This window comes from Neofelis nebulosa, chromosome 8 (genome assembly GCF_028018385.1).
Source record: "Neofelis nebulosa isolate mNeoNeb1 chromosome 8, mNeoNeb1.pri, whole genome shotgun sequence".
NCBI lineage: Eukaryota > Metazoa > Chordata > Mammalia > Carnivora > Felidae > Neofelis > Neofelis nebulosa.
Genome location: NC_080789.1, coordinates 10,050,343 through 10,156,787, shown reverse-complemented (window position 1 = coordinate 10,156,787; position 106,445 = coordinate 10,050,343). Strand labels below are relative to the sequence as shown.

The window sequence follows — 106,445 nt, the reverse complement described above, 5'->3', positions numbered from 1 at the left end:
ATTTGGCAAAGTTCTGTATTGGAAACGCCAACCTGCCGGCTGTGGCGAAAAGAAAGGGCACCGCTTCTTTGAAAAGGCGATCCAGCCTCGCCTATCCAGAGCTTTAAAAATGTGCTCACCTTTGGACCCAGCAATCCCATTTCTTTTCTTTTCTTTTTTCTTTTAACATTAAAAAAAATTTTTTTTAATGTGTATTATCTTTTGGGGGGGGGGGGGGAAGGGGCAGAGAGGGAGAGACACAGAATCTAAAGCAAGCTCCAGGCTGTGAGCTGCCCGTCATGGGGGATTTGAACCCACCAACCGTGAGATCACGACCTGAGCCACCCAGGCACCCTGAGCAATTCTGTTTCTGAAAATCTACCTAAGGAAGTCATTCAGAATGCATGTTCATCGAGGTGTTCCTATAGCTTGCTTGCTTGCTTTATTTATTTATTTATTGTGGTGTTCTTTATAATGGTGAAAATTGGAAGTAAGTGTAGGTGTCCAAAACCCCAGGGCAGGGGTGACCAGCACAAACACACAGTGGAATATTACACAGCCATTAAAAGGGATGTTTACAAACAGCTTATAATAATATGAGGAAATGTGTTATACTATTACAAGAAGAAAAGCAGGATGTAAATGTGTTGACAGCAGGATTACAGTTGCGCTTAAAAGCAGAACACAATCTCACGCACAGGAAAGAGCCTGGAAAGAAATTCTCGCTGTGGTTCTCTCTGGGTGGGGGCACTAGGAGGCTTCTTTTTCATCCTTCTATTTTCCTGCATTTTCTTCTAATGGGCTTATATCACTTTTATAAAGCTCCTTTATTTTAGCGTTTATTATTTATTTTTGAGACAGAGACAGAGTATGAGCAGGAGAGGGGCAGAGAGAGGGAGACACAGAATCCGAAGCAGGCTCCAGGCTCTAAGCTGTCAGCGCAGAGCCTGATGCGGGGCTCGAGCCCACAAACCGTGAGCTAATGACCTGAGCCAAAGTCGGACGCTTAACCAACGGAGCCACCCAGGTTCCCCAAAGCTCCTTTATTTCATAAAATGTTCTCATCAATTGAGCACTTACTAGAATCTAGGATAAGCCCCTTTCACGTAATCCTTGCAATAGCGCTGAATAATAGGAATTACTATTTTCCTCATGATACAAGATGAGGAAACCAAGGTCTGAGAGGTTGTTTCTCAAGGTCAGAAATGCTTTCTCTCTTTCAAGGCCAAGGGGCACTTTTTTTTTTTTTTTAATTTTTTTTTTCAACGTTTTTTATTTATTTTTGGGACAGAGAGAGACAGAGCATGAACGGGGGAGGGGCAGAGAGAGAGGGAGACACAGAATCGGAAACAGGCTCCAGGCTCCGAGCCGTCAGCCCAGAGCCCGACGCGGGGCTCGAACTCACGGACCGCGAGATCGTGACCTGGCTGAAGTCGGACGCTTAACCAACTGCGCCACCCAGGCGCCCCAACCAAGGGGCACTTTTAAGCACCCTCCTGATTAGCCACCAGGCTAAAAGGGCTACCAGCCTTAGTTGGGCTAAAGGGAGCCACGGAGAGGGTTCGTCCATCCTTGGGCTTTAAGAGGAGAAACACTGTGAGAGGGAACCACAGAGTCTCAGCATGCCCCCCTTCCTCCCTGTGGGTGGGTCCTTCCCTCCTGCCTGGGAGACTTTGAGGCTGACTCACACTGGTGGGACCCAGGGAAGATAGAGCTTTCCAGAGACCAAGCTCCAAAGTTGAGAGGTCAGCTAACTCAGCCTCGTTGATTAGTTGTAGCCTTAATATATTTTTCTGATTATAAAGGCAATATATAGTTATTATAGAAAATTGGAGAGACCCATAAAACATAAAGAAGAAAGCAAAAGCCGACCCCTTTATTGCTTTACCTTTTATTATAGGTATTTTATTTTATTTCTTTAAAGTTTGTTTATTTATTTATTTATTTATTTATTTATTTTTAAGTAATCTCTGCACCCAATATGGGGCTTGAACTCATGACCCTGAGATCAAGAGTCTCATGCCTCACTGCCAGCCAGGTGCCCCTAGACATTTTAAATAATACTAAACAGTTGAGGGAATATAGTGTAACAAACCCATGCACCCAGCACTCATTTTCAACAAACATCAATATTTTCCATTCTTGTTTCATCCATCCCTCACCTACATTTTGTTAAAGGGAATTCCAGATGTATTATTTCACCTATAAATACTTCAGTAATTACCTCTAACAGATGAAGAGTTTGTAAAAGAACAACAACAACCCACACACATAATACCCTCCTTACACCTAGCAATAGTAACACCGTTTTTTCCATCAAATTATTTAAGAGGCAATCCCCGTTCAAATTCCCTAATTTGCCTCCAAAACGTCTTTTTCCTGGGGCGCCTGGGTGGCTCAGTTGGTTAAGTGCCCGATTCTTGATCTCGGCTCAGGTCACAACCTCATAGTCCATGAGTTTGAGCCCCGTGTCCTGTTGGGCTCCGTACTGACCACGTGGAGCCCGCTTGGGATTTCCTCTCTCCGCCCCTCCCTCTCTCTCTCCCCTCCCCTCCCCCACAATAAATACGAAACACTTTAAGAGAAAAGTCTTTTTCTAGTTGGTTTGTTTGAATCACGAGCCACCGAAGGCCTACTACCTATTATATCTGGTTGATATATCTCTTACATTTCTCTTTCTCTCTCTCTTTCATTGCACTATAATTTACATACCATAAAATGAACCATTTTAAATTTTTTTAATGTTTTTATTTATTTTTGAGACAGAGAGAGACAGAGCGTGAGTGGGGGAGGAGCAGAGAGAGAGGGAGACGCAGAATCCGAAGCAGGCTCCAGGCTCCGAGCTGTCGGCACAGAGCCCGACGCGGGGCTCAAACCCACGAACCGTGAGATCGTGACCTGAGCTAAAGTTGGATGCTTAACCAACTGAGCCACCCAGGCGCCCCAAAATGAACCATTTAAAAAAAATTTTTTTTCAACGTTTTTTATTTATTTTTGGGACAGACAGAGACAGAGCATGAACGGGGGAGGGGCAGAGAGAGAGGGAGACACAGAATCGGAAACAGGCTCCAGGCTCCGAGCCATCAGCCCAGAGCCCGACGCGGGGCTCGAACTCACGGACCGCGAGATCGTGACCTGGCTGAAGTCGGACGCTTAACCGACTGCGCCACCCAGGCGCCCCCCCAAAATGAACCATTTTAAAGCCTACAATTTGGTGGCTTTTTGTAGAGTCACATGGTTTGCAGCCATTACCACCACCTAATTCTCTAACATTTTTATCACCCCAAAGAGCCGATGGGAAATAGTTCCTATAAATGAGATCATACAATATGAGACCTTTTGTGTCTGGCTTCCCTTAGCATCATGTTTTCAAGTTTCAACCACGTAGCATGTTGTCCGTACTTCCTTCCTTTTTATGGCTGAATAATATTCCAGACTGAGTTTCCCAGTCTGGAGTTGCTTGATTGCATCCCTGTGGTGTCTTTTAACATGTTCCACTATCCCCCATATTTCCTAGAAACTGGTCATTGAAATGTGGACTTTGAGGCTGGAGGTTTGATTGGATTTGGATACGATTATTTTATCAAGAATATTCCACAGATGACGTCGTCTTCTTCCTGGTGCATAAGAGTAGGAGCTGCGGGGTGTCAGGCTCTTTACTTTCTAGTGATGGTAACGTTGATCGGCGGCTTTAGGCGTTGTTAGCCTTGTTGTCTCTTATAAAGTTACCCATCAATTGGGGCGCCTGGATGGCGCAGTCGGTTAAGCGTCCGACTTCAGCCAGGTCACGATCTCACGGTCCGTGAGTTCGAGCCCCGCGTCAGGCTCTGGGGCTCTGATGGCTCGGAGCCTGGAGCCTGTTTCCGATTCTGTGTCTCCCTCTCTCTCTGCCCCTCCCCCGTTCATGCTCTGTCTCTCTCTGTCCCAAAAAAATAAATAAAAAACGTTGAAAAAAAAAAAAAAATTTAAAGTTACCCATCAACATCTGACCCAGTGATTTTAACATCCATTGATAATCACAGCCTAAGTCTGCTCTTTTTTTTTTTTTTTAACATTTATTTATTTTTGAGAGAGAGAGAGACAGAAAGCGCACAAGCAAGCAGGGGGAGGGGGAGAGAGAGAGGAGAGAGAGAATCCCAAGCAGGCTTCGAAGCACCTAATGCAGGCTCAACTCACAAACCATGAGATCATGACCTGAGCCCAAGTCAGGTGCTTAACCAACTGAGCCAGGTGCCCCTGATCTCCCTTTTCAAATGAGGAAACTAAGGCCCAAACTGGTGAAGAAACCTGCCTTTCTTTGATGAGTCCTTTGGTAATCCATGTCAGGAGATTCGAGATGACAGATAAAGGGAGAAAACACAGTTCTTGCTCAGCTAAATATAGACACAAACCAGGTGTACAGAACCATAAGAGAAAAAGATATGGGAGTCATGGAAGGCTTCCCAGAGGAAGCATCACTGGATCTGGGCCTTCAAGTATGTGTAGGAGTTTGCCACGGGGACTAAAGGCAGTGGAATGAGCCCACCGTACGAATAAGTCCTGAGGTGTGACTTGGGCTGTGGTCAAAGACTCCATTCCTCACCATGGACATATTCTCACAAATGTGTGTCTTTGGGAAGGAGGAAGAGAGGGTGTGGTTTGGCCCATCACGTACTTAGAATATGCAGGCTTATTACATGTGAGTGAGGAGTACAGACAGCACTGGGATAGGAGTCTGGAGATTAGCGTTCAGTGCACTGTGAGGCCTGGATGTTGCACCCAGGTATGGTCCCTACCCTCAAATGCCTAAGAAAAACGGATGGAGATAGACCTGGGGGTCATTAGCTCTTGCCCTAGAAAGGAGAAAGGTCACCTAGTCCAGTCCTCCAGAAGGGGAAAAAAATGTGCAAATCATGCTGTCCTTCATATACAAAGAACACCTAGAAATCAATAAGAAAATAAGAATACACACAGACTATTTGCAGAAAAGGAAATACAAAGGTCTCCGAAACCCAGGTCAAGACTGCTGCCTCATTCAAAATAGGAAAAATGCAAATTAAAATTTACACAGAGATTCCACACTCAGCCGGCAGGTGAGGAAAGTTACAACATTTTGGGAACACTGACGGCAAGTCTCGGGGGGAACTGGCACCTTCATTTGTGGGAGAGTAAATGAGAACAGCCTCTAAGGAGGGTAACATCTACCAAATTGACAACTGCACATTTCCTTTGCCCTCGGAATTCCAAATCTAGGTATTTATCTTACAGGTATAATCACGCAGGAGGGAAATGGCCTATCGAAAGTGTTATTCATAGCAGAGTCTGTGTGTGTGTGTGTGTGTGTGTGTGTCTGATGGACCTTTTGTCCATCAGTAAAAGGGCTGAGAAAGTAAATCATAGAACATTAATCCAAGGGACCATAAGGAAGTCACATAAACGAGGAAGCTCTTTGTTTACAAATGGGGAAAGGGCTACACAAAGTATTGTGCTGCGTCGGTGTCTCTTTATGGAAAAAGGCAGGGAGAAGAAAGAACGCACATCATTTTCTTCTGTTTCTATCATACGCGTGCGTCTCTGGCCGGCCGTGTCAGAAGCTGTTGAGTGGCCGTCTCCTCCAGGAGAGGAAGTGGGGGGCTGGGGGCAAGGCACGGGACGGAAACTTTTACCGTACCCCTTTTGGTAACTTTCAGACTTTGATCCACGTGCAAAGATTTTCCATTCCAAAAATGACATGCAATTCAAAGTTTAAGGGTCCGTTTTACAGAGAGCGGCTCCGCGGGTGTCCAGTTTGTAAGTGCCTCTCATAGGCGGCCCAGGGTGGAGGAGGGCAGGAGAGGAGGGTTGTCCTCTGGTAGGGCATCCTTCTTGGTCTCCTGATTTAATCCTCATGGCAGCCTCCCCATTTTTCAGATATGGCCACTGAGACTCAGAGCCGGAGAATGACACCCTGAGCTTCCAAGGCTGGGGTGCGGTGGGGAGCCAACGTCTAGCTCACATTCATGGCTCATGACCTTCCTATCGGCCCTGTCACCACACAGTGCCAGCCCCAGCTGGCCAGCAGGCGTGACAGATTTCTCATTCAACTGGTGCCGGCCATGCTTCATCCTGAACTTTCTGGTTATTTGACCGAAGTGTACTATTGTTTGCCTGAATTATACTTTATTAAAAAAAAAAAAAAAAGGATAAGCCGATTGCATGAGCAGTCATAGGACTGGAATAATTAACGAAATTATTTTCCGATTGAATCATGGCAGTTTCTTTCAAGACTTAATTTGCCTCCTTCTGAAGCTTTTCTAGAGTTTACCAAGGAGTGCCGGGGGCATTGGAGGCTCCTACCAGTCAGGTTCACTCTGTGTAGCAGGGGCTTCCTGCCAAGTCTGGTCCTGGGGCCACTTCCTCTGGGAAGTCCTCTAGGATCCCCCACACTCTGCCCTCCACAGCAGTCACGCCTCCCTGCCCCGGCTTCCCGGTTCACACTGGGTGGTAGGGAAGGGTTTCCAGAACTGTTTCCCTATAAGGCTCTCTGCTCTTGTGGGACGCAGACTGTGGCTTCACCTGGTCCCAATGCTTGGCACATGTCTTGGCCCAGAGCAAGGGCTCAGGCCAGGGGCGGAATGAATTCACCCCAGGCCTTCTGGGTCCCAGGCCTTCTGGGTCCCAGGCCATGGGACACAAGCCTCCCTCCCACTCAGCTGGGACATTCAGCTTAGTTCTTCTGGGGGGGGGGGGTGGGTTTCTAACTAACCCATGGTGGAATGATATCCCAGCACCCCCCTAATCTAGCATCTAGCACCCCCTAATACAGATCTCCAAAGTGCACCGGCCTCTACAGTTTACGAAGAGTTCCCCACCCTCTCTAATACCCAGAGCCATCCACTGAGGCGTAGGTTCTCTTCCCCCTCATACAGCTGACATCCCCCCGGGGCTCAGAGAGGGGCAGAGTCTTGCCCAACATCACGGAGCCGGTGGGCGGGGCAGGTCAGGACTCCAGGCTCCTGGAGAGCAGGACTGAGGCCAGGAGGTGTGCAGGGTGGTGGAGAGATTATAGGAGGAGCCTCACCCTGTGCTTGAAGGGTAGAGGGACGCAGACTGGGGAGAATCTAGGTTCAGGGAGTTGTGAGATGGGGCAGCAGGAGGTCAGGGAAGATTCCACAAAGTCCTGGGAGGTGAGGAGATGGCCAGCAGTAGTGGGAGGAGGAAACTGACGTGGAATCACCTATTCAACCAGCAGCAGACCTGAGGGCGTGCAGGGGCTAGCCCTGGGCTGGGCCCCGGAGGGTGGTCAGGAAGATACTGAAGGACGACGAGGTGTTTGCCCGGCTGGAAAAAGAGAATTCTGCCAGCTGATGTTTCTCAAGGGCCCGCTGTGTACCTGACTCCGTTCTAATTGTTCTCCACACACTGACCCGCTTAGCCCTGCGGCCAGCCTGGGGGCTGGGGCTCCAGTTCACCGGGCGGGTAAGAGACAGAGCTAGATGTGAACCCCGGGCAGGGAGGCCCCAGAGCCTGGCTCTTTGCCGCACTGCCCCGGCCTCCCAGCACACCGGGTCACGGGCAGGGGGGAATGGACGCTCGGGGATGTGGAAGGAGCAGCTCTCAGAGGCAGGTTTTCTCGCTTTTTCTACGTTCCCAGCAGCATCGCGGTGAGCGAACAGAAGGCAAGAGGACTTGGGTTTAAGCCCCACCTCGTGCACTCACAACTGTGCAAGCTTGACCTCTCCGAGCCGCAGTTTTCCCGTCCGTAAGATGGGCAGAGAATCCTTCCCGGAAGCTTATGGAGAGAAAGCCCAGCACCTGGTCAGTAAAGCGGGGTCCCCTCCCTCGCTCGCATGCCTGAGGAGGACAGGGACACAGGCGCTTCCCTTCAGCCCCAATTCCAGCGGCCTAGGAAGGTCTTCTTGTCCAGCCCTCTACGTATACAGAGAGCTGGCTCGTCTCTGGCCAGAGATGCCCTGAAGAGAAGGAAATTCTTTGAACTTCTTGATGATGATGGAGTTGGGCATGATGACAATGAAGGTGGTGTCGGTGGTAGGGACAAAGCTCTGGCCCCTCCCTGACATTCCGGCAGGGCAGGGCAGCCTCAGCTAAGTGCCGAGCATAGCTCTGGGTTGGGGGGTGGGGGTGAGCACCCAGAAAACTCCCCTGTGGCGGTGGTGACTTTGGCTCTGTCACCATCTGAGCCCCACCCTCAGATCATGGCTCTGATGACGCCCTCGGCCCCACCTCTACTACTCTGTGACCGAACGTGTTCCCTGGGACTGACTACTCAGGAGGCTACATTTCCTAGAAGGTTGTAACCAAAGCCCAGAGAAGGGAGACACTTGCCTGAGGTCACACAGCAAATCGGGACAGGGCAGGAACCCAGGGTTCCAGACTCTCAACTCTCTGCCAGCCCCACTTGCTCCCACTGAGTTAAGAGGGTGGACAGGGAGCCCGCTTTAAACAAACCTCTCGGCAGATTGTGCCGGAGCCCCTACTGGGCGCTGGCACCAGGAAGAGCCTGGAGTTTGTGGGGAGCCGGCTCTGCCCAGTGGAAGGTCACAGGGCCTTGGGGGAAGACGAAGGAGGCACCCAGAAGTGGGGGCAAGGTCGGCCTTGGAGGGTGGGAGGGGGCATTCCTAGAGGCAGGAAGGCCAGAGTCAAAGGAGGGAGGGAAGGAACGGCAGGACGTGGGCTCCCGTGAGGCTGCTGCTCCTCGAGGTGGTCGTGGGTGCCCACAGGGCGAGCATAGGGTCCTGCGCGTGGGGGGGCCCAGCGGCCCTCGCGGGGTGGCGGGAGAGGTCAGCTGGGGCCAGGGGCCAGGAGCTTTAAATGCCAGAACGAAGCCTCTGGGTCATATCTTGCAGACTATGGGGGGTCCCAGAAGGTTTTTAGCAGAGGACAGGACCGAGGGTTTTCCCAGAGGCCAAGGGTGTGCGTGACAGCTGGGGTAGGGGCAGGAGGACTCTAAGACTCCCTGAGTTACCATGACTGTGCTCTTGGGAGCATGGAGCGTCTTGCCCAGCGTGACTCTGTGTTGGGATGGTTGGGGTCTCGGATGGGTTGGGAGGTGTTGGGACATTGCATGACAGTGACAAGGGAGTCGTGAGTGTGCTAGCCGTGCCCCGCCTGCCTGTCCCCCGTCAGCGCCCCATTTCCTTCCCCTTTTGCACTCTGTGCTCCCAACTCAGTCCCCTTGCCTCTTGGGGACACACTCTCCCTCCTCTTCTACAACTTTGAGAAGTTGCTCAAAACTGCCCTGCTCTGCCTGCCTGATTTCCTGCAGTTTTTTTTTTTTTTTTTTTTTAATGAAAACAATTAGGGGCGCCTGGGTGGCTCAGTCGGTTGAGTGTCTGACTTCCGCTCAGGTCATGATCTCACAGTCCGTGAGTTCGAGCCCCGCGTCGGGCTCTGTGCTGACCCCTCAGAGCCTGGAGCCTGTTTCAGATTCTGTGTCTCCCTCTCTCTCTGCCTCTCCCCCACTCTGATTCTCTATCTTCCCCCCCCCCCCCCGCCCCAGGCAGAGAATCACACGATGAGCTTCAGGTTCCCCCCTGCTCCAAGCACCGCAGGGGGGGGGAGGGGGGGGGCTCCAGAGGGCTTCTCACCCAGCACTCCTGCTTCCATAGTGTGGCCTTGAACTGGGGCCAGGGGAGGAAATTCTTTGAACTTCTTGGAAGTCCATGATGATGATGATGATGATGGCGGTGATGATGAAGAGGGGGAGGAATCTCTAGCCTTCCCGCTGACACATTTCTCTGACCAGGGCGGTCCCTGCAGACCGGGATCACGTCTTTCACCACCTCTGCCAAGGCTGGGCACTGCCTGGGTCTGAGGGCAGGGTGGTGGGGGAGGACCGCAGCTCTCGCCACCATGCCACCAGCCTCTCATCCTCTGCGCCCCTCCCCATGGTCCTTGATGCTGGTGGCCCTGGCTGTCCCCTCTGTGGCCTTCCCTCCCCCCCGCCCCCATAACCTGGGGGGGGGGGGGTACTGGAGGGTTGGCCCTTGATGCTCTCCCCCAACCCTGGCACTGTCTGGAACATGCTACCCGGGTCCGCTGGGAGGCTCTCTTCGGTACTTTTTTGCATTGTGAGTGGGTAGGCCTGGGGAAACTGAGGCACGGGGAGGTGTTCTGACTCACCCAGGCCACTCTAGAAACCTGTTCCCCTACTGTGCCCCATCTGAGGCCACATGGGGAAGCAGCCTGCTGGGTCCCTGCCCGGGAGACAGGGCAGACCCTAGGCTCAGTGCCAGGTGTCAGCCAGGCTGACCCGGGTCATATGGTGCCAGCCTGCTCACTCGTAGTGGCCATGGCCCCATCCTCGTCTGTAAGTGGGACAGGTGCTGGTGTTGTGTCCCACGGGGACCGGAGCACCCAGTAAGGCAAGCACTCCAGGGCAGGGCCAGGCTCGTGGTTAGGGGCTCGGCAAATATCCCCTCTGCCTTTTCTTTCCTGCCCTGAGGTATGACAGCTGGATGGTGTAGACAGGCCTGCAGACAGGGAGGTTCAAGTCCTGGCCTGCCTCTGAGCTACTCTGAGCCTTAGTATCTTCGTTTGCCTCCTGTAGCTGCTGTGCTGTGCGCGTGAGAGGGGCCATGCCTAGGGGCTTCGAAAGGTGCCCCCAGCTTTGTCCTCCCTCTTGCGGGGGATGGAAGGGGCTTGTGTTAGGCTGGCCATGAGAGGCAGCTGGAAGGGAACCAGGTGGGAGGCAGGTGCTGGGCGGCAGGGCCGACACTGCAGAGGTTGTGAAGGGGGGCTGTCCCCTGAGTCCAGGACCTCCCATGGGGCCTCTGGAGCCTCTCCCTGGTCCCTCTGTGTGCAGAATGGACTTAAACGTCCCTTAAAGGTCCAGGGAGCACTGGTCAGAGACAGAGGCACACCTCTGCCCTGTCCTCAGTATGAGAGCACAGGCACATCGCTTCCCCTTTGGGGGCTCGGGTTCCTCATCTGTACCTGGGGATTCCCACAGGCCCCGGGCTGGGCTTCGGGTCAGGTGTGACCTCGAGGGACTTCCCTCCGTCTCCCAGCTTTTCTCCACCTGGGGATAAGAGGCTTCTGTCAGTTGGAGGCAGGACCTCACCGTCGGAGCCCGGACACCAAGGCACAGAGCCCCTCTCTGTTTGTTACTAACGTTCACTCAGGGATTGCCAGGGTCAAAAAAGTCCCCTGTAGGCAGCCTAGTCCATTTGATAGATGGGGAAACTGAGGCTCCCCGGATGAGGTGACCTGCCCAGAGCAAGTAGTAACAGCCAGACCCAGGCCCAAGTCCTCTCCCCGAGGCTTTTGCTCTCTGAAGAGTCCAGGCAAAGGCCCCGGGCTAGAACTCAGGCGGCGGGCGGCGTCGAGGGCGCTCGCCTGCTGCCCCCGTGTGGCCGCTGCGGGTGCTGCATCCGGGACGCCGCGGTGCCTCCCGGTCGGGGTCACGCGGAGAGGGGGGCTGGGGCACTCCTCGGTGCCAAGCTTCCCGCGCACGCGGGGCAGCTCACTGAGAGAAGACGAGCCCTGACTGTCCAAAACCTTCGGGCCTGGGCCTGCGACCCCTAGAAGTGCCTTGAACGGGGTCACTTAGAATAGAGAAACCAGGAATGCTTCTGGGGCGTCGTGTCACTCGAACAGGTGGCCCTGAGGGTTGGTGAGCGCCCTGCCTTGGAGAGGTGCAGGCGCCGGCTGAATTATGTGCTGGACTAAAGTAGCGAGGCTTTGGGGCGCCTGGGTGGCTCAGTCGGTTAAGCGTCCGACTTCAGCTCAGGTCATGATCTCGCGGTCCGTGAGTTCAAGCCCCGCATCGGGCTCTGTGCTGACAGCTCAGAGCCTGGAGCCTGTTTTGGATTCTGTGTCTCCCTCCCTCTCTGGCCCTCCCCTGTTCATGCTCTGTCTCTGTCTCAAAAATAAATAAATGTTAAAAAAAAATTAAAAATAAATAAAGTAGCGAGGCTTTGCTGAGCCACCCAGGCATCCCAAGAGAGTTTCCTTTTAAAATAAATTTGCTTAGGTGCACCCGGGTGGCTCGGTCGGTGAAGCGTCCGACTTCGGCTCAGGTCATGATCTCACGGTTCGTGGGTTCAAGCCCCGCGTTGGGCTCTGTGCTGACAGTTCAGAGCCTGGAGACTGCTTCGGATTCTGTGTGTGTGTGTGTGTGTGTGTGTGTGTGTCCTCTCTCTCTCTGCTCCTCTCCCGCTGGTGCTCTGTCTCTCACTCTCTCTCAAAAATAAATAAACGTTAAAAAAAAAAAAAAAAAAGAAAGAAAGAAAGAAAGAAAAGAAAAGAAAAAGAAAGTGAAGGCTGATTCAGAGAGACCCAGAGTGAACGTGGAGATGTTACTGGGCTCCCCTCCCACCTTGGGGGGCCCTGAATGCCAAGGGGAGTGGGGGGGGTCTTGTGACCCCTGGTGGGGTCACAGCTGCCCTCCCAGGCCCCAGAGCACCCAAAACCCCAGCGGAGAGAGATCTCTGCCTGAGAGCAGAGAGAGATAAAAGCCCCCCTTCCCACCCTGAACTCACACCCATCGGCCCCAAGCCTGGCCAGCTTATGTTGGAAAAAATCTCCCTGTTCTCATCACCTCTGCTCCAGATACAGCCTTTTCTTCGGGAAGGAAACCAGCGCGCATTGAAGAGTCTGATCTGCTCCATTGCGCGAGACTCCTGACCCACAGCATTGCTGCCCTGAGATCCGGGAGCCACTGCCACCCGATACAGATGAGGAAATGGGGGCTCAGGGAGGGGGTCAGATGGGAGTGTGAAGAGTAGCCTCCAGAAGGACACAGGGGAACAGTCCTGGTGCTTGCCTCGGGGCACGGGGGTGGAGAATGAGGAGACTCACTTGTCTGTTTGTATGTTTACATCATGCATTACGAGGCGCATATATTCTGAGGGGCTATAATTATAATGCATGACCGTGTGCTTGCTCAATAAATGAATGCGAAAGTAAATAATCACCTGGGGAGCTCCTTAGACACGTGGGCTCCTGGGCTGCAGCCCCCCCCCCCCCCCCCGGGGGACGGAAGCGGTAGGTCTGGGGGGTGGCAGGGGACCAGGATGCGTTCCCCAGGTGATTCTGTCACAGGTGGCCCTGGACCACACTTCGGGAACAAAATCACCAGCTGGGGCCTCTTCCCACCAGCCACCAGCCGGGCTCACGTGCAGGGTCTTTTGCATATATTTGCATGATTTCTCTGGTTAGCCCTCAAGCTCCTTTCTGCCTGGGCCTAAGGAAAGCTTCTCCCCTCCCACCTCATCCCCCAGCCCTGCCCCCATCCCCGGACCTGTATAAGCCCCTCCTCCTCACTCCCCCCCCCCCCCCCCCCCCCCCCCCCCCCCCCCCCGCTTAGGAGCGTTTCCTGTTCCCAGGGCTGAGCCCAGCCCTACACCCATCCCATCGCATCCAGTCCCTCAGAGAACCCATGACCCGTGAGACGGGACCGCATGAGGCCATTTTACGGAGGAGGAAACGGAGCCGTCAGGAAATCACGTGACTCGCCAGACAGCGGCGAGCCCTTCCCAACCCACCAGTCAGCCTCCTAGAATGCCCCGGTGCCCGTTTTCTCCCACCTCGTGGTAACGTTATTTGGGTTTTCTTTTGCTTCGTTTGCTTTAATTGTGTCTTTACAATTGCTTTCTGGAAAAAAAACATGCAAACGATCCAGAAATGTTGGAAGCAAGCATGAATTCTCTGCTTGCCCATCCTCCCCCCCCCCCCCCCCCCAACACTCTATAGGCAAAGCTACTGTGAACAGTCTGGGGTCTCCTTCCACCCTCTTGTGCCCTTACATACAGATGTGGTATATGCAAATATACAGGCGTAGCGTTTTTATTGTAAGACACGCATGCAAGAGGTAAACAATTTAAAGAACAACCCAGGCGCGCCTGGGTGGCTCAGTCGGTTAAGTGTCTGACTCTTGATTTCGGCTCAGGGCGCGATCTGGTGGGTGCGTGAGCTCGAGCCCCCGTGGAGGGCTCTGCACTGACAGCTCACAGCCTGCTTGAGAGTCTCTCTCTCTCTGCCCCTCTGCAAGGCTAACCTATTTTCCAAGGAGATTGAACCAGTTTTGACTCCTACCCAAAGTGGGTGAGCGTCCTCACTGAGCCATGCCTTTGCCAAATGCGGAACTGGTTGACTTTATGATTTTTGCCAAGCTAGTGGGAGTAAAATTCCAACTCATCGTGGCTTTAATTTATGTTTCCCTGATTACTAATGATATTGGCTGTCTGTCTTGTTTATATCTTCTGTATCCTTAGTGATTCTTTTCTCTTTTTGATAGATCAGTCATCGAAAGTGTTGAGATAAAATCACTAATTGTGAATAGTGGGTTTGCCAATTTCTCCTTGTTTTGCTTTATGTGTTTGGAGGTTATGTTGCCAGGTGTATGAGTTTAGAACTGTTCAATCTTCTTGGAGTTATATATTCCTTCTTGGTTTCTAATAATGCCTTTGCCTTGGGGCGCCTGGGTGGCTCAGTCAGGTAAGCATCTGACTCTTGATTTCGGCTCAGGTCATGATCTCACAGTTCATGAGATCGAGCCCTGTGTGATAGGCTTGCTGTCAGCCTGGAGCCTGCTTGGGATTCTCTCTTCCTCTCTCTCTGCCCCCCCCCTCCCTCCCTCATGCATGAGCCCTCTCTCTCTCTGCCTCAAAATAAATAAACATTAAACAATAATTATGCTTTTGCCTTGAAGCCTCATTTGTCTGTTATTAATAGAGTGAAAAGTCTTTTGACTTTGATCTTTTTCCAAAGAAGGACAATTTATTTGCCTCCAAACAAACTACGACTAGTTGGCTTAGTGAGAGGTGACCCGATTTCTTAGTTTATAAGTATTTATATTATAGAAACTTTTCAACATCTACAGAAGTACACAGTCACATAAAGTGAACCTCCTTGTACCCACCGACCTGCGTAGACACATACCAAATCAAACGATTTTAGCTCTCCCATCCCATATTATTTTGAGGCAAATCCCACATACATATAAATCAATCCCTAAACATTTGAAGATGTATCTCTCTTTTTAAAAAAATTGTTTAAGTTTATTTATTTATTTTGAGAGAGAGAGAGAATGTGAGCAAGGAGAGGGCCAGAGAGAGAAAGAGAGAGGGAATCCCAAGCAGGCTCCGTGCTGTCAGCACGGAGCCCAATGTGGGGCTCGAACCCACCAACGGCGAGATCATGACCTGAGCCGGAAGTCGGACGCTTAACCGACTGAGCCACCCAGGAGCCCCTGAAGATGTATCTCTAAAAGAACTTAAAAAAAAAAAAAAACAAAACCCAAACCCCATCACCATCCTATAATGACAATTCCCTAACATTATCAAATGTCATTTTTTTTCCATTTGTTTAAGTCAGGAATCTTAACAAAACCTGTCAGGGTGTAATTGGTCAATTAAGTCTCCATCTGTAGGTTCCTACTGTATCTCATTTTCTTTGCACTTTGTGGAAGAGATCAGGTCATCTCTCCTTTATATAAAAATATTTTGGGGACGCCTGTGGGTGGCTCAGTGGGTTGAGTGGCTGACTCTTGATTTTGGCACAGGCCATGATCTCACGATGGTTCGTGGGATCGAGCCCCACGTCATTGGGCTGTGTGCTGACAGAGGGGACCCTGGTTGGGATTCTCTCTCTCCCTCTTTCTCTGTCCCTCCCCTGCTCACGCTCTTCCTCTCTCAAAATAAATATATAAACTTAAAAAAATAGCTTGTTTGATGGGATCCATAGATAATGTTCTTTAGCAATATATATGGGCCATCTTTCCTCTTAGTACATAGAAGTCAATGCTGGGTTTCTGGCTGGTGCACAGAACCCCATAATTACTATTTGGTAAAGTGTCTTATCTCCTTTACTTACTAGGAGGATTCGATGAGAATTCGGCAAATATTTAGCGAGCCCTTACTTAGTGCCAGGCCCCATACAAGAGTCTGAGAAATATAACGGTGAACACACCAGAGGCCTTCCTGGAGCTTCAACTCAGACTTTGGTGGTCCGCCGCATCCCTTGAAAGATTTGTTACAATTCAGGGCTGCCAGAGGCCTGGGAGCAGGGGTGGAAATGGGCACTTTTTGTCTACCTAGTCCAGAGCTATCTTGTGGAAATATGTGACCTCAAACAGGACCTGCATTTGTCCTTTTAAACTTTCTACCTATTACATAAAAAAGTAGAAAGAAGGGCGCCTGGCTGGCTCAGTCTGTTGAGCACCCGACTCTTGGTTTTGGCTCAGGTCATGATCTCTCGCTTCGTGAGATCAAGCCCCACAGTCATGACCTGAGCGGAAGTCGGAAGCTTAACCGAGACACCCAGGTGCCCCTAAGAGCAAAATATAGTTAATAAATATACTTAATACATACATTAAAATATTTTAATTATGTATTGTATTTAACCCGAGGTATCCAAAATATCATTTTCAACATGTAATCGGTAATAAAAAGTTACTGGAGATATTTCGCTTTTTTTCGAGAAGAATGAGACCCTTTCCAAGACACATGTTTTGGAGTGTTTATTTATTTATTTATTCTTTAAGATTTCCTTTAAGAGAGAGAAAGAGCTTAAGCAGGGAAGAGGGGCAGACACGGGGGGGGGGGGGGGGGGGGGTAGAGGGGGCCGGAGAGAGAATCTTGGCAGGCTCCGGGCTCAGCGAGGGCCTGGGCCGAAATCAAGAGTTGGGCCCCTTGTATGCTTTTTAAAATTTATTTATTTAAAAAAAATTTTTTTTTTAAAAAACACACTAAGTCCTTGAAATCAGGCGTCTGTTTTACATTTACAGCCATCTCAACTCCGATGAGCCACGCGTCGAGTGGTCTTTGCGGGGTCCGGGCTGCGGTTCTAGAAAGCACAGCCCGTGAGTCTGATCCGGACCGCCGGGCGGCGGGGGTGTGTGTGTGGGGGGGGGGGGCACAGTGGGGGCGACGCTGGGCTGGAGTGTCTCTGGAAAGCACTTTGCAAACTCTGGTACCCCACACAAAATGCGGGGACAAAGTCACACCTGGGCTCAGATCCTGACTGCGTCCCCTCCGCGCCCCGTGCCGCTCCGAGACCTTGGAAGTTGCCTTCACCTCCGGAGCTTGGATGTGCGCGCCCCGGTGGAACCGGCGGACGAGCCCTGCCCCGCGGCGGTGGAGGAGCACCCGAGACCTCGTGCGGGCGCCCGCTGGGTATTGGTGGCAGGGCGGCAGGACGGCTGCGGGGAGGTTTGGTGGCGCAGAGAAGGCGGAGAGCGGGACTCAAGCCTCGGAGACCCAGCGGACCGCCGGCCGCGGCGCCCGGCGGGGAGGGGGTGCCGGTGCTCCGCCCGGGGCCACGTCGGCTGGGCGCCCGCCGCCTGCAGTCCCCGAGGCCGCCGCGGGGCGGCGGTGTGGGACAGGAACCCCGCGAACCGCGCAGGGCCCTTGGGGTGGGGGGTGTGGGGGGGGGAAATACAGGCCCCGCGGGGGGCGAGGTGAGAATTACTCTTAACAGCTTCTCTGGCGCGGACTTCCCTGGGGAGCGAGCGTTCTGGTGTCTTCTGCGGCTGGAGGGGAAACAGGCAAGGAGCTGTTCCCTCCCCATCTTTATCCAATTCCACCAACAGCTGCTGTGATGGAAGGGACTCGGGTTGTGACCAGCTGGGGGCCTCGGGCAGGCGGTCCAGCAGCCCGGCCTTTTCTCTCGCCTTGGGAGACGGGGTTTGCGGTGCCTCCCAGGGCCTGGGGGCTCCCCCGCGGATGATGGCCAGAAAGGGGTTTTGCCACCTGTCTGGTGCTGAGCCAGGGTCACCCGGCGCGCAGGGATTGAAAGGTGAACTTGGAAGGACGAGGATAAAAATATCAACTGCCCTTAACTAAGGGCTTAAGCCCCTTAACTCTCCCGTAACAGCGCAAGGGTTCGGTGCCACTATTGCCCCCATCTTACAGATGAGAAAGCTGAGCCTCGGGGACATGGTGTGACTTAACCTGAGGTCACACAGCCCAGCAGCGTCTGTCCCCTGACATCCGGGTTCTGTGCTCGTGCCTGAGTAGAAGTTGGCTGAGGTTGAAGGGGACGGATCTTTTCCTGCCCCGCCTCCCTCTCCCATCCCTGGTGCCTGGCTTCCTTCCTCCCTTCGGCTTTCTTCTCAGCCTCCCCAGCCTCCCCGCCCCGCTGAGGCTGTCTTTCCCCCCATTAAGACACGCGCCTCTTCCTGTCCACAACTCAGGCCTGGCCAGTCAGGTGCCCATGCCCCTGACGGCCGTGGTGGGCTCAGGGTTGCAGGTGACTCAAGCCTGGCCGATGAGGCAGGATTCTGGGACTCTGATGGAACTGTTGAGGCTCCTTTTGCTGCCGAGGAGCTGAGGAGCCGGGAGCCTGGAGCCCAGGTGGGGGTCGAGGTGGGGCCTGGGAATGTTGTTTGAGCCTCAGCCTTTACCGTCAATGGAGCGGATCTGACTGACCCCCCCCCCCAGGATTAAGGAATGGGAGGCAGCCTCCCCCACTGTCCACCTCCTCCTCATCTCCACCCCTCTCCCTGCCCACTCACCAGATGTGAGGCTTAAAGGGAGCAGAGTATGGGCTCTGGAGACAGACCCCCCCCCCCCCCACGGGCTCTCATTCCAGGCTCTTGTACTCACGAATGTATAACCTTGGCATTTCTCTCTGTGCGTGTTTCGTATTCGGAAAACGGGGGAAAGAGGCAAGTCCCCCGGTGTCTCCAGAGACCAAAAATGTTCTGCCCGATGAGAGCCGACCTGTCTTCCCTAAGGCTCTGCTCAGCCCATGCCGTCCCTCCGCATGCACGTTCTTCCAGAGGGACCCTGGAGTGGTTCAGGGCGCGACCTAGGCCGCCCGCTTTCCAGTCCCAGCTGGAGCTAAAGGAGAAGGGCGTCCCAGGCAGGGGAACTACAGGTGCAGGGACACTGAGGTTAGAAAATGGCGCCTCGCCCTGGGGAGAAGGTTCTGGGGGCTGAATGAAAAAGGTGCATGGTGGCACTCCTAACCTCGCAGTCCTGTCTCCTTCCTTCTGCCCCCAGGAGGACTTCTGATGGGGCTGTGGAAACATGCAGGGGGCCTCGTTTGAATAATGCAATGGAGACTGCGGGGCCCCTGACCAGCCTGATGGTCCTGGGGTCTATGGGAGACACGGTGTCCAAGTGGAACTGAGACCCTCCATTGGAATTGGAACTGAGCCAGGAGGAACAGGCAGCCTCGGCTCGGTGAAGGGCCCTGGGGGCCCAGGCCGTCACCAGGAGGCAGGAGAGGCCAAGGCCACAGCTTGGCAGGAGGGGCAAGGTGTGGGCACGGATAGCAGGGTGTGGGGCGAGGGGCAAGGGCTGGCAAGCGGTTGAGGACGACAGCTGCCGAGGGGGCCGGCAGCCTGAAGCCACAGTCATCACCTCCCTCCACACTCCCAGCAGCCCTGGGCAATAGGAGCTGGGGCTTTCCCTACTTCATAGAACAGACCCAGGTTCAGAGACACCAAGCCACTCACCCAAGGTCACACAGCAGCAGTGGCAGAGCCGGGAATTCGGCCTGGGTCTGGGTGGCTCCGGAGACTGCGCTCCTAACCACAGCTGTGTGCGTGAGCATGACCGCGATAAGCAGAAGGCTCAGCCCTTTCCTGAGCACCTACTACGTGGGGGCCCCTTTGCACACGTTAGTTCTGGGAGCTCAGGCCCCATCCCGGCGGGAAGCCACCATCATCCCCTTTCCACAGACGGGCCTGAGGCCAAGAAGGGTGAGGCGTGGGGTGTTCCTGCCTCTATCCAAGTTACCACACAACCACGGTCACGTCCTTTCCCCTTCTGGGCCCCTGTGTCCCCATCTGTAATTCAAGGAGATGAGGCCCGGTCCCAGTGGGCCTGGCCAGCTCTGGTACTGTGAGACGTGTCGGTGGGAGACTGACAGAGGGCTGGGGGTGGGGAGGGGGCCGGGATGACTGAGGGAGCGTTCGGAGCCTGCCTTCCCTGCCCTGCCTCCAGCAAACCCATTCTCCAGGTCTTCAACCGAGGCCTACCCATCCCCGAGGGCAGAGAGGGAATGCTCATTTGCTTAGCCCAGAACCTGCCTGACACTGTGCCACTTAGTCTGTATGTCCTCGTCCCCATGAAAGAGCCGCTGTTACCGTGTCGTTCTTACCAGTGAAGCCCCGAGAGGGAAGACAGATCCCACAGGACGACTCGGAAAGGGAGGGACATGACTGCGATGCTCAGGGAGGCTGTGGGCTCGAGAACCCTGCCCTTTCTGCTGCCTCCTTCCTGAAGCAACAAAGTCAGCCCCAGGCATTCCTTAGTCGAAGACTGATTTCCAGCCACCACCCACCTACCGCGCCCCCCTACCTCCCCAGCCTGGGTTCTTGGCTGTCCCTGGGGCGGGGAGGTCATTTGTGGCCTCCTCCTCACCCACCCCTTCCCTGCAGGGTCTGGGCCCTAAATAGCCTTGTCCATCGCCGAGGCAGGTTTCCACCTTTGCTGCTCGCTGTGCTCAATTGCCCATGTCCTCCCTCCCTTCACCTGTCACGGCGAAGACGGGAGCCATCCCACCCCTTCCATTCCCCCCACCCCCACCCCGTCACCCCCGCCGCCCCCTGCCGAGGCTCCTCTGGCAATATCTCAGTCCAGACCCCCTCGGGGCTGCCACTCTGCCTGCCCTGGTCAGCCAGCTTCCGTCCCTGCCCACTCCCCGCTCCAGCCCACTCAGCCCGAGCTCGGCTTCCTGAGTGCCTCCCCCATCACTCACTCCCCTGCTCCAAGACCGTCCAGGGCTCCCACGGCCTGCAGGGAAAGGCCCAGATCTTCACCTCCTCGCCTGGCAACTGTCTTCTCCCACACGCACCCCCTTCCGGCCCCACTCTTCTGTCAGCCAGCCTCTGCTGTGGCTCAAGGGCTGAGAACCCGTCACCAGTAGGCCCGGGGAAAGGGTCACATTGCTGTGAGACCTTGGGGAAGGGGGGCACAGCCTCTCAGAACCTCGGCCTGTGCAGTGAGGATCCGAACAGGGTCCCTCCTCAGAGGGCTGACGGGAATGTTAAATGAGAAATCAAAGATTAAGGCTTTGTAGGGGCGCCTGGGTGGCTTAGTTGGGTAAGTGTCCGACTTCAGCTCGGGTCATGATCTCCCAGTTCGTGAGTTCAAGACCCGCAGCGGGCTCTGTGCTGGCAGCTCAGAGCCCGGAGCCTGCTTCTGAGTCTGTGTCTCCCTCTCTCTCAGTTCCTCCCCCCCCCCCCCGCCCCCGCTCGCACTGTCTCTCTCTTTCTCTCAAAAATAAACATTTAAAAAAAAATTTTTTTTAAAAAGCTTTGTAATCTATAAGGTGCAGACATTTCATTGTTGCAGTTGTCCCATGAAAGACTGGGGAGATTTACCTCGAACTGTAACCAGAGGCCCCGTGGGATGCGTGGGACAGGGTGGGGCTGCCCCACAGGGCCTCGAACACAGGGCTGGGAGGCCACATCCACATCCCCAACCCAACCCACCTCTTCTCTCCGCCTCTGCGCCTCCTCCTCGGACTCCACTCCGGGCAGCTCTTCTCTTCCATGAAGTTTCCCTCCGGCCAGCTCTCTCTCCCTGTCTGTCCTGCGGGCCTCTGTCTCTGCCACTGTCTCTCGTCTTCCCGTCTCTGGCTCTCTCACTGTCTCTCGGTCTCTTTGTGTCTTTGTGTTCTCTCGCCCTCCCCCACCTCTGTCGCAGCCGCTCTGTCCCTGTCACCTTCTCTCATATCGGTGTGTAATATCCCCTTCATCCCTCACAGCATGGGCACCGCCCCTGGAACCCTCTGTCGCCTCTGTGGACTCACCCTGAGCCCCTGTTGACAGGGAGGCCCCGGAGGAGGGGAGGCCAGAGGGGGGCTCAGACAGGCCTCAAAAAGTCCTGGAGGTGAAAAGGGAGGACGGTGAGCTGAGCCTCTGCTCTGCTTGGCAGGGAAGGTTCCAGAAGCATGAGGGACAGGTGCTGGCCTCTGGGCCCTCATTCCAAGTGGCCACTTCCAGTGCAGGTGATCCTAGCGGCAGGTCGGGGGTCAGGAGCCCGGTCCCGGATTGGGCTCTGCACCTGCCCCTCTGTGTGATGTCTCCCTGAGCCCATCTATACCCCGTCCCTGAGGTACCCAGGGGTCCCCTCCTGGCCTCCCTCCCACTGTGGGCACCGTGAGCGCTGGCAATGGCTTCTGTCCGGTGGGGGCTCCGGCCCACCTGCCCCACTGCTCTGGCACCTGTCACCGCAGTGGACAGTTACGGAGGTGGAGACCAGGGAATCCTGCTCACTGTCCTAAGCGTAAGCGAGGAGGGGCAGCGACTGCCCATGGTGCCACCTGGAGTTGGCAGCAGGACCCAGGCCAGAGGCCTCAGGGCTGCCAGCCCAGCCCCAAAGTCCGGGGTTGGGGGTCTGGGGGCCCAGGCCCCAGCTACATCTGTGCTTGTTTGGCTCAGTGCTGAACCCCTGCTCCTAGACCAGGGGCCTTACTTGCTCATAGTAGGTGCTCAACGAGTATCTGTTGAATGAATGAATGAATGAATGAATGACACAGAAGCCCTTGGGAATCTGTAAGAGTGATGCTGATGTTTGCGCTGACAGTCAGGGTGCAGGCAAATGCCTCTGCCTGGGGAGTTCCCGCTGCGGCTGGCGTAGGGACTTTTATATCAGATGTGAGGCAGTCAGTGCATGGAGTTAGAAGTGGATCCCGGAGGTCGTTAGGTCCAACCCCCTAACTTCAGAGATGGAGAAAATGAGGTCCAGCCAAGGGAAGAGAGCACCCGGGATCACACAGGAAGTCGGAACCCCAGTTCTTGCTCTAGCCTCCCACGCCTCATATACTGAGAGCTAAGTGATCTATCTGGTTTCCCTTTTTGCATGGCTGCCAGGAAGCTCAGAGGTCAGTTTTCAAACCGTCTGTGTCTCCTAAAGCAAGCCCATCAAAATCTTTTCTGGAAGGCGACTCACATTCACTCGGGCCCCCTAATGTGCCCAACACCATGCCGTGCCTGGTCCCACGTGAGATCTCATTTGGTCCGCACGAGCATGTGAGAGAGGTATGAATGGTGCTTTTTCACAGATGAGGACACAGGTCCGGAGACATAACTGACCCAAAGTCCCATAGCTGGTAGGTGGTAGAGGGGAGAATTCAAGCCTGAGGCCCTCTGGCTCTCACACCCACAGCCTCTCTTCTGGGCAAATACACACAAGGGTGCCACTCTCTGCTCTCAGCTCCCGCCCCGGGGCCACTTCTGTGCCCTCCCCTGACCGCCCCGTCTCAACACACGGCCCCCAGAGAAGCTGTGGAAGGGGAGCTTGGCTTTAAACCTTCTCCCCTTAGCCATCCTTACTTAGAACTCAGGTTTGTACTGTCCTTGTGGAAAGATTGAGACGCCGGGGTTGCACTTTGACACAATCTGGCCAGTGTAGCCCAGAATTCTGTTAATACTCAGCCTGAGCAAACAACCACATGAAGGCAAACAAGAAACAACAACAACAAAAAGCAGTCAAAGGTGTTGGTCGGAGCTTTTCTCGTGGAGAAGAGCTGGCGTTCATGGTGATCCCGCAGGGGCGGGTTCGCCCAGGAGAGCTCATCTGAAGGCTGGCTTCACGGGAGGGACCTGAGCTCGGTTTAATCCCCGTAGTCTCTGTCTTAAAAGTCTTAATTTTCTCCTTGAACTTGTGCTTCGTAAGTGAAGTCCGAAGAGACACCGTGGCAGGCACGTGAGCAGAGAAGGCAAGTAATCTAAAGACAGGAAGAAACTTTACGTTTTGGGTGTGCCCTTAAGTGGCGGTTTCCCCAACTTTTGAACAAGGGACACGTATTTTCACGGTGCAGGGTACCCCGCAGTTGTGTAGCCGGTTCTGTGTGTCGTCGTGGCAAGGGCCCTGGGCCTGGATCCAGGACAGCGGGGTTCAGGGCTACTCCCCTCTAGGCCTCAGTTTCCCCACCTATAGGCGAGGGGCTGTTCCGCTGAGCTCTAGGATTCCATGAACAGTATGCAGTCGTTCAAAATTGGAAACACATCAACTCCATTGATACCGAGAAAAGCCACTACCCATGACAAACTACGGTGAGAAAAGCCTGATCCAGGAAGAAGGGGCCCCAGATCGCAGCCGGTGACCTAACGAAGGGCCAGCAAAGATAAGGAGGGGCTTTGACCAGGTGAGACAGCTGAGTTGAGTTCACAAGGAGTAAGTTTTTCAGAAGCTGGCGGGAAGGAAGCAAAGGTGGATTTATAGGAATTATGCCTGAAAGGTGGGATTTGAGGCAAGATGAGGGGGTGTTTTTCAGCTCCATCAGACCACACCCTCTCTCGCGCCCTGCCCCTCCCCCCCCTTCTCCCACCTGCTATCCCTTTCTCCATTCCTTCCCTCCCAGGCGCCCACCACTGCCCCTGCTGTGACTGAAGGGGGAGGGCAGGGCAGGGGAGGTGAAGGCCTGGAAGACGAGGGTGCAGCGAGGAGGGGCTTAGCGGCCCCCCTGCTTCAGCCAGCCCGTTTCTGTGACTCCAGGCTTCATGATACCCGAGGTTCCTCCACCCCAGAGACAGCGACCCCCCCATTCCAGTGAAGTGAGACAGATCAGAGGAGTTGCCTGCCAGCAGCAGGAGGGAGGGCAGGTGGGAGGGCTGTGAGAGGGGAGCAGGTGGGAGAGGGAAGGTGAGTCAGCACCAAGCTGAGCAAGCAGGGGTTTGCAAGCAGCCCGAGTGGCCTGGGAGCCTCCCTGCAGCTCTGTGGCCCTGCCCCCTGCCCGCGGGCACGGCACTCCTCTTTGACACCCCAGACAGTCCTTGCTTTTCCAACCCCGTGTCCTCTAGATCGCGCCCTTATGTTAACCTCTAAGATATGTTCTGGGGGCTCAGAGTGCCTGAGTCTGAGGTCCTCCTTGGGGACTGCTGGTTACCCAGGCACCAAAGCATACTGGGAATGAGGTCGGCAGGAGAGGATGAGATTGGTGAGGCCCACCCAGGAGCCTGCAGGGGAGAATAGAGGGACATCTCTGATGAGCTGGGTGGGAGGTGAGGACCCCGGGGTGCTCCCGCCTGGCAGAAGGGCACTAAGGGACCCTCTGAGAACGTGGGCAACTGGGAAGCTGCCCTTTTGTCTTGCTGAGTGGTCCCCCGTAGGCCCCCCCACCCACCCCAGGCCCCCAAAGGCCACAAGTGCACTCTGGGAAATCTGGATGGGGCAGCCCCTCCCCCTCACTCAGTCCCTGCCGGGGAGAGGGGAAGGGAAAGGGACACAGGCCTCTTGGCCTCTGACGGTCCTCACCTGGGTTCAGGCCAGCGCCTTAGTTCCTCGGCCTCCATTTCCTCACGTGTAAAGTGAGACCACAGTCCTTACCTCCCCGCCTCTTGATATTTGGTAAGGATTCAGCGGATGAAGGAATGTGAAGGGTGTCATGTTAACGGGAGGCATTAGGACCAGTGATTTGTTGAGGGGCTTGGATCCCGGGTTCGCTTGTTAAGCTGTTCAAGCACGTGGGGTGCACAGCGTTTTACCCAAATGGCACCCATGTGGCCAGCACTGGTGGGAGGCGATCGTTCACGAAGGAGCTCATCGCACTTCGCAGTAGGTGACCTTGCCTGCTGGTTCCTTGTGTTTCCGGAGGTGGGGGCACCCTTACCCAGAAGATTCCTGGGAACAGGGAGGGTCCCTCTGCCTCCTTATACTCCGTGGGTATACAGTTGGCATGTAGCTTAGAGGCAGGGCTGGAAGGAGCGCTCAAACTGAAAGGATCTGTGATAGACTACCAAGTACGGCCACAGTCCCACCCTTGGCCGTGCGACGTCACCACGTTCCCGAAAGCTGGAGCCCGATTTCCCATCCTTCGGCTCTGGGTTGGCCTCGTGACCCGACTGGCCAATAGAATGGGGTAGCAATGTTATCCAAGTTCAAGGCTAGGCCCCAGAGACCCGGTAGCTCCTGCCTTCACCGTCTCAGGTTGCTGTCCTGAGAGGCCCTGAAGGAATCTGGAGGAAGAGAGGCCCCAGCTAACAGCCAGACCAACCACCTGACGTGGGGGGACAGCCCGCTTGGGCCTGGCCGCCTAGGTGGCGCTCCAGCTGAGCCCTGCCGCTGGAGTGAGCCCAGAGAAACCAGACAAGGCAGCACCCAGCCCACCCGCAGAACCTCGAGGAAGAATAAAGCACCGTCGTCTAGGTTTGAGGGGTGGCTCGCTGTAGAGCTCAGGCTAACTGAGGCCCGGAGAAAGGAAGGAACTTACCCAAGGTCCCACCCACAGTGAGACAGAGACTGAGTCGGACTAAGACCGGGTTTCCCAGCTGCCCCCTAGAGCCCTTCCCACCAGGGTCCCGAGGCCAAATTCACCAGCCCAGCCTGGGGTGTGTGCGTGTGCGCGCTGTGTAGATGCAGGCTCTTCCCCGAGCTGCAGAGGGTCAGCTGACATCCACACAGGGCTTTCATGCCCGTCATCTCTTGGGAGGGAGCGATGGTTCGTCCCATGCTGCAGATGATGAAACCGAGGCCAAGAGCATCCGGGTAACTTGCTAGCCGCCACACAGCTAGGAGGCAGCGAAGCTCCGACCAAAGCCCAGGTCCTCTGAAGCCCTCTCGGGATCTTTCCCATTGGCTCCCAGGAAGGAGAATGGCAGGTGATACAGTTCCCTCCAGGGGTCAGTGTCTCAGAAAGGGACACACGTACCACACACAGACACACTCACATCATTTCGGTCTCTCTTTCTCTAACTCTTCTTCCCAGCTTTCCATCTCCAGCCAGCCTACCCCTAGTGGACCATATACTTTATTAAAAATATATAGTTACAAACTCCATTGTCAATCTGGGCCGGACCCCGGGGACCTGGAGGGACCACGGGGGTGGGGGTGGGGACGGTCCTCATCCTGCCCCTTGGGGTCCCACCTCTGCGCCCAAACCCAACACCATCCAGGGGCCAAGATGGCTGGCTTCGGGGACCAGCCAGCTAGCGGGGCAGGGGGAAGGGGCTAGGCTTGACGGGCAGGGAGGGGTGGGAGAGGGGTTCACCGAGAGGGACCGCACCTCCTTGTCCTGCAGGTACAAATGGCAGAAGGTGGATTCGGTGCCTCCAACTCTGCATTTATAGGTATTTACAAAAGAAAGGCAAGAGCAACAGGTCACAGTCATGCAAAAGAAACGCACCCCCGCCCCCCCTCCCCCCAGCACTAACCCCTGCCCACCCCAGAACCCCATGATGCCCACCCCCCAGCAGTCCAGCCGCCTTCCCCAAGGTTCTGAGAGCAAAGGGGGCACGTCCTTGAAGTGTCGGTGGGAAAAGGGTGGTGGGTCTGGGGTCCCCGAGACGCCAGCGGGTCGGCTGACAGGGCAGAGGGTGTCCTGGGCCCTTCCCAGGCCGGGGCTCTGGAGTCGATAGGGAGGGGTTCCCCAGTCTTTGAAGCCCCCACCTCCCTCCAGAAGGTCCACGGAGCCAGGGTCGGCTCTGTCCTGAGCGTGGAGGGGCGTGTCCTGGCGTCCCACCCCTCCCCCCCGGGGGGGGGGCGGGGCAGAGGCTCCTGTGGGAAGTGACGAGGGCGGGGCCTGGAGGTCAGATGGCGGACTCCCTGCGGTAGGAGATGTTGTCCAGCGGGAGGGTGGCTTGCATGCGCTCCAGATCCAGGTGGCTGCCAAACTCCAGCATTCGGATGATGCCCGCCTCCTCCTTGGAGCCCGCCTCCAGGCCCAGGCCTGCGGCCACGGCCGCGGCGGCCGCGGCCTCCTCCTCCATCACCTCCTCCTCCTGGCTCATGAGGGCCAGCTCGTTCTCGTAGCAGAAGGCACTGGGCGGGGGCGGCGGGGCAGGCAGCACGGTGATCTTGCTCTCCTGCAGCTCCCGGGCCGAGCAGCAGGGCGTGCCGGCCACCTCGTAGGTCTTGTGGAAGCGCGAGTAGTCCACCTTATAGTGGCTCTTCTCCTCGAAGACCACGGGCTCGAAGCGGTGGCCCCACAGGATCTCGCTGGCCAGGTAGGAGCTGCGGGCCTGGGTGGTCATGGCGGTGGCCTCCACCATGCCCTCGAGGATGACCACGATCTCAAAGTCCTCCGACTCCAGCTCCTCCTTGCCCATGCCGTAGAGCGGGCTGTCCTCGTCGATCTCGTGGACGATGATGATGGGCGACACCAGGAAGATGCGGTCCAGGCCGATGTCGTAGCCCACGTTGAGGTCCCGCTGGTCCAGCGGCAGGTACTCGCCCTCCTGGGTCATGTAGGGCTTGATGAGCTGGGCCCGCACGTGGGCCTCCACGATGTGGCTCTTGCGCAGGTTGCCCACGCGCCACATCAGGCACAGCTTGCCGTCGCGCACCGAGATGACCGCGTGGTGGCTGAACAGCAGCGTCTGCGCCCGCTTCTTGGGCCGGGCCATCTTGGCCATGATGGTGCCGATCATGAAGGAGTCGATGACGCAGCCCACGATGGACTGGACCACCACGGCGATGACCGCCAGCGGGCACTCCTCCGTCACGCACCGGAACCCGTAGCCGATGGTCGTCTGCGTCTCCACCGAGAACAGGAAGGCGCCCAGGAAGCCGTTCACGTGCATGATGCAGGGCTTGGGGGCCGCCGGGGCCGCCGCGCCCCCGCCCGGCGGGGCCCCCCCGCCCGCCGCCGCCGCCGCCGCCGCCCCCCCCCGCCGCCGCCGCCGCCGCCGCCGCCGGGCCGGCCTCCAGGTCGCCGTGGAAGAAGGCGATACACCAGAAGAGGAGGCCGAAGAAGAGCCAGGAGACGAGGAAGGCCGCGGAGAAGATCATGAGCATGTAGCGCCAGCGCGTGTCCACGCACGTGGTGAAGATGTCCGCCATGTAGCGCTGCGACTTGTTGCTCAGGTTGGCGAAGTAGACGTTGCATTGGCCGTTCTTCTTGACGAAGCGGTTGCGGCGTTTCCGCCGGGGCACGTGGGCCTGCCCGTTGCGGCTGTGCCCGTGCATGTCCTGAAGCCGGCGTGGTCACCTGGGAAGACGCAGGGCCTGGGGAGGAGAAGCCCGAGACGCGTGAGACGCCGGTGGCCCGGGACCTCCCCCTCCCCCTCCCCTGTCCCCGCCCCCCCGCCCCCCAGAGATGCTCACGAGGGGAGGGGGGCCTGGCCCAGGGCCCAGGCCCCCCTCTCCCTGCGCGCAGAATGTGGCACATCAGCCTCTTCTTCAGACAGGCAGGGAGTATCGGGACCAGCGCCAGTGCCTCCGGGGACCAGAAGCTGAGGCCACCAGGACAGCCCCTCGCGCTGCCCCCTCCAACCCTCCTTGGCCCCCACCCCGGCCGGGGAGCTTCCTCATGCCTTCTGTCCCACGCGCCCTGAGCAGAGGGAGCTGTGAATGCGCTGGCCCGCGCCCCCCGCTCACCTCCCTGGGTCCAGCCTCTGCCCTCTTGGGTCTCTCTCTGGGGCTGGACATCCTCCCACGCGGTCCAGGACAGCAGCCAAAGGCCACCTGTGGCTTTTGACATTTACTTAAATACAGTTGTAAGTTCAGTTGCCGGCATTTCAAGTGCTCGGCGGCCCCTTGCGGCTAGTGACTGCCATTTGCAGACAGAGTGGACAGAGAACGTTTCTACAGGTCACAGGTGGGGGGAACAGGGCTCAGAGAGGGGACGTGACCTGCCCGAGGCCACACAGCCGATGCGTCAATCCAAACTCAGGTGTGTCTGACCTTCAGTTCCCCGGGTGCCGTCAGCGTCTTCGAGCTCACGGTTGTGGAGACCCAGAGGCAGGGAGGCAGGCACGCCCACAGCCTCGCCGTGACACCTCAGATAACTCGTGTCCCGTCTCTGAGCCTCGCTCTCCTCACCCGCGAAATGGGTATCAGAACCCTACCTCACAGGACCGAAGGAGATAGTAGGTGCTCAGTTAAAACGGGTCACCCTGCTGTCCTCCTTCCCGCTTCTCCAGAGCGGGAGGAAGCCGGCGAGAGGCAGGAGTCACCTGTCAGCGTCCTCAGCTGTTTTAGTGGAGGCGGACGGCCCTTACCCCACCGGGTGGCAGGCGCACCAGCTGGGCCCACGGAGGGCAGACCCTCCCCTCACCCCTCCCTTCCACTGGGGCCCCGGCAGAGACAGGGTGCTGTGGGGGCGGGGAGGGCAGCCGCTGGCAGGGCTGGGCCTGGGCCCGGGCTCCCGGTAACGTTTTGGCCCAGAATTATATAAGGCTGGAAGTTTCTATTTTCTGTTCTATTCTTCTTCCTGATCTAATTGTGCATCTGTGGCAATGTTTATACACTTCCCCGTTCAGGACAACTCGGTTGCCGCAGCAACCAGTGCGCGCCAACGCTATAATTTAGAGATCAACAGCCTGGTGCCTGCCTGCGCCTCTTCCCGGGAGAAACTCCCTCCCTCGGCCAGGCCTGGGGAGAGTGAGCCCTGCCCCCCACCTCCCCCGCGATCACCCCCCACTCTGGGTTCTTCTTCTTTCCCCACCTCAGTGGCGCTCCCTGGGTCCCACAGTCATGCACTGAAGTCCTTCATCCACCGCATAACACGGGTAAGTTACTTGGCTGCTGTGAGCCTCAGTTTCTTCTTCTGGAAAATGGGACCGGTGAGACCCACCCGTCCAAAGACCTAACAGACAATGTGGGTGTGCAGTGCCAGCCCTTCAGAGGTCATAACTTTAGCCGGGAGTCCCGGACCCTCTCTGTCGCCTCCCCCAGAGCCCTAACAGCCAGGGCTCCCGGTGGTCAGGGCCGGGAGCACCTTCTAGTTTTTAGGGAGGTCTTCCTTCACTAAACATCTCCCTCTGCTCTGCCCCCACTGTCTTGAATGCCTCCATTAGCACCACAGAAGGAACCAGAACCAGAAGGAACGGGCGATCACTGATTTCAAGACCCTCATTTTCTATCTGAGGCCCAGATTTGCTAAGGGTCCCAGAGTGAGGCGGGGTGGGCCAGCCCTGACCCAGGGCTCCTCACTCCCGCTCCAGAGCTCCTGGAAGGTTAAGGTGCCCCTGGAAAGAAGGGCGTCCTCCCTGGAGTACTTGGAGTGCGGTTTGGGGCTAGAGAAGAGGGGGAACCTGCTTGGCCCCAGCATGCCCTGGACCCACCGGCCGCATGCCTCAGGAAGAGGGGCAGAGGGGACAAAGTGTGGTGACCTGGCCTTTGACCGATGACACTAAGGCCCAGACAGGGTGAAGGGCCTACCCAAGGCCAAGCCCAAACCCAGGGTGCTGGGGACCCCTGGCTCTCTGCCCAAGGGGACTTGTGCCGTAGAAGAAGGCTCTTTATGGGGCTTTCACTCTCTAGGAGGGCCCTGGGGGTGAGGGTGAGGGAGAAGATCTCTGAATGCTCTCGGCTCTCGGTCCTCCCTGACCAGCACTGCCCACTTTCCCCCCCTTTCCTGAGCGGAAGTGGCAGGAATCAGCCCAGCCCCATGCTCCGGGGTCAGCCCCGAGGCTCCGCATGTCCCCACCTGACGCTCCCCCACCCCCAACTTCAACCCTCAGCCCCCAGCCCCTACCTTTCCATCACCCCATCCCCGCCAGCCTCAGATCTCAGCCCGGTGGGGGCTCAGCCTGTCCCCCACCCCTGCGGTGATCCAGACCCTGCGCCCCTCACTCTGCCACGCTCGGGAATGTCCGCTCGGGGCTGTTGGGAAAGCTACCCCCAGACCCGTCCACCCTCCACCACGGAGGAGCCTGCCCCCCTGAAGACGCTCGGTTGGTGAGGGCCCTGTCTGCGGTGACCCGCTCAAAGATGCGAACACTCCCGTCACCGCTAACTCCTCGGCAGGAGTGACAGGCTCACCTGTCAACGTGTGGGCTGCCCCCGCACAACGCCCGACCAAAACGTGCAAAGTACCACCCTGGCATGGTGCTTTCGGGTGACGACCACCGGGAGACGGCCAGGTTTTCTTTCCCTCGTTTGTCACACAGGGCTTCCTGGCGAAGGCCCAGGGGCCCACGGGGAAAGCGCGAAAGAGAAAGGGCACAGATCGTCGAAGAGGAGCGAGAGGCATCGACAGTTGGGCACCCTCCTCTGAATACACGTTTTATTAGAGCGCACGCCCTGGTTGTGCAGGTGCCTGGATCGTGCCTCCAATTAAACCGTACTGTTCTGGAAGGCAGGGAGCTGGTCTAATTCTCTTGCAACAAGGGTGCCACGAAACGAACACACGTGGAAGAACACGGTCTCAACACATTTTCTACGGCGAAGGCTCTGGGAGGCCGGGCCCCTCTCCCTGCCGTGCAGGGTGACCTTGGACAAGTCCTTCCCCTTCCTGGCCAGCTTCGCCTGCTGGTCACTGTCCTTTATTTTGAGTGCATCCTGGGACCCCTTTCATGGTAAACTTTCTTTCTTTGGAAGATCCTGGCTGCCTTTAAAAACTTAACGTCTCAGGGCGCCTGGGGGGCTCAGTCGGTTGAGCGTCCGATTTCGGCTCAGGTCATGATCTCACAGTTTGTGCGTTCGAGCCCCGCATCGGGCTCTGTGCTGGCAGCTCAGAGCCTGGAGCCTGCTTCAGATTCTGTGTCTCCTTCTCTCTCTGCCCCTGCTCCACTCACTCTCTCTCTCAAAAGTAAATATTTTTTTAAATGTTTATTTATTTTTGAAGGAGAGAGAACAGAGTGTGAGTGGCGGAGGGGCAGAGAGAGAGAGAGAGAGAGAGAGAATCCGAAGCAGGCTCCAGACTCTGAGCTGTCCGCACAGAGCCCGACATGGGGCTTGAACCCACAAACCGTGAGATCATGACCCGAGCCGAAGTCGGATGCTCAACCGACTGAGCCACCCAGGCGCCCCTCAAAAGTAAATATTTTTTAAAATAAATTAAATAAAAAAACAACTTAGCGTCCCTTCCTGGCAAAATGAAGGATTCGCAGTGTTGTATCCGTTACGAAAAAAACGTTTTTCCATTCAATTTGATTGTGCTGCAAACATCCAAAATCGGGAGCCCCTAGACCAGACCTCACTGGACAATTAGAGAAACTGAGGCCAAGAGCAGGGCTGTGGCACAGTGAGGCCCAGAGCTGTGGGCTCACTGGCGCTATTGCTAGCCTGCTCCTTCGGGAAGAGGGCTGGGCACCCTGCCTGCCAGGGGTCCAGAGGAGGCAGGGAAAAGACCCCACGCCCGTCACTCTGTTTTCCCTCTGATTTTATGACACCATATGCCCCCCCTCCTGGCCCACAACTTCCTTTGCAAAACAAAAGCTGCTAGGGGGCCCTGGGTGGTTCACAGCGGGTTAAGCGTTGGGCTCTGGGTGTCGGCTCAGGTCTGGATGGCACGGCTCGTGGGTTCGAGCCCCGTGTTGGGCTCTGTGTCGACAGTGTGGAGCCTGCTCCGGATTCTCTCTCTCTCCCTCTCTCTCTGCCCCTTTCTCATCCGCTCCCTCTCTAAAGAAATAGATAGACTTTCAAAAGAAAGAAAGAAAAGCTGGTAAAGTGACAGCCGGCCAGGCGGATTCCCACAACCCCGGCAGGCTACGAGGGCAAATCTCCCTGCGTGCACCCACCCCACTCACGGGAGAGTTACTGAGGGCTGCGGGTACATCTCACCCCACCCTCGAGCCCTCAGCAGCGGCCCCTCCAGAGACCTGAGGCAGGCAGGCTCTCGTAGGGGGCAGACGGCTTAGGGACAGGCTGGCCTGCAGGGCCTTTATGCATCTAACTGTTATTGGATGGGACAAGAGGGGAGATGAAGTGACTTGCCCGAGGTCCTACTGCTCAGCCCTGGGGCCCAGCTGACACTGTCTCCTTCTTTGTGGCTGCTTCCAGGCAAGGAACCCTCTGGAAGTGTCAGCTCCCTGCCAGGCACTGCCTGGTCTATCTCCCCGAAGCGTCACTGCAACCCTGTGTTTATTTAGCAAGTATTTATTAAGCACCTATCACAGCAACAAGCAGGGTTATTATTTCTCTTCCGAGCTGAAGAATCACAGGCTGGGGGTGGGGGGAGTGGGGACGAGGACCGGGGTCACAGCAGAAGTGGCAAAGCTGGGATTCTGACTCAGGTCCGGCTGGTTCCAGGTCCCCGGCTCACCCCGGTCCCCAGTCTGGCTTCCGGCTCCCTTCACTTTCCACAACACCCTGCGCAACCAACGCGGATCCCTTGTGTCTCTTCCCAGCACCCCTCCCCACCCCCCAGGCCCCAGTCTCTGAATCTTCCCTGGCTGTCCCACCAGCCGCAGCCCTGCTTTCTCAGAGCCCCTTGGCCCTCACCACCTGTCTGCACCACCCGGCTCCTTTTCGACTTCAGAAAAATAACGTGTTGGCTAAGCCCTCGCGTTTGGGTGGTAAAACCTGGCTGTCATTCTCGGCTCTGTCACCTCCCAGCATGTCCCCTTCGGACCTCAGTGTCCTCATCTGCAAAGCGGAGAGGATGCCGATGTACCTACCTCACCCGGCCCTTTGTTGAGACCAATGTGCTATAACTACTGGGAACAGAAACGCCGGCCGGCCTGGAACAGAAACGCCGGGCCGGCAAAATGCGAAGAATACGCAGGCGACGATGGTGGCGGTGCTGCTGACCAAGATGACGGTGATGACGAGACAGGGAGTCGGGACACCCAGCTTCAAGCCCTGGCTTCTCCACTAAGCTGCTCCGGCCGGGCGCTCCTTCCCTCCACCTGCAGAATGGGGGACCATGTTTGCTCCCTGGCAGGAGAGTGGGAGAGAAACAAGGCGCCCAGCACAGAGTCCGAAATAAGGCGGGGGATCTGGTGGGTGCTCCCGAGTCTCTTCAGCCCCGTTCCTCCCTGAACCCCTCTGGGGTTTGGACAGGGAGGCTGACTCTTTTCTTCTACCAGAGGGAGCAGACACAGGGCAATAGAGGCGAGGCGGGGCCCAGGGGTTCCTGACTCAAGTGCACCCAGGACGGGTTCTAGAGGGTGGGAGGATTTCCCTGGGGGCCGTGGAAGGAATGAACACCCTTGTCCCCCTTTCCCAGCCCCGCGAGGAGCACGGGGCCTGCCCCTTCTCCCGCTCTGACTGAGGCTTCTCCGGCCTGGCCGGCCTGGTTGGGGGGGGGGAGGGTTCATTCAGCTCTGAGCCTGCTGCTCAGGCCCCAGGAGGTCTGACCACGTCCTCGTCATGAGTCTCAAGAGCCCTCATCGTCCCCCTGCCATGGCTTCAGCTCTGGACCCTCTGCACCAGTTTCCGCCTGCGTGACCTTGGGCAAATCACTTAGCCTCTCTGGTCCCTGCTAACAATAGTCCTTACCTCATAAAACTGTAATGAGGAACAAATGGGATCGTGCCCTTCACGTGCCCCGCGCGGAGTAAATGATTGCTAAGTGGGTACAGATCACTCCCCGGGGCTGCCCAGTCCTTCCCTTGACCTCCTCCCCTGAGTTTCAGCCGCAGCTCCCCAGAGCCCGCCCTGCACCCATCACACGGCCCCGCCCGGGTTCGTTTTCCGACACCAGCACAGGGAGGAGCTGAGTGAGGTCCGTGGCCTCGGACTCTCCCCAGGCTGACCCGGAAGTGGGACGGGTCCCGCCTCGCTCCAGCAGACTCCTTGACCTCTCTCTGGGCCTTGGTGTCCTCATTGGCAAAGGAGCGTGGTGATGCCTACCTTGCAGGGGGGTGGTGAGGGCCGGACGCAGGCTGCCAACGGTCACAGACGTGCAGGCCCCCCAGGGGGTGCCCAGCGAACGCCGCTCCTCCCTCGCACCTTCTATACCCCGAAATCCCACCGCACACGCACCCCCTCCCCCACTGGCCAACGGCGTGACATTGCACAATCCACGCGGAGCATTTAGCACGCGCTTCCTCTGGGCCGGCGCTGGTCTGAGTGCTTTATGCTGATCAATTCCTGCCATCCTTACCATGACCTCAGAGGAAGTTACCATTATTATCCCTACTTTAGAAGAAAACTAAGGCAGAGAGAGGTCCGGCAGCTCGTCCAAGGTGACACAGCTCATTAGCGGCAGAGCCAGGTTTTGGATCCAGGCAGTGGGCGCCCTAGGCTCCCGCCCCAAAGGAACACTGTCACATTGTTTCTTCCAGTTGGTAAACATTTATCGAGTCTGACTCTGTGAAGTCAGCCCTTCGGGGAAAGGAGAAGCTGGGTCATGGGGCGAGTTGGAGCCAGGACCTGGTCCCTGATTTTAGAGCCAGACACACGGGAGACGCTGGGGTCCCCAAGGGGCTCTGAGCGGCGTGACGTGAACTGGTTCATTCCTCCATTTCTGCGCCTCAACTCCCAGCTCCCCCTCCTGGCTACTCAGCCAACAGGTGAGCAGGCTTAGAAAGCAAGTTCCCCGGCGGGGCGCCCGAGTGGCTCAGTCAGTCGAGTGTGCGACTCTTCGTTTCGGCTCAGGTCACGATCTCGTGGTTCGTGAGTTCCAGCCCTGCGTCAGGCTCTGCGCTGGCAGCACGGAGCCTGCCTGGGGTTCTCTCTTTTTCCCCGCTCTCTCTGCCTCTCCCTCTCTCTCTCTCTCTCTCTCAAAATAAATAAATAAACACTTAAAAAGAAGAAGAGGAAGAAGAAGAAGAAGAAGAAGAAGAAGAAGAAGAAGAAAGAGAGCAAGAAAGAAAAGAAAGAAAAAAGAAAGAAAGAAGAAAAGAAAGAAAAGAAAGAAGAAAAGAAAGAAGAAAGAAAGAAAGAAAAGAAAGAAAGAAGAAAAGAAAGAAAAGAAAGAAAGAGGGGCGCCTGGGTGGCGCAGTCGGTTAAGCGTCCGACTTCAGCCAGGTCACGATCTCGCGGTCCGTGAGTTCGAGCCCCGCGTCAGGCTCTGGGCTGATGGCTCGGAGCCTGGAGCCTGTTTCCGATTCTGTGTCTCCCTCTCTCTCTGCCCCTCCCCCGTTCATGCTCTGTCTCTCTCTGTCCCAAAAATAAATAAAAAACGTTGAAAAAAAAAATTTAAAAAAAAAAAAGAAAAGAAAGAAAGAAAGAAGAAAAGAAAGAAGAAAGAAAGAAAGAAAAGAAAGAAAGAAAGAAGAAAAGAAAGAAAAGAAAGAAAGAAAAGAAAGAAAGAAGAAAAGAAAGAAAAGAAAGAGAAGAAAAAAGAAAAGAAAGAAAAGAAAGAAGAAAAAGAAAGAAAGAAAGAAAGAAAGAAAGAAAGAAAGAAAGAAAGAAGAAAGAAAGAAAAGAAAGCAAAGAAAGCAAGAAAATTAGTTTCCTAGAATGTCCAGAGAGGCCTCCTACCTTCTGGTCATGGTCACATAGCAGGAGCTGGTGGCTAGAGGACCCAAGGGTCACTGCTTCCACCTGCAGACGTGCCCTTTACTGCACCACCAGCGCCTGGCCCCTGCCCTGCCGGAATGCTCCCCACCCCTGCAGGAGCCCCCTCTATTGGCCAGACAGTCCCACCAAAGGGACTGTCCCCAAACACCTGTGCCCTCCTTCTATACAGGGATTAGAAGGCGAGAGCAGATCCCTGAAGGCTTCTTGTTTCTAGAACATCCTCAGCTCTCTCATTGGTGGTGGGATTCGATCCCCCACGGCCTTACTGGGGCCTCTAGGGGCCCGGTCTGCTGCTTATTCCTCCTCCAAAGTTGCTCAATTACTATTTATCGCGCCCTTGCTGCGGGTCAGACCCAGGCCGTGGACCCACCCAGCCTTCTGGATCAGCTGCGGAGAGATGCCATACACGTAAAAGCATCTGCATAGACGGGGGGTCAGAAATTGTGGCAAGCTGCCTGAAGGAGAAGTTCGGCAGGACATGAGAGAGGACAGGGGCCTCTGGTTGGCTGGGGGTCCCCTGGGGCCTCTTTGAGAAAGTGACATTGAAACTGAAACCTGAGGAGTGACTGGGGAGTCCAGCCGGTGAGGAGAATCGTGTGTCTGTGTGAAAGCTGGTGTGTAGAACATTCCAGAAAAGAGTTTGGTGAGTCGAGAATCTGCAGCAGGCCGGATAATGGGAGTGAAGTGGTCAAGAGGAGGCAGAGAGAACTTGCCCAGGATGAGGCCCCAGAGGTGGGGGGAAGAACCACAGAGTTCATCCTCACGGCCACAGGACACAGGTGGGCAGGTGGGCGGGGTTTGCCTGGTGTGACCGTTTAAATTTCCATGCAGGGCCTGGTGGCAGGTTGCACGGGGCGACTGGGAAGAGGGGTGCTGGGAGCAGGTAACGAGACGCTGAAAGAGGACCAGATTTAAGGAGTGACTGTTTCCAGCGTGCGGTGGCTGTGGGGGTCCAGGTAGAGAAATCCACAGCATGTCAGACCCCGAGGTCCGGGCTCAGACGTTAGGTGCTGACCGCCTGGGGCGGCGTTTTAAGTCGTGCAAACCGGATGCAGCCGCCTGGGGCAAGAATGCCGGGAAGAAGAGGGAAGGGCCCCGGGGCCGCTGGGCATCTCCTGCCCGCGAAAGAGGACCCGGACCCAGCACGGCAGAAGACCAGAGGAGCAGAAGGACAGCGGGGTCCCCAAAGCCAGAAGAGGGGTTTTAGCAGGGCTGCCCAGTTGGCCCTGACCAGCGCAGACCACACAAGGCCAGCGGCCCCATGTCCCTTCTCCACTTGGATGCTGTCCCTCCCTTGGCCACAAGGGGTGAAGTGAGGACATGGGCAACAGGAGAAGGCAAGGTGTGGGGACAGCGGCTGTGGTGGGCCGGGGGGCAGGAGCAGAGGGCGGGCTTGGAGACCACCACCCCAACCTTGGTTTCTCAGCAAACCAGACTCCAGGAGCCTGGCGGGGGGAGGGGGTCCCCTGAAGCTGTGGGGCATGGGGGCTGTTGTCCCTCGCTCACAGCTCACACCGGCACAGGATTCTCTGGATTCTCCGATGGGCCCACAGGCCACACCTAAGAAGAGGTGTCGGGAAGAAGGGAGGGTCAGGGAAGGGGAGTCTGAGCCAAGTCCCAGGCTTGCTTCCTGTCTTGCTCTGCGTGGGCCTGGGTGGCTTCGGAAGAGGCACGGGACGGACTGTCTGGGGCACTTGGGGGCACCGCTGGGACCTCAGCCCGCAGACAGTCACGCGCATGGGGAGCCGGGTGCCCTGTATGCCCAGCCTGGCCTGGAAGAAGCCAATGCCCACCCATGAACGGCACATCGCACAGCCCGGAGGGGGGGCGGCGGGGAAAGGAGGAGGGAGCCTGGGAAGGAGCGATGTGGGTCTTCAAGATGTGTTTTTAAGAGAAAAAAAAAAAGGCAGCAGCGACGAACGTTGAGCGTAGTATCTACCATTTGTGTAAAAAAGCAGAGAAAGAAATTTATAGACACACATATTTGCTTTTCTCCGCTTGTCTGTGGATGGAGACCCAGGAAACTGGTGACACTGGCTGTCTCCGGGGAGGGGAAGCAGGTGGCTGGGGATGGGGTGGGAGGAAGAATTCTCACTGTATTCCTGTTTGTGTCTTGTTAATTTTAGAACCATATGAATGTATTACCTACAGAAAAAAAGACACATAGAAAGTTTTAAAATTAGTGCACACATATGTGTATTTTTCTGAGAAGGCTGATAGCGTTCATAAGGTCCTCAAAAGGGCCCGGGATCCCAGAAAGCCTGAGACTCCTTAACTTCTGTGCTGTGTGGCCTTGGGGAAATGCCTTAACTTCTCTGAGTCACGTCCGTAAAATGGGGAGGAATGACGCCCACCTCCTAGGCATGCTGCGAAGATGAACAGGAGTGGCGGACAGGAAGAGTTTATAAACCGTAAGGCGCAGAAGCCCTTCTCGAAGGGGGTGACTCTACCAGCATCCACGTTCCCCTCCAGGGTTCCCCTCCAGGGCTCGGCAGCTCTGAGGGAGGCCCTGGCTCACCCCTGCCTTCCTCCTTGAGTCCTCCGGGCCTGAAGGCCCCTCTCCGGATGGCCCCCTCACTCTCCCTCCTGCAGCCTCTTGCGGCTCCCAGGCTCCGCCTTGGCCTAAAATACCACCGGTCCCCTCCCCCCGACCGCCCCACCCGTCCTTGGGAGCAGCGATGGGCAGAGTGACCTCCTGCTCCCCAGCGGCGTCTGCTAAAAAGGGGCACTGCCGACCCAGTGCTGCCGAGACGACCGACGACCCCTCCCCAGCCTTCCCCAGCGCAGTCTGTGACCCCCACCCCCGGCCCAGAGGGTTGCTCAGCTAACACTGGGGCGTCACCCTTCAACCCCCCCCCCCCCAACGCCATCATCGCCACGACGCTAATGATGGTGTAGCGACTAACATCGTTAGCTGTGGGCCAGACCCTGGCCACAACTTTGACCCCCACCCCGGAGGTGGGTGCCATTATGCTCAACCTCACCTGGGTTTCGGGAGCTCCCCCAAGAAGGTGGACGGCCCCACGCTCTGTCCGTCCAGCCTGCAGTGTCCTCCCTGCGCCACGCCACGTCGTGGCCAGACGACTCCAGGGCCTCCCCCGCTGCGGTCCCACGTTGCCCCTCGGCTTGGAGCCCTCTGGACTTCCCACGATGCGGCCCTGGGCCTCTCCTCTCCACCCCACCCCTGCCCAGCCTTCCTTCCCGTTCCTCGAACGCGGCGGCGAACGTATTCCCCTCCGGTCTTTACTCTGGCCGTTCCTTCGGGCTGAAATGCGCCAAGACGCCACTGCTCACACCTTGCGACGGCTCAGGCGTGGGTCAGAGCCTGCCTCCTCCAAGAGCCCCCCTCCCCCCGCCCCCCATGCTCGGCGTCCCGATCCTCACGGCATTTATCCGATCCGGGCCCATCTCATGTACAACCTCCTTAAGTGCAGGGACCTCGAACCTCTGCTCTCTGCCTCACCCCCGGCCCCCGGTGCCCGGCACAGAGTGGACCCTTAACAAATCTCTGACGACCGACCGAGAAACAAGCTAATTCCAGCTCGTCCATAATTCCCGCGAAGGATCCAAGCAGGGGATATGACAGAATGTGACCAAGGAGGAGTTATTCCTGTCCCCGTAGTCAGGGAGAACCTCTCAGGCGGAGGTGGTCTCTGAGTGGAGCCAGATGGAGACCTTCTGTGGCACCAGAGGGAGTCCAGGACGTCTGAGGCCTCAGGCCTTCGCCTCACCCTCCCACAGAGCATAGGCTTCTCTGACGTGTCCCCTGGGGGGCCCCTGGGTGTCCCCGATTCACAACAAGGGCTCCAGGCCCAGAAGAGAAGCTCCAAGGACCAGAGGAGGAGGGCGGGGAGGCTGGGGCAGGCGGACCGGTCTCAGAAGGGCCAGAGACGGCGGCAGGAACACCCAGCCCCTGCTTTTACCCCAACACTCCTGCTCATCCACAGACACGAGTGACTGTCCCTAGCAGAATGCCTAACACACAGGCAGAGCGCTACATGCTCCCCATTCTGACCGTCCGCCCAGCCGGCTCCTGAGGCCACAGACTCGCAGACTCCATTCATTAGTTTATTCATTCCTTCATTCCTTCATTCATTCATTCCTCACCCTAAACGTCCGGTGAGCTGCAGGGACCTCCGCCCTCCTGCCCCGTGTGTCTCCGACTCAGCACAGAGCCTGGCCTCGGACGGTGCTCTCCATGAACCGCTGTGGAAGGAGCGAGCATTTACTGAGCACCTGCCACGTGCTCGGGGAAGAGAAGCGGGTAAGACACACCTCGTGCTTTGCCCAGGTCCCCGGGGAAACAGGCGAGGCCCCGGGGACAAAGGGTCTGCAAGGCCAGAGGGCTTAGAGAAAGGTCCCCAGAAAGATGTGGGGCAAGCAGGAAGTGCGAAGAAAAAGCAAGGCTGGGCAGAGAGCGGGATGTAGGCCCTGGAGAGGGGGGTGGTTGTGGGGGGGGGGGGGGATGGGGGGGACTGGACGGCCTGGAGCCAAGCGGGCTGCTGGGCCAGGGAAGGGAGGTCTGAGGACAGAATAGTGACATCCTGGAATTCTTGGCACTTACGTTCCTAGGAACTGAGCATCCTGGAGAAAGAAGAATCTGCACACGGAGCGTCTCCCAGCGCTGCCTCCAGGATTTCTATACAGGGCAGTAGCTTTTAAACTTTCGGACCAAGACCCAGAGTAAAAACAAACATACCGTATACTGACCGTGGGCTTTTGGAGGGCACAGCCGTGGGGAGAGTTGGTGAAGGTCGCGAGGGAATACTTGGGACGGTCTGTTAGGCCCTTAGGGCCACGGGGCCTCCGCACTGAGGCCCAGACAACGAGGACTCTGGGCTCTGGGTCTAATCCCTTCCCCTGGCCCTGTATGAGAACCTGCTGCTGTCCTCCTAACAGATGTCATTCAGCGGCTGCTTGCACACCTCCCGTGACAGGCAGCTCACCCCCTCCTTAGGCAACCACTAGAGCGCGGGGAGGCTCTGCCGTGCTATTAATGCAGCTGATAATTGTAACCCCCCTCCCATGGCTGGCGGTCCATTCTCCTGTCCCCTGGCCTGTCACCTCAGGGACCCAGGCCAGCTCCAGCACGAGGCCAAGCCTGCTCTCCGCCGCACCTGGTTCCTTCCCCTCCTTGTTGCCCAGCTCTTGCCCAGTGTCGGGGGGGATGGCTCTGAAACCCAGCCAGAGAGGCTCTTTCCAAGGTCAGGCGGCCTGAGGGTCTGCAGCTGTTCGGCCCGGCGCTGGTACTCAGCCAGCCCTACCCCCACCCGGGCAGGTCTGGAGGGTTCGGCAGAGAGTTCAGGCGCTGACACCCGAGATAACTAGACAGGCAGTATCGGAAGGTGACGGCCAGTGAAGGTGTGGGGCCTGGGGCCTGGGGCCTGGAAACCTGCGAGGAGTCGCCACCGACCGGTTCGGGCCACGCAGCAGCTCAGGCAACAAGAGGCCGTGTTACAGTCAAAGCTCATGGATCTTCCCATCAACAAGCCCACCCCACCCCATAGGTCAGGGGTAGAGGCTCAGAGAAGTGAATAGGCTGCCCGAGGCCACATAGACACTCAGGGGTGGAGGTGAACTTCAACCCAGATCTGTCTCCCATCCACAGGCCTCCGCTGGGACCAGGGAGGCCAGAGGAGAGAAGCCTCGGGGGCACGGGGTAGCCGGCCACCTCTCCTATAGGGAAGAGGCTGGGGCCCTCCGAGCGAAAGCCAAAGAGGGAGGCAGGTACCAATTAGCAGAACCTTCCAGACACAGTGGGCTGCCCCAGGAGATGGTGAGCTCCCTAGCAAGAGGCGTTGGGGCGCCTGGGTGGTTCGGTCGGTGAAGCATCCGACTTCGGCTCAGGTCATGATCTCACGGTTCGTAGGTTTGAGCCCCGTGTGGGGCTCTGTGCTGACAGCTCGGGGCCTGGAACCTGCTTCAGACTCTCTGTCTCCCTCGCTCTCTGCCCCTCCCCAATCACACTTCGTGTGTGTGTCTCTCTCAAAAATAAATAAACATTAAAGAAATTTTTTTAACAAGAGGGGTCACGTGCCAGAGTGACTGAGCCCCTCCTGCCCTCCCCCACCTCACCACCCACAGCCAGGTCCCCTCCAGTTCTGTGCCTGCCACCTCCCCTATATGGCCCCATGGAGTTTCCAAATTGCTGGCCCCCATTCCAGGGCAGGGGGCTTGGACTTCTTTTCAGGCCTACAGTGGGAGTTTGGAGTAGAGGTAGAGGTTGGGAGGGGAGGCAGCAGGGCGGGGTGGGGGAGAGACTTTGCCGAGGGCAGGGGGGCGGTATCCCAGAGGCCAGATGGTAAAACCTGGTACCAATTACGCCACCCAATCAGGGTTGGCCAAACTCCCTCCCCAAGGCCTCAGTCTCCCCATCAGTAAAATGGGATGAGTCCCGCACAGTCATGCACCCTCTCCTCCCTGGCCTAGCGGGTCCCCTCCCATCTCACTGCCCAGGTGGAGCCGGGCTGAGCTCTGAGAGCAGACGGGGAACAGAAGGGGAAAGCCAAGCACAGCCCCCCATCGCCACAGGTTGCCTCTGCTTCACGGAGGAGCAAAGGTCCTCGTCCCAGTCAAGGTCACAAGGGGTAAGTGAGTGGCTAAACTGGGATTAAATCAGAGAGCAGGTGTCATCAGGGGAGTCAGGAGGCAGGGGAGTCACGAGGGGCCCTGGGCAGTTCACTGTGGTCTCTGCGCTCAGCGGCTCCGTGTCCCAGCAGAGTGCTGGAGAAAAAGCAGATACAGGAGACGACGGGGCCACCAGAAAACGTTGGGGAGAATTTTCTCCATCGTCCCAGGCCCAGGGGTAACTCTGCTCCACCGCACTCCCCGTGCCCAGGCCCATCTCCCCTCTGCCCTTCCGGGGGCCCCTGCTGGGCACACCCAGCAGGCCTAGACTGAATCTCCCAGCTGACAGGGAACCGCAAGGCCCTCTCCCTGCACAGCTCCAGCTGGGGTCTGGAACACCAAGGACCGCCCGTCTTGGTAGCTTCTCTCTTTGGCCTGGCAATGCCCCGCATGGACGCGTCCCCTCCCCCTGCCCACCGAGACCGGATTTCCTGCTGCTGGCACGAGAGCTGGTCAACAACTGGCCAGGTAGCCACAGGGAGGAATGCAGGGGGAGAAGAGGGGAGCCCCAGGCTGGAAGAGACGCACACTTCCTCCTGCAGCAAGCCAAATGGAGGGTCCCAGAAGGGCTAGAACTGGGAACATTCCGGCAGGATGATGGTATACGGCTGAGCCCACCCCGCCGGACCTGGGGCAAACTCTTGCTTCTAGCTGAGCCTCAGTTTCCTCGACGGAAGGTGACAAGGAGGATTAAGTAAGATCATGAACACAAAAGCCTCGCCTAGAGCCTGGCACTTGGGGGTCTGTCCCCGTTCCTACAGCAGGACCCCCCAAGAAAACCTCCCTGCAGCCCAGCCAGGAAGCAACAGCACCGCGTCTCGGAGCAGCTGAGCGTCTGGGTGTGCGCCCGAGGGAAGGTGTGAGAGGGGGTGCGAGCGTGCGCTGGGAAGACTGAGGCAGGGGGGACACCAAAGGGAGACAGCGCCACACCCCTGTGCTCCTCTCCCGCATTTGCCTGTGTGCCCTAAGGCAGGACAGGGGTCTAAGAATCGGGCAAAACCCACCAGCTCAAACCTAGTCCGGGCCCCTTTCTATTTGCGTCCCGCCAGCCACTCCCCCTTGCTGGGACCTCAGTTTCCCCTCCGGTAATCCAGACCACCGATGTCCCAAGTCTTGCCGGTGTGCCGCAGGGAGCAGGGAGTGGGTGGCAGGGGGCAGAAGGGTCCCAGGCCTTTGAGAGTGGGGGGCCGAGACCCAGAGCCAGCTGGAGCATGAGCCCACCCTGCCCCCCCACGCTGCACCCCACCCACCACCCCGTGAGCCCCGTGTGCGCGCCGGCAGGAGCGGGCGCGCGCGCGCGCGCGCGCGCGCGTGTGTGACTCAGGGTCTATTCATAGCTGAGCTCCATCAGCTGCAGCGTCACAAGCAGAGGGGCCTCAGCCCATATTATTATTTCAATTACCATCTGAATTAAAAGTTTGAGCAGCGATCAGCCCACGTAGCAAGGGGAAGAGGGAGCAGGAGAAAAATAAAGATGCAAAGGAGAAGAAGGGCTGCGCCCGGAGATTCCCCCCACACCGCAAGGAGGGCTGAGTCGCCGAGGAGGCTTAAAGGTTATGCCAACCTCCAGGATTCCTGCCTGCCCCTTCCCGGGGCCCAGGGTCCTCGTGGGGATGGGAGGAGCACTTTGGGATGACAGCCCAGCGGCTGCTACGTTCGTTGGGAAACGGATCATTCGGTCCAGATTCTTGGTCACACGGGTGAGCATACCAAGCTCAGAGAGGGTGAGGAACTAACCTAAGGTCACACAGGGAGCCACACCCAAGGCTAGCTCCAAGAGCCTCCGCTCTTGCCAGGCAGGCCCCACCCACAGTTTCCCCCGACTTCACCGGGGGTCTGACATGGACATCTGCGGGCAGGACCAGGACCGGGGAGGACAGAAGTGGACCCGCTGTCCCTGCTGATTTCTCTTCCTGCTCCCTTCTCCGCGTTCCCGCGTTCTGGAGGCCGACTTCGCTCCCCACGGCCCTAGCCTGGAGCCAGCACTCTCTCTCAGCCCTCTGCCAAACCACTGAGCCGCCTGCACCCCCAATCCCAGACCTAACACCGTCATCGGCCCAAAGGAGCCTCCTGCCTCACCAGCGCAGGGAAAGACCCCTGGCCCAAATCTGACTCTCTGGGCACCTTTGGGCGGGTCACTCTTCGTCTCTGTGCCTCAGTCTTCCCACTTGTAAAGTGAGTTCTCCCTTGGGTGCACGTCTATGTCTCCAGAATGGAGCCCCCAGAGGATCCTTGAGGGGGTGTCATGCTGTGGGGGCGACACATCATCTCTTGCCAAGCCCCGGCCCAGGGGAGGGACTTTTTTCCACTCTTTTCTCAAGGAAGTCCCAGGGACAGCCCCCGAGAATCAGACTGGCCAGGACTCAAATCCAGACTCATTCACTTCCCTGCTGTGTGACCTTGGGCAGATCACATAGACTCTCTGAGCCATGGCTCCCCCATCTGTGACACAGGGACATCAAATCGACATTGCGGGGTTGATGGGAGGATTGCAAGCGAAAGTATTTGCAAAGAGCTCCCAGCCCAATGCCCGGCGTGTAACAGTGAGTTTCCTTGCTGGAAAGCGGGCAAGCAACGACTGCTGCGTCCCAGCCGCTCCTGGGATAGGAAAGGCTCCTGGGATTTTGGAGGCGGGACTGTCATTGAAACTCACCCATAAAGTAGGACTCACTGGGTCTTGGCAGGTACTCATCTGGTTCTGCTTAAATAGCTCTGGGAATGAGGAGCTCACTACTTCACAAACCATCCAGAGGCTCCCCATCTTCCTCTACCTCCAGCTCTGAGAATCTTCTAGAAGGGCCACAATCTTCTAGCTTAACTCCAAATCTAGCGTGTCGCTGCCTGAGACGGCTTGAAACTCACTTTAAAATGAACCCAAGGTGGGGTGTCTGGGTGGCTCAGTCGGTTAAGCGCCCGACTTCAGCTCAGGTCATGATCTCGCAGTTCGTGGGTTCGAGCCCCGGGTGGTCAGGCTCTGTGCTAATAGCTTGGAGCCCGGAGCCCGCTTTGGATTCTGGGTCTCCCTCTCTCTCTGCCCTCCCCCTGCTTGCGTGCTCTCTCTCTCCCCAAAATAAATAAACGTTAAAAAAATTTTTTTAATGAGCCCAAGGGGCACCTGGGTGGCTCAGTCCATTAAGCGGCCGACTCTTGATTTCAGCTCAGATCACGATCTCACAGTTCGTGGGATTGAGTCCCGTGTCAGGCTCAGCACTGACAGCTTGGAGCCTGCTTGGGATTTTCTCTCTCTCGTTCTCTCTGCCCCTCCCCCCCCCCCAAAATACATAAACTTTTAAAAATTACATATTAAAAAAAAATAACATAAGCCCAAAAAGGAGCTCTTGAAACAGACCAGACGAAGGAGGGATTAATGCCCAGGGAGGGTGGAGATGATGGGAGCCAAGGAGCAGGAAGGGAGAACGGAGGAGGCCACAGGGAGAACGGGGCCCTCAAACTCCTGGGTCCTGTCCAGTCTTGCCACAGTGTTCCACGGGGTAGGTATCTTCCTGCCTGCCTGTCTGCTTCTAGGCAGGGCTGGGAACTAGGAGCCCCGGGTTCAGGCCCCACCTCTACTTCCTCTACCCCCCAAACCACCACTGTGGCCTCGGGGTGGGGGTCCACTTCCCTCTTTGGGCTTCGGTTTCCGTTTTTTAAAACAAGGACGTCAGCCCAGTGATTTAAGGGCCAAGCCTTCTGTCTGTATGGAGATACTGGTCTACTGCCCCCCCGTCGCCTCCAGCCCAGCCTGCCGGGAGCCACAGGGTCCCCGAGGGTCTGTGGTTTCAGGGCCAGAGACCCCCCTGTCTCTTCCCCTGTCTCTCACCTGCGTGTCTCGTACCTCTTCCGCATTTAGCGCCTTTGAGGGCTCTGTCGACCCCGTTTGACAGGTGAAGAGACGCAGGTCTAAGGTCTTGCTAAAAGTCACAGTGAGCCACCGAAAATGCAGAACTCCTCCTCTGTGCCCAGGAGCGCAGCAGGACCCAAGGGCATCTTTTCTCAGGAGAGTCCCCAAGCTCTCGAGTGGCCAACTGTTCTCCACACAGATGTAGACACTGCACAGGGTGGGGGCGGGGGGCGGGGGGACCTGCCCAAGGTCACACGGCAAGGCGATGACAGAATGTGCTGCACTTAGGCTCCCTGCCTCCCAGGCGCCACCTAGCCAGGGGGACAGCGACGCGGTCTGACCTCCGGCCCTGGCCCTGGGATCTCTCCAAGATGGGAGCCCTCGTCCCGCCTCCAGGCCCTGCTTGCCTGCTCCCCGGAAGCCCCCAACGCCTGGGACTGAGGCAGCAAGAGTGAGCAGGAAGACAGGAATGAAAGTTGAGGCTTGGCCACTTGCCCCCCGGCCCTCTGTCCCTCCCTCTCCTCGTGCAGGGGGAGCGGCGGTGATGTAATGCACTCGGCTTTGGTCCCGGTGCCAATCTCAGAAGAGAGACGACAGATTGCGTGAGCCAAATTTGGCATCCTAGGGGGAGAGGCATGAAAAGTGGAGATGTGGAGGAGAGGAGCGAGGAGCCTGGGGAGGTGCGGGAGAAGCCCCCTGCCCGGCAGCCCCTAGAGTCGCCTCTCCTTCTGCCCTCGCCTTCTCTCCACCCTAGCCCACCTGACCTCAGGGTCTCCCCGCTACTCCCTCTGGGAGACCAGCCCGGTTCTTCTTCCCCGGACCCTCCAGCCCCGGTACTGCCACCCCCCACCCCTCCCCGACACACGGCTTCAGCTCCGTTTCCCACCGCCACGAGTCTCCTGGTTACCATGTTGCTGGTTGTCATGTCGCTTCCATGTCCTCGTGACTCAGTGGTCCCCGCAGAGGGGGCCCCTCCTCCTCACACCCCCCTCGGCACTCGCCCCCGCCTCCCCCAGATCCACATTAAGAACCAACCCGCCCTGTAAGCCTACACTGTTCCTCCTCCCCTTCCTTCTTATCCGAAGCAAAGAAATCTTTCCACAGCCTCTAGAGCTACTTCATCCTGGTTTCTGCAAACGTCTGAGAACCTACTATGCTCCAGGCTTTTGCAAGCTGCTTTCAGAGGCCTCAAATAGCCGGCAAATCGCTCGGCAACCCAGTGGAGTCAGTACCAACGTCCCCATTCTCCGGTTGAAGACACTGAGGCCCAGAGAAGTCGAGCCAGAGGCCCAAGGTCACCCAGCAGATACTCAAGGCCAGCTCTGCCTGTTCCCAGTCACCCCAAAGGCTTTCATGGGGAGAGGGCCTTCCTTTTCCAGGATCCCCAAAGGTTCCTGAGGAATAGCGCCCAAGCCCCAGATGCCCCTCTAACTCCTGGACATTCCCCTCCTTGGTCAATCCTCTCTTGGAGGCCATATACTCCCTCCCCGTTAGCTGTTCACCTTCCTGAAGGTAAAAGGAATCCTTACTGCCGTCCGCCCAGCACTTTCTTGAGTCTGTGAACGGCCCTCGGCTCATCTGAGCCCTTGGAGGTCAGTGGGGCAGGGAGCTGTGTCCTCATTCCACAGCTATGGAAGTTGAGGGTCGGGGAGGAGAGCGACTGCCTCAGGGTGCTGGTCCCTCAGCTAGTGAGCTGATTTCCAGGAGCCTGAATGTAGGGTGTGTGAAGCCCCCTGCCCAGGGTGGAAAGCCCCCAAAAGAGCCCGCCTCCCTGTGGAAAACGGTCGAATGTTCCAGGCTCACCCCTCCAGGCTCCAACTTGGATATGGGTCAGCTCGACGGCCAGCAGCCCGTGCTCCTGCCATGTTGCAACCCAGACCTTATCCCACCACCTCTTCTAGCTGTGGCTGCTCCCATCCCAGGCCAAGGCAGGGCTTGCGTGGCTCGCAGGGCCCCCAGAGTCCTGCCAACAGCTCCCCAAACTGCCGAAGCCCTGGAGGTCACAGGACTGTATGTGGGGAGAAGCGGAACAGACATTTTACACACACACACACACACACACACACACACACACACACACACACACGAGGTCTGGCTCCTCTCTGGGTCTCGTACGCGTGGCCCTGGGACCTCCGTCCCTCAGTTCCCGGTTCCCCCAAGCCGCTGCTAAGCATCCTACTGGCCTTGAGGGCCTCACCTGCCGGCTTAGCCAGGCTGCCCTGCCTCCGGTGCCTCCATCACACTCCCACCTGCCACCTCCCTGTATTCTCTCCCCATCTCACAGCCTAGGCACCCACGGCCGAAGTGTGGTGTTGATGCCGGTGGGGAGGCAGGGAAGTTTCCCTGCTCAGGGGTTCATTCAGACCTCTTTCCTTGGGGCTCTCCTCCAGGGAGGGAAAAGCAGCCCTTGCCTCTCTCCACAGTCTCTACCTCATTTACTGGACCCCACCCTGGGCTCACCTGGCCCAAAGTAGGTGCTCAGAGCATGAGAAGTGGGACGTTGTCGTCTTCTGTCAGATCAGAGGGCCAGGGCCCTTTGCAAACAGGTTGCAGCTGGGGAAGCGGAAAGGGGACCCCCCCCCCCTCCTTTGCCACAAGTCACCTGCCTTGAAGCTCCTCAGAACGGGCTGACAACCGGGGGTGGGTGGAGGCAGGGAAAGGTCGTGGCCGGGGCAGGAGGTCAAGGCCTCTTCCGCCCACCTCTCTCGGCCTTGCCGGCCGCAACCCAGACCTTCGCGCTCCCCACCGACCGACCGACCGACCGACCGACCGACAGAGCGACAGAGCTTGCCAGCTCCCGGGGAGTCGCCGGACCGCGCTGAACGCGCGCCTGGAACCCGAGACCCGCGGGGATAAGGTGCTCGGCGGGCGGGGCCCACGGAGCCCAGACGGGACACACAGACACGCACGCGGCCGGACGGACAGACGGACGACGCCAGCGGTGGGCGTGGGCCCGGCTTACCGCGGGGCGGAGGTTCCGACGAAGGTCCAGGAGGCGGCGAGCGGGCTCTACATCCCCCGGCGGCGCAGTCGGGCGGGCGGCGTCCCGGGCGGGGAGAGGGGAGTCCCGGCGCCCCCTCCCCGCGAACTCGGCGGGCCGGCCCCGCCCCCCTCCCCGGCTGCAGGTGGACGTGTCCGTCGGTCTCCGGGTCTCCGCGCCTCCGGGCCGTCCCGCGCCGCTCCCCGCGGGCCGCCCAACTTTCAGCGCTGCCCCGCGCCGCGCCCCCGGCGCCGCCTGGGCGTCAGCATCGTCGGGCCGGGCCCCGGCTCAGAGCGCGGGGGTCCGGGGGCCCATGGCGCTCGGCCGCCCGCGCTCGCGCCCCCCGCCCCCGCCGCAGCCGCCTGCCCTCCGCCGCCCCCCCCTGCTGTTCTCGCGCCGTCACTCCGCGCCGTCCCCCGCCCTGCGCTCCGCTCCCTGCCCCGCTGCACTGTCCCCCCCCACCCCTTCCTCCTCGGCCGGCCGGCCCGGGATCCGCCGCCACCTCCCCCGGCTGCCCCCTCCCCCCGCCCGCCTCCCCGGATCTCTGTCGCTCGGTGGGTCTCCTCCTTCCCGCTGCCGCTCTCTCCGTGTCTCCCTGCGGGGTCCCTTCGTCTCCGTCGCCCTCCCGGTGTCTCCCCTGCCTGCCTCCGCCTCTGCCCTGTCTCTCTCCCCTGCGCGTCTCTATCTGTCCTCCTCCCGGTCCCCGTCTGTCCGTCTCCGTCTCTCTCCCCCTCCCACTCTCGGTGCGGCCCCCGCTGTCTCGGACCCAGGCCCGCGCCTCCGCCGCGTCCCCGGCTCGCCCGGGAGCCCGAGCTCCCGCCGCCCGCGGCGTGCCGAGAACTCCCAACTCGCGGCACGCCGCCCCGCTTTGCGAGACTTTCGCCCCTCCTCACACGTGACCCGCGCCCCAGTGCGGAGGCCGCGCGCCCCCCCCCCCCCCCCAGGGCCCGGGCCCCCGGCGGCCCGCGGGCCCCCGGCCCAGCCCCCTCCCCGCAGCCCGGCGGGTCTTCCAGCCCCCTTCCGCCGGCCGGCCGCGCGGGGCAGGGCCGGGGGCGGGGGGCTGCGTGGCCCCGCTCCTGCCCGCGATCCTGCCCGGGTTTTCCTCCTCCCTCCCGGAGCGCTCCTCCCAGAACCCATTCCGAGAATCCGCTCCCGGGTTTCCTGGCCCCCAGGGACAGGTCGGTTGGGTTCCTCCGGGCCGGGAAGGGGGGTGGGTGGGAGAGGGTCTGCCCTGGGTTCCGTGGCTCCCGGCCTCGAGGCTCAGCGCTCCCCTTCCCCTTCCGGGAGTACCCGCACTTAAAGACCCTACGCACCGTGCTCGGGGAGACGGAGGTGGCCTGGCTGGAGGGACCCTCACGGCCGCCTAGACAGCGGCGCCTCATTTTACAGACTGGGAGACTGAGTGCCAGAGAGGGTCAGGAGCTCGCCCAAGGTCACGCAGAGGTGGCAGAGCCGGACCCAAACCCAGTCTCCGGGTCTCTGCGCCCGCATTACTCCGAACTGTCTTTGCAAGGGAGGATCCCCGCCCCGGCGTCCCCCCAGGTCTGGGCCCCACACTCTGGGCTGCGGGGAGTACACCCCCGGCCCCTCACCGCCCCTGGCCACCCCGACCCTCTGAGGAGGGGAAGTGCTCCTCCACCGGTGGTGGGAGGAGAGAATACCTATAGTTAGACAGCCAGAAGAACTTCCCCGAGAGCCTGGCCATCTGTGGCTAGTCTCAGTTAAGAGGCGGACAGACGGAGGCACCCCAAAGCCGGATTGAGAATTTATTGCAGGTGAAATTTCCTCCAGCTTCTCCTCCAAGCTGATCCCGGAGCATGTGTCCCGCACACTAACCACCATGACAGCCTCCCTTCCCGTGCCTCGTCCCCACCTCCAGTCGGGATCCAGTCCCAACTCCTCAGCATGATGTACAGTCAGGCCCCACCTTACCCAGCACCCTATATACCCACACATACGCCCTGATTCCCACAGATTCCAGAACATACCAGATGCTTCCGCACCTCTCTGCCTTTGCCCGTGCTGTTTTTTCCTGCCTGAAGTGCCCTGCCTCCTCCTCTGCCCAGAGAATTCCTGGGGCCCTCCGAGCCCAGTCTCCCCGCCACTTCCCCTGGAGGGCCTCCCTGACACCAGAAGCACAAGTCGTTCATTACCCACTCATTCATTCATCCAGCCCTGGTGCCCCGATTTTTTATTTAACCTGTTTGTAACACGGGGTCCCTAACAGTCCCGCCCCCTCACAGGGGCAGATTAAGGGAGGTAGATACACAAGAAATGCACAGCTCATAGCAGGTGTTCAATAAACGTGACCATCTCGCACGGCTCATAGTAGGTGTTCAATAAACGCGACCGGCCCTTTCTCAATCCTCCCTTCAATACTGTGCAGAGCCCCAGGGAGCACTCCATGCCCCCTCCCTCATGACTCTGCGGTGGCCTCACCGGCAGGCAACCAGGACTGGGGTTCGCGTGAGTCTTTGGTGTGAACCGCTGGGGGAACTTAAGCAATCGGAACCCTGGGTCAGTGGCAGAGAAGTGCCTGGTCACTGTCACACCTTTCCAGGGAAACTGGAAGGATTTCAGGGGAGGCAGATGACCTGTGTGGTCCCTTCACCCAGCCAGAGGCCTGGCCTGGTGGCTGCCCTGGGAATGCGGGGTGCCAGGGAAGAAAGGAGGGGCAAGAAGGGGGGGCGGGGGACGGAGGTGTCTGTAGACCCAGAGCCTCTGTTCCTGTGGGATCAGTCCTGATGCTAGGTCACTGGGCACAAGTTTAAGGAAAAGGTAGAGGCTCGGGGACAGTGACGTTTGGGAGACAGGAGAGGGAGGCCTGGTGGCTGTGACACCATAGGGTTGAGAGGAAACGTTTGGTCATGGCCACCTTGCTAGTTCTGGGACCCCTCTGGCTCATCTCCTGTAAGGAAGGTCTGGTGGAGGCCGACGGTGGACTGAGAGGAGGTGCGGACTGAGAGGAGGCAGACAGGGCAGCTCCAGTCAGAGAGAGGTTCAGGGACCCCAGGAAAAAGAGTCCCCTCCCCACACCCAAGCCTTGAGCGCCTCTGGGCAGCTCTCCTCTCCTCTCTGTGCCTCAGTTTCCTCATATGTATGATACCCTATCATATCATAGGACAATACCCCCACTGTTGAGACTAGAGGGAGAATTTGCTATATTTGGGAAGGGCAGGGGTGGGGAGGGGGCAGGGGGAGGGATATGAGACAGGAGCGCAGAGGCCTGAAGGGGCAGGGGAGAGAGGCTTAGATGTCAGAACCTGGGTGACCCCCGGCACGTGGCTTGTCATCTCTGGACCTCAGGAGCCTCACCTGTGGTGGGACAGTCTGGACTGGGTCCCCAGAGGGTGAGTAGGCTTTGACTTCATCTAGCACAGAAGCACGCCCCGGAAGGAGTGAGTAGAACGGGCCCCCTCGAGTGGTTCCATTAGCCCAGCACTATATCACAGGCCTTCGGGGGCACTGTCCCATTTAATCCTTGCAAGAACTCTATGGTGCAGGCGCTTGTTACTCAACGGGGAAACTGAGGCACGGGTCATCTTGTTGTGAGCGGCGGGGCCCCCGGTGGCCAGGGACAGCTCTCTGGAAGGGCGAGACTTGCTCTGAAGTTGGACGGGTAATGATGGCGAAACCTTCGTCCGCCTGGACGTTTTGCCAAAGCCCCCCTGCCCGTTTCCCACTCTCAGATTTGATCCTCGCAATGTCTTTATGAGGGAGAGTCTACGAGCGTCCCTAGTGCACAGGTGAGAAAACTGAACTAAGACACGGAGAGAGGGAAGTGCCCAGGCTCACTCAGAGAGTAAGCAAGTGTCTGAGCCAGAAGTGGAACCGATTCCCAGTTTCTGGAAAGGTCGTTCCAGGCCAGCAGGGCGCTCACCGGTTGTTTCGCTCTGGGAGCCCAGTCAGGCCTCCCTGGTCCCACGGGGGCCTTGAGAGCCTGTGCAGAGGGCAGGGAGGACTGGAGGTGAGGGGGCTTGGGCCAAGCAGGTTGGACACCTGGAATGGGGGAGGTGGACGGGAAGGGCCGTTTCAAAATGCCGGAGTCACAGAGCCCAGGGGTTTGGGGCTTAGAGAGTTCCTGAACATCTGGCCAGCCCATTCTACAGATGGGACAAACTGAGGCAGCCCAGCCGCTTAGCTTGGTAATCAGACCAGGACACAGCTGGCCTGCCTCAGAACTCTAAAGTCCCAGCAGCCCCGAGGGGGTGAGGACCCACGGTGGGGAAAGGGGCCACGGGGGTCCAGCGGCCCAAGACCCAGCCCAGCAGGCTGTGCCCTGGGTATGGAGGACCGAAGGGGTCTCTCCCGCCCTCCACTCCCACCCTCGCCCACCCCCCAGCACTCAGTAGTCACCAGGGTGGAATATTTTAGCACCTATAGAAAAACCGCCACAGACGGCCTGTGGCAGCTGTTGCTAAGGAAACGCTCCCAAAATAGCCCCCCTCCGCCAACCTTTCCCGCTGCTGCTCCTGCTGTGGGGAGGGGAGGAGGCCAGGAGGGGAGGGGGTGGCACACGAACCCCGGACCCAGCTTCACCCACCCGCCCTTGCCCCTGCTGCCACGCTGCCCCAACACTGGGGCAAGCCAATGACCTGGGCAGCCACAGGTCTGCAGAGGGGGCAAGGGCTGGCCGGTGGCCTCGACCACAGTCCTCGGCTGGAGGAAGGTCACCCAGATGAGGGGAGGTGGGGGAGAAAAGAGCCGCTGCACCCCAACCCCCCTGGCACACTCCTCTACGGGCACCATCACAGACCTCACCGTTTTACACGTCCACTTGTGCACACCACAAGTACAAACGCACAAATGCCCCCCCCCCCCAGATATGCCTATTCACCACCCAAGACACAAATAGACGCCCGGGTAAACACATATGCCTCAAATACACAACACACACCTGCAAGAACATACCCGCAGCCATAAATACACACATTGACATACACATACTCAAATATGAATCCCAAGTACACACAAACACCAGTGCATGCACGCATGCCTGGCACACGCACATGCACACACACACACACACACACACACACCCCGATGTATACACAGTCTCACAGCCCGTGAATATACAAGTGGACAAACACGTGCCCAGCACGTGGTGTTCAGAGAGCCCCGAGTGGTGTTACCGGCGGGTTCTGTGCAGAAGCCACGCACGCCCCAGGCTCTCCAGACACCCTCACTTAGTGGAGAACTCCTGTGATCCGGCCACGGAGTAGAAGATTAGGAGGAGGTGTACAGGAGCGTGAGTAGAGGTCGATGTCTCTGTGAATCCCTCGAGTAGGCGGTGGGGGGACCAGAGGATCCCTGGTGCCTGGGAGAACGAACCTGGGTCCAGTCCATTTCTGGGGAAGGGGGCAATTCCGGGAGGGAACTGACTCTCCCCTGCAGACCGGAAACCTCCGGGCCTGGAGAGTTGGGAGCCCCAGGTTCACCGGGCATCTGGATGTCACCAGGCCTGCAGCCGGGGGGGGGGGGGGGGGGGGGGGGGGGGGGGGGGGAGGGGGGCCGGGGTGAGGATGAAGACAAGAGGACACTGGAGTGGCACCAGTGATGGTCCTTAACATGCGCACAGCGCTTTGCAGTTTACAAGCCACCTGACGCTTGTCATGTCACATAGTTGGTAGCGGCTACTCTGAGTTATCCGTGGTGCTGTCCCATCTCTGCAGCACAGGAGGGAGAGGGGACTGGAGGGCCACGCGGCAAGGCACTAGCAGAGCTGGAGCCGGAGCCCAAGCAGGTGCCAGCACCCGGCTCCACGCGCCTGCCACTCGGCTGCACTGCGCGAGCTGGAAAGCAGGCCAGCGGGGTGCAGGGCTTGCCTTGGCCCCTGATTTCTCCCTGATTATTGGGGAGCAGCCAAGCCCTCCATCTCCCCGCCGGGAAAGCGGAGAGCGGACCCCGGGGGTGTATACGCTCAGCAGTTTGTAGCCACAGGGCTAGACAGAGGTGCCTGCCGGATGCCCTCAGAACGGCACCGCAAGGAGGAAGGGCACCGGTCGCTCGCCTCCGCACTTGGCCAGCCACCCCTTCCCCACAGCCCCCTGGCCCCCACCCCCGCCCCCGCGCACCACGCGCTCCGTGGCTCCGGTGCCTCGATCCGGGTTCCGGGTCTTCGCTGACGCCTCGTCACTCGGGAGACGCGGCGAGCGGCTTGCGGTTGCCTTGGGAACCTCGCGGCGACCCAGGCGCGCGGCGCACGACTCGCGGGGCGCGGGGCCTGCACCGCGCGCGCGGAGTGTGGCCTTTGATGTCTCAGAAGGACACCTGTCGCCGGGAGCGAAGGGAGGGGGTGTCGCAAGGTTTGTTATGTTTCCTTTTTCTATTAATTGAGGTGTAACTTACAAGCCGTAATACCTACATCTTAAAGGGTCCAGCTCAGTGAATTTTTACGTGTGCATGAAACCTGTGATCACCGCCCGGATCAAAACACACAACGCTTCTAGCGCCCCAGAAGGCTTCCTCGGGCCCAGAGGTTATTTTTAATTGTCTTTTTTGCACTTCTCCTGGAATAAACCGGCGAGGGGATGATCGCCTTCTGAGAACACGGAATGTTCGGAATTTTCTTCTTTTCTCCCGGCTCTGCTTCGCCAGGCCCTCTTTGGGCCTTGGTGTCCCCTCAAGGGAAGCCAGGGACTGGTTCCCCTTGTTGAGCGGTTTCCTGTTTGCAAAGCGCTTTAGAGACTTAGCTAACTTTGACTCCGATAACTAACCTATGAAGTCAGTACTCGGTTCACACCCAGGTTACCCATGAGAACCGTGTGACTTGGAAAGAGAAAACGAATTGCCCAGATTCGGACAGCTCCTCAGTAAGTGGTGAAACTTGAGACTTGAACAAAGATCTGTCTAACCTTGGTGGTCATTCTTCACCCCCCTCCCCTTTCCCCCATTTATTGGCCTCTTTTAAAGATCTATACAAATAAAATACGCTGGGAGAGCGGGTCGTATCCCATTTCCGTGCCTTGGGGCACATCGTTCCTTCTATTTGGGACTCCTACTCTTTTCTCCCAGGTTTTGTCCTTCAGGCAAGCTCCTACTCATGCTGCAAAACCCACTGGGGCATCGTCTGAAGCCTTCCTAACTGCAGTCCTCCCTCACGACTCCCCCCACAACCAAGGGTAATCAGTCTCTCCCCTGTGTCATATTTAACCCTTGCAGGGACCCCGCCTCCCACGGTGCCCCAGGGGCTCCTTGAGGCTGCCTCTTTGTTCACCCTGCAAGGCACCAGCACGCAGCTGGTCTTCAACAAACGTGCTCGGAGCTAAAAGCAGAGGTTTTGGAGACTTGGTTTCCCACTGTGTTAAAAATAGGGCCGCACTCGCTCTGCGGAACGTCGCTCAAGAGATACTGGGGGGGTGGGAAGCTTCCAGAACACCTGGGCAGAACTGCAGGAGGAGAAGGGCTGCCCGCAGCCCACCCAGACTAGGTGAGGGAACGGACTTGTCCGCCCCTCCCGAATGACGCCTCGGGGGGCTGCCCGGGAAGAGTTCATTCCTCCTTCTGGGGGGCGCCCACTCGTGCAGGCCAGAGGATGCCATAGCGGCCCCCGGTGACCCTAAGGGAGTCCCAGGAGCTGGGGCCCATAGCTCCCCAGTGTTTCCAGGGCCCTGCCCAGCGAGAGGCAGCCAATTCACTGGTGGGTATCCTCGGGACAGTGCTTTTCACCCGATAGCCGCACTTTCCTTCCACACGGAATTTGAGGCAGCTATTCAGTTGGGCGTGTAACAAAGTGTAACAAAGGGCGAGGACCAGGGAGGAAAAGAGATTGTTGTACCCATTTTCTTTTCCCCCTAGAACTCAGTAACTCCCCCATCCTCTCTCCTTTGACTCTGAATGTACAATTTGCATTGTTAATGAGGAAAACAGAACCCTTGCCCTTTGAGTTGAAGGACATTTCCCTCCTGGCGTCCCCCCAACCGCATCCCCGACGCACCCACCGACCGCAGACACATGTTGGGTGTCGGGAAAGCGGGGCTTGCCGGGATGAGGGATGTGCCCGGAACCACCCAGCATCAGGGAAGGACAGTGTCAGCTGGTGGCCTAAGCGCTGGCATGAGCCAGAGCCAAGGGCTTTCCCTCTTCTCCACGAGGAGCTTTGAAAAGGGTTCCAGCTTAAAGATGGGGTGTGTATGAGAAAGGCAGGGCGGGTCACTAAGGACAGAGTGGTAGGACTTTGGAGAGAGCCGTCTACGTGACCTGGGGGAGCAAGAGACAAGTTTGAGCCTCAGTTTCCTCATCTGTAAAATGGGCGTGATGAGCTCCCTGTCTTGAGACCTAGGGAGTACCAGTTTCCTGGGGACGCTGGAGACTAGAGGCAAGGAGGACCACGTCCCCCGTCAGCAATACTTTTCCCTTCATTGTCCCCACTAACAGGTGGGAAAGCTGAGGCCCAAGGAGGGGCCCTGGGAGGCTCAAGGCCACGGGGGCCACCCAGCCCGGGATCTCTCCCCTCCGCCACCACGGTGGCCATTCCTCAAACCTACCCTGGTCTCAGCCAGTTCCCCTGGGACGGGGAGGGGGCCTGGAGAAAGAGAGGGAAGAGGAGAATTCTAGCCTTGTTCCAGCCCCCGCTGGCAGTTGGGACTGCTTCTCGGGAGGACAGATGTTTCACCAAATGGCAAATGCACGTGCTTTTCCCTGGCTTGGGGAGGAGGTGGGCGCTGAGAAGGAGATGCCAGCTGGTAGGGCAGAGAAACGTAGCCACACCTGAGGGGTTTAAATAGCCACCGCCTTCTCTGGGCGACGCTGGAAGAGAGGCATCTGGGCAGGACTGGCGGGGGGGGGGGGGGGGGGGAGGAGAGAGCAGAGCGGTGGGTGGCGGGGTTGGGGGGGAGGAGAGAGCAGAGCAGCCCATTCAGAACCTGTCACAGCCCCGAGACGAGTGCCTGGCTCCTCCTTCCAGAAAGACTTGGCTTCCGCACCTCACCTCCCTGGACCTCCACAGCTGTCACCTGCAAAACGAGGATTTCAAGCCTGCTTCGGAGGGTGTCTGTGGAGGCTGAACGGATAGAAGCAACTAACGTGCCCGACGCATGCAAGGCACCCGGTCACCGCTCAATACTTGGCGGCTGTTGTTACTCCAACCTCCCTGGCGCCAGGGCAGAAGTCCCCCCCCTGCGGCATCCTTGACAAATGGACACCCACTCTCTGTTCACCCACCTCTGGTGACAGGGATCTATCTCATCATCCCCTATTGACAACCCACGGTGTCGTACATTCATTTAATTGCATAAACCCTGGGGGGGGCCTGGCTGGCTCGGTAAGAGACGCACGCGACTCTTGATCTCAGGGTCGTGAGTTTGAGCCCCACGTTGGGTGTAGAGATTACTTAAACACAAAATCTTTTTTTTTTTTTTTTTTTTTTTAAAAGCCACGAATCACATAAACCCTGGAGCCAGACTGTGCTGGAATCCAGGCTCCAGACTTAGGGTCTGCGTGACTGGAAGCACATCACCTAACCTCTCTGTGCCTCAGTTTCCCGGCTGTAAAATGGGAGTGATAGCGGTACCTCCCCCATGGTATTGCTTCCATCAGTGCCGCTCAAACTCCCGTGGGCCCCTGAATCAGCCAGGGATCTTGTTTAACCACAGATGCGGATCCAGTGGGCCTGAGGTAGGACTCAAGATCCCTTTTTTTTTTTTTTTTTAAGTTTATTTCTTTATTTTGGAGAGAGAGAAAGTGGGGGAGGGGCAGAGAGAGGGCTCGAGAGAGAATCCCGAGCAGGCTTCGCGCTGTCAGGACGGAGCCCCGTGCGGGGCTCGAACCCACAAACCCGCGAGATCATGAGCTCAGCTGAAGTCAGATGCTTAGCTGACTGAGCCCCCCGAGGAGCCCCGGGGGCTTGAGATTCTGCATTCCCAGCAGGTGATACAAATGTTGCTGGCCCGTGGACCGCATTCTGAGTCTTGAAGGACTGCCTTGCCTTAGGAGTCATGGTGAGGGAGCCACGGAAGGGTGACGAGCAGGGGCGAGACAGATTCCATGGTAGCAGAGCCTCTCTGGCCGGGGCAGGGATGAGGCTGGGAGGAGGCCGGTGTTTGGGAGAGAAGATCCTGGGGTCAAAAGGAGGGTGGTCACGAGGGGCCTTAGCTCACGCCGTCCGCTCTTACAGATGCAGAGACCAAGGCCCAGAGAGGGTGGCACAGCACTGGAAAGACCCCTGCGGGCCCTTCACCCTTCCCGCCTCCCAGCCGGCTGGCCAACAGCCCGCAGCCCCCTGGAGTCTCCCGGCCTGTGTTCCCGTTTTACATCCTGTCACACCAAGGAGAGGGAGACACTAGTCGCGGCCCCCGGGTCTCCCTGACGGACACCTTTCATACTCACAGCAACCTCATTTCACAGACGAAACCACTGAGGCCAAGAGCGGGGGAGGGAGGCCCACAGCACTCGGGCCGGAACAGAGGTCAGCCTGACCCCAAACCTGAGGGCCATCTTTCACCAGCTTCACCGCCCCGACGGGGCGGGTCAGGACAAGGGGGCTCTGGCAGTGGACAGGTAAGAGCGCGGGAAAGGAGGGAGGCCTTGAACCCCAGGCGGATGCTGACAGCGGCAGTGGGTCACATTCACGGGGCGCTGCCAACCCTCTAGGCTTAGGCCAAACGCTGGCGCGCGCCCCGCCGCCCCCCCCCCCCCATCCACCCTGGCCCCCGAGTTATAAACCCTGGAGGCGGATGAGGGGGCCCCCGGCGGCGGGAGGGGCGCGGGGGCCCGCCCAAGGTCACGTGCGGGAGGCCCCGGGGCCGCGGCGCTGGGACGGGAGGGAGGCGGGATCTCGGGCGGCGGCGCTTCCTGGCTCGCCCGGCACGGCTGCCGGCCTGGCCACGTCACCGCCCGGCCGAGGGTGCGCTGGCGGAGCGGCGGCGGCGGCGGCGGGGAGCGCGGGGCTCGGAGCGCGGGACCCAGAGCCCGGCCCGGGGACGTGGCAGCCGCCTCTCCCGCCAGAAAGTTTCCCAGGAGTTGGCCGCGCGCGGTGCGGGGGCAGGGGTGGGGGCCGCCCGCCCGGGGAACCATGAACGTGTTCCGGATCCTCGGCGACCTGAGCCACCTCCTGGCCATGATCTTGCTCCTGGGGAAGATCTGGAGGTCCAAGTGCTGCTCCGGTGAGGGTCGCCCGGGCGGAGGTGTGCGACGGGGTGGGGGGTGGGGAGTGGGGTGGGGGAGGGAGGGCCTGGGCCGCCTGGGCCCCAGCCGGTGCCGCCTGCCTGCAAGCCCTGGGTGGGGGGCTGCTGAATTTCCGTTCAGGGTGGGGACTTCGGCCTGGGGGTGCTTGAGACTGTCTTCGCACAGCTCAGCTTCCAGAGAACATGGGAAGGTGCACCCCATCAAAGAAGGAGGACCCTCGGAGATTCTGGAGGGAGGGTGATTTACCCCTGCCCCACCCCTGCCAGTGGGAAGAGGAGGGGGTGCGCAGGAGGTGATACCCTCTTGCTTCGGCTAGTCTGGCTTGTTGGACAGTTTGCTCTTTCTGCTTCTCAGGAGCTGGCGGCCTGTGACTCTGTGTACCCTCACTCAGGCCCAGAGTGGGATCCGAAGGTGGAGGGGGGGTCTGCACCCAGGACTGGCCTCCAGTTCTCAGGGGCTTCTCTTTCCTCCCCCCACCACTCTCCACGGCCCCTTCCAGACATCCCCTCAGGCTGGGCCCTCTTCCCTCCTCTGCCTGCGCGTGGCACACGAGGCTGTGATGTGGCAGGAAGGACACCAGGCTGGGCCCTGGCGAGCCCGGACCTGCCCCTGTAGCAGAAGCCCCGGGAGGGCAGGAGAAGTCCCCCTTTTGCCCAGCAGTCTGGCTGCCTTCCCTGGGGGGTTTGGAGACGTTTCAGGGTGGGACTGCTGGTGGCCAAAAGGACCCGGTGCGTCAAAAAGGCTGCTCAGGCCTCCTGCAGCCATCTTTGCCCCGCTGGTGTCCTGGAGGGGCCCACCCTGTGCTTGGCACTGGGGTCAGGGGATACAGAGATGAATGCAGGCGGAGTGGGGGCCCGAGGAGGCAGAGAGCAGACCCCTGAAGTATTGGTGGAGGGAGCAGCTCTGTGCTGGGTCCTGGAGGATGGGCGGGCTGTCACCAGGAAGGGTGTGCTGTGTGGAGGGTGCTGGGGGTGCCAAAGCCCACAGGGATTGTCCCAGGGAGAGCTAGCAGCCCGATGTGGGGGAGGTCCACAAGGGAGCTGAGTGGCAGAGGGGTGGGGGGTCCAAATGTGAAAGCGCCTTGTCGGTCAGGCTAGGGAGTCGGGACTGGGGAGTGGCGGAAGTGTGGGGAGCAGGGGAGGGGGGCTCGGAAGGGACGTGAAGCAGGTCACTCCCTCGTGTACTGGCCACGGAGGAGGGGCTGGGTGCTGGCGGGAGAGGCATTACAAGAGGGTGTGGTCCTGGACCTGCTGGCCATTCCGGTTTCCAGTCTCTGGAGAGATGGACACTCTGGGCCCCTCAAGTTCCCACTTGGGGAAGTGAGGCAGGGGCTCCGGTGTGGGGAGGGTGGGGGAGTCTAGCTCGGACCTGTCCCTGCACTTCCACGGAGGGCCCTAGGCGGGAGTGAGCAACCATGACCGGGAGGGGGCGCTGTTCCCCAACCCACGCTGCCCCGCCCGGCCCTTGGCCCCCCGGAGGGAACACCGACAACTTGGGCCCCGCGCCTGGTGGAGGGGACTTTCTAGCAGTGGAGACGTGCCAGCCAGCAACAGTCGTAGCAGCCAAGTAAACGATACAGTTTCTTAGAGGTGCTAAGTGCTACGGGGAAAGAAAAAGGGCAGCTGGGTGGTGAAGCGTGTGTGTGTGTGTGTGTGTGTGTGTGTGTGTGCACGCGCGCAGGGGGATTGGCACACGCCTGGCGGGGATCTGAGGAGGTGAGGTGCCTGGACGCCAGCCCCGTCTGCCCCCAGACGCGGAGCCTGGTGTGACCCTCGCTGACCCACCCCAAAAGGTAGGAGACTGGGGCTTAGGTCTCGCCCAGCCACTGACTCCCTGTGTCACCTCGGGCCTCAGTTTTGCCATCCGTCAAATGGAAGGAGGGCTGCTGTGTGCTCAGGGGATCCCCGGGGCGGGGCGGTGGGGGGACTCTGGCCAGGTACCGGCTCGCATTCCCTTCCTTGTCCCGGGTCTCTGTGCCTGGCTCCCTTCGGTGGAAATGTTTCACTGCTTTCAAAGGAGCGTGAAAACCTTTGTGCTCCTGACTGTCGGGCTCTGGATCACTGAGGTGTGAGTGAAGCCCAGGAACCCAGCAGGCTGAGGATGCAGAGGGGATCGGGGGAGGAAGGCCATGTGCCGAGAGGGTAGCTGTCCCCCGCCGGGGTTGCCTCCTCCTGGACCCTCCTAAGTGGCGCCGAGGACCTCCCTGGAGAGGCCTCTGGGAGGGCTCAGTGAGATGGGGTGGCCACAGGCGTGGCCCGGAGCTGGCCTCGGGTCGGCATTGCCGCCTGGACCCCAGGCGCCACTCCCAGCAGTGGGCTCCGTCACCACAGCCAGCCCCACGGCCTCAAGTCCAAGTCCCAGACCCCCCCAGGGGGCACTCACACCCTCACTGAGTCCTGCGTAGGCCTCACGTCAGTGCTGTCCCACCCGTGGCGGGGGTGGGGGGGGCGTTCATCTTACAGATGAGGAGTGTGGGGCTCGGGCTCGCCATACTGGCAGGAAAGCCGGCACGGGGGTCCGGTGCCCCCCAGAACGTTGGGGGGGGGCGTCAGCAGTTGTCTCCCTCCCCAAAATGTGCAGCACCAGAGAAATAGATAAGGCACAGTTGAGGCGTATAAAGGAAGCGGGCCCTTAATCAGGTAATGTCACTTCTGGGTGCCAAAGTCCCCAGTCACTCGGTTACACGTAGAGTAAAACCCAGATGTTATCATCGTGACTGGAGGGAGGGACTGAGGGGGACAGTGATGAGATATGGGGCCAGGCAGGCCGCCAGGAAAGGTTGGGCGGGACCTCAGGAGCCACGAGGAGGATAGGAGTCTCTATTTTAAAGGGCATTTGGGAGCCACTTAAGGGGTTTAAGTGGAAATTTATTTTAAAAATAGCCCGTTGGTTGGCAAGTGGAATGGGGGCGGGGGTGGCAGCAAGGAAGGACTTGGGGAGACGGGTGGGAGCCCTGAGGTAGGGTGCTGGGCCGGCGAGGGGCACGGGAGTGGGGGCGGTGGAGGTGGATGGCTCTTGCTTTCCTGGCGTGAGCTTGGAGGGGACCTTGGCGGCGTTCTCGAAGGAGGGGAGACACGAACGGGGCTCGCGGGGAGATGGTGAGTCTGGTCAGGCTGGAATATAGGGGTCAGAACTCGGAGGAGGGTCCGGAGCTGGGGCGTCCCTGAGACGGCACGGGGCCAGGGAGAAGCCCGGGGAGCCCTCAACGATTAGGTGGTGAGGACGGGAGCGGCCAGGGGCGGTGAGCTAGCCATGAGGACAGTCGCAGAAGCCCGGGGAAGGATGTGGTTCTGAACGCAGTCCTCAGCCGCCTCTGGGGAGGTTGGGTGAGTTGACCTTTGGATCAGACACGCGGGCATCGTCGATGGGGATGGTTTGGTGAGGTGTCCAGACTGTCCTTGCCTCCCCCACCTCCGTGACGTAGCAGAAGTGGCCGAAGGGCGATTAAGGAACGTGACCGCTAAATGCAGCATCGATCCCTGGATTGGCTCGCGGAACAGGAGGGTGTCAGTGGGAAAATGGGTGAAACCTGACTGAAGCCTGGAGTTCGGTCAGTAGTGCCATATGAGGGTGAATGTCTTAGTTTTGGTAAATGTTCTGCAGGAGGAAGCTGGGTGACGGGTATACGGGAACCCTCTGCACTGTCTTTATGATCAGCTGCTTTTTGTTTTACAAAGAGCAAAAATAGTTATTCCTTTTATCGCTGAAAAAAAAGCATTTTGAATCTTTGATTTCTTTTTTTTTTATTTTTTATTTTTATTAAAAAAATTTTTTTTCAACGTTTTTTATTTATTTTTGGGACAGAGAGAGACAGAGCATGAACGGGGGAGGGGCAGAGAGAGAGGGAGACACAGAATCGGAAACAGGCTCCAGGCTCCGAGCCATCAGCCCAGAGCCTGACGCGGGGCTCGAACTCACGGACCGCGAGATCGTGACCTGGCTGAAGTCGGACGCTTAACCGACTGCGCCACCCAGGCGCCCCTGAATCTTTGATTTCTTAATTGATTTTCTTTTTAAAAATTTCTTATGTTTGGGGCGCCTGGGTGGCTCAGTCGGTGAAGCGTCCGACTTCAGCCAGGTCACGATCTCACCGTCTGTGAGTTCGAGCCCCGCGTCGGGCTCTGGGCTGATGGCTCAGAGCCTGGAGCCTGCTTCCGATTCTGTCTCTCCCTCTCTCTCTGCCCCTCCCCCGTTCATGCTCTGTCTCTCTCTGTCCCAAAAATAAATAAAACGTTAAAAAAAAAATTAGAAAAAAATTTCTTATGTTTATTTTTGAGACAGAGAGAAACAGAGCATGAGTGGGGGAGGGGCAGAGAGAGAGAGGGAGAGACAGAATCCAAAGCAGGTTCCGGGCTCCAAGCTGTCAGCCCAGAGCCCGACGCGGGGCTCGAACCCACGAACCATGAGATCATGACCCGAGCCGAAGTCGGACGCTTCACCGACTGAGCCACCCGGGCGCCCCGCGATTTGAATGTTTAAAATTTGGAAAATAAAATAGGATGGTCCTCCGGCCCTGCTTCTTCCTCTGCCCGCTCTGGTCTCCCTGATGAATCACCTCTCAGTGAGTTGCCGTCTAAAAGGCAGAACTTTGGGGACTCAGTGGAAGTGTGAGGGTGGAGCGAGGAGAAGCCCGGACCCCCCTACCCCCACCACTACACACACCCTCTCCAGAGCTGAAATCCGGGCAGGCACACGCAGGGACACCGGGATCCCTGAGATCGAGACCTGAGCTGAGGTCGAGAGTTGGACGCTTAAAGGACGGAGCCCCCCCCCCCCCACCCGGGGCGACCCCGGGCACTGGGCTTCTTGAGTGTCGTGGGGCCTAGGAGTCCGGGTCTCATTTTCCCCTCTTCTCGTTTGGCCACAGGCATCTCTGGGAAGAGCCAGATCCTTTTTGCTCTCGTCTTCACCACCAGGTACCTGGACCTGTTCACCAACTTCATCTCCGTCTACAACACAGTGATGAAGGTGAGGGCGGGCGGGGGGGGGGTGGCCGTGGTGGCGGGGTCCCCTGAGCCCCGCAGACTGAGACTGCGCGCTCGGGAACACGGGCTGTGGAGCCGGGCAGACCTGGATGGGAATCCTGACTGTGTTGACAGCCGCTGGGGGCCCTGGGCTTGGGCGAGGCCCTGGGCCCTGTGCACTCCATCTTCAGACTGAAGACAGTGCCAATACTCGCCTCGGCGGGTTCCGTTGTGAACACGAAATGAGGTAATAAATGCAAATACACCACAGCCATCGTATATCAAGTATTCGATAAAGGGTGGCTATTATGACGGTTCCAAAAAATGAGCCAAAAATCAAACCTGGTACCCTGAGCTTGCAGAGAGGTTATTCGTCCGACATGCATTTGACAAATATCCATATTTCTTGAGCACCTCCTGTGAGCCAGGTACTTGAAGAAGACCCGCGAGGCTCCTGTTCTCAAGGAACCTACATTCTCACTGGGGAGACAGATAATAAAACGGCCAGCAAAACTTTGGTTAGGGGTGAGGTTATGCAGATATTATTAAAATAGGGTGACGTTGGCTTGCATTCTGTTTTTTAACGTTTATTTATTTTGAGAGACAGAGTGCAAGCGGGGGAGGGGGCACAGAGAGCAGGAGACACAGAACCCGAAGCAGGCGCCGGGCTCCGAGCCGTCAGCACAGAGCCCGACGCGGGGCTGGAACCCACGGACCGCGAGATCATGACCGGAGCTGAAGTCAGACGCTTCACCGACTGAGTCCCCCCAGGCGCCCCTCCTTTGGTTATAAGAAAAGAAGTTTTAATACCTGGGTTACGTGATAGAGAAGGAACAGGAAAATGTTCAGGGAGTGTGACCAGGAGGGGCCTCTCTGAGGAGGTGACACGTAAGCCAAGGTCTGTGTGACACAAGGAACCAGCCACGAGGCGATCAGAGGAAGAGCGTTCCAAGCAGAGAAGAGCTGGTTCAGAAACCACCCAGGTGGGATCAAGCCTGCTGTATTCAGGGGACAGGCAGGGGCTCTGCCGCCGAGGGCTGGGGGAGGGCGCAGGTTAACTTGGACTTAACTTTGTGATGGGAAACTTGCTTTGAAGCATGGTCCTGTTTCACAGGGGAAACTGAGAATGTCTTGGTCCTATTGTGACGTCTTGGGCCCCGGGCCACAACCGTTGGAGGTTACGTTGGGGTGAGCTTTTTCCAAATTAGCCATCCCACGTCTTTTTAAACTCCGCACCCAACGTGGGGCTTGCACTCACGACCCCCAGATCGAGAGTCACGCGCTCCACCGACTGAGCGAGCGGCCAGGAACTTCTCCCTCAGCCATCTTAGCTCTTTAAGGCAACACAGGTTAGTGGAAGGAGCCCGGGTTTCAGAGGGAAGTGGAATGTGTTCCTGCTTGGATGCTGGTAACAGAGACTTAACAGAAGAGTGGTCTCAGTAGGGGCGCCTGGCTGGCTCAGTCGGTTAAGCGTCCGACTTCAGCTCAGGTCACGATCTCGCGGTCCGTGAGTTCGAGCCCCGCGTCGGGCTCTGTGCTGACCGCTCAGAGCCTGGATCCTGTTTCAGATTCTGTGTGTCCCTCTCTCTCTGACCCTCCCCCATTCATGCTCTGTCTCTGTCTCAAAAATAAATAAAAACGTTAAAAAAAAATTAAAAATAAAAAAAAGAGTGATTTTAGTAAGATGAAGGTTTATTTTTTCTTTACTCATAACATGGAATCTGGAGGTGGGCCATCCAGGCCTGGGATGGCAGCTCCTTTTGTTTGTTTGTTTGTTTGTTTGTTTTGAGAGAGCGCGTGAGCAGGGGAGGGGCAGAGAGAGGGGAGAGAGAGAATCCCAAGTAGGCTTGTCAGCGTGGAGCTCGAAATGGAGCTCGAAGCGGGGCTCGAACTCACAAACTGTGCCAAAATCAAGAGCTGGATGTTGACCGGCCCACCCAGGCACCCCTAGCTCCTTTTAACGTTCTGCTCCGCTATCTTTAGTGTGACCAGGACTTGTCAGAGTGGGACACATGCAGTTGCTCAGAAGAGCCCTACACTTGGTTTAATGCTTTGCTGTTGCCATCTTGAAAATTTTTTTTTTTTTTTTTAACATTTATTGTTGAGAGATAGCGTGCGAGCAGCGGAGGGGCAGAGAGAGAGGGAGACACAGAATCCAAAGCAGGCTCCAGGCCCTGAGCTGTCAGCACAGAGCCCGACGCGGGGCTCAAACCCAGGAACTGTGAGATCATGACCTGAGCCGAAGCCAGATGCTCAACCAACCGGGCCACCCAGGCACCCCTTGAAGTTTTTAATTTTCAAAGAGGCCTTGCAAGTTATATAGCAAGTCCTAATGTGGCATCTAGCCTCAAGGTTGCCTCAGAGTCACAAAATGGATGCCAGGGCTCCTACCATCACATCACATTCTGGGCAGGAAGGAAGAGGAAAGAAAAAAAGAGCAACAGTGTACCTGCCATCTGGGTAAGCCCTTTGTAAAGAGCTTTCCCTAACGCTAGCCAGTGACTGCGTGTCACTGACCATCCTTATCTGCAAAGGAGGCTGAGAAATGTAGTTTTCAGTTGGGCACATCATCTAACAGTTCCATTTTCTTTTTCCTAAAGTTTATTTCTGAGCGAGCACAAGCAATCATGAGCAGGGGAGAGACAGAGAGAGAACATCCCAGGCAGGCTCCACACTTCCGGCGCAGAGCCCGATGCAGGCCTCGATCTCATGAACTGTGAGCTCATGACCCGAGCTGCGATCAAGAGTTGGATGCTTAACTGAGCCACCCAGGCGCCCCACTAACAGTTCCCTTTTTAAGGAAGGAAGGCTACATAATGGGGAACTCTACCGATCTCGCGGGGCTATTGTGAAGACTGTATGAGATGATTTAGGTAAAGCGCCTGGCACCCAGAAGGTACTTTCTCCTCCTCATCAGGGATGTGACTTTGGGATTCCAGGCATCTTGCTGGAATGGAAGATGTTGTTGCCTGTGGGGCGTCGAACTGTGTGAACTTGTCTGAGGTCCTGAAATCACAGTCTGCTTAAATTCAACACGGAAATAGCAACCACCACCTGCTCGGTTCATTTTTCTGCCTGAGGGTCGGACTTGAACGGTCCTGGGAGGGCTGAGGACCCAGCGCTTGGCATGGCAGAACGAGTTAGTTGTGGAAACCTCAGAGAGGCCAGTTTCTGCATTGGTGAAGTGAGGAAGTGATCACCACTTCATTGATTCATTCATTCGTTCTGGGATGTTTTTTGTGCCGGGCCCTGAGTTAGGGGCTGGGTGTTCAGAGGTGGACAGGACAGTCAGGACCCGCTTACAGAAAACGGGGGAAAGAGACCGGGTACACAGACATTTCCAGAGCATGTGATTATGGGGGACATCGTGTATGTTCCCGTGGAGCTATGGTGACACCAAGTGTATTTGCCTCATTCTGGTGAGAGACTGAGTTTTGAAGCTCACATAGGAGTTCTCTAGGCCAGTGAGTTCCTGGACCAGCAGCATCAGCATCACATAGGAACCTGCTAGAAATACAACAGGCCTACTCAGACCTACCAAATCAGTAACTCTGGGGGCAGGAGGGGAAAAAGGTGGCTACTTGTGCGATTCTGATGCACAAAGTTGAGAACCTCTGGCCTAGAAAGTTAGAGGCCAAACCATAACGTCACATGCTGGAGGACGGCTACTGCAATTAGAGCTTTTCTGGGGCGCTTGGGTGGCTCGGTCAGTTAAGTGTCCGACTCTTGACTTCGGCTCAGGTCAGGATCTCACGGTTCGGGAGTTTGAGCCCTGCATCGGGTTCTGCACTGACAGTGTAGCACCTGCTTGGGATTCTGTCTCCCTCTCTTCTCTGCCCATCCTCCGCTTGCTCGCTCTCTCTTTCAAAATGAATTAAAAAAAAGAGCAGTGCCCGGGTGGCTCAACCGGTAAGTGTCCGACTTCGGCTCAGGTCATGATCTCGCGGTCTGTGAGTTCGAGCCTCACGTCGGGCTCTGGGCTGACAGCTCAGAGCCTGCAGCCTGCTTCAGATTCTGTGTCTCCGTCTCTCTCTGCCCGTCTCCTGCTTGTGCTCTCTCTCTGAAAAGTAAATATTAAAAAAAAATTTTTTTTTTTAAAGAGAGTGCCTTTCCGCAGGACCAATGACCAAATGATTCAAAGGACGTTAGTCCTGGTGGAAGAATGCTCACAGGTCACTGATGCAGATCTAGGAATTTGACATTTAAGAGCCCTGGAATGCCACTGCTAAATCCCCCGACAGAGACCAACCCTCCCCCCCATCTCCTGCCGGAGGCTCTCCAGTAAGGAGATGCCCAGGCACCTTTGGGTCCTCACACGGTTAGTGCCAGTGGTCCTAATTAGAAGCAAGGAGTTACTTAACAAAAGGGTCCTTAGTTTCGGAATCAAGGGGAATGACTCCGGAGAAATTGTACGCATTTCACTTCTTCCCCCTTGGGGCAAGAGCACTGGCCCTTTAGTTAGGCTGGTCCCAACTCAAGGTAGCTTGGAAGCCCAGCCAAGAGAGTGGAAAATGACTTCATCATGGATTCCCCTGTGGCTCTTTCCCTTGTTAGGTGGTTTTTCTCCTCTGTGCCTACGTCACAGTGTACATGATCTATGGGAAATTTCGGAAAACATTTGACAGTGAGAATGACACGTTCCGCCTGGAATTTCTTCTGGTCCCTGTCATTGGTCTCTCCTTCCTTGAGAACTACAGTTTCACTCCCTTGGAGGTAAGTGAAGGGACGCGGAATACCAATTGCTAAGGGTAAACACATTGCCGAACATCCTTCCCTCTGATCTTTTGTAAGGTCTGGGCTTGTGTTTTGGTACAACCGCGACCATCGCTCGTATATTGTTGTTAGTTGAGAAATCGGTAATAAGCTATTCACACGACTCCATTTGGAAATGGGCGCATCCAAATAGTCCTGTGGACAAACAGAGCAGGCATCACAGCACCACTTATGGTTACTGAGAACTTCTGTCCCAAAGGTGGACACCTGAGCACAGTCCAGGCCGAGAACGTAACTCAGGAAGTCTGGGCTGTGGACCAACAAACATGAACTTGTGATGCTCGTGCATTGAGAAACTATGGCCTGCATTAAGGCGAGTTTATACAATATAGTTCTGCTACGATTAAAAAATTTTGTTCGAAAATGTCCACGTGATGTGAAAAAAAAGCAGTTTACTTGGAACTTTTAAAATATTTCCTATTTACAGAGAAAAGGGGGTGGAATGGATTATATTTCGGCAACTTTTTTGTTTTGTCATATTCTGTCCCGTGAACATTTTAGTAGTTACCTTCTTTTGAAGAGATGGCCCCCTTCTTGGTCTTGATCAGCCTCCTCCGGCCTCTTCCCTCTTTGGCTCAGATCCTCTGGACTTTCTCGATCTACCTGGAATCGGTGGCCATCCTGCCCCAGCTTTTCATGATCAGTAAAACCGGAGAGGCGGAGACCATCACTACTCACTACCTGTTCTTTCTCGGGCTGTACCGGGCACTCTACCTGGCTAACTGGATCAGGCGGTACCAGACTGAGAACTTCTACGACCAAATTGCAGTGGTATCTGGAGTGGTACAAACCATCTTCTACTGCGACTTCTTCTACTTGTATGTGACCAAAGGTAGGTGCTCGGCCACAGCAGTGTTGCTGGCACTGGCAGGTGTCACCCGTTCACTAGTTGAGGGCGTTTGGGAAGTGAACATAGCTCCGAGTCTCTGCCCCTCGTGGTGCTTTTATTTCAGTGGGAAGAGAGGAACAAGTGTTGTTAAGAAACAAGCACCACGAAGAACTACAGACCAGGACATGGACACAAATGATATACATAGAGAGGTCGACTAGGAGAGGACATCGGACAGAATGCTTGTTAGAAAGATATACAAGGAACATTCCAGAAGAATAGCTTGTGCAGGAGCCCTAAGGCAGGAACCAGCTTGGTGTGCTAAAGGACAGAAAGGCTAGCGTGTTCAGAATCTATGAACCTGGAGAGATCAGAGGGTAATAATGGGTTTGCATCGCACAGGGCGGCCACCGGAGGGCTCATTTACAGAGCCAGCAGCTGCTGGGCAGTGAAAGGGGCCGAAGCAGGGAGACTTGTTATGGGGCAGGTGCGGTTGTTGAAGAGGTCACCAGTGGGTGGGCAATCTTGAGCGGAGAGGAACTGGATAGGTGTGAAACGGAAGTGGAGGCCAACTGCATTTGTGGCCTGAGGGAGAGTGGGATCAGGAACGTAGGTGGGGCGTAGGGGTGAGGGAGTCTGTAGGTAATCCGTGACGAAGCTTCCCCCTTGGCTGTAACACGTAGCTACCGTGGACTGGGCGTTAGAGATCCTAAGGTTACGTAGTTAAAAGGGAGTTCTCAGTGTGGTGAATTCTCATTTCGTCTCTATTTTCTCCTAGTCCTTAAAGGAAAGAAGTTAAGTCTTCCAATGCCAATTTGAGGGCCCCACAGATGGTTCTACGCCTTCACGAGGACACAGAATAAACTCTTTGAAATAGTCTCCTGGACGACTTCTACAGGACTCAGGCCTAACGTCAGTCAGAAAAATGCTTAGTGGGGATATCTCAGCAGAGCACTGATCTACGTAGAAGATGTTCTCACCAATCTCTCCCTTAAATTATAGCTGCAATGAGAAACGCAGGCCAATTATACGAGCATGGTGCCTGTCAGCTGGACATCAAGAAATCTTAGGTGCTTAACCCACATATGGGTGAAATAACCTTGCTCTCTATGGCCCTAGTGTGAGCCTCCCACTAAGGAACAGTCAGTCCCACCTGGAAAGACGTCTGTGTAGAAGACAAATGCCCCCAAAGACCAGACTTCAAGAAAAGCAGGCTGCTGTGGCGATTTTCACTTCCCAGACAGGAGACCAAGTTTAGGCAGGGATACAAAGCTGATAGTCTCACGGGGATGAAGTGTCGTTACTCCACTTCTAACCCGCCTCCAAGAGCCAGACGAAAGCCAAATAGATGAGCTTCGGCCAGACTTCAGTAGTCGTGTGCCTCGGCTCTAAAATGGCCTTGCGTCTTGCCACGGCCACGGCAGCTCCACACGGAGTACTTAAATCCAAGCAATAACCCAGGTGGGTACTGCTACCGTGAGGACCATTTTATCAGTGAGGAAACCGATGCTGAAGCCTCACCCTACTAGGTATTCTGCCTCGTTGCTTTGGGATTCAAATCTTCCCAGTAAGAGGGGCGCCTGGGTGGCGCAGTCGGTTGGGCATCCGACTTCAGCCAGGTCACGATCTCGCGGTCCGTGAGTTCGAGCCCCGCGTCAGGCTCTGGGCTGACGGCTCGGAGCCTGGAGCCTGTTTCCGATTCTGTGTCTCCCTCTCTCTCTGCCCCTCCCCCGTTCATGCTCTGTCTCTCTCTGTCCCAAAAATAAATTAAAAAAAAAAAAAAAGTTGAAAAAAAAAAAATCTTCCCAGTAAGAGCCATCAACCCCACCTCCCTTCCACGTTTTTAGGTGCTAGGGTTACTACTCGACCCAACACGCCCCAAACTTGGTCCTGAAGCGAATAAAAACTGTAAGGCGACTACCACTGTCCTGTGCAATAAAAAGCTCACACCTTATTGTCAACAGTGTTTTATTTATACCTACAAAAGAAAACAAGATGGTATCAAAAGGACAATTGACAAACTAAGAACAGTAACGTAGCTCTTAGAATCCTGTGCCTGAACATCACACATCTACACATCTTTCAAGTCTTAATGCGACAGGAATGTGTTCAGAGACCAGCAAGAACATGAATAGAGCACTGATCCCAAGCAAAAGCCACCAACCTTTTAGATGAGAGAAGTCCACACAACGAATGGTTAGGGAGGAACTGGGGAGAAGCAGCCCCAGAGCTTAATTTTGAAATCCTTTCCCTAAATGAGTTTCAACCGTGACTGCAGTAACTAGCCTCACACGAGGACTCTTCTGCTCATGTCCTGAAGCAAAGGCAGAGCCTGAATCACGAGGGACAGACGTAGAGGCAGATTACTCTAAAGCCGTTTAGGAAAAACTCTGCCCGATTTCAGCTGCGCTCAGGCCACGATAGCTTTTGAGATTCGGGCTATGCCGTTCTTTTGACTCTACGACCACAATATCCCTGGCGGAAAAAGGGAAGCGAGTGGCAGACCCAATGCCGTCTGCAGGCCCAGAGGCCTTCACCACCAAGGGAGGCTTTAAGACCTGCGAGAGAGCAAACGGCACCCCTTACAGTGGCACCTCTGTTTAAAAAGAGTCACGAGTCTGATGTAGAAAGAAATGTCTACGATGGACTGGTCAGTGCTCAGACACAATTTTTCTGTGGCGGGGGGCACTTTGGTTTGAAAGCACAGAGCGGTTCTGCCCAAGTTTTCCTGTGCCTACCATCCTCCCTCGGCCTCAACTTCTATAAGGGGGGAAAAAAGAGAAGTAAAGGAAGAAGAAAGTGTGGGGGGACTGGGGGGAGACGACATGTCAAAGTTCTCACATGCACAGATTTCAGCTTATGCTGACAACCTACCTGTATGTTGCACATTCAACCATACTTTTCAGAACCCCTCAGAAACCATCCCTTCTCTCTCCCTGAAGAATTTTAAAAAGAAAAGAAAAAAAACAAAAGAACCTCAAGTATTTAGATATTACAAACCAGCAAGCACCCTCAGGCCTTAGCCAAAGGACGCAGTGGAGCCTTCCCCCTTTAACTACATTGTTCATGAACGATACCAATAGCATAAAAAAATTAATAGTCCAACACTGGATATGGAAGAGGTTTCTGGGGCTTAATGCGCCTCTGGTTTCCCTGTCCTGTTACGGTGACCACAAGAGCAGAGAATTCTTTCTAGGCCCGTGTGCTACAGGGAGTCTCAGTTAAACAGTATCATTCTAAAGGGGACAAACTCACCTACCTTCGGAAGGAGGAAAAGTGAAAGGGCTTAGGCTTTAGTCCTCTGTAACTTCTCTTAAGCACTACCTACCTGTAAAAAGCTGAGTGCAAAAGGATGCTGAAGAAAATGTGCATCCCAAAGCTGTTACAACAAAGCACTGCAGAGAAGAGTATGAAGAGAATTAAGAGTTCTTTCTTAACAGACCCCGAAGGTTCTTTATTCAAGAGAATTTGGCCGAAAGGGCAGAGTAGCTGGCAAGAGTTGCTTTAATTCTAGCTTTATAGATACGGAGTTTAAAAAGAAACTTTGCCACTGAGTATATTGTTTATAATTAAAAGTGGTTTTTACACTGCAGGTGAACGCATATGTAACTGGTTAAATTATTTAACTGGTTAATAAATTTTCAGTGAGCATTTACGTTCATTCTGCCCCGAGCAACTATCTAGTTGGAAAATGAATTTCAGAGATGGTCCCTGGTTATGTGGGGAAGAAAACTAGGCAGCTTCCACCCAGACGCCGAGATGCTACGTTTCACCATTTCAATAAACACTTGGGGTTTTTAAAAGACACACTTAAGAAACTCAGACTCAGCAATTCAATGTCTAACCTGACTAAAATGGTTATTTTTCAGTAATTGGGAAGGGGCAAGGCAGATATAAGGGAGACAAAACCAATTAGGAATTTTTTTAACTGTCAAATGCGCTTAACGAGCAATCAGCCAAAATGACAACGGCCAATGCATTGTCTCAAATACTCATCAGGCCCAAGGAACATTAAAAAGTATTACAGAATGTGCAGGGAATTCCCTCTTGGTTTTCTAACCCAGTAATGAGAGCAATCTAAAGCACAGAAGCCACCTTCTTCTGCAGAATTCAACCCTCTACCCTCCCCCCCCTACCCCCAACTCAGGACAACAAAAATGGGCTCCCGCAAAAGGGCCTAATACCTTACTTTTTCTTTTAAGATGAAAAATAGCTCAAGTATCCTCAACATGCAAGAAGTTGGGGGGGAAAAAAAAAAAAGAATCTCTTCCAGTCGGCTATATATATACGTTTTTACAAAATCTGTTATTTCAGACTGGATCATTTTGGCGGACAGAAGAAACCTGGCAGTGAATTCTAACTAATCTGCATGAAAGACAAATCACAATGGTTGGGGGGAAAATAAAAAAAAAGAAAGAAAAGGGGAAGAGAAATAAAAGGGAAAGACAGCGTTCCTTTAAATGCAGTTAAGTCTGCGCAAGTCACTACCACTCAAGTGGTTTCATTTACGTGAAGGGGGAGGGGGAGGAGGGGGAGGGGGGTATTGATAGGCCGTCTGCCCCATGTAACCTATCATATTGGTAGCTCCCGGAGGCTGTGCGAACTGTTGTGACATCAGTGGCTGTGGCTGCTGCCCAGACCGGCCTATCCCACTAAACTGCTGGCTAGAGCTCTGTGAACTTCTCCCAGTCGAGGTGGTGCTACCAGCCCCGTAAGTGCCAGCGCCATATTCCTGGGCTGTATAGCCACTGGTGCCATAAGCAGCTGCCCCATAGGTGCCTTGACCATAGGTGTATTGGCCTGCTTGCGCTCCAAAGGCAGAATTTGGACTTCCATAGCCACTGCCGTTAGCATAACCGGCTCTATCGGTTTCACTACGATCCCGATAGCTCGCAGAGTCTCTCCGGCCACCATCCTTGACTCCTCGAAGCCTCCGGTCACACTCGTCCTGATACATCAGATTGGGATTGTTGGCAGAAGAAGTGGTCCGGTATCGAGAACGACCTCCTGATGGGAGGACACGAGGAGTTTTTAATGCCAGAAATACAGTCCAAACACGACCACGTGTAAAAACTTCTACCAGGTACAAAAGCAGTCAACATTCCTTCTTGATCTGATTTTTACCCAGGCCAGCCTCCAAATCCGTTACTTTAAAAGATCCCCATCATTTGATTCTTTAATAGGACATATTCAAAAGAATGGTAAACACGAAAAGACATTCAGCTTCTCACCATTGTAAATCCTTTTCTTTGAGGATTATTAAGAAACAATCTTACAAATGTAGCAACAACGGTAAAGAAGTTGAGGTGACTTACCATAGATTAAAAATAAAAAGACAGTGGGGCGCCTGGGTGGCTCAGTCAGTTAAGCGTCTGACTTGGGCTCAGGTCATGATCTCACAGCTCGTGAGTTTAAGTCCTGCACTGGGCTCTGTGCTGACAGCTCAGCGCCTGGAGCGTGCTTCAGATTCTGTTTCTCCCTCTCTCTGCCCCACCCCTGCTCACGCTCTGTCTCTCCTTCAAAAATAAATAAACATTAAACACAAAAAGGTAAGCAGCCAAGTTGCTATGACCCTACGAGGACCGTCTGCTAGCGCACACCAGCTCTCGGACGTTGCTCCGTGGGCCTAGCCGCGTCAAAGTTACCTCACAAACTTGAAGTTCCTAGGCTCAATTCCAAACCCACTTACAAATAAACCAAAAACCTTGTATTTTAAAAACCGTTCAGGTAATTCAGACACAGAGCTTTAGCATGCAGTAAGTTTGGGACAAAAGAATACCAAAATAGTAGTTCAGAAGCTATGACCCTAGCCTATTTTGCAACTATCCAATTTTTTTTTTAAGTGGGCTTCATGCCTAGTGAGGAGCCCAAGGCGGAGCTCGACCTCATGCCCCTGAGATCAAGACCTGAGCTGAGATCAAGAGCTGGGATGCTTAACCAACTGAGTCACGCAGGTGTCCCAGAACTATCCAATTTTTATATTCGTTAACTATACCTGTTTCTACTGCCACAAAACAATATAAAATTACTGCTGTCTTCACATGAGAAACTGAAAGCCTAATACACTAAAGTTTTTGAAGGTATAAAAAATAACCGTAATTCACCTTAATTTTGAACATGCACCATATACTTCACAACACAAAAGTCAGTTTTAGATTACTGTCTATGGAAATACCATGCTGCTAGGAGGCCAAACATGACAGCCCCCCGACCCCCCGCCCCAATCACGTGGTCTTACTTAGGAACAATTATGAAAACCTATTAATCACTATCCTCTGTTATTCAGTAACACTTAAAAGTCTTCACAGGACTTAAGCAAACCAAAAAAAGGCCCAATGAGCCCAAAAAGATACCTTGGCAGTACCTGGAAAACTCCAGGACTTACCCTTACCCCCTCCTCCGCCGCCTCCTCTGTGGTCCACCAGCTGCATCAGTTTTGGATTGATAGCCTGATTAGCCTCTTCGAGCACTTTGATCAGCTCTCTGGCCTGCTTTAGGTTCCCTGGGGTGAAGAAGGTGTAGGCAGTGCCCTTGTTGGTGCTACGGGCCGTTCGGCCAATACGGTGCACGTAATCCTCAGAGCTGTTTGGATAGTCATAGTTGATCACAAACTTGACATCTTCCACATCTTCGAGGCCAACGACGAATCGGTGTGTAGGTTGATGTGGCAGGGAAAGAGAAGGTAAAGGACATGCCAACAACAGGTGGGAAGCACGAATGCAGATGACAGCAAGAGGAAAGAAGATCAAGTTAGTAACCATTCTGAACAGGAACAAAAAAAGACTCATCCCAACAGAGTAAAAGAGGATTACTGATTCTTGGGACATGCACAGGAAGCGGCATCTTTATCAGCTATGAAATCCTAATGGAATCCCGTTCGACCACCCAAACTCTTGCCTCTTTATTTTAACCAACGTATTGGCAGGAGTTGTATCGAATTCCAGCTCCTTTTCAAAACCGGAAATGCAGAAAAAAAGTGGTACCACCGATAAGCTACAAGATCAAATTACTTCTACTCTGTTGGGAGAAGCCTGGCAAAATCTACCAGTAATATAACAAACTTACCTTTAAACCAGTCACAGAGCAAAATGAAAAAAGAAACTTCATATATACTTTACTGCATTTTCAAGGAGACTCAATCAGAATAGATTAAAAGAATTTTTGCTCTCGTTATTTAAAAAACTGATCAGAGCCAAAGTACAGTACACACCTATTTTCCTTTGCAGAAATATCCGAATTATCTTTCCCCATTCAATTACCACAAGAGCACATTACACTAAAATTTCACTGTACTACCAAGCCCAGCTCTGCCAAATGAGGTTTTTTTGCTCAACTCAAGGTTATTTCAACTCAGTACTTGCTTCAATTGTCAAAGATTGTCTACATAACCTGGGAAATTAAAATAGCCAAAGAGGGTGGGAAAAACCATGAAACCTTGAGACACAAGTTTAATGTTCTATCCACTGCTGGGAATTGGGTTGAATAACCTCCTAATGCTTCAAGTATGTAAATGTTAGTGTAATGCTTTCAGCTAAATGTAGATTTTTACCTACTTAAACAAACAAGTCTAATATAACAAAGAATCCTAATGTTTTGTGGAAAAAAATCTGCATTTTACAAAGAATATTCAGAAAATATCCTAGATAAAACACAGATTTTTGTGATATAAATAATTAAAAAACATTCTCTGTTTGTTACCAGACCGATGCACACTCCCTCCTCCTTTGGGAAACCGCTGCAGCCGATCCCGTCTCTTTGCCTTTTATTTTTGGCGGCCTCCTTTCGAAAACTCCGCCTTCTGACACGGGACCACTGGAGCGCGGGGAGCATGCATCAAGGGTCCGTGGCAGTGAGAAGTCCCCACACACGCTCGCTCTGTGAACTGGCTTAGATGCTTCTCTGTAGCCCCATTTGGTTGCCAAGCGCCGGAGAACCTGGGTTCGGGTAAAAATTTCAGGTCCTCCAACGCCTCCCCCAAGGATAATTGGGGTGATTGTAGAAAAAAATAATTAATTAAAAAATGTAAGTTACATCCAAAGGGTCAGACTGCATCTATTGCCCAGACTGGATCAATTTCAGGGGAAAGGGGAGATGATTAAAAAAAAAAACAAAAAAAAACAATTCAGCTGTTGTTAAAGGGCCTGTGAAGAAAGGGGCATTATGTCTGTTTCTTATTACGATAAAGGCTCCTCAGTCTTTACTGACCCCTAAAGTCCTGAAATCACACCAGAAAGACGAGAAGGCAGTTATCACAGGGGGCAGCGTGAGTCTCCGGCTAGGGTCGTTGATGCAACAAAGGAAAAATAAAAATTGCCAGGGCTAGGATGGATGTGGGCTGAAGGGCTGGGAAGTTACGCTCCCGGACCACATCTTCAGACCTATGGTAATGCTCCTCAGAGTCAGTCCCACGGTGTAGGACCGTGGGCAGCAGAGCAAGCTGAATTACTGCACTGGAGGCACAGACGTGTGCTTTCCTAGCAGAAAGCACTGGGGACTGGAGTCAACCGTTCAGAAACTTTTAGTCGGGAGTATTTCTGGAGGGGTTCGATAGGGGACGGACATGTTGCAAGTTCTTCACCCTAGAAAGGGGTCCTGTGTGTGTGCACACAGAGCTGGCTGAGGGCACCAAAGAGCAAGCGCAGAATTTGGTTTTCTCCAGTCGGGCCTGCCCTGATCTTATCTGCGCACTGCCACAATATGATCTTGCTGCCTTTAGAGGAGATGCTGTAGCAGGGTAAGACACTGAAAAGTTAATGTTTTGGCCAGCTGCCCGGGATAACAACTTTTTGTCTGACAAACCCCTCCCAATCACTAATTGGGAGGGACTGAGACTAGCCAACAGGCTCATCTAGAGCTGCTTCGGGCCAATGTAGATTTGCCTCGGCCATGTACTGAGTGATCTGCAGCTGATATCAAAGCTTCTGTTAAAAAACAAAACAAAATCAATTCAATACTTTTAGTTTAACAGTGTGTAGTTTAAACGAAAAAAAAAGAAAAAGAAAAATTAAAAATATCCCAGTGCAAAGGGAATAGTGGTTTCCTGAGGATGACTATCATAAAACTATGGGAATTGAAGAACTTACCTGAAGGGAACATTTAAGAGGCCATCGCTGGACAGGAAGTGAAAAAAGGCCTGGTGACTCAGCTGAAAATTGCACCCCTGTCTATGAGGTAGAAGCCTTCACTTTCCAGGATCTTGTAGGACCTTGGTCAGCATTCTGCCATTTTGGTGGGTTTTCCCCCTCCTTTTGATTTTTACAAGGCAGCAAACAAAGGGGCCCAAAACAAGCACTGATGCTGAGTAACAAGAAACAGACTCAGGTACCTTCCCTCTCCCCTCACTTGGATGAGTGGGGGTGGGATGAAGAGTCTAAGTTATTCTAATGGTAGCCAATTGATTTGGTTTAGAAATGCAAGGGGAAAGGGAGGAAGTATTTTTAATTGTCTAGGCAAGATGCACAAAGAAGCTACCAGCACATAGCAAGCCTGTTTAAAAACCACCATCACTGAAAGCTTTTGGGTAAACTGCTTTCAGGCCTCAGCCTCTTCTCCCAACAGGCCCAAGTTCTAACCGCACAGATCCAGACATGACCTCTGAGGGCAGAGACAATTTTCAGTCATGGCTGCAGGCCACCACCCCTGAAGGAGGGAATGATGAATGCAATGTATAAAAAGCCTTCATTCTCTTGTATTCCGGTTGAACGCTTTCTCTTTACGCTACGCATTACAAGGGAATATGGTACTTCTCACCTTACTGGGCAAGAAATTAAACACCTGTCAGTAATTTAAAAATATCTTTGTGACAGACATAATGTCATCTTTTTTAATATAAAAATTTCGAGATGTACCTGTGTACCTCAGAAAATAATGGGATCAAGTACCACAAAAGAGTTCTATAAATTTAAATCATAATGGGTGGAAACCTCCAAAAGAACGTAAGCTTCAAGTTAAGTTCTTAAACTGGAAGACAGCACATTGATGATAGGAGCATAGGTGGGAGGAGGGGACAACTGAGCGTACACAATTATCTTACTTCAGTGAATAAAATTGGGCAATGCAGATTTAATTACTGAATGATAACATATTTATGGACTCATTAAATACCAAGATTATGTTAGCATTCATGGAATCGGAACTCCACATACATATATATGTATATATACACATATATATATATATATATATATATATATATATATGTATATGCATATACAGAAGAGAGGGGGGGAGAGAGGGAGGGAGAGAGGGAGAGGGGCGGGGGAGGATGAGGGAGGGAGGGAGGGAGAGGGAGGGGGAGGGAGAGGGAGGGGGAGGGAGAGGGAGAGGGAGAAGGAGAGGGAGGGAGGGGGAGGGGGAGGGGGAGGGAGGGGAGGGGGAGGGGGAGGGAGGGGAGGGGGAGGGAGGGAGGGAGGGAGGGAGGGAGGGAGGGAGAGGGAGGGGGAGGGGGAGGGGGAGAGAGAGAGAGAAAGGAGTATCTGCCGAAACTAGCTTCTAATAAGTTAGGTTCAATCAGACTCATCCTATCCAGCCAGAAAACAGAATAAAACCAGGAAAAAGCTGAGCTGTTCAACTGAATGTCTCCTGTCCCCTCTAACCATTTGAATAGTCATGCCTAGGCCTTGCTGCAGACCAAAGCCTGTTTGTCAGGAGCAGGAAGAGACTTTGAAAATAAAAGAAAACAAAAAAACAAAAAACACCAAGGTTAAAAAAAAGTTGTGGGGGGAAGGGAAATGATCACACTTTGTGTTCTTCTCTTTTAGATATTTATCTAAACACATGTATACACGACTCTAATTTGAAATGACAAAGAAATCTTTAAACCAAAAGATACATATACCATTGACAGAGACGCCTATCTATACAAACCTAGCCCACGGGAGGCTACATCTGTGGCAATGAGGATGGGAGCCTTTCCTGAACGGAACTCTGCAAAACAAGAATAGTACCACGAAAGCCAAGTTATACAATCAAGGCCAAATGATTATCTTTAAAAATGACCACACAGACATTCCTAGCTATCTGGCCTTTTCACTCTACCATGTTAAATTTCAAGTGATGGTGTCAAGAACATGCCAAGCTCTTTTAAATTCAAAGGAAAACAGTGATTCTTTGAAAATCTTCACTCTACTCACTTTTAGCAGAGAGGCAACAGACCAAAAGCTACCTCTACTGAAAAGGACTGTTAGAACTATGTAGCAATTTGTAACAAAATTTAAATGAGCTACAATTTTTTGCCCTTAAATTATGACACTGAAGTTACCTTTCACATGAAATAAAACCAAAAGTTAAGGGGCAGGAGAAGGAAGCAACTTTATATAATATTCTTTTTTTTTTTTTTTTTTTTTTAATTTTTGGGACAGAGAGAGACAGAGCATGAACGGGGGAGGGGCAGAGAGAGAGGGAGACACAGAATCGGAAACAGGCTCTAGGCTCCGAGCCATCAGCCCAGAGCCTGACACGGGGCTCGAACTCACGGAGTGCGAGATCGTGACCTGGCCGAAGTCGGACGCTTAACCGACTGCGCCACCCAGGCGCCCCAAGGAAGCAACTTTAAAAGATGTGAAATGAAAGGAGGAACCCTACTTTCCTCTGTGAAATAACAGAAAATACGTGTATTCGTCTCTGCCCCCAACTCCTGACACTCAGCTCCTAAAACGCTTGTAAACAGAAATGCTAGGAGAGTCTTTTATTCTTAGTCTTTGACCTTAGGTCCTGACACACAGACCCCAAGTCTCTCGGAAGATCCTGGGTGACGGAAGTATCTTTTGTGCTGAGGCAATGCTTGGTGGAATCCTGGAAAGCTTCAGGATGGGGGCTGGTCACCAGGAAGACCAAGCCATGATTATAAGAGCTTGGAACTTTCAGCCCTACCCCTCATCCTCAGAGGAGAGGATAGAGATCGAGTTAATAATCAATTCGGCCTATGTTATGAAGCCTCCATGAAAATTCCAGAAGTACAAGGTTTGGGGAGCTTTACAGGCTGGTGAACGTATGTATTTTAAAGATAAGACCTTAGGGGCGCCTGGGTGGCTCAGTCAGTTAAGTGTCCAACTCTTGGTTTTGCCTCAGGTCATGATCTCACAGTGAGTTCAAGCCCCACACTCTCTCCCCCTCTCTTTCCCTCTCCCCTGCTGGCGTTCTCACTCTCTCAAAATAAGCTTTAAAAAAAAAAAAAAAAAAAAAAAGACCTTATGAAAGAAAATGTGGTGTAAGTTATGAAAAAGTGTAAACAGCCCGCATTATTGACTTTAAAGGACAGTAGAGATATGCCAAAAATGCCCCTAATATTCAATAAACAAGGGCAGAGTTTGGCAAACGCTGGCCTATGGATCAAATCTGGCAATATCTATTTTTACTTTTACTGGAACACAGCCAGACCATTTTTTTCATATGGTTCTTGACCATCTTTTTGCTGTAACATAAGACCTGAACGACTATGACACAAACCCCCATAGAGTCTGCAAAGCAGAAAATCTTTACTACCTGGTCCTTTACAGAAAGCGTGCCCATCTCGGAAACAGTACGGACAATATTTAGTTTTGAACTCACCATTAAGCACCCAATCTCTCTCCGGTTGACTCTTGTCTCCATGGATACACATAGCTGGCCAACTGTCAGAGGAAAAGTAACCAATATTTCAAAAATCTTTAAAAAAGAGGAAATCTAAACTTTAAAAGTTCCTACTGAACTCTAAATATAAAACCTGAGGCTAATTACCTCAGCGCTGCACTCACCCATCTCTGCGCATCCTTCGAGTGAGGTCATCACAGCGTCTCTTTGTCTCTACAAATATTATTGTCTTATTTTCCTTTTCAGCCATTATTTCCTCCATGAGTTGGATCAACCTGAAAACAAGACGAGCAAAAACGCAGTCATTCGGAGAAGGCCTCCCCGTACACTATGTAGAAGGGAGGTCTACAACATAACTCCCCAAAACTACGGTACTTTTTTTTTCACATTATGTTCTATACAGCTGGTAACTATCACAACCAAGGATCCGGAATCCTTGCTTCTAACGACAGTGCCCTGATGAATGATATAAAGAAAGCTAGTAATGCTTTTGATGTTTTGGGGCCTCAAAAAATGTCAGGCTTCTCAAATGCTTTAATTTTGGAGGATAATTAGGAAAGGTTTAATAGCACCCAAACAGTAAAATCTCTCTTACTTGTGGTCTTTTTCACTTTCCATGCAGACATCCACAATCTGGAGGATGTTGTGGTTGGCACTCAACTCCAGATTGCCCACGTTGATCTGGGTGTAATCACGAAGGAAATCCTCTGCAAGCTGTCTTACTTCTTTTGGCCAGGTTGCGCTCCACATCAGTGTCTGCCTATCAGGCTACCAGGAAAAGAAAAGCTTTCTTTCAGGCTAAGGATGGCAACAGGCACTAGGCATAAAGATGGTCGATCATCAGCTTTACACACCCTGATTTGGTCAACAATCTTACGGATCTGAGGTTCAAAGCCCATATCAAGCATCCTGTCAGCCTCATCCAGTACAAGGTAAGTACATCGGCGAAGATTTGTCTTTCCTGACTCGAGGAAATCTATCAGGCGTCCAGGAGTAGCTATACAGATCTCGACACCTATAAAAAAAAACCGCACATCTAGTCAACTAAGAATTCTTTATACGCTCTCCGAGCCTCAACAAACTGAGAAGCACCAGCTCCGGTGGCTGCACTCAATACCACACAGCACTAGCTACATTTAACACCATACTTGGAAGAGCATGATGTAAAGACACTTAACGTATAATTACCAAATCTCCACAAAGTTTGTCTTTAATGATGTTAAACTTTCCCCTAATAGCCTTTCAACCATACCTGAGAATTTCTAACCTGCTGGAATACTGAATTTTTTCCCACAAGGACCCACTATTTTCCTCTTCGATTTCATTCATAAAAATTGATAAAACTCTTACGTGCTAATTTTAAAAAAGATTACCTCTCTCCAAGTCTCGAATCTGGGGACCTTTAGGAGCACCTCCATAAATGCAAGTACTCTTCAATCTAGAACATTTGCCATAGTCATCAGCCACCTGCTGTACTTGCTGGGCAAGCTCTCTCGTAGGAGCCAGAACCAGACACTGAAACAAACATGCACATTAATACACCTCTCCCAAGTTAAAAAAGAAAAAGAACAAAAAGGTGATCTAATTCTTTCTACTGCCTAATCTGATACTTTAAAAATTTCACGATGGGGAGAGAAGGCAGAGAGTTTAAGACTGTGCACCGGAGTGTGGCAAAAAATTGTGACAATATTTAGCATATGGAATGATGGTTTACTTTTGATACAGGATTCATTACAGTTTATTGCTATCTAAGTGGATTTACAGATTTTATCACCTAGTTTTAACAACTCACAGAATGAACAAGTGGCTTTAACCACGGATTAAATATTAGTAAAAAGAGATAAACAAGAAAGAAGCAGACACTTTTCTGAATTCCAGTTTAAACTTTTAGCTAGACACACAAGGCAAAAACAATGATGACTTCTAGAACACTCAAAACAATACAAAATTAGGACTCTTTTAAATAGGTATCGTATACATAGTTATCAATGACTCCCGTTTTGTGTACAGATCCGTTAAGTATTAGCTAACAATAATAAAGCTGTTCTATTAGCCATACGGAATATATGATGTATCATATAATGCAAAGTAATGTGTTACTTCTTTTTGCGAATATTTTGAGACGTACCTGTTTGTAAACACATTATCAAATGCGAGCCCAATTTTTTAAAGATTTAAGTAATCTCTACACCCAACGTGGGGCTCAAACTCACAACTCTGACATCAAGAGTTGCATGCTCTACTGATCGCGCTGAGCCAGTAAGGCACCCCTCAATTTAAAAAAAAAAAAAAGTAAGAATGTACATCCAAAATGTTTGAAAACCACTACACAAAACTTACAGGAAATAGCACTAAGTGAAAACAATCAAACCAGAAAATCATCCTGCCCCATAAACACTTACAGAAATACTACTTAACCACAAAGAATACACACCCCAAATCTGACTGACATGCAGAGAAGTGACATCATTTCATACTTCCTTTAATCCCTCACAGCACCATTGAGCAATTAAGAACTGTATTTGAATTTACTACACAGTAAATGCCTATATATGAAAGCAGTATATATAATGGTTAAAAGTAACACTGGTTCAAACTCAAGTTCAGCCATTTAATAGCTGTTTTGGCTAGGGGCGCCTGGGTGGTCAGTTGGTTGAATGTCAGACTTCAGTTCAGGTCAGGATCTCGCAGTCTGCCCGACATTGGGCTCCCCACTGATAGCGAGGAGTCAGCTTGGGATTCTCTCTCTCTCCCCCCCTTTCTCTGCCCCTCCCCAACTTGCGCATGCTCTCTCTCAAAATAAATAAAAAATAGCTGTTTGGACTAGTCATTTAATTGCACTGTTAAAATTTATCAGTAAGAAAGTATCACTTTCAGATATGGAGGATGGACTTGAGAATGCAATCTGAAAACACATGCAAAGCACAGTGCCTGAAACACAGTGATCAATAAATTACAGTTAATTTTATGATCATAAACACACTTACAATTGGGCCGTCTCCCCTTTCCAAGTATGGCTGGTGGTTAATATGAACAATTGCAGGCAGCAAATACTGGGGGGGGAAAAGAATGACAGTCTTATTCCAAAACTAAGCCATTACCTTAAATTATCACAGTAACTGATAATGCCTAATCACAAAAATGAAAACAGAACTCACAACTGTTAAAAACACACATGCCATGTAAATTTGAACACAAAATACGTGCACATATCTCACATAACTAAGAAAGCTGAAATACTACCTCTACCATCTGAATCAGAACTTTCTAAGAATTAAGAATTAATGGGATAATCAGAATAGCAAAATAAGTCACCACAATATTAACCTTCCCCTCCTGGTGGTACGTACCGCCAATGTCTTCCCAGACCCAGTCTGTGCAATGCCCACCATATCTCGGCCACTGAGAGCCAACGGAAATCCCTGGCACTGAATCGGAGTCGGTTCTGTGAAGTGCTGATCCATCAACACATCCATTACATATTCTGTAAGAGAGCCGTGACCGCTTTTAGATAAAAAACTAAGAACACGGCCAAGAGAATTCTAAAAAACCGTTCAACTCATCAAAGGAAGGATTTACCCGGCTTTACATCCCTCCAAGGAAAGTGCTGTTTCTTTCTTTAGTTACTGAATCTCTGACCCGATGACGACTACCTCTCTGAATGCTGCTGCTAGATATATCTACCCTTCCCCTCAATACTTAAAAAAAATTTTTTTAATGTTTATTTTTGAGAGAGAGCGAGCGAGCATGAGTGGGGGAAGGGCAGAGAGAGAGGGACACAGAATCTGAAGCAGGCTCCAGGCTCTGAGCTGTCAGCACAGAGCCCAACGAGGGCTCGAACCCATGAACTGCATGATCATGGCCAGAGCCAAAGTCAGCCGCTCAACCGACTGAGCCACCCAGGCGCCCCCCCCCCCTTTAATACTTTAAAAACCACTGCCGTAAGGTATAGAGTGGGCACACGGCTGTCAGTCATGTATTGTCTGCCAAGTCATATCCAGCTAGAAAGCAATTTCATTCTACTTTCTGAAAAAAGGAGACAAAAGTTCTAGGGGAAAATGAAATAAATAAATAAATGAACAGATAAGCATAAAAAAAAAAATCTCTTATTCAATTAATACAGCATTTACTTCCAAGCCTTGAAATTATATAACAAAACATTTATCATCACCTTTGTGAAGGGTTTCTATTTGCCTCTTCAACAAAATCCTGAGCCCGAATGAAAACCTTTGAATAACCCGTTACCCATGTTTACGGTTCAATAAAAACTAACAAGTAAAATCCTGGATTAAAGAACACTTACGTGGGAAGTTAGCGTGATGGAAGGCAAACACAGGTTTAGGACAAACATCCCCCCCTCTCACTGTAATTTCTTTCTTTCGGCGTAGTTCATCAACCTCATACTATGGAAGAAAACAAAGTAAAACAAGTAAGTGAACAAAGTTATTCTAAACACGCAAAACTTTACTTGCCAATCAAGCTCGACAATTATCATCCATTCCACGATTACACTGGAAAATATATCTAACACTTCTAACAGCTCTTTCACATACATTCAACGTCACCCAATTTGTAAGGATCCTCCCAACTTTGTGAGTCCATGAAGTGATAAGAGTTCCATTTTCCCCACGAGAAAACGAGACACTTCAAAATATTAAGTAACGTGCCCAAGGTCAGAAGTAGGAAGGAGAAACGGTGGAACTCGGAACCAAATGCTCTTTCCATTACACCTTCTTCTGAACAAGTAACCATTTCATGAGTAGAGTCCAAAACAATCACAATGAGGTTAAAAAAAGACAAACAGAAGTATATTTAGACCAATGTTTTATTTTTTTAATTTATGTTTTCAAGTTTATTGAGACAGCACACACAAGAGTCTAAGTGGGGGGAGGGGCAGAGAGCGAGAATCCCAAGCAGGCTCCATGCTGTCAGCAGAGCCTGACACGGGGCTTGAACTCACCAATGGTTAAGATCATGACCTGAGGTGAAATCAACAGTCAGACAACTTAACTGACTGAGACAGCCAAGGGCCCCTATATTTATGCCAATGTTTTAATTTTAACTTCATAGATGAAAAAACATGAACCTCCTATACAGTTAAAATCTCCTACATGACCAATTGGGAAGTATACCAATAAATGAAAACCAAACAAAGAAGAATCTAGGTACCACACTAGAATAAAACAAGTAATAGCAGTGTGAGTAAAGACTGCCTAATATGTCAACTGAGTTCGTTACCGTGTATACAAAAAAGGTGAAATAAACCCCCAAAACTTACCGGAGTCAGCCTTGCCACTTCCGGATGCTCTACATAAAAATTCTTCTCAAACTTGGGGAGCTCACTCAAATCCCACTTCTTTTTACGTAAACGCTCCCCAGGATTACCAAATTTCTTCGGGGGAAGGCCACCGCCACCTCTTGCTCCAAATCTAGAAACACCAAGATTTTTACTTTACTATTTACTTACGAGGGTGGCACCTTAGGTGCCATAAAAAAACAAGCAAAAAAAAACTCTTCTCTTAGGATACTACCAGGCCCCTCCAAGAATGTTTTTCTTACTCAAAGGTATGGAGGAAAAGGGTTCATAAAACTTCCTTTACTAATATTGTTACAGGTATGGTTATGAGGGGTGAAAAATTAAAAACTTTTTTTTATGTTTACAGATATGTATCCTAGGGATTACAACCAGATTCGGGAATCACTGAAAAGGCTTGAATTTTGATTCTACTACTTAAGATGTTGTTATGAACAGTTTAGCTTCTCTGTACCTGTTTCTTATGTAAGTGGAAATACTACCACCACCACCTATTTCAGAGACCGCTATGAAGATGAAACGAATGTGTGAGAAGTATTAAAAAAAAGTACCTGGCATAGTATTCAATACAAGTTAGCGTAACTGTATTCATTCAACAAAGTTACTGCACCAGGTACTGTTTTAAGCGGTTCCTGGAGATACTAAACTGACTAAAACAGAAATCTCTACTCTCATCTAACAATCAGACACGTAGGCAAAGGAAGACATTAGTTTATGTTTAAATTAAAGGCAAGCAGGTGGACAGGTAGAAAGATCCACTTGAAGCAAGTCGCCCCATACCTGCAACAGTTTCGTGGACTCCTTATCCGTAACTGTGGTAAGTTGTCTGCTAAGCTAAGGAAAACTACCAGGGCCCCTATAAGACCAAGAGGCTACTCTTCACCTTTAGCTAATGCTAATGAATAGCCAGAAATGATTTATGACCTCTCCTTCCTCTTAACTGCCACCTTTACCTTCTCCTCTTTGTTCCCAGGGAAACAGTACTGTTAACTATAAATGTGCCGAAGAAAACACTACTGAGTCTTATTTAAGTTTTTCTTTTTTGTCTTTTTTTATTTAGTAACCTCTATGCCCAACATGGGGCTCGAACTCACAATCCCAAGATCAAGAATCACATGCTCCACTGACTGAGCCAGACAGGAACCCCTTACTTAGGGTTTTAAAAACTCAAACAGATTTAAGGCCAATCTTTGTTTTATCCAACATTCGTAACAGACAAGTTCAACTGGAATACAAATATGACCACTAGGCCAACTTGCAATGTCCTACTCTTCCTAGACCACAAAGATGATCTTCATTCCTGTGTTTCAACCTATTGAAGTGTGGGCCATTGTTTTGAATACAAGTAGTATACACTTACATGATGTTTCCATTCCATTTCTTTACCTCCCAAAATACTATACTGAATTTAACTTCCCCTTTCCACTCTAACCCACTCACATCATCTTGCAGATGGTTCCACATCACAACTGACAGGCAGTAGCTGTATTACTTTAAAGGGCTTCAATTCCCTAGGATTCAAAGTGTTCCTAAAACTTACCCAACTAGATAGTTCTCTAAATACAAAGACTGACCGCAGGAAATTTTCTTGGGACCACTGAGTACCTACACTCAACAGGCAGAACTTGACAGATTCCATGTATACTACTGAACTGTTAACAGAAATCAGGAATCAAAACTGAAGCATGTTACAAAGATACGTGTATCGAAGACATAGATCAATGACTTCTTCAACCTGCCCTCAGGCCCAAAGGTCAATACGGAACAGATCAAAGACCACCTGGGTCAACTATCCTCCCTATAAAGGAAGCAACAGTTCTAAGTAAGTAGGTAAGTCAAGTATTTTGATTGTCAGGTTTGCAAAGAATTATAGGACCAATTTTGAGAGACTATCAGCCTAGTTTATACTATTTTTCGAGAGACTGTCAGCCTAGTTTATACTATTACTAATTTATGTAGTTCCTAGGTGCTCTTTCCATGCTGCTGCATTCCAATGCTGTCCAGACCTTAAACTAATGATCTACAAGAGAACTTTGGAAAGTCAGGTTCCTTTAAAGGCTTATTCAAAGGAAGAGGTTTTTCCCCCGTATCATCTTGACTAATTTCATTCTCCAAGACATACTACTCTATACTACAAATATATTTTGAAACACGGGATTCTTCAAAAATATGCTGCACCTTTATAAAGCTAACCCAAATAAGATAGCCTTTTACTTTCACAGAATTTTTGAGCACATATCCTAATCCCTGACATACCATACTGTTCATTAAGGTCTTGATTGCATATGAAGTTTGACTTTGCAATAAATGCAGCTCTTAAGATTCAGCAACATCATGCCAGTTTAAATTTACAATGTATAAAACGTTCAAATAATCCATTGTTCAAACTAATAATCCATTTCAGCTCTGTTAACACTCAGTTAAGAAAAACAGCAATTTAAATCGTAAATGAAATTTCATAGTAAAGGTAGAATTAAGACACAGACATTATGAAAAAGTGTCATTTTGTTGATATGAACCATTTTTAAAGCCTAAAATGTCATCTGATAGTCAATATGGGATAAAGTAGGGATCAGTAATTCACTTTTTCCTCTTTTAAAATGATTTATTTTTATTGTTACAGCATATATACGGTGAAATTAAGTATTAAACCAAACACCCACAGTAAAGAGGACATTATCAGTATCTTGGTAGCTCCCTGGGCCCACTTCAAGTTCACAAACCCCCTAACAACCATCTCAAATTCTGCTTCATAGTTTTGTCATATAGGTCTTTATAGCTATTATCCTTTTACCACGATTTTTTTTACTTAATGTTTGTGAGTCATCCATGTTGATGTTAAGTTTTTTCTTTTCACTGTTGTGTTGTATTCTACTTGTATAAATACCCACACTTTATCCAGACATACACAGGAGCTGTGTCCACTATTAACATGAACAACGCTGGTATAAACGCTTTTGTATACAAATGCTGGGGAAGGTGTACAAGGTTTCTCTGCATTTTAATGTCTACAGTATAAAGCTTAAGAGGGGAATTACTTGGTCATTTTCAAATTTACTAGCTAACCTCAAATTCCCTTTCCTAAATGGTTGCACAGAAACTGACTTCTAAATTTAGCTATACTGTGAAACACTAAGCAAACACTCCACTTCTAGCCCACCAAATTTAACACTAAGATCAAATATTTTCCTTCCTAACAAAGCATAAATATCTTTTATTTTGCAACTCAAATGATAACTGAAGTGCTTGTGACTCGTACGTCTGGGACGTGTGTATCTGAACCACAAAAAACAAAAATGTTTGAAGAAAACATCAAGTAACAGAACACCCTACTACAAAGAGACAATTTCACATGGTATCTTAATTCCAGAGAACAATGCAAAGTAAAGGCAAGTATTATGCCCATCTTCAGTTGAGAAAACAGGCTCACAAAGGTCCAGGATCTTGCCCAAGGTCACATATATGTTAATAAGTGGCGTTCCATGACTTTTTATCCAGAGGTTAAGACTTTTATTACATAAAAGTAACAGCACAAACCAACATGGAGCTCTTAAGCAACTTCTTCTTTTTACGGATTTTAAGTTGAATCTCAGTATCTGCGAAGACGTCAGGTCTAATTTTATTAACTTTCAACCCAGGAACCGTGGCATTACCCCACCAAAAACTTTCTGGCTAGGCCGCGAAGCTAATACCCGACACCAAGCGGAGAAAAAGAGACCGAAACACGGGGGGGGGGGGGGGGGGGGGACCCTAAACTAACGATTAAAAAAAAAACACCCCTCCCTCCTCAAACAAGATCATTTAGATCGCTAGCAATTCCACTGCTTTACTGTCCAATGTGCTTCCTTCGAATTACCTGAAATACGACTAAAGGTGATTTAAAAATACGTTTAAAACGAGAAGTCAGCCTTAGGGTCTCTAGTTAGTTTCCAACCAGGTTTCCAGCTCCATTAACAGTGATCTCCGGCGGCCGACAACATAAGGGAAGCCATTTGGCGTCAAGATTTTCCCAGGCCGAACTCGGAGACCTCCTCCTCTTCTCAGCAAGAACATCCGTGGTTTCACAGATGAGCGCTGAGGCCTGGAGATCAAATGACTTGACCAAATTGGCCGGGCTCGAAATGCCGGGCGGCGAGGCGAGGCCGGGCCGGGCCGGGTCTGCGGCGCTGGGGCGGCCGCTGCCGCTCCCCGCCACGACGGCGGTCCGCAGAGGAGGGGCCGGGGCGTCGCCAGGCCGCCGCCCCCCGCCGGCTCACCCGCGATCCCGGGGCGCAGGCCCCCCTCCCCCGAAGACCCGCGCCCCACACCGCCATTAAGTCCCCGGTCGCCTCGCCTCCCGGAGTCGGGAGCGTCGCTCCCGGGCCCGCGGTCCGCTCCAGGTCTCCCGCTGGGCCGGAGGCTGCGGTCTCCTCGGGAAGCAACCTTCCCCCTCCCCCCCCCCGGCCCACGCACACGCGAGGCCTTCCCTCTCCCCCTCCCCCCCTTACCCTCCACGGTCACGGTCCCGGTCCCGGTCCCCAAAGCCGCCTCCGCGCATGGTCCCAAACGGATAGAGATCTGGGAGCGGGGCACGGATGGCCGGGCTCGGGAGGGCCTGCGGCTCCGGTCTGGTGACGACCGATGGCGGCGGCGCCTCCGCTGTTGGGGCGGCGGCAGGCGCGGCGCTCTCTCGCTCCGACGCGCTGTCTCCCGTCGCAGACGCCACCGTCGCCGCCTCTCTCGTCGGAGACGGGAGCAAAACACAGAGAATCGGGGTTATAAAAACAGTGGGTAGGTTTGGCTACGCTCAAACCCGGCAGTGCCGCGGTCTAGGCGTCTCCTTCCTTCCCAGCGACTGCACAAAATGGCGGCCGGCGCTGAGACTGCTCCAGCTTAACGCTACGTACGTCGGAGACGATACGTAAACAGCGTCTTGGAATGGCCCGAGGGCTTCGCGGAGTCCTAAGGGTATTCTTGGAAGCACTTTACGTCAGTTGCGCAGACAAGCCCATTCTGCATTCGGTAGAAGAAAAAGAAAGTACGAAGCGGGCGTAGAGTTCTCGCGCCACCTGAACTAGAACGTGGGGTGGGGTGAGGGGAAGAGCCTCCGGTGCGACGTAACATTCTTTGCGTCGTTAGCCGGCCCACTATTGCGGAGATGCGCAGTGTGCGTAACGCATTCTGTTTGGAGAATAGAGGATTTTGCCGTGCTCCGAACGCGGGACGGTCTCCCGTCCTCCTTGTGCAAGTTGCTTTGCGGAGACAATAACTGTCCTCCATATTGCAGTCGCCAGGTGTCAGGGCCTTCAGGCGCCTTAAGCCCAGGAGGGTCTTCAGGGTCCCTGGCCGGCGCTCCTAAACAGCGCTGCCGGCTCCCTGGCCCCGCCGGCCTGGGCCTGCCGTCACGGGCCGCGCGCCTCGGCGCCATTTTCTTTCGGTTGCCTCTGGCTGCGCCGTCGCCGGCAGCCATGATGGATGCGCCTCGTTCGTTCTTCCGGGAGGTGATCAGTCGACGACGTCTCAGTTGGGTTCAAGTCCTCTCCACGACGCCCGGTTCACACCGAAGTGCTGTTTCTGAGCCGAATGTTCCCGCTGGCCCCGGCTGAGCACAGTCGGCTAGCAACGAACCAAAACGTGGGTGGGGTCCCAGTTGAGATAGACGCCGGGGTCCCTTGGCCGCCGTTCATCTCGGCGCGGCCTCCGGAGGCCCTCGGGAGACCCTTGGCGCTCTCCGGAGACGAATAGGCTCAAAAGCTGTGGCCTGTAGACACGGAAGAGGTGAAGGCATAAGCACGTGTGTCTAACCAGGCCGGACGGCGTTCCTCTCGCTCAGTTCCTTCTAAGCTGGCGTCCAGCCTCCTGCTTGCTTCTCTCCCAGACTGAACTTCAGTCTCCCAAGCAAGGCCGGATGGTGTCGCAGAATCGTCAAGCAGCTAGGGCCCTCCGAACAGCTCATCTGTCGTCTCTTTTGTTTCTTTCTACAGATGGGAGATTTGAGGTCCCTCGCTGTGGGGCTGAGTGTTGTCTCCTACTCTGTTGAGAATGTTTCCCAAATTACTATGAAAGCGTAGGGAGAGGAGCTTTGGTGACGAGCCGTCCAGGTGTCTCTGGCTGGGACCATGGACGCAAATGGGCAGTGGGAATCACTGGACAAGTGTCGAACGCCTAATGGGCCAAGCACTGTGCTAGGCCCTGGGGTTAGAGGAGTGAACTTACGGGTTCCTGCACTCATGGAGTTTATACTCTAGTGGGGGAGAGGAGACAAATGGTAGGTTAAGTATCACCAATTAAAACAGAAAAAAGAGAGGAAGGGCATAGTGCTTGTGTGCCTGTGGGAGAGGGGAATGTGTAGGTGTCCTAGCGTTACTTGCCTAGAATGCCCTGGGGAAGGCCTCCCTAAGTAAGTGACATTTAAGCAGAGAACTACAGGGAAGGAACATGTGCAAAGGCCCTGAGGCAGAATGTGGCCCGGCCTATTTTGAAGAGGAAGAAAGAGAGAGGGCCAGATTGTGAACTTTATCTTTTCCTTTTGGTAAAATGGAAATCTCCGGAGAGTTTTCAGCCGAGTGACATAATGAAAGGACCCCTATGATGACAGTGTGGAGAAAAAATTGAGAGTGGGCTAGTGCAGCAGGAGGCAGATTAATTAGGAGGTTGGTGCAGTAGTCCGGGCAAGAGATGATGGGCTTGGTGCAGGTTAATAGCACTGGGTGAAAGAGGAACGGTCTGATTGGAAATTTAGCCGGTGATTTGCTAATGGGTGGGATAGGAAATAAAAAAGACTCAAGGATAAATCTTGTAGGAGTGGCACAACGGTCAAGCTCCCGTGATTTAGAACGTATGGGCACTGAAAGAATAATTTGGACTAGTTTGCCTATTTATCACGTATGCTAAGTAATTAAATCTGAGACTCTCCATATAACAATTTATAAAGTAAGGTAGCTCCACTGAAACCCTCCCTACATTTTGCTGAGGAGAAATAATTTGTATTTTGCTACGAGATCAGGTCCTCGTCTGACAGCATCTCATAGCTCCTTTGTCTTTATAAAACTTTTCACGGCATGCCATTCTATATTTATGTCATTATTTGATTAATACCACGTCCAAAAAAAGTGAACTTTTAGTCTTCCTATGTCAGACAAGTTTTTGATTATAAAGTGAATCCACAGTATGCATGTCTCATTCTTTTTTTTTTTTTAATTTTTTTAATGTTTTTTTTTAATTTATTTTTGAGACAGAGCATGAACGGGGGAGGGTCAGAGAGAGAGGGAGACACAGAATCTGAAACAGGCTCCAGGCTCTGAGCTGTCAGCACGGAGCCCGACGCGGGGCTTGAACTCACGGACCGCGAGATCATGACCTGAGCCGAAGTCAGACGCTTAACCGACTGAGCCACCCAGGCGCCTCTCTCATTCTTGATATATGTCTGTTTTCTTACCAAAGATGGTTGAAGCTTATTAAATTTTTTCTAAACACAGAGAAAGAATTTTATTAAGTAGAGCGGTCAGAGAACCTAGGAATTTCATCACTAACAGCCACGACTGTTGAGAAAAAGGAAATGTGCTTTGCTCAATTCATCTTTATTTGAAAACTGTATGATCCAGCAGTTGTGCCCCTTGGTATCACCTGTAAGATTTGAAACTTTAGTCCGCACAAAAATTTGCACACGGGTGGCCATAGCAGCTTTATTCACAGTTGCCAAAACTTGGAAGCAACCCCGATGTCCTTCAGTAGGTGAACAGATAGACTGTGGTACATCAGGGGAATGGAATGTTATTCAGCACCAGAAAGAAATGCACTATCCAGACACGAAAAGACCTTGAGAAATCGTAATTGTGTATTTATAAGTGAAAGAAGCCAATCTAAAAAGGTTACATACTGTATGAGTCTAACTGCATGACCTTTTGGAAAAGGCAAAACAATGGAGATAATAAACAGATCAGTGATTGTATCAGGGGATACCGGTGGTGGGGGGGGAGAAAGAATAAGTAGATGGGAGTACAGAGGAATTTTAGGACAGCGAAACTACTCTGTATGGTACCATGATGGTGTGAATACGTATTATTATACATTTAGGGAAACCCAGAGAATGTACAACATTAAGAATGAACCATAATGTAAACTACAGACTTGGGGTGATGATGATATATCGACGTAAGTTCATCAATTGTAACGAATGTGGAGAGGGTTGATAATGGCGAGGGGCTCTATGTGTAGGACAGGAGGTAGATAGGAACTCTCTGTACCTTCCTCTCAATTTTGTTGTAATTCTAAAACTTCCCTAAAAATATAAACCCTTAAAAAAAAAAACAAAAAAACCCTGAGAACCGACAACCATGGAATGCTCATGCTCACCATATCCTAGGCATGTGCTATGAGCTGTTACTTTATTTTATTTTATTTTATTCTCATCTGTAAACGAGGTAACAGTACCTCGTAGGATTTTAGAGCCAATGAAAATCCCGTTCAGAGTGGCGTTGCCTGTTATCATCGCTCAGAAGAGATCACTTTCTCAGAATGAAGGGAAATACCCCTTTCTCAGAAAAAAAGCTGAGGCTGAGGAAGATTAAGTCACTCAGCCAGGGTCACAGAGCCATTGGCATAGCCGGGACTCAAGCCTAGGTGCTCGGAGAAGGTTTTCACATAGGACTAGTGACAGTTTGGGCCAGAGAATTTGTTGGGGGGGGGGGGGATTGTCTCATGCAGTGTAAGCTGTTTAGCAGCATTCCTCAACTCCACCCACTACAGGCCCATGGAATCTCCCCCCTCCTCCAAGTTGTGACAACAAAATGTCTCCTCGGGAACATTGAGAATGACTCCCATTGGGAACCACTGTTTTAGGACCCCTACGCTACACTCCCTCCCTGCGGGATCCCAGGATGATCATTCTCTTTCAGTTGTCAAGTTTTCCTGCGAATTTGGTTTGCCTTCTGCACTCCATGTGCCAATACCAATGCCACTTTCAATTCTATCTGTTTTATTGTTATTACAGCAGTAAAATTTATATTCAAAACCCAATTTCCAACCACAAAGAGAGTTATTCCTTGTTGAGATTTAAAGCCATAGGTTTTTGTTTTTTAAGCAACTTTTACCATCAACCACCCATGCTAAGTTCTATACATACATTCTCTCTTCTCAGTGATACAACTCTGCAATTTGGGTCATTAAACTCACCCAGAGGTGAAATGCAGTTGCCCTGCTTTCTGTCTTGGTAGGACTGACGTTAGTTTTTTGCTAGCTTGGTTCACTGTACTTTAGATATACGAAGTTGAGAATACGGACATACTTAAGTCAACAAAGGTAACTTAAAGAAGTTGCCTTTAAACTATGGTATGTGAGGGACACACTGAAACAGAGTTTTTAGGAAATCTATTTCCAAAGCATGAACTTTCATACATACCTTTCTCTAAAATTGGTAAACCTGAGAAATATATTTAAAATGTCACCCTCCGATTTTACGAACAAAAAGAGTATTTCTCTTCTATCCAAAATCTCACTATGGGGGCGCCTGGGTGGCTCAGTCAAGTTAAGCGTCTGACGTAGGCTCAAGTCATAGTTTCGCAGTTAGTAGGTTCAAGCCCCGTGTCAGATTCTGTGCGGACAGCTCAGAGCCTGGAGCCTGCTTCAAATTCTATGTCTCCTTCTCTCTCTGCCCTTCCCCTGCTCGTGCTCTGTCTCTCTCTGTCTTTCAAAAATAAACTTTGGGGCACCTGGGTGGCTCAGTCGGTTGAACATCCGACTTCGGCTCAGCTCACGATCTCACGGTTCGCGAATTCTGAGCCCCCGCTTCGGGCTCCGTGCTGACAGCTCAGGGCCTGGAGCCTGCTTCGGATTCTGTATCTCCCTCTCTCTCTGCTCCTTCCCTGCTCACACTCTCTCTCTCTCTCTCAAATAAAGATTAAAAATAAATAAACATAAAAAAAATTTTTTAAATCTCACTATGGACTTTGCTATGCATGTAAAACCTCAGAGGTGCTGAATACAGAGACAATTAGAAATGATGATACTGAAGTGAGAAAAGGAAATGATTCTAATGACTTGGTAACACATCCTTTTGCAAAGTGAGAGATTTCCAGTTCTTTGCTTTCAACAAATGGAAAGAGGACCACGTAGAATTTTCAGCCAATAGATTGTCAAAAATAATTTAAGATAGATTACTAGATTTTTGGCATATAACTTGAAAGATTAAAGAACTGAGTGACATTACTATAACAAAGTTCTTTCCATTCCCACCTACTAAATTATGTGATCAAAGAATCTCAACACTTATAGCTATAAAAAATGTAAAAAAAAAAAAAAAAAAAAAGAATACCCAAAAGTAATACTATTCCATGGATACAGGATCTTTTTTTCTTAATCTGCCTCCATCTTGCTTTTAAAAGATACATTCCCAGGACACTCGGCTGGCTCAGTAGGAAGAGCATGCAACTCTTGATCTCAGGGTTGTGAGTTCAAGCCCCATGTTGGGTATAGAGATTACTTAAATAAGTAAACTTCTTTAAAAAGTTAAAAAAAAAAGATACATTCCCAATAAAAAATGTACTATGTTTAATAGTTATTAAGAGGTTTGAGGTATTTATGATGCTTTGTTTAATTGTGTTCTAATAATAGTTATAATGATAACTTAATCCAGAAGAAATTTTAATATGTAGAGCCTTAGAATCATAGGAAATGAGAAAAAAAAATTGAATATTTGTGCCACAATTCTGGGTGACAGAGAAATAAAATTAAATGATGAATAAGACATTGGATATAAAAAACATGGGATAGAATTCTGGAAAGAAAATAAGAGTTCAAAGAGGAAAGAAAACCATATAAAATAAAAAGAAAACCATATGAAACCATTTATTATTATAAAGAAGAATAATTTAAGTAATAATAATATAAATTATTCATATATTTTTATTTTTTTAAAGATTTTTAAAATTTTTAAGTAATCTCCACACTCAGCGTGGGGCTTGAACCAACAACCCCGAGGTCAAGAGTCTAATGCTCTACCAATTTAGCCAGCCAGGTGCCCCTCCTATTCATGTATTTTTAAAGGGAGATGCTGGGTATCAAACTGCTATGGTATTTAAATTACACTGGGATACATTTAAAAGAGTGATGTGACAGTTTCATTTTAAAATGTCAATATTTGGGGTGCCTTGTGGCTCAGTTGGTTAAGCATCCAACTCTTGATTTCGACTCAGATCATGACTCATGGTTCATGAATTCAAGCCCCACATGGGGCTCTATGCTGACAGCAAGGAGCATGCTTGGGATTCTCTCCGTGCCTCCCTCACTCACGTGCGCGCTCTCTCTCTCTCTCTCTCTCTCTCTCAAAAATAGATAAACTTAAAAAAAATAATTTTTTAATGTCAATGCTTTGGGGAAGGGATAAAATAAAATTTTTAAAAATTAAAAAATAAAATAAAATGTCAATACTTCACCATATCATAAATTCCATCCTTTCAAACAATTTAAACCTACAATGAAGAAGTTTAGGTGTCAGCATATATTCTGTTTTCAGAATTTTCTTAGGGTCCTATTTGAAGACTGCTATTCCAAAAAGTCGAACCCAGACCAGGTGGCCATGCTCCATCTAGAACGGGTGCTTCACTGTCCAGCTAATTGTTGCTAGGCAGAAATTTAGGCCGAGAGGTGTTAGTTACGGACTCGAGTTGAATGTGTGTGTTTGTGGCTTCTGTATTAGAGAGACATAGGAGAATGGAATCCCACTGTCACTGTTTTTCAACTCCGCTATTCTGTATAAATCTCTTGCTTAAAAACTTTCCACGGCTCGCCATGGCCTGAGGACCCCGTTATAGTTCCATAGTCTGACATTGAAGGCCTTCCAAATTCTGGCTCCAACCTCTCACCACCTGCCTGCTCCGGCAACTCTCTATTCTCTAGCCTTCACCCACATTTAAAATATTTATGCTAAAATAAATAAATAAGTAAATAAAATAAAATATTTATGCTAACTTTTGTGATTTTTGTTAATCCTTGTCTATACATGCGAGTAGAAAAACTCAAGGTCTACTTCTGTCCCCTCCCTGCTTGGAAACTTGGAGAAGTGATCTCCTGTGCTCTGGCATTTGGAGGCATTAATCACCACCTGGAAACATTTTTTCTGTTCTCTTGATAGATACTGGGGGCAGCTGTTCGGTTCCTCCCCTCAAGACAGCATGCAAGCAGGCTGAGGAAGAAGAGAGTTGAGACTATACAGTCAGCGCACTAGGGGTGACATAGACAAGAATTAAAGAGAATGACTCACAAGCCTAGAGATTAACAGTGTTACTTCGTCTTAAAGACTCTAAATGAGAAACGGGGTATTATAATTAACAAGGTGTGACAAATACTACACTCGCATACACAAACGCTTGGCACTTATCTTTTGGAATACACAGGATGATACATCCACCCTGCCCTTTCCCTCGGCAAACGTACCTTTCTAATTAGGGTGGGACAAGAAACTTTTTTTTTTTTTTTTTTTTTTTTGGTGACAGAAAAAGTTGTTACAGTTCCCCAGCAGCCTTCTAAGTCAAGGGATCCTAGTAGCGGAAGGCTCTTTGTTTTGTGAATATAAATGAATTTAAAGACAGGGTTAAATGATGTGTATGGGAGCGCAAAATCTGAGAAGCCCAAGAAGGTAAAAAAGTTTTGCACGGGGAAGTGGGAGAGGAGGCAGTAAGGCAATGGCTTCACCTTCAGTAAAATCGGTAATGTTCTCTAGTGCTCAGCAGAGGGTGTTTGTTTAACGGAGGTGCCATTAAAATGCCATGGAGTGCTGAGTTCCTCTTCAAGATGGATACTGGTTGAGAGCAGAGACGGTCAGTGTTTTCGCAGCCACAAAGGAGGTAACTAATTGGTTCTCAGTCCAGAGAAAGTTCCAAGATGTTCCAGTAGGTTGTAAAGCACAGGGAGCTAATTTTCTTTAGATTCCGGTTCCCCGAATTCTCTGTTGCTCCTCACTCCTATAGCCCCTGTCTCCCCCGCCCCCTCACAGCCCCATGTCCCCTGTTGCAAAGGTTGCGGCCAATCCCGGGGTTTTCAGCAGTTGGGAGTCCCGGTATGGCTGACGTTACTGGCTCTTCTGTGCATGCTAGCAATAGAAAACAACTGTCACAGGCTTGGAGTGACCACGGACTGAGTGACCAAGGTGATTTCCATGGTACCTTCTTGGCTCTGGAGAAGCATAAAACTGACCCAAGCAAATTTCTGGGTCACTCTGGCCAAGAACCATCTGCCATGTCACAGCTGGGCCCCAATCTCCGAGCTCTCCTGGGTGTGGCTCAAGGGTTCAAGATCAGACCTGCCAGAGCTGTGTGACTAGCACCGCTGGTGCCTGGGAGGCCCTGACAGTCTCGGAACCCACAGCAGGGCCTTATCTTTGCCGGGGAAGACAAACCTGAAGAACCAGTGATTGGCAATGTTGGTTTACTTTTGACAATCATAGAGAGGAAAAGTCAGCCTTCATACCCTGGAGGGGAGGGAGTAGGTATATGTTAAAGCAGCCGAGCAGGAGTTAGAGGAATGAGTTCATGTATTTAAATAGATTCCTCTGTGCCCTCCAGACAGATGTAGGGATGTTGATCAGGTCCAGAGCTGAGGAGAGAATCTGAGAGGAAACTTGGCAATGTCCTGCTGAAGAACAGAATGAAAAGGAGAATTGACCAGAAAGTATGTAATTATGTACTTTAATTGTACATTTAGAATTGCACTTTAGAAATACAATCGTACTTTGGAATTACATAGACAATAATGTGAAGAGAAACAGGCTGGCACCAAAAATCAGAACATAAGGACAAAGAGTGAAAACATCGATGGGTCAGTTAAACACCAACTGGTGTCTCTAAGGCATTATATAATGAGAAGGAAATCTCTGGTGTTTAAATAATTTTGATCACAGGGACAAAATGCAGTTTGCACACACTTGGAGGAAAACCAACTAGCATCAGGGTTATCTCTTAGGGAAGGACTGTGTCAAACAAGGACATCAAGCCTAAACACACACACACACACACACACACACACACACACACACCCCTTCACACATATACCTACCTGATATCTGGGGGTGGTTCAGATCGAATCAAAAGGGAAGACTTTTGCTTTTAAATACATATATAATCCTAGGCATATATGTTTGAGAATTTATGGGGGTACTGCAGCCCTGTTGTTTCCCCTAACGGACTCCTGCTCAGAGTAGAGAAGTCAGGGCGAGTAGATTCACGTGGCTTTACCTCCTCTACCTATTGGAATTGCTGCAAAGACCAGTTCTTAGATTGGGAAATGAGGGAGTTGACTCCCTGGGCAGTACTCGTGAATTGAATTGGGACTGTAGTGTTCAGGACAGGTTTTTTTGCTCTCTGCCAACAAGGAGTGAAAGTATTTGAGGAAGTGGGTGGAGGGAAGGTTGGCAAAGTAGCCATCCAAGAGCTACCCAAGGCAGAGGGTGCCTTGTCAAGACAATGTGAATGTCCAGGCTGCCTGGCAGGTCTTCGTATCTGCCCCAAACCTGGTCAGGTCAACCCCAGACAAGGCAGTTCCCTCAGTGCGTACTCTCATAGCTACCTGTACTTTCGCTTTGTAGCTGTTTGCTGTTTGCTTTGTGGTTATTTGGGTGATTTGCGTGATTTTCCCTGCAAGTTCATGCCTCAGAGACTGTCTCGATTAATCATTACTATATCTGTTGTACTTGGCAACTAACTGGTGTTTCAATATTGGTGGAATACAAGACAGTATGCTTTGTAACTTAGGGATGCACATATATGTAATGTAAGAATTAAGAAATATATGGGAGTATTTGAAAACAAATTCATAAAAGTGAATAATTCTGTGGGGGAGGAAAGAGATTCAATCCTAGAGGATATTCAGGGGTCTTCCAGTTATATTGGTAATATTGCATTTCACAAATAATTCATTGCATTATTTTTTATACTTTTTTGTCTTGAGTACTCCATAACATTTAAAATATACATGTGAATGAATGAATGAGGATAAATGCAGTGGGCCATCAGAGCCCATTAAGAATTTAAGATTTATACCCAAGAAACCTTATTTTGATTCCATGTTCATCAAGCAACTTTAACTTCACTTGAACTTGCTCACGGGAGGCAATGCGTAGTTCAGGTCAATCTTTACATCTGGTCTGCTTGCCATTAAAGTCCATTCTTCCATATCACAGGCATTCTGGTATACTCTCCTTGGCAGCTTATGTTGCTTAGTCAGACTGAGCCATTTCTTTAGAAATTAATCAATACTGGGGCACTAAACACATTGAAGAGGAAGACTTTGAAGGCCTGCCCCTGAAGCATGAAACATTCACCACTATATAAGACCTCTTGGGAAAATTCCAGCTAGCCTTCCCAGGTCAAAACCCCTTTCTCTGAGCCTACCGTCAGACTCACGTCGTCTTAAAATGTTATTTAAATATTTAAATCCCGTGTTGCTATTTAACTTTCTAAGAGCTTGTGTCTCATGTTTCTGACCCTATTGTAAGCTCTTGAAGATGAAGTCTCCCTACCTGCAAAGGCCCAACAGAATACCCTGTAGAAGACTGTTATCCTGATGACTTCCAATGCTCCTGGCATTCAAGCCCCTGGGCAGTCCCCTCCCACTAGGACTCTGGGCTTGGTGCCTGGCTTGCTCTGGCCAATGGGACATTAGCACGCATGAGACGAGCAGAGGTTTGATAAGCACTTGCTCTCTTGAAACCCAGCTCCCAGGTGGAAGCTCTGGCTAGACTACTGAATGATGACAGAGAGAAGTCCTACCCTTTCACCCATCCATCCCTGCCAAGACCCCAGACATACGGGTGAGGCCATCTTAGACCCTCCGGCCAACCCACGAGCTGAATGCAGCTGTGCAAGTGGGCTGCTTTCTTGCCACTTTATCTAGGTGTTGTCATGCTAGGATGTGAAGGTACAACGGCTGTTGCCATCTTTTGACTATGAGAGGAACTTTTGGAGAACAAACCAGCACTGAGGATGGGAAAGTGAAGAAACAGGAAGAGTGTGAGCCCTTGATGACGTTATATAGTTGCTATTAACTTAATATTAGTTACATTAATGAACTTACGAGTTAATTAGTAAGGTCAACCTCTGACATTTTTATTACGTGAAATGGCATATTTCGTCATTGCTTAAGTTCCTTTGAGCTGGGTTTTCTGTTATTTGCAGCTGAAGGCATTCTTTTGTTTGTTGTTGTTTTTTTTTTTTTAAGTAATCTCTACACACAATGTGGGGCTTCAACGCATGACCTTGAGCTCAAGAGTCACATGCTCCACTGAGCCAGCCAAGCGCCCCCGCAGCTGAAGGCATTCTAACGGATACACTCTTCAACCAGCTCTACCTGTACAAGTAGAAAACAAGTAGACAGACTACTGATCAGTGTGTCTTTGCTGAGAAAGTGAAAGATTTTGTGGTAAAGACTGCTAGTTTGCTTACCCAACAGCCGTTCTCCCCTTCCCCCTTAATTACAGGACTCTAAATTCTAGCTGGGCATATTGCCGTCTAGAACAAAAGA

At 53.1% G+C, this 106,445-nt stretch overlaps 3 protein-coding genes across 5 annotated transcripts; 1 reads left to right on the top strand and 2 right to left on the bottom strand.

Moving 5' to 3' along the window:
* Positions 1 to 26,591: 26,591 nt before the first annotated feature.
* On the bottom strand, positions 26,592 to 40,087 carry KCNJ4 (potassium inwardly rectifying channel subfamily J member 4). The gene is given in 3 exon segments (XM_058741290.1): positions 26,592 to 28,468; positions 28,470 to 28,802; positions 39,917 to 40,087. Coding segments are annotated over 2 exon segments (1,377 nt in total). The 5' UTR covers positions 28,764 to 28,802; positions 39,917 to 40,087; the 3' UTR covers positions 26,592 to 27,385.
* Positions 40,088 to 61,223: 21,136 nt separating this feature from the next.
* On the top strand, positions 61,224 to 72,987 carry KDELR3 (KDEL endoplasmic reticulum protein retention receptor 3). 2 transcript variants are annotated; one of them, XM_058741288.1, is made up of 5 exons: positions 61,224 to 61,503; positions 66,372 to 66,472; positions 71,023 to 71,181; positions 71,821 to 72,073; positions 72,849 to 72,987. In XM_058741288.1, exons 1-5 carry the CDS (start codon positions 61,392 to 61,394, stop codon positions 72,887 to 72,889), a joined length of 666 nt encoding a protein of 221 aa, XP_058597271.1. In that variant the 5' UTR covers positions 61,224 to 61,391; the 3' UTR covers positions 72,890 to 72,987. The 2 variants fall into 2 exon arrangements, with proteins under 2 accessions (XP_058597271.1, XP_058597272.1); XM_058741289.1 differs by having other exon boundaries at positions 61,230 to 61,482.
* Positions 72,988 to 74,021: 1,034 nt separating this feature from the next.
* On the bottom strand, positions 74,022 to 94,828 carry DDX17 (DEAD-box helicase 17). 2 transcript variants are annotated; one of them, XM_058741286.1, is made up of 13 exons: positions 94,442 to 94,828; positions 89,919 to 90,069; positions 88,944 to 89,043; positions 87,991 to 88,124; positions 87,628 to 87,693; positions 86,014 to 86,155; positions 85,495 to 85,655; positions 85,236 to 85,408; positions 84,805 to 84,915; positions 84,620 to 84,681; positions 82,937 to 82,996; positions 78,456 to 78,698; positions 74,022 to 77,077 (listed from the first exon to the last, which is right to left on the bottom strand). In XM_058741286.1, exons 1-13 carry the CDS (start codon positions 94,489 to 94,491, stop codon positions 76,572 to 76,574), a joined length of 1,959 nt encoding a protein of 652 aa, XP_058597269.1. In that variant the 5' UTR covers positions 94,492 to 94,828; the 3' UTR covers positions 74,022 to 76,571. The 2 variants fall into 2 exon arrangements, with proteins under 2 accessions (XP_058597269.1, XP_058597270.1); XM_058741287.1 differs by having other exon boundaries at positions 78,462 to 78,698; positions 94,442 to 94,827.
* Positions 94,829 to 106,445: the final 11,617 nt, after the last annotated feature.

Excerpts from the sequence above, each read along its gene's own strand:
- DDX17 (XM_058741286.1), bottom strand. The coding sequence starts at position 94,491 with ATGCGCGGAGGCGGCTTTGGGGACCGGGACCGGGACCGTGACCGTGGA. Across the intron at positions 85,656-86,013 it reads GATTCGAGACTTGGAGAGAG|GTGTCGAGATCTGTATAGCT; the intron begins GTAATCTTTTTT and ends TTTTTTTTATAG. Across the intron at positions 78,699-82,936 it reads TGTAGCCTCCCGTGGGCTAG|ATGTGGAAGATGTCAAGTTT; the intron begins GTTTGTATAGAT and ends TTGGCCTCGAAG.
- KDELR3 (XM_058741288.1), top strand. The coding sequence starts at position 61,392 with ATGAACGTGTTCCGGATCCTCGGCGACCTGAGCCACCTCCTGGCCATG. Across the intron at positions 61,504-66,371 it reads TGAGGGTCGCCCGGGCGGAG|GCATCTCTGGGAAGAGCCAG; the intron begins GTGTGCGACGGG and ends GTTTGGCCACAG. Across the intron at positions 72,074-72,848 it reads CTACTTGTATGTGACCAAAG|TCCTTAAAGGAAAGAAGTTA; the intron begins GTAGGTGCTCGG and ends ATTTTCTCCTAG.